Below are 144,179 nucleotides of genomic sequence, written 5' to 3'. Positions count from 1 at the left end.
GATGGTCCTGGGGATTGCATGACTGATGGTAAATGTTTCCCAGGAAGAGTTTGAGAGTCAGATTGATTTTTAGATGTTTTAGAAGACATGGAATTTTTCTGATATAAAATAATTTTCTGCATATCCATTAATAAAAAGGACACTAACTAGCAAGCCCCAACACAAGGAGGCAAGTAAAATCATAGATAAAGCAAGAAATTAATCTTTACAACAAAAGAAACAGAAGCACACAAGCATAAACTAACCTCCAATTATGAAAATAAGAGAAAGTGAGCATCACTAATCCTTAATATCTCTCAACTTCAATGGACTCAATTCCCCACTAAAAAGACCCATGGAGGTAGTCTTCCACATGGAGGTAGTCTCTACAAGGTCCCTCTACACACTCCCGGCATCTTACTGAGTCCTGATAGTCTCATACCTCTCAGGTCTCTGGAATATTCTAGAGCCACCAACTACCTCCAACATTTTAGCTCCTGAAATTGCCTGTTTCCATTCATTCTGCTGAAAGTCAGGGTGTCAGTCTTACTCCCCACCAATAACTGACCATGTTCCCATCTTTCCCTTACTGTCTCCTTTCTCACCCAGGTCCCTCACTCTTCCCTCCTGAGGTTCATTTCTTCTCCCTCTCTAGTGGGATTGAGACTCCTCACTTTGGCTGTTCAGCTTGTTAAACTTTTATTTTTTCTTTTATAAATATTAGATATTTTTGTTTACATTTCAAATATTATTCACTTTCCCAGTTTTCCGGTCATAAGAGTCCTATCACTTTCCCCACCAGTTCTTCTATAAAGGTGTTCCCCCTCAACAACCACTCCCTTTCCCAGTACACCCTGACATTCCCCTACACTGGGGTACTAGCTTTGGTAGGTTAAGAGCTTCTCCTCCCATTGATGTCCAACAAGGCTACATATGCAGCTGCAGCCATAGTTCTGTCTATGTACAGTCTTTGAATATTGTTTTAGTACAGAAAGCTATGGGTCATTGGTACTGTTGTTTTTATGGTATTGAAAGCCTATTCACTTCTGGTAATCCTTTCTCCAAATTTACTAACAAGAGATTCGTTTACATTCCACTGGTCTGCCAATAACCTACATTTCTATAATTGGCATGCTCTACCTGTGTCTCTCAGGAAAGATCTATATCTGTTTCCTGGCAGCATGCACTTCTTAGCATCATCAATCTTATGTAGTTTGTGGCAGATCTCTCTCTATCTATCTATCTATCTATCTATCTATCTATCTCTATCATATATATATATACATATACATACTTATACATATATACATATACATACACACACAACACACACACATATATATATATATATATATATATATATATATATATATATATATATATATATATGTGTATATATGTATTTATGTATATATTTGGTGGCTCCTACAGCTATGTGGTTAGTTGGAATTTTAGGATAGATTCTGTGCAACTAGTTCAAAAATGTAGAATTAGCAAAGGTCAATGCCAATCAGACTCCCTCCTGTTATTTTTGAACCTATTGAAGTTGAGGTATCTCTGGACATCAAGACATTCTTCTTCCTGCCCATCCTCCTGAGTCTTGTGTTTGGCCTGAATAAAGAATCATGGTAAAACCTCCAAAACCCTTAAGTTTGGCCCTATAATCTATGATGTCCTTTTTGCTTTAATGCTGTCTCCTAATTTTTGGATAAAATAAGGATTTTGGACTTCATCATTTCAAGTAGGTATACAATATTTACACTGTTATATTCACTCTATATTTTGGCATGCTTTGTTGCTTATTAATTGCAAAAATGTAATTGCAAAACAAAATTTTTGTGTACACAATCTGGAATATATATATATATAAAGTCTCCTATAAGGAAAGTACAATACGAAAATGAAATACAATACTCAATCAATTAAAGGTCTGGAGGGAAAATACTGGCCTTTGGGAAACAAAGAAAACCTAGGAAATTGAAGTGTATGTCACAGGAATGGACCTTAGAATAGAATTATTATCCAGAATAAACTCCTCCACTCCATGTTCCTAGACCTTTTCTACCCATGCCAAATGCCTGATTAACTTTCTCCATTCAGAGCATGAAACCATTAATGAAGGAAAAAAACTCACTAGGTTTGGAGATGGAATACATAATGGTTTCCCCTGTGTTACAGGAGAGATACCTGGAAAAGGCACTCTCAAATCTGGTCAATGTAAGGAAATCTGTTCAGCAGGTAGGCCATGGCAGTTCTCAGAGACATCATCATTAGGCCCTGCCTGAAAAATATCTTGCAACCTGGAGATCCCTATCTTCTTCTGTGTTTTCACAAGTGTTGTCGTGACTGCAATTGCCTCTCATATATTCCTTCAGTACCTCTAGTACTTACTAATTGGCCTCTAATTCAGAGTAAACAGCCATTTGGAAGGGAGAATAAAGGAGATGAAAAGATCAGATATGGGGAGAACGAAGGAAGCTGGCCATCTGTCTTGGTATAAAAAAGGAATACATGGTCCTCGGTATAGCTCAGTGAGTACTTGGTAGAGATTTAGTGGGAATGCTAAAGAGATAGCCTTTATCTGAGCCTCCCACCTATGGGAATCAGGAGATGGGATCCTCTCAGAAGAATCTGGACTTCCCTGTTTTTATGGTTCCTGGAAATCAGAGAGTTTATATCATTAATTTCTTTATTCCAAAAGTCAAGTATTGGGAACGGCACAGTTGTTTTCCTGAGAGCTCATGACCTTTACTCTTTTTGATAGGAAGAAAAATGTCCTAAGGAAAAAGGGAGAGAAAGGTATTGTGTTCCTAGCTCAGAGTAAATTCCTCCATGTTTTGGATATCTATAGTGCAGTCTGGGAAGCAGCAGTGCTATTAGTTGAGATTTCATCATCTCAGTCTTTCCACTAATATTTCCACTGATTACCACTTTACTTCTCTGGGTCATTGACATTGTTGTTCTTATGGGATTGAAAGCTCCTTCACCTCTTGAATTCCTTTCTCAAAATCTGCCAACAAGATGTCTGTTTCAGTTCAATGATTTGCCACTAGCATTAATTTCTGTTGTTGACATGATCTACCTGTGTCTCTCAGGAAATATCTTTATCAGGTTGCTGGCAGAAGGCACTTTTTAGCTACATCAATATTATCTAGTTTTGGTGGCTGATGTATATATATACTTTTGTGGCTCCTACAGCTATGTGGTTAGGTGGAATTGTGACATGGATTCTGAGCAAGTAGGTCAAGAATGTAGAGTTCAGAAATGACAGTGCCAAATAGACTCCCTCAAGTTATTATGAACCTATTGAAGTTGAGGTTTCACTGGTCCTCAAGCCATCCTTCTTTCTGCCCATCCTCCGATATCTTATGTTTGGCTTTCAGTGAGAATCATTGTAAAACATCCAACACTCAAGTCTAGCAATGGGAGCACAGGAAAGTAGATAGTATAGTACTGATATCAAATAGGACTAGAGAACTGAATTCTATAGTCATTATGTCATTTGCTTTGCTGAAAATAAAATTGGAAACAGAATTTTTGAGTACACATACAGGAATATTAATAAAGTCTCTTATCATGGAATGGACAATGATAAAGTGAAGTACAATATTCATTCAATTAAGGTCTGTAGGCAATATACTGGCCTTTGGAAATAGAGGAAACCTGGGATATTGAACTCTATGTCACAGGAATGAAACTGGAAATAAAATATTATCTATAAGAATCTCCTTCAGTCTATGTTGCTAAATCTTTTCTAGCCATGCTAAACCCCTAACTAACATTGTCCATTGAGAGCAGGTAACCCCTAATGAAACAAAGAGAAGTCTCTACCTTTAGAGATATTTAGTAAGTAAAGGTTTCCACTCTTAAACAGGAGACTCTTCTGAAAGTGTCACCCTCAAATCTGGTCAATGTAAGGAAATCTGTACAGCAGGTAGTCTACGGCAGTTCTCAGTGACATCATCATTAGGCCCTCCCTGAAAAATCTCTTGTATCCTGGAACCCGAGCTTCTTCTGTGATGTCACAAGTGTTGTCCTGACTGCAACTGACTCTCAGATATCCCTTCAGTACATCTAGGATTTATTAATTGTCCTTTAATGCATTGTATACAGCAATTTGGGAGGGAGAAGCAGAGGATGAAGTGATCAGACATGGGGAATATTAAGCTGGCTTTCTGTCTTGGTATAAAAAGGGAAGAAATACGTGGTCAGTTGGAAAGGTCATTGAGTCTTGGGTAGAGGTCGAGTAGGTTCACTGAAGATATAGCCTTGATCTGAGATTTCCACATATGGAATCAGGAGCTGGGAGTCTCTCAGAAGCATCTGACATGCTTCTCAGAAGATCTGAAAAATAACTTGTTATTTTTCTTGGAAGTCAGATACTTTATATAATTCATTTCTTTATCCCAAAACCCAGGTGTTGGGAAGGGCACTATAATTTTTCCTGAGAGCTCATAGCTTTTACCATTTTACCTTGAAGGAAAACGTCCTAAGGAAGAAAGATAAGACAAGTATTGTGTCCTCAGCACAGAGAAAACTCCTCCATGCATTGAATTCTAATAATGTAGTTTGTGTCTGTCACTGATATCTGGGAGGAACAAGTGCTTCTAGATGAGACTTCATCATATCAGTCTTTCCACTAGTATTACTCTGAATACCATTACCTGACAGTAACCCCTTAAAATTCTGAGTCAATAGTTGTGATTTACCGGAAGATTTCTTTTCTTTTATTTCTTTCATAATTTTTTTTAATTTTTAACAAATTTTATTGCTTTTTTAATTGGATATTTCTAAATTTACATTTAAAATATTAATTCCTTTCCCAGTTTCCTGACTATAATATCCCTTACCAGTCCCCTTAAGCTTTTCATTATAACCCCTCTTTCTGCCCCTGGACATTCACTTGAACTGGGAGTCAAACCTAGGCAGGACCAAGGGTTGTATTTCCATTGTTACCCAACAAGGCCATCCTCTACAACATATGCAATTGGAGACATAGGTCTGCTCATGTACATTCTTTGAATATTGGTCTACTACTAGAAAGCTCTGTTTCATTGGCATTGTTGTTCTTGCAGGGTTAAAAGCACCTTCACCTCTTCTAATCCTTTCTCAAAATCTACCAACAATAAGTCTGTTTTCAGTTCACTGGTTTGACACTATTGTTCATGTTGTGGTTTGCCCTGAAGTTATCTGTGTTTGATGCTAATTCCACTGCCCCAAGGTCAGCTGCATAGTCCTGTACTCAGAACTAAGGTTACTTCACCAGAACCACTACCCCATTGAATTTGTAAAGTATATGTGAGTGGCAGGTACAAGATAGAAGGAGGGTTATCATGGGAGGAGAAGGCAGAATGAGCGAGAGAGAAGTTTGAAGGGCGAGGAGGAGACTAGAGGAAAAAAAAGAGTGAAAGGAAGATGACAGAGTGAGAAGCCATGGTAGGTGAATTTAAGATTCTGCTCTGTGTAATTACACGTCATTATTAATGTTCCTAAGGAATGGATGGTACCTGGTTTGAATGTTTAAGTGGACAATTATATCGAATCAACTGGATCAAAGAGTATTGTGTTGTGTGTTTTTTTATGTGAGGGTTTGAGTATTGGAAAATGTGCGGTGGCATGAAACATTGTGCAGCTGAGGAGTGAGGTGTTTCTGCCAAGATATCTAGCAGAGAATCTCAGACACTTTGGTACCAGAGTTAGCAGGGTAAAAGAAAATTTATTTTTTTATTTTTATATTTACAAGAACACATTCACTTCTGTATTTAATATGCTCTACCTGTGTCTCTCAGGAAATATCAATATCTGGTTCCTGGCAGAATGCACTTCTTAGATTCATCAAACTTACCTAATTTTTGTGATATATATATATATATATATATATATATATATATATATATATATATACTTGGGTGGATCCTTCCGCTACATGGATTTTCACATGGAGTCTGCACAACTAAGTCAAGAGTGTAGAATCCACAAAGGACAATAACAAATAGACTACCTCCTGCTCTTGTGAACATATTGATGTTGAGGTTTCCCTGTAGCTCAAGCCATACCTCTCCCTGTCTTCGTCTAGGATCTTATTATTCCTGAAGAATGAATCATAGTATAAGATCCACAACATTCAAGTCTGGCCACGGGAACACCGTAAGGTAGATAAAGCAGAACTGATATCAAATAGTTAGAGAACTGTATTCTATAGTTCATGTTGTCCTCTGCTTTACTGATGTCTGGTAATTTTGGGATTAAATAGGATTTAGGTGTTTATCATTTCAAGTAGGTACACAATATTTGGACTGTTATATTCATTCTATAGCTGGGCAACATTTGTTGCCAAAATCATTGCAGAAAATGGAATTGGAAAACAGAAATTTTGAGTGCACATTCAGCAATATTTATAAAGTCCCATATCAAAGAATGTACAATAAGAAAGTAAAATACAGTATTCATTCAATTGAAGGTCTGTTGGGAAAAACTTACCATTGGGAAACAGAGAAAACCTACAAAATTGAACTGTCTTTCATGAAAAGTAACTGGGAATAAAATTATTATTCAGAAGAATCTCCTCTACTCCATGTTACAAGATCTTTTCTATCCTTTCCAAACCCTTGAATAACATATTCCTTAGAGAGATGGAGTACATAAAGGTTTCCACTGAATCACGGGAGACATACCAGGAAAGGGCACCCTCAAATCTAGTCAATGTAAGGAAAGCTGTTTAGCCAGTAGGGCATGGCAGTTCTCAGTGACATCATGATGAGGATCTGCCTGAAAAATCTCTTGCAAGCTGGAGAGCTTTATCTTCTTCTGTGATGTCACAAGTTTTGTCATGTTTGCATCTGCCTCTCAGGTATTCTTTCAGAACCTCTAAGGTTTAGTAATTGTCATTTAATTCAGAGTAAACAGCTATTAGGGAGTGAAAACAAAGAGGATGAAGAGATCAGAAATGGGGAGAAGGAAGATGCCTTTCTTTCTTTGTCTAAAAAAAGGAAGAAAGATGTGTGCTTGGGAAAGCTCAGTGACTCCTTGGTAAGGGTTGAGTGGTATTGCTGAACAGAAAACATTGATCTTAGCCTTCAACATATGGGGTTCAGGAGCTGGGGTCCTCTCAGAAGCATCTGGATATCTCTGTTCTTATGGTTCCTGGAAGGCATAGTGTTTATATCATTCATTTCTTTATTCCAAAGGTAAAGTGTTGGGAATGGCACAGTTTTTCCCTGAGAGCTCATGGCCTTCATTCTTTTTGTCCAAATGAAAAAGGTCCCACAGAAGAATGGAAAGGCAAGTATTGTGTCCTCAGCTCAGAGTAAACTCCTCCATGCTTTGGATTCCAAAAGTGCAGTATCTATCTGACTCTGATATTTGGGAGAGATAAGTGCTTCTAGTTGAGACTTCATCATCTCTGTCTTTCCACTAGTATTACTCTGAATAACACTTTAGTTTTCTGAGTCAATAGGCATGATTAGTTGACAGTATTCTTATCATTTATATCATTCTTTTATTTACTTTTTGGGAAATTTTAGTGGTTTCTAAAACTGGATATATCGATATTTACATGTAAAATATTTTCTTTCTCATTTTCCTTCACATAACATCCCTACATATTCACTATCCCTTCTTTAACCACACTTTCGGTCCCTTGACAATCCCTTGAACTAGAAGATAATCCTAAGTTGGATCAAGGGCTTCTCCTTCCATTGGTGCCCATTAATGCCATTCTCTGCCTCATATTCATTTAGGGCAATTGGTCTGTCCATGCAAAGTCTTTGAATATTGTTCTAGTACCAGGAAGCTCTGGTTCATTGGCAAAGTTGTTCTTATGGTGTTGAAAGCACCTTCAACTCTTGCAATCCTTTCTCAAAATCTACCAACAAGAGGGCGGTTTTCAGTTCACTGGTTTGCAACTAGCATTCACTTCTGTATGTGACATGCTCTAGCTGTGTCTCTCAGGATGTATCTACATCCGGTTTCTGGTAGAATGCACTTCTTAGCTTCATCAATCTTTTCTAGTTTTGGTGGCGCATATATATATATATATATATATATATATATATATATATACACACACACACACATATATATATATATATATATATATATAATGTATTTTTGGTGACTCCTACAGTATGAAGTTAGGTGGAATTTTAACATGGATTATGCGCAACTAGATGAAGAAGGTAGAATCCACAAAGGCATTGCAAAATAGACTCTCTCCTGTTCTTAAGAACCTATTGAAGTTGAGGTTTCACTGGTCCAGAAGCCATTCTTCTTTCTGCCAATCCTCCTCTATCTTATGTTTGGTCTTAAGAAAGAATCATGGTAAAACATCCTAAACCCTTAAATATGACCGTGAGACACTGGAATGTAGATATTGCAGATGATATCAAAAGCGACTAAAGAAGAGAATTCTATGCTCCATGTGGTCCTTTGCTTTACTGATATCTGGAAATTTTGAATAAAATAGGATTTCAAAGTTTATCATTTGATGTCGGTACACCATATTTACACTGTTATACTCAGTCTGTAGCTGTGCGCTTTTGTTGAGAAATCATTGCACAAAATGGAAGTGGAAATGCGAATTTTTGAGTACACATTCAGGAACATTTATAAAATCACCTATCAAGGAATATACAATAAGAAGTGAAATACAATATTCATTCAACTAAGGGTCTGTAGAGAAAATACTGACCTTTGGAGGAGAGAGAAATCATAGAAATTGAACTGTATTTCATTATAATGAACCTGGGAACAAAATATTATCTAGGAGAATCTCTAATATCCCATGTTCCTAAATCTTTTCTATCCATGCCAAGTCCCTGACCAAATTTCACCATTCAGAGCATGTAACCACTAATGAAGCAAAGAACAGTTTGCAGCTTTAGAGAGATGGAGTTCCTAAAGGTTTCCACTGTGTCACAGGAGACATACCAGGAAATGTCACCCTTGTATCTGGTCCATGTAAGGAAAGCTGTTCAGCATATAGGCTATGGCTGGTGTCAGTGACATCATCATTAGGCCCTCCTTGAAAACTCTATTGTAACCTGGAGATCCCTAGCTTTTTCTGTGATGTCCCAAGTGTTGTTTCTAATGAAACCCCCTTTCAGATATTCCTTCAGGACCTCTAGCGTTTACAAATAATCCTGTAATTCAGAGTAAACAGCCATTTGAGAGGGAGAACAAAGAACATGAAAAGATCAGAGAAGGGGAGAAGGAAGTTGGTCTTCTGTCTTGGTCTAAAAAAAAGGAAGAAATACATGGTCCTTGGGAAAACTCAGTGAGACCTTGGTATAGATTGAATGGGAATGCGGAAGAGATAGCCTTGACCTGAGTCTTCCACATCAAGAGATGCGAGCCTCTCAGAAACATCAAGACTTCTCAGTTCTTATGGCTTCTGGAAGTCAGAGATTTTATATCATTCATTTCTTTATTCCAAAAGCCAAGTGTTTGGAAGATGACAGATGTTTTCTTGAGAGCTCATGGCATTCATTCTTTCTGTCAATTATAAAAAAGTCCTAAGTAAGAAGGAAAAGACAAGTATTGTGTCCTCTGGTCAGTGTAAACTTCTCTATGCTTTGGATGCCAATAGTGCAGTTTGTTTCTTATACTAATGTCTGGGAGAAAGAAGTGCTTCTAGTTGAGATTTCAACATATCAGTCTTTCCACTACTATTTACACTGACTAACACTTTAGATTTCTCAGTCAATTGGTGAGATAAGCTTGCAGTTTTCCTTTCATTTCTTTAATTTTTTTTAGCAAAACTCTCAAATCTCATCCTGGATGACGATGTAGATTAGACCCATTAGATGAAATGGAGAATTAAAAAACTCTCCTGATGATGAAAGTGGTAAGGAAATCACATTGATGTATCATAAATGCAGTGCCAAGAACAATATTCAGACTAGTCTGGGGAGATGCTGCCTTCATCAGAGACCACAGACCTTTAGTGGAGTATGATTCAGTACTAAACTGGGAAGGGAAAATTATGGTTGATATTGTTCTAGTAGATCTCACAACATTAAAAAGTGTTTCTTCCAGATAAATGAATGATTATTGTAAAGCAACTCCCGGAATGAACTTATGAGACCCACCATTAGCCTGTGAAATAATGTGTTAAAGAAGAAATCTGTGTCTCTCCAGGGACAAACTGTTGCTTTCAAACCAACCGTAAAGTGTCCATTCTATGAATGATACATAGATATATACACATTATAACAGGATGGATACAGAGTTTCTTCAGGTCCATGAATGAGGTATTCAGCAGTTGACCTGACTCAGCAATAAAGGTAATTTTTGCCAACTCTTGAGACCTGAGCTCCTTCACTAGGAGCCCCATGATTGAAGGAAAGACCAAACTTCAGACAACGTGTCTCAGATTTTATTTAGTTCAGGTTTCATGGTCTTGGTCCTCAGAAGGAAAGACATCTTGTTTTCCAATTTTTTTTTATCCTATAATCCTTCTCTCTGATGCACTCATGCAAATAAATTACTGTGCATTTCATTGATAGGTTATTATTGCTATTTTAATTCTCTTGCCAAGAACTATAGAAAATAAGAATAACTGTATCAAAGCATCATATGAAAATCAGACTAAGGGAATGTGGCCATTGGACATTTGTAACTGAGCTGAAAATCTTACTAGAGACAAACTGCTGTAGAAGGTCTTCTATAGATACCTGGTGTAGTAGTTGTTGTTCCCCAACAGATACTAAAGGATGAATATCTCTCTACAGAGGAATCAGACTAGTCACAATGATCACAGACTATGGACCACATAATTTAACAATGGCTGACTATTTGTAAAGTCCTAGAATGTTTTATTAGTTTATTAGTCCAATAGGCTAGATATTTCATCTAGTCATTGGTATATGGATAAATCTTCAGTATGTAGGTTCTAATGTCTGTGAGGGTTTGGTAGCAATGTGACTGCAAGCAGGAAAGGTAAAAGCTTCTTTCTTCCATGTTTTCTATGGGGATTCAAATAGAATGCATGGTTAAGAATACATTGGGATTGCCATTCTCAAACAGACCAGTATCTTCAACTAAACATTCTTTTCTGGGAAGATGCACCCTGTCAGCGTGGCTCATGTGTATGTGAACTGCAAGATCTTGTGTGGGAAGGCAGTCCTGTTCATCAATCCCAATTGCCCCTATTACAGAAATATCCAAGACTTCCTCAATGAACTCCTTTGCAAACATGGTCTTCTGAGATTTGAAGACATTACATCTACTAACAACACAAATGGGATTCAAGATTACTTGCAAAAGCTCACTGGAGTGAGAATAGTTCCTTGGGTCTTTATATGTAGAGAAAGAATGCATAGGCAGACACAGTGATATAATCTACCTGCAAAAGAATGGGGAGGTGATGATGTGCCTGAAGCAGATTGGAGCTCTGCATTTATAAAAGGGGTGGCAGTAAAAGCCCATGCTGAGAGGAGACATTCAGCCATCCTGAAGCCAGGCAGAGAGTTGATGTGCGTCACAGAAGATGTCAGCATTTTCTTATGATTGACATTTTCAACAAATTGGCTTTTATTCTATTACTCAGGGCAAAAATCGGTTGCTGTTTGCCTCAAAAATTGTGGTAGGGAAATTTAAGGGGCAACAGAGGTTTGATTATTCAGTCTTCATGTGCTGACATGTCTCTACCTCTAAGTCTATGTTCCACAATCCAATGCATTTAAATCTACAGAGAATCAGTTACTGTTTCTCTACCATGCTGATCTGCTGAAGTCATTTTACAGAAGTCCACTTCCTAGTAATTATTAAAGGAATGAATATTGTGAAGTTGTTTATGATCTACACACAGGCCTTTCACACCCAAAGCATGTACCATCCCACTTCTGCATTTGCAGCTCTCAGCCATCCTACAACCCACAGAAGTCCACAATTGTATGAGGATGCTGTCTGAAAAACAGTTGAATAGATTTATTATAGTTGTTCTTCACTGTACCCATATTAACACAGACGGCAGAGCATATGATGCATTCAGCTCTGTTTGTAGTGTTTAATTGCCCATAAAGTCCCAAAAAGTTGTGAGTTGATTCTGTCAGAGTACCAACAAAGTCAAATATGAAATGCAAAATTTCAGAGCTCTCCTTCCACGACTGTTTGTGAAAGAAGTTGTTTGCAAAACACTGTCCTAATAAATTTATTCCATTCTCACTTTGATATTTTGCTTTGATGTCTTGAAGTGACATTTATTATTGATATGCAGGTCCCCTCTATGGTCTCAAGTGAGAAGGATACATTCCTCAAATGAATGTATCTGCAGATGCCTGAAAAAATATATATAACAATTAGATCTTGATAAAGTTCTAGGTTAAACGTGCAATATCCTACTCCGAAGATCCATATAAGAAGTACATTTGACCCTGCCCTTATGCAGAAATTCGACACATATTCCCTTTGTCGTTGGAGTTTAATTAATCTCAGATGAATAGTTGACAAACAAGAATAGCCTTTAGAATCATTTTACCCTCTTCACTAATAGTTTTGAGCAAATGGAACACTAAAAGATCACAAAGAAGAAATGGTTATAATCAAAAGATACATGCGGTTCAGCTCTAACTCTCATGGTCTAGGTGACTTTGGACACACTCATTATGGTCATGGATTGCTCTCATAAGACTCTGCAGAAGGTTGTTGCTACTGCCTCCCTTTAAGCTCCAGGAAGACCAAGCCACCAGAGCTGATCAAGTTCCCTTAGAATGCACTTGAAAGCCAAATACGCTGAGGAACTTTTGATGTACTTTAGCTCTATTTTCAGTTTTTTTTAGCCTCTACCAAACAGCAGGCTACCATTTTTACTCCCTACTCAACACCTCTAAATCTGTCCTAGCTCAGTTGCTCAGTTGCAATTAGTCATTGCTCACCACCCCAAGTATGCTCTCATCTTACTGTGTTTCTAACATCCTGCCTGCTACACCAATTGCCACTCCATACTAGGTCTCACATGACTGGTAGCTCTTACTCCATCTGAAGTACTAAATCCTTTCTCCACCCTTGTGTCTAGTAACCTCCCTGCAGGAATACTAGATATCCACACAACTGGTTGGCCAAGAGCATCTTTATTGAACTATACAGAAACAATTTGGAAACAGGACCTTCAGTGTTCGCAGGATGATTCCTGTTCTAAGAATCAAAACGAGACCATACAAGACTCAATACATGTCTCCGGTTTTGGAAGGGAGATAGAGCAGTTAGAATTTCAGAGTTGAAATTCAAATAATTATAATATATATGTAGCATTAATTATGCCAGGAAAAAAGGATCCAAGAACGTGTAAATGGGTAACATTAAAGGCAAAAGAAAAAACAAAAACAAAAAAAAAAAAAAAAAAAAACATACTACAGCCAACAATGTAGACCTGTCAGAAAGGCTGGGCTTTTTCCGGCCATCTGAATTTGTACTTGAAATTCTTCCGACCAATTATTGATCTCTGCATGTAGAAAAGAATAAAAAGAAAAAGAAAACAAAATAAAATAAAAAAAAAAACAAAATGTAACAAAACGCAAAAGCAAAAGCAAATCAACCCCATTTCTAAAAAAAAGAGGATCGAGTGAAGATTGTTTGAGGTTCTCATTTCCAACTACAACTACAAGCCACCAATATCTTTCAATGCAAAAATTATTCCTTATTTTATTTGAAACTTCTCTTTGGGTCAAAGAAAAAAGGTTTATACGATGCAAATACAGAAAACAGAAACAAATCATACTGTACAGCTCACCACTGATATTACTATGGTGACTGTGGGCAATGCGGAGAATACGTGTTTGACAATGGGTCTTGTGGTTTTCTATATGCTGGCAATATCTATGACTCTGATATGAGTTAGAGTCATCACCAAATCATCACTAAATGAACTGCTCCTTTTCTTTGGAGAACAAGATGTGGCAAACACTTGACTGACTATGATTTGTAATTTGGACTAGCATCTGTAGTAAAGCCATGGCATCTGATGGAAAATCCTCCACCAAAACACTGGATCGTCAATGTTGTTGCCAGCCAAAAACCATGTCCTGAGTCTACCCTGCAATATCCAGAAGAGGTTTCAAAATGTCAAACTTCACAATATTTTATTTGTGGCTTTGTATTGTTGTCACTTTTTATTTTAAATAAAGTGTGATTTCTGGCATAATCCTTCTAATTTCTTCCTCATATAGAACTTCACTTTTGATCTCAAATTCCATTCATGAAGGGGTACTCTTTTGTTGGCTAAGTTTTCTATTTTCCTTTTATGGCTTGCTGTGATTGCTTATTGTGGCTGTCTAAATGATGCATTATTGAGCAACTGACTCCATCAGAATGGCTTGTAGGCATCAGTATTTTGCATTTTCTTGATGGCTAGATGATGTTTAGGGAGATTGCCCACTGTGGATGGTACCAACATTAGTCAGCTGAGGAGGTTATAGAGAAAAGGTAGCTGAGCAGATTAGTAAGCAGAGTTCCTCTTAATTTTCATGTTGCTTCCGTGTGTCCTTTTCTTGTATTCCATTATGAACTGTAACTTGTGAGGTGAAAAAAACCTTCAATTTCCCACCTTGGTATTTTTATGATTACATTAACATAGTAGTACTAACAGAAACATTTGGCATTTTCTGGAGATCTGATCTGATAGTCTAGACTCGTGTTGCTATGTAACCTAACCTTTTAAATCAATAAATAAATCCTGGACACTCCAATCTTTTGAAATATTCACTCTGCCAACAACATCACATTGTGTATGTAACCCTTAGATTTTTTTAATCTCATGATATTTTTCCTCCCTCTTTGTTTCTCTTTAAAATTATCTCCCTAAGCATGCTAGCAATTAACACTTTAAAGTTGTCCTCTGTCCCATAGTAGAATAATTATAGTCAAATTCTTGAGTTTCATATAAGTGGGTGATTTATTGTAGTAAAATTTTCTAATGAATATTTATTGCATTAGCTTTATTAATTAATTAACAATTGACATTACTATATTATCTGCTTATACTTAAAAATATAAAAGCTTTGATTGATTCAAGTCTTTAAGGTCCTTCAGAACATCAGCTGGAACATTTCCATATATATTCTGGATGGATCATCATTACTTCATATGTTTTCTAACTAATAGTATGCTTTATAACTTTGCTAATCCAGGGTATTTTGTTATATATTTTAAGAGTGTTTCAAGTGTAATATTTCCGATTTTTCTCCCATTGCTTGAAATTGGAAAACAGGAAAGATAATGTGTTCTGAGTAATCACTTTGAATTCTACTATTTATGAATGTATTTTCAACTTTAAGAAACTTAATCTTTTAGAGAACAATTGTCTCTATTCAGGATCACTTCTATCTAATTCATAGTGGTCTTTGCATTTTAAATATTTTTATCCACAATATTTAATTTTATATTTTCAGATTATTGTGAGGGGAATTTTACCCATATTTTCTCCCAGTATGGTTTGTATTGGCAAAAAGTAAAGCTAAGGAATTTTGTGTGTTCATATGATGTTCTGCTTTTATGACCCTATTTTTCAGTCTTAAGAGACTGATACATTTTTAGAGTTTTTAAAATGGTATCACAACATCTGCAAATGAGAACATTTTGATTTCTTCGTTTTTCATTTGTATTCCCTGGATCTTCTTCAGTTGTAATATTGTTCTAACTAAAATTACAAATACTATAATACATAGGTATGAAACCAGTGTATATTCTTGTCTTCTCCTGCTTGTAGTGGAACTGCATTTGATTTTTCTCTCTTTTGCAAGATGATTTTGGTAGGCTTCTTGTACCTTGCCTTTATTATGTTGAACTATATCCTCCATACCTACAGCTTCCCCAGGACTAATCAAACTTGTATGTCTGGGATTTGAAGAAAGCTTATCTGGTTGAAGATTATTTTTAATGTTGACTTGAATCTGTTCACAAGTATTTTATTGAGAATATGTGTGTATAGGTGTAAATTAGTGTGTAATACTCTCTCTTCCTCTCTTTGTGTCAGTTGTCTGTAACTTTTTCTCCCTCTCTCATTACCTTCCCTTTTGCCTCATTGTCCCCCTGTCTCACTCTCTCTCCTTATATTCTTTGTCATTGTTAGATAAAAACAGATTCCAAAATATAATTTTAATGTATTCAATCCTTTTCTCTACTTTATGAAATATTCTTAGACACTTTAAATGCTATTTAAATGTATATTCATTTCTTTTCAACTGAATACATGTGGTCCTATGATATTTGAGGTGGGAGAAATTAAATACCTGATTCAATGTAATTGTTTAGTATAGAGCTGTTTAAATTATAAAAAAAATGAGCTGATTTAATATTGATAAATCGAATACATCTAGTATTTATTGTCACTTCCAACCCCGACCAGCAGGAAAGGAGTGACACCCCACATTCTTCTCAAAGCAGTTTATTCAGGAACCCTTTTGTCTGCAAGCATTAACAATGCCTTCATCCAGCCCCCGAGCCCACTCCCTTATATCCTCCCTCAACCACCTCAACTGTCCAGTCTGCGTAACCTCCATTCATAGGTCCACGTCACATGGCCTGATCTATCGTCATGGTGCGCCTGGGAAGCTCTCATGATTGGCCGTGGCTTAATTTAAGGTGCTAGTCTTGAAACTCTGCAGCAGTCCCGGGCTCCAACTTGGGATTGCCACTACACCCGCTCCCCACAAAAATCACGAATGCTTTAAAATATATTCTAGAAATTGGACTGTAAATCTAAATAATCTGTGTTTTCTCCATGTTTCCTTATTCTCTTTCATTTTATTAATTCAAACCTTTCATTACCTAACATGGCCAGAGATTATGACAATCTTGTTAATACTTTCCAGGAGTGACCTCTTCCTTTCATTCATTATATAGTTGTCTACATTTTATTGATTTCAGCCATAACGAGTTGGATATGCATGTTATACCCCAAGGCTAAAAAGGCATCCTGAAACAAGGTGCTAAGAGACTGTAGGTGCCCAAATTGTGGGTGGGATCAGACATAAAGAGCGTCGTCTGGATACAAGAAGTGCTACTCTCATGTCACATAGCAGCTGTGGTTTCCTGCACAGCTTCAAGCCAGTCAACAGTCCAGAATGCAGTATAAATGCCTGAAAGCTGTTACTCCTAAGTGACACACTGTGGACAGTTAGTGTCTTTTGTTGGAGGATTGAAAAAATTTCTGTAAGGGATTATCATGGGATTATTAAACAGTATTTTAATGTAGAAGTTACAGAAAAGTAGGATTCAAAGAAATAAAATGATGTTGACAAAATAAATGGGTAAATTGTACTCAAAATACTTTGGTGGAAATTCTCAAAAAATTAAACAATTAAAGTATATTCTTCAATTTTATGTACATAGAGTATGTTTTCTGATATAGGGATGTTTCATAAAGTGACATTAATGAATTTTCTTGGCTACAACAGATCTTCCAATTCTGTGAGTTTAATGGGAGCACATTATATGATTTGACCTTAGCAAATTTAAATTAAAGTGGCTATTTTCAAAAATACTAAGCATTGTTTACATGTACACGTTGAGCAATGAGCTTCTATAAACCAAAATAAAAAACTAAAGAACTATATATCAAGGATAAATAATTAAATTGGGCTACATATCTAAACAAAAAATTCACAATTGAAGAACTCAAATCAATAAGAATCTAATGGCAAATATGTATCATCCTTATACATTATGGAAATGCAAAACAAAATTATTCTGAGATTTTTTTCATCATTTCAGAAAACCTAGGTTAATAACACATGAGCCAACTGATCTTTACTGTATTATGGAGAGAGGGGAGCATTCCTATTCTCCTGGTGGGAAGGCAAAATTCTATAACAACTTTTGAAATCAATATGATGTTTCTTCAGGAATATGGAAATGGATATGCCTAATGATATAACTCGAGGGTATAAATCCAAATGTTGATTCATCCTAGTATATAGACCCTTCATAATGTGAAAATATTCAAGTTCTTCCTTAACAAATGAAGACATAAAGAAAATGGATGCTTTTACAGATCAGAAAAAAGGAAAGCATGGAATTTTCAGGACAGGTATGGATCTTGTGAAAGTCATCATAAATGAGGTAATCCAGATAAAAAAGGAAAAATGGGATACAAATTCGCTATAATCTGAATGTTAATTCTCCAAACTGTGTATCTGTATGACCAGTTTAGTGTAAGTGTCAAGGGACATGGTCCAGACTGTCTCCATTTTGGGAAGTACAAATGTACTTATGGATTGCTGAGGGTCACAGTTAGGAACAGGAATGTCAAATGTGAAGAAACAGAGGGCGACAATGGAGGGAATATAGAGAAGTACAGCAAAGACTGAGAGACATTTGAGGCATGGAATGGAAACCTAATGGGATAGAAATACAAAATATGTTTGTTTTTTTTTTTAATTTAACATCGAGGTAACTAAAGATTTATAGCTATAAGGACAAAAGATAAAACTTTAATTTTGTTTATCTTTGTGAAATTTCAATACTAAGTAATTTATGAAAATTATGGATTTCAACTTTCAGTAAACCTGAAACAGTACAGATAATGAATATATAATCCTTAAGGAGAACAGATGTGAACATCTCTATTGTAAACATAAATATCTTATATTATAAACAGTATGTGTGTAATATAATCTCTTCGTTTTTTTATATTTTGAATGTCATTGCTCAAACTGGTCTTTTTCTTGATTCCCCATTCTGATCCTTTGCGTTTCTAATATGGTGCTCCCCCATCTCCTTGCCACTTCACTTTAGCCTTCCAACATCCCCCTTCTCTGGGATATGATGTCACACAGGACCAATTGTCTCCCTTCCCAGATATGGCAAATGAGGCAGTTGTCTTCTCCATATGCTCTACGACCTATGTAGCAGAACCCTTTGACTGACCCAAGTATATTCTATTTGGTAATAAATTTCCTGAGCCTAGAAAGTGTAAACTTAATGATCCTGTTGTTATTCATTTTAGGCTCAATCCCCTTCAGATCCTTCAGGCATTCCCCTAACTCTTCATTTCTGGCTATCAGGTTCTTTCAAAAGGATAGCTGTATCTACATCTGTCATGGTCAAGTGATGGTGGAGCCCCTCAGAGGACCGACATATTAGGGTATTATCTGCAAGCACATCTTGAAATCAGTAATAAGACCAGGATTTAGAGTCTGTGGATTAAATGGTTCTTATGGTGTGGAGTTCTCCTAAGGCTCTTCCCTTCAGTCTTTGCTCTGTTTTTGTATTTGCATTTTTGTAGGCCTTGGATATTTATAGGATAAAGATTTTGAACTGTGTGTGCAACACCATTCCTTCACAGGTGGGCATGTCTAGCTATAGGAGGCAGTCTCTAGTGGTTCTACCTCTTTGCTGCTTGGTATTTCAACTACCATCATCCCATTAGGTTTATGGGAACCTCTTGCATCTCTGGCACCTGGGACTTTCCTGGCGATACCCAAGTTCACCACCCATCACTGATATACTTATTGTCATTTATTCCACTTTTCCTCTGGAATCCTCTCGTTTCTCTTTTCATTGTTGCAACTAACCTCACTTTGTTCATCATTCTCTACCTATAAATAAGTCCCGCCATCCCTCTGTCTTTCATGATTATTTTGTTCTCCCTTCTAAGTTGGTTGCAAGCATCCACAATTTGACCTTCTAACATGATACCCTTCATATGATAAATGCTCTGTATAGTGGGCATTCTGAGATATGGGGTTAAAATCGATTTGTCACTAAGTTCATCCCATGTTATTTCCTTTTTGATCTCTGTTACTTCACTAATTTCCAGCTACATCCCTTTGCCTACAAAGTTCTTGGTGTCCTCATTTTTAATACCGGAGTAGTGTTCCTTTGTTTAAATAAAGCACATTTGTTTTCTCTATTTATTCCTCAGTGGAGTTGAGGTAAATCACGCTTGTTTCCAGCCTTCGACTATTTTAAGTAAGGCTGCTGTGAACCTGTTCAACCACATGTCTTGTTGTATGTGGATCAAGTTTGTGTGTATGTGGTGAAGTGAGTGGTAAAGCTGGGTTTTCAGGTAAAGCTATTTGCAATTTTCTCTGAACCTCCACATTTATATCCAAGTGGAGTAGTGTTCCACTTTGTCTACATCGTAGCCTACTCTGCTACTTCATCAGTTTTTTTTTATCTTAGTCATTCTGATTGGTGTAATATAGAATCTCTGGCTCATTTTGATTTGCCTTTTTCTGAGAACTATGGATGCTGAACATTTCTTGATGTCTTTCTCAGCTATTGAGATACCTCAGTTGAGAATTCTTGGTTTGGCTCTCTACCCAATTATAAAAGTTTGGATATTTGGTTGTCTGGGACAGTAAGGAAGAAGATATCAATATGGGGGGGACAACCACAATAAAAGGTGAGGGGAAGAGGTTAGGCGTGTGGACAGGAAAGATAAAAACAATTGAAATGCAAATAAATACCCAATTTAATAAAAATGGAAAAAGTAATCTTCCTCTTCTACAATCTTACTGTTAAGTAAATATAGCTTTTGAGATTTAAAAAAAATTATTTCCTATGGAAATTAAAATTGTATATGCACAGGGAAGGCTAGTGCTCAGCACTATGTGAGCTGGTTATCTGGAGCCTGAGAATTAAACTTGTGTTCTAGATCTACCTATTAGAATATTTTGAGGAATGTTTTTTTTTAATTATTTCTACAAAATAACTGAGCCTGACACTTCTTTGTTGAATATGTCCAATTGTTTTTGCAAAGATACAGAAAAGTTTCTTAATCTTTTCACAAAAAATGTCACATATATTTCAGCATTGACTCAATATGAATTAGGGTTGATATTATAAGATATTATTAACTTATTGATTTCATATAAAAGCAAAATCTGTACCTGGTTGTTTATTGCCTCTTTTTATCTGTTTTATTGTATGAAATATCAAAATCTACATTTGCATCCCATTATCATTTATTTAAAATATTAATTTCATTGATTGTAATATGGCCCAGATGCAGTGGAAAATGGGAGGAAAAATGAGGATTGCTGAGAAGTGTTCAGTCTCCTCCTTGTGAAGCTTGGCATATATCAAAATCAGAAGGGTAGAGTGACTAAAAGTCATATGTAAAAATGAAATAATAACAAATGGTGTATATGTTGTGAAAAAGATAAGCAAGCTTCATATTTAAGATTTTTAATATTTAAATGGGCAAGTTATTTTAGATTGCTTTTATTGGAGGTCTTTCTGAGGAGATTATTAGATCTTAGTAACAAATGCCTACAAATATGATACACTGCTATGCTTATTATTTTAAATTAATGATACCTGGAGTAGGCAAATGCTGTATGAAGTTTCATCCACTATACCCCTGTTTAGAGATTGGATATGTCAGAGATGAAAAGGGTTATCTTTGCTTCCTTATTGAATTTTATTTAATTAAATGAATGATTTCAAAAAGAAATATTTAAGAATATAACCATAATTGAATAGATTTTGTCACAGATAATTGTTGTGTTCTCATTATAGAGCAATTTCATTAAAGAGTCGTGCAATATTGTTAGTTTATCTGAGTCATTCATCACATTAAATCATCCAATAACCTTCAGAATGTTCAAGTTAAAAATATCCATATTGTAACCTGTACCAAAATTCAACTTCATTTTCTTTTCTTCTCTATTACACTTTGGTGCCATTTTTTCTAGTATTTACCATGGATTTTTAAATAAACCTGCTCCACTCAGGTCACTTGTAAATTAATCCACTCAGAGTCACTTGTAAATATTCTTCAACAACTTTCACTCAATATGAAAGTTCAGGTCTTTTACACTTTTTTTTTACAATTGCATGAAGCACTTCCCTGCATGAGGTCTTCTACAAACTCTGCTTTCTTTGTCACAAGTGTTCCTCCTATGCTTCCAGTCACATAGACAGCTTTCAATTTTAGGTCTGATTAGAACTAGTACTTTGTAACAACTTTGTTTTTCTTGTCTAAAGTTTCATTGGAACAAACTGTTGGCACACAATTTATTAGGGCAAAAATAGATAATTTTGGGTTTGGGGATTTAGCTCATTGGTAGAGTGCGTGCCTAGCAAGCGCAAGGTCCTGGGTTTGGTCCACAGTTCCGAAAAAAAAAAAAAAAGATCATTTTATTATCTCATATAACAAGAACTTATAAGTATCAACCAGTTTGTGGTAATCTTCCATGAATGTTTCACCAAGATACTTCCCTTTTAATATTCCCAGTCTTTTGATTTGTTTCCAGATATCCCGGATCCCTTAATGGTTGGATTAAAAAGGATTCACTGTCATGATAGGAAACTTTGTCTTAGAAATTCCCTGTTAGTTGCTACCTCTGAATAAGGATGTTTTAATCAGATCATGCAACTTGACTCCACAGAGATGTCATCCTTCTCTAGTTAGCATTTGCACACTTTTGTCCAAAATACCATGTCTTAGCCAGAGTTTCTATTGCTGTTATAAAATACCATGACCAAAAGGAGAAAAAAAGTTGGGAAAAAAAGTGTTTATTTTAGTTTACCTTTTCTTTTTTAAAATTTATTTAATAGAATTTTACAATCCAGATCTCATCCCTCTCCCAGCCCATATTCTGACTGTTCTACATCCCATACCTACTACCCACAAGCCCATCTGAATGAAGATGTCTCCCACTCCACCCCTAGTCTACCAGCCCTCTACACTCCCTGGGAACTCAAGTCTCTTGACTGTTATGTGCATCTTCTCTTGTTGTGTCCAGAAACAGAACTCCTTTCTTAGAGGCCTCATATTAGCTGGTGCATGATGCCTCATTGATGGCACAGTGTCTGAAAAAAACACTGTGGTCCAGGTTAGTTAACACTGCAGGTCTTCCTACAGGGTTACTCCCTCCTCAGCTTCCTCGGGCTTTTACCTAGTTTGACCACAGGGCTAAGCAGCTTATGTTCATTGACTGAGTGTAATTGTCTGCATCTGACTCTTTCAGCTGCTTGTTAGGTATTTTCAGAAGGTAGTCATGTCAGTTCCATTTTGTGAACATGGCAAAGCATGAGTAATAGTGTCAGGCCTTGGGGGACTCTACTTAATTTGGTTCCCAGATATGGCTGGTCACTGGGATTCCTTTTACTCAGGCTCTTCTCTGGTTTTGTCCCTGAAGCTCTTTCAGACAGGAACAAATATGTGTCAGAGAATTGATTTGTGGATGGCCACCTTATCCCTCACTTGATGATCTCATTTCCTCATGGAGGTAGACTCTTCATGTTCCCTCTACCCACTCCCGGACATTTCACTGAGTCCTGATAGTCTCTTATCTCTCAGGTCTCTGGAATATTCTAGAGCCACCAACTACCTCCAACACCTGAGCTTCTGAGGTTGCCTGTTTCCATTCATTCTGCTGACACTCAGGGTTTCAGTCCTACTCTCCACCAATAACTGACCATGTTTCCCTCTTTCCATTACTGTCTCCTTTCTCACCCAGGTCCCTCACTCTTCCCTCCTGAGGTCCATTTCTTCTCCCTCTCAAGTGGGATTGAGATTCCTCACTTTTGCTGTTCAGCTTGTAAAACTTTTATTTTTCCTTTTATAAAAATTAGATATTTTTGTTTACATTTCAAATATTATTCACTTTCCCAGTTTTCCAGTCATAAGAAACCTATTCCTTTCCCCACCAGTTCTTCTATAAAGGTGTTCCCTCTCATAACCATCTCTTTTCCATCACCCCCTGACATTCCCCTCCACTGGGGTTCCAGCTTTGGTAGGCCTCAGAGCTTCTCCTCCCATTGATGCATAACCAGGCCATTCCCTGCTACATGCGCAGTTGGCCCAATGTTGTGTCCATGTACATTCTTTGATTATTGGTTTAGCAACCGAAAACTATAGGTCATTGGCATTGTTGTTCTTATGTGCTTGAAGCCCATTCAGTCCTGGTAATCCTTTCTCCAAATTTACTAACAAGAGGTTCGTTTGCATTCCACTGGTTTGCCAATAACCTTCACTTTTGTAATTGGCATGCTCTACCTGGGTCTCTCAAAAAAGATCTAGATCCGTTTCCTGGTAGCATGCACTTCTTAGCGTCATCAGTGTTATGTAGTTTTGTGGCAGATTGTTCTTTCTATCTATCTACCTATCTATTTATCTATCTATCTATCTATCTATCTATCTATCTATCTATCTCTATCACCATCTTTCTATCTTAATCTATCAATCTGTCTATTTATCTCTCTCTCTCTCTCTCTCTCTCTCTCTCTCTCTCTCTCTCTCTCTCTCTCTCTCTATGTATGTATGTATTTTGGTGGTTCCTACAGCTATGTGGTTAGGTTGAATGGTTGAATTTTAGGATGGATTCTGTGAAACTAGGTAAAAAAAAGTGGAATTAGGAAATGTCAATTCCAGCCAGACTCCCTCCTGTTATTATGAAACTATTGAAGTTGAGGATTCTCTGGACATCGAGCTATTCCTCTTCCTGCCCATCCTCCTGATTCTTGTGTTTGGCATGAAGAAAGAATCCTGGTAAAAACTCCAAAACCCTTAAGTCTGGTGCTGAGAACACAGGAAGGTAGATATTATAAAACTGATATCTAATGGGACTAGATATCTGCATTATATAGTCCATGATGTCCTTTGTTTACTGATGTCTCATAATTTCTGGATAAAATAAGGATTTGGGAATTATCATTTGAATTATGTACACAATATTTATACTGTTATATTCCCTCTATAGCTGGGCAGGCTTTATTGCTAATTCATTGCAAAAAATGGAATTGCAAAACAGAATTTTTGAGTACATATTCAGGAATATATACATATAATGTCTCCTATAAAGAAAAGTACGATACAAAAATGAAGTACAATATTCAATCAATTAAAGGTCTGTAGGGAAAATATTGGCCTTTGGGAAACAGAGAAAACTGCACTTCTTAGCTTCATCACTCTTATCTAGTTTTGGTGGCTGATATATATATATATATATATATATATATATATATATATATATATATATATATGTATATATGTATATATGTATATATATATATGTGTGTGTGTGAGAGTGTGTGTGTGTGTGTGTGTGTGTGTTTGTGTGTAAACACACACATATGTATGTGCATATATATACTTTTGGTGCCTCCTAGAGCTATTTGGTTTGGTTAGGTGGAATATTAACATGGATTCTGCACAAATAGGTCAAGAATGTAGAATTTAGAAATGACAATGTCAAATAGATTCCCCCCTGTACTTATGAAGGTATTGAAGTTGAGGATTCACTGTTCCTCAAGTCTATCTTCTCCCTGCCCATCCTCCTGTTTCTTATATTTGGCCTTAAGAAAGAATCATGGTCACACATCTAAATCTTTAAGTCAGGTCATGAGAGTACAGGAAGGTCGATAGTGTCGAACAGATATCAAATATGACTAGAGAACTGAAATGTATAGTCATGTGGTCCTTTGCTTTATTGATGTCTGGTAATCTTTGGATAAAATAAGGATTTGGGACTTTATCATTTGAAGTAGGTACACAGTATTTACACTGTTATACTCACTCTATAGCTGGGGCCCATTTGTTGCCAAAAACATAACAGAAAATGGAATTCGAAACATAATTTTTGAGTACATATTCAGGAATATTTATAAAGTCACCTACCAAAGAATGTACAATAAAACAGAGAAATACAATATTCCTTCATCTAAAGGTCTGAAGGGAAAATACTGGCCTTTACAAGAGACAGAAAACCTAGAAAATTGAACGGTATGTCACAGGTTTGGACCTGGGAATAAAAATATTATCCAGAAGAATCTTCTCTGCTCCACGTTCCTAGATCATTTCTACCCATGCCAGGACCCTGAATAACTTTCTCCATTCAGAGCATGTAAACAATATTGAAGCGAAGAGAAGTCTCTAGCTTTCGAGAGATGGAGTATATAAAGGTTTTTCCTGTGTCACAGGAGACATACCTGGAAAAGGCACTCTCACATCTGGTCAGTGTAAAGAAAGCTGTTTGTAGGTAGGCTATGGCGGTTCTCAGTGATATCATCATTAGGCCTTCCATGAAAAATCTCTTGTATCCTGGAGAGCCCTATCTTCTGTGTTGTCACAAGTGTTGTCGTGTCTGCAAATGCCTCTTGTATATTCATTCAGTACATATAGGGTTTACTAATTGGCCTCTAGGTCAGAGGAAACATCAATTTGGGATTGAGAACAAAGAGAATGTAAAGCTCAGAGATGTAGAGAACGAAGATGGCCTTCTGTCTTGGTATAAAAAAAAAAAGGAAGAAATATGGCGACCCTGGGGAATGTCATTGAGTCCTTGGTAGGTGTCGAGTAGGTAAGTTGAAGAGATAGAATTGATCTGAACCTTCCACACCTGGAATCAGGAGCTCAGAGTCTGTCAGAAGCATCTGGACTTCCCTGCTTCTAGTGGATCCTGTAAGTCAGAGAGTTTATATCATTAATATCTTTATCCCAAAGGGCAGGTGTTTGGAAGGGCACAGTTCTTTCCTTAGAGCTCATGGCTTTTATTTTTTTTTGCCCAGAAGAAATAGGTCCTAAGGAAGAAGTTAATGACAACTATTGTGTCCACAGCTCAAAATAAACTCCTTGATTATTTGGATACCTATAGTGCAGTTTGTGTCTGATACCAGTGTTTAGGAGAGAGACATGTTTCTAGTTCATCATATCAGTCTTTCCACTAGTAGTACTCTGACTCCCTTTGTCTGATAGTGACCCTTAATATTTCTCAGTCAATGTGTGTGAATAGATGGCAGTCTTATCTTTACCTTATTTATTTTTTTTTGCTTTTTAGCAATTTTTTTGCTTTATCAATTTGATTTTTCCATATTTACATTTCAAATATTTATGCCTTTCCCAGTTTCCTGCCTATAAGATCCCTAACAAGTCCCCCTACCTTTCTTGCATAATCCCCCTTACTGCCCTTTGACATTCCCTTGATTTGGTAATGGAACCTAGTTTAGACCAAGGGAATCTCCTTCCATTGGTGGCCAATATGGCCATTCTCTGCTACATATGCAATTGTAGCCATAGGTCTATCCATGAACAATCTTTGAATATTCGTTTAGTACCAGGGAACTCTGTTTCGTTGGCATTGTTTTTCTTATCGGATTGAAAGCTCCTTCAGCTCTTGACATTCTTTCTCAAAATCTACCAACAAGAGATCTGTTTTCAGTTCACTGGTTTGCCACTACCATTCACTTCTGTATTTGACATGCTCTAGCTGTTTCTCTCAGGAAAGACTTATATCCCTTTCTTCTAATCATGCAATTCTATGCTTCATGATTGTTATCTAGTTTTGGTGGGTGAAGCAGTTTGCATAAGGCACTTTGGTGGAGATGGGGGACATCTTTGACTGTCTTTGTGAGTGGACATAGCTTTCTCCCATGGTTTGCAGCTGGCGAAGGTATTAAAGTCACTTGTGGAGAGGGGGTAGGACTTAATCTATTTGTGTAATATGAGAAATCATTGAGATTACCTTTAAAAATAGAAATTTTGCAGCCCTCTTTGTCTGATAGGGCCTGTTGTACCTCGCCTTACAAGAGATGTCTTCTCCAAAACATTTGGAGGAGAATTGGAAAGACTGGAGACCTGTAGGATAGGGAATGAACATTTGAAACTCCTTTGGAAACTCTGTCTGACAGAGAGCTGATCACCCAGAATTCTGGGCAGTACTTAGACTTCAGGGATGGAGAGACTGCCACTTCTGCCCACCTGTGCCCACATCCCTAGCCCTAGCCGCTGGACACATGAATATAGGAGCAGTCAAGCTGTAGGAGTCCTGCAGTACAAATGGCATATGGATCGGAACTGGTCCAAACAATATCCTACACACAAATCTTCTGTGGATGGGGAACACTTAGATCATCAGAAGGGCAGAAACTCCTGAGAACTCTGCTCACATTCCTAACAAAAAAAAAAAAAAAAAAAAAAAAACACCTAGCTCCATCTGGGCCTCCTGTTCATAGTGACCTAGTAGACATTTCTGGTTGCAACTCTCATTGAGAGCTGAATGGCAGCCCGAGAAGCAACTTCAGGCCTGAGACCAGAAGTGAATACAACTATTCTGCACTAAGTGACCTGACTAGTGGATTCAGGACATGCAAAACCAGAACTCCTCTGGGACCAGGCACTTCCAGTTTCTAGCTGGCTCCTGAACCTTGCTGATCCTGGCCCAGAGCTCCCTGCTCCTAGACGATATGGGAGAGAGAGCTGATCACCCAGGAGTCTGGGCAATACTGAGCATACAAGGCACAGAGACCGCAACTTCTGCCCTCCATTACCCACATCTCTGGCCGAAGACAAAGCAGCATAGTGCCTCTGGACCCAGGGATATTGGAGGAGTAAAACTGCAGGAGCACCATTTTCCAGAGTGTGCCTGGATCTGAACAGAACTGGTCAAACAGCTCCCTGCACACAAATCCTGGAGGTGGAAGAACTAGAACTTCAGAGGAGCGGGCATTCCTGGGAAACCAGAGGAGACTACTCTCTGCCCAGATTCCTGACTCAATAGGAAAACACCTTGTGCCTTCTGTGATCCCTCCCCCCCCACAGAAGGATATAAGAGAAATATGTGAAGTTCCTTCTGGTTCCAGCCCACAGGGACAGCTGAAAGCCAGTGGACAGGAAAAACTGCATGCATGAGGAAGAATACTCTGTTCCCATAACTGGGTAAAAACAAAATAGGAAAACATGTCTACAGCAGTCCTGACACATGAGCCTACAGGACGGTCAAGCCACTCTCAGAAAGAGTAAGACACGCTAACTCCAGAGACAACCTGATGGCTAGAGGCAATAACAGGAATTCAAACAACAGAAATCAAGTCTACTTGGCCTCATCAGAGTCCAAATCTCCCAACAATGCAAACACTGGATATCCAAACACACCAGAAAAGCAAGATCTAGATTTAAGTTCACATTTTATCATGATCATGGAGCATGTTAAGGAGGTCATAAATAACTCCCTTGGGAAAGTACAGGACAACAGAAAATTCAGAAGTAAACAAGTAGAATCCCAGAAAGAGGGAACACAAAAGTACCTTAAAGAACTAATGGAAAAAAAAAAAACAGGAGAAGAAAATGAACAAAAAATCCAGGAGTTAAAAATGGAAAAAGAAACTATAAGGAAAGCACAAAGGAAGACAACCCTGGAGATGGAAAACCTAGAGAAAAGACAGGAGTCATAGATGTGAGCGTCACCAACAGGATAAAAGAGATGGAAGACATAATCTAAGGAGCAGAAGATTCCTTAGAAAACATTGACACAACTGTCAAAGGTAATGTAAAAAAGAAAAAAAAAAAACTCCTAGCCCAAAACATACAGGAAATCAAGGATACAGCAAGAAGATCAAACCTAAGGATAACAGGTATAGAAGAGGGTGAAGACTGCTAACATCAAGGGACAGTAATATCTTCAACAAAATTATAGAATAAAAATTCCCTAATCCGAAGAAAGAGATGCCCATAAACATACACAAAGCCTACAGAACTACAAATAGACTGGACCAGAAAATGAAATCCTCCCATCACATAATAGTCAAAACACCAAATACACAAAACAAATAAAAAATATTAAAAGAAGTAATTATATGTAAAATAACATATAAAGGCAAACCTATCAGAATTACACCAGAATTTTCACTAGAGACTATGAAAGCCAGAAGATCCTGGACAGAAATCATACAGACCCTAAGAGAACAGAAACACCATCCTAGGCTACTTTAAACAGCAAAATTCTCAATTAACATGATGGAGAAACCAAGATATTCCATGACAAACCCAAATTTACACAATATCTTTCTATATATCTAGTAATTCCAAGGACACTAACTGGCAAATCCCAAAAAAGGAGGCAAGTAAAATCATAAAGCAAGAATTAATCTTTTCACAACAAAATAAAGAGAAGGGAAGCAAACAAACATTAACTATCCTCCAATTATGAAAACAAGAAGGGTTGGGGATTTAGCTCAGTGGTTAGAGCGCTTGCCTAGGAAGGGCAAGGCCCTGGGTTCGGTCCCCAACTCAGAAAAAAAGAACCAAAAAAAAAAAAAAAAAGAAAACAAGAGAAAGTGATCATCGCTATTCCTTAATATCTCTCAACATCAATGGACTCAATTCCCCACTAAAAATACACAGATTGACAAACTGGATATGTAATGCGGACACAGCATTTTGCACTACAGGAAACACACTCCAGAGACAAAGAGAGACACTACCTCAGAGTAAAAGGATGGAAAAATAATTTCCAAGCAAAATTTCGCAAGAAACAAGCTGGAGTAGCCATTCTAATATCATATAAAATCGACTTTCAATGAAATGTCATCAAAAACCATAAGGAAGGACACTTCATATTCATCAAAGCAAAAATCCACAAAGATGAACTCGAAAACTAAAATATCTATGTGTCAAATACAAGGGCACCTACATACATAAAAGAAACCTTACTAAAGCTCAACTAACATATGGCACCGGAAATAATAATAGCAGGGGATTTCAACTCCCTACTCTCATCACGAGACAGATCATGGAAACAGAAATTAAACAGAGACATAGTCAGACTAACCGAAGTTATAAACCAAATGGTCTTAACAGATACTTTAGAAAATTCTATCATAAAACAAAAGGATATAACTTCTTCTCACCACTTCATGGCATTTTCTCTGAATTTTATCATATAATCAGTCAAAAAGCAGGCCTCAAATGATACAGAACGATAGAAATAATCCAATGCATTCTATGAGACCACCATGGGCTAAGGCTGTTCTTCAATAACAATGAGGAAAGAACACCAACATATACATGAAACTTGAACAATGCTCTACTCAATGATAACTTTGTAAAGGAAGAAATGAAGAAAGAAATTAAAGACTTCTTAGAATTTAATGAAAATGAAAGTACAATATAGCCAAAATTTTGGAACACAAAGAAAGCTGTGCTAAAAGGAAAACTCATACCTCTGAATGCCTGCAGAAAGAAACTGGAGAGAGCATACAACAGCAGCTTGACAGTACACCTAAAACCTTTAGAACAAAAAGAACCAAATACATGCAGGAGTAGTAGAAGGCAGGAAATAATCAAACTCAGAGGTGAAATCAAGTAGAAAAATGGGGATCATACAAAGAATGAACAGAACTAAAAGCTGGATCTTTAAGAAAATCAACTGATTACATTAACCCATAGCCAGACTAATCAGAGGGCACACAGAGTGTGTCCAAATTAACAAAATAAGAAATGAAAAGGGATACAAAACAGCAGAATTAGAACAAATTAAAAAAGTCATCAGATCATCCTACAAAAGCCTATGTTCAACAAAACTTGAAAATCTGGAGAAAAGGACAATTTTCTTGATGAATGTCAGGTACCAAAGCTAAACCAGGAACAGAAAAGCCATTTAAACAACCAGTAACTTCTATAGAAATAGAAGAAATCAATAAACGCCTCCCAATCAAAAAGAGTCCAGGATCAGATGGATTTAGTGAAGAAATCTATCCAAAATTCATAGAAAATTTCATACTAGTACTTTGCAAACTATTCCACAAAAATGAGACAGAGCACTACCTAATTCCTTTCATGAAGCCACAATTACTCTTATACCTAAACCACACAAAGACCCAGCAAAGAAAGAAAACTTCAGACCAATTTCCCTTATGAATATCAATGCAAAAATACTATATAAGTCTTGCAAACCAAATCCAAGAACACATCAAAATAATCATCCATCATGATCAAGTAGGCTTTATCCCAGGCATGCAGGGATGGTTTTGTATATGGAAACCATCAACATAATCTATTATGTAATCACACACATAGATAAAAACCCAATGATCTTTTCATTAGATATTGAGAAGGCATTTGATAAAATTCAACACCCCTTCATGATAAAGGTCCTGGAAAGTACAGGAATTTAAGGCCCATTCCTAAACATATACAGCAATTCCATAGCTAACATTAAACTAAGTGGAGAGAAACTTAAAGCAATCACGCTGAAATCAGGGAGTAGACAGGCTGCCCTCTCTCTCACAACTTATTCAATATGGTTCTAGACATCTTAGCCAGAGCAAGCATACACTAAAGGAGTCTGCTTAGATTGGATTGGAAAGGAGGAATTCAAAATAGCACTGTTTTAGATGATATGAAAGTATACTTAGAGACCTCAAAAGTACCAACAGAGAATTACTAAGCCTGATAAACAATATCAGGAAAGTGGCTGGGTATAAATATAACACTGAACAAAAGCTAAACAAGTGGAGAAAGAAACTAGGGATACGACACCCTTCACAATACCCCTAAATAATACAAAATATCTCGGGTGACTTTATCCAAGCAAGTAAAAGATATGAGCATATGAGCAGAACTTCAAGTCTCTGAAGAAACTGAAGGAGATTTCAGAAGATGGAAAGATCTCCCATGCTCATGGATTGGCAGGATTAATACAGTAAAAATGGCCATAATACCTAAAGCAACCTACGGATTCATTCCTATCCCCATCAAATTTCCAATCCAATTCTTTATAGAGTTAGACAGAACAATTCATAAATTCATCTGGAATAACAAAAAACACAGAATAGCTAAAAATGTCCTCAACAATAAAAGGACTTCCTTGGGAATCACTATCCCTGAACTTAAGCAGTATTACAGAGCAACAGTGATAAAAACTGTGTGGCATTGAGACAGTGGCAGGCAAATAAACCAGTGGAACTGAACTACAGACCAGAAATGAACCCATACACCCATGGTCACTTAATTTTTGAGAAAGGAGCCAAAACCATCCAATGGAAAAAAAGATAGCATTTTCAGCATATGGTGCTGGTTCAACTGGAGGTCATTATGTAGAAGAAGGCAAATTGATCCATTCTTACTGCCTTGTAGAAACCTTTAGTCCAACTGGATCAAGTACCACCACATTAAACCAGATACACTCAAACTAATAGAAGAAAAGTGGGGAAGCATCATGAACATCTGGTTTTCCACTAGCACTCACTTCTGTATTTAACATGCTCTAACTGTGTCTCTCTGGAACGATCTTTCTCCAGTTCTTGGCAGCATGCACCTCTTAGCTTCACCAATCTTATGTAGTTTTCGTGTCTCCTACACCTATGAGGTTAGGTGGAATTTTAACATGGATTATACACAACTAGGTCAAGAATGTAGAATCTACAATTGACAATGCCAAAAAGATTCCATTCTGTACTTATGAAACTATTGAAGATAAGCTTTCCCTGGACCTCAAGACATTCCTCTCCCTGCCCATCCTCCTGAATATTACGTATGGCCTGAATAAAGAATCATGGCAAAACACTCTCAACCCTCAAGTCTGAACCTTGGAAATAAGGAATGTAGATATCAGAGAACTGATTATCTTTTGGGACTACAGAACCACATTCTAGAGTAGATGTTGTCCTTTCCTTTACTGATGTCTCTTAATTTTTGGATAAAATAAGGATTTGGGAGTTTATCATTTGAGGTAGGTACACAATATTTACACTGTTATATTCACTCTAATGTTGGGCCCTCTTTGTTGCCAAAATCATTGCAAAAAAAATGGAATCGTAAAACAGAATTTTTGAGTACACATTCTGGAATATTTATAAAGTCCCCTATCAAGGAATGTACAGTAAGAAAGTGAAACACAATATTCATTCAATTAAATGTCTGTAGGGAGAATACTGGCCTTTGGGAAACAGAAATCCTACAAAAATTTTCTGTATGTCACAGGAATGATCCTGGGAAAAATTATTATCTAGAAGAATCTCCCCCACTCCATCTTCCTAAATCTTTTATACCCATGCCAAGCCCCTGGCTAACTTTCTCCATTCAAAGCATGTAACCACTAATGAAGCAAAGAGATTTCTATAGCTTTAGAGAGATGGACAACATAAAGGTTTCCACAGAGTCACAAGAGAGATACCTGGAGAGGGCACGCCAAATCTGATCAATGTAAGGAAATCTGTTTAGCAGGTAGGACATGGCAGTTCACAGTGACATCATTATTAGGCTCTCCCTCAAGTATATCTTGTAACCTGGACTCCCCTAACTTCTTCTGCGATGTCACAAGTGTTGTTGTGGCTGCAACTGCCTCTCAGATATTCCTGCAGTACCTCTAGGGTTTACTAATTGACCTGTAATTCAGAGTAAACACCCATATGGGAGGGAGAACAAAGAGGATAATGACAAAAGTGAAGGGGAGAAGGAAGCTGGCCTTCTGTCTTTGTATAAAAAAAGGAAGAAGTATGTTATACTTGGGATAGCTCAGAGAGTCCTTAGTAGGAATTGAGTGGGATATTTAAAGAGTTTGCCTTGATGTGAGCCTTACACATATGGGAATCAGGAGCTGGGAGCTCAAAAGCATCTGGACTTCCCTGTTCTTATCGTTCCTGGGAGTCAGAGTGTTTATATCCTTTTTTTTTTTTTTGTATTCCAAAACCAAGTGATGGGCAGAGCATAGTTGATTTCCTGATAGCTTATAACCTTTATTCTTTATGTCAAGAAGAATAAGGTCCTAACAAAGAAGGGAAAGACAAGTATTGTGTACTCCACTCAGAGTATACTCTTCCATGCTTTGGATCCCTATAGTGCAGTTTGTGTCTGACACTGATATCTGGGAGAGAGAAGTGTTTCTACTTGAGTCTTCATCATCTCTGTCTTTCCACTAGTATTACTCTGCTCTCATTCCCTGACAATGAGCTTTACATTTCTGAGTCAATAGCTGTGAATACCTGGCACTGTTATTTTCTTTAATTTCTTTAATTTTTTTAGTTTTAGCAAATTTTATTCCTTTTTATTTGGGTATTTCTATATTTACATTTCAAATGTTATTTCCTTTCCCTATTACTTGCCCATATGATCCCTAACCGGCCCCACTCCTCTTTTTCTATAACTCCCCTTACTATCCGTTTTCAGTTCACATATTTGCCTCTAGAATTCACTTCTGTATTTGATATACTCTAGCTGTGTCTCACAGGGAAGATCTATATACAGTCCCTGGCAGCATGCACTTCTTAGCTCTATCAATCTTTTCTAGTTTTGGTGACTGATGTGTATATATTTTTCCACATGTATGGCATGCTCTGAATGGGATTCCCTCAGTCTCTGCTCTAAATTTATATATATTATTGTTCCACCTTTTAAAAAGGAGTAGAGCATGCACATTTTGTATGTCCTCTCTTGAGCTTCCAGTTGTCTGAGGACCGCATCTTGGGTAATTTGAGCTTTTGTGCCTATATTCACTTTCGGTGATTTCATACCATGTGTGATTTCATACCATTCTGTGATTGGGTAACCTCAATCAGTATGATATTTTCTAGATCATTCCATTTGTCTATGACATTCTTGAGATAATTGGTTTTGATAGCCGAGTAGTACACCATTGTGTAAATGTACCACATTTTCCATAACAATTACTCTGATGAATGCCATTTGGATTTCTTCTAGCTTCTGGGTATTATAAATAAGGCAGCTATGAACATAATTGAGGATGTGTCTTTTTGTATGTTGGAGCATCTTTTGGTTATATGCCAAAAGATGTATATCTGTTCCTCAAGCACTGCAATTTCCAATTTTTTGAGGAATCTCCAGACTGATTTCAGGAGTGGTTGAACCAGTTCTTTGTGCCACCAAAAAAAGGAGCATTCCTCTCACTTGAGATCCTTATCAACTTCTGCTGTCTCCTGAATTTTTATTTCAGCAATACTTACATGTATGTGGTGGAATCTCAGAGTTGTTTTCATTTACATTTCCTTAATGACTAAATATGATGAACATTTCTTTAGATCCTTCTCAGATATTTGATATTCCTCAGTTGAGAAATCTTTGCTTAGTCCTGTAGCACAATTTTAATAGGATTATTTTCTCTCTGAATCATTATTTCTTTAGTTCTTTGTTTTTATTAGGTAATAGCCCTCTGTCAGATGTAGGATTGGTGTAGAATTTTTCCCAATCTGTTTCCTGCTGTTTTGTCCTAATGACAGACTCCTTGGCAGGCAGTTTTATACTACATTGAAGAAATATCAATTAGAGAAATTGAAGAGGGACTGGCTCCTTCCTGTCTTCTGTACCTGTCCTGAACAGTAATTGAGGGAACTAAACAACCATGTTCTATTCCTATAAGGCATGTTTATCTACACTTGTAGGTCTAGAGAGACTTAGGAGTGATCCTGGGCACATCAACTGTATGCTGATGTAGTTTGTAGTTTTCATCGTGGCTTGTGTAACTACAGGCTAAGATGTTCTAAAGCCAAACTACAACCTCTGCAGATGTGCATATGCCTGAGGAGGCTGTCTCCTTGGTTTTCTGAAGCATAGTTAAGGGAAGCAGAGGAAAACAGAACTCCCTTCTCTTCTGATCTCTGGGAATGCTGACATTCTGGCTTCAGCTCTTTATATGTTCTTGAATATCCTTTGGTGTTCTAGAATTGGACTGCAAATAAATACTATGCAGGAGATGTGTGAGAAACACCTGAACTCTTCCATTAGAGATCAGAGAGATGAGCTGTATTTGCACTCATTTGACTGTGTATGTTTCTCGTCTTTGTTTGACCATGCAGTTCTGATGCCTCATATTTAATTGTTAATGTATTCAAGTTGTAGGGAAAGCACACCTCACAATTTTTTCCGATCCTCCATCCTAGGGTCTTAGATTTTGGTGGAACCCTTCACATTTTATATTCTAGATCCACTGTCCTAACTTTTTCAACATGCACATCTCTATTATCCCTGCACACTGTGTGTGTGTGTGTCATTGTGTACCTGTGTATCTTTTGTGTGTATGTGTTTGTGTTTGTGTCCTTAAATGGTTAGTTTATATGCAATTTACAGAAACCTTGTCACTGAAAGAAGTCTATGTAAGAAATCTATAAAGTGTGGATGGGGCATAATCCAAATATTCTGCCATAAAGTGGCCTTCTAGAAAGAGTAGCATAATCTTCAGTAAAAGAATATGCTTGACAAAGAAGTGCAGACTGACAGGAACTTGATGTAGATCTCTCCTGAGAGACATAGCCAAAATACAGCAAATACATAGGCGAATGCCAGCAGCAAACCACTAAACTGAGAACGAGAATCCCGTTGAAGGAATGAGAGACAGGCTTGGAAAGGCTTGAAGGGGCTTGAGACCCTATATGAACAACAATGCCAAGGAACCATAGCTTCCAGGTACTAAGCCACTACCTAAAGACAATACGTGGACTGATCCTGGGCTCTCACCTCATAGGGAGCAATGAATAACCTTGTATGAGCACCAGTGGAAAGGCAAACCCTTGTTCCTGCTAACACTGAACCCCCAGTGAACGTGATTGTTGGGGGGAGGGCGGTAATGGGGGGAGGATAGGGATGGGAACACCCATATACAAAGGGGTTTAGGGGTAAAAAAGCAGGGATAGGGGAATGTTGGCCAGGAAACCGGGAAAGTGAATAACAATTGAAATGTAAATAAGAAATGCTCAAGATAATAAAGAAAAAAAATACGCTTTTAAACAAAATTTGGAGGAAATACCCCGACATGTCTACATTATAACTGTGAACTGTGACATTGTTTTCTTGTTTTCTGTGGTCAGACTTGTGGCCTTTGAAGCCAAGCTGCATCCCGTGGATCTGTAAATAAGCTAAGACAGACTTTCAACTCGGTCACATGAAGCATGTGAAAGGCGTGACAAGACAGTTGCAGTCATTGTGACACTGCCATCCCAATGGATACATGTAACTGTTGAAAAATCACAGAGTGGGATGCTCAAGTCTGAACTTTAACACCCAGCTAGGAAAAGTATAACTTATCAGTTCACTTCCTGAGTACCATCCACAAGTAAAGGGTAGGCTCAGATGAAGTACTGTTGAAGAAATTTGCTCTTCCTTGTGAGCAGCATCTGAGGGTATGTGGAAGACCATTCAGCATCATGTGACACGGGAGACCAGAGTAATGAGAAGCAGACAGAGGGGACAATTCTGTGTTTTTTTTTTCTGGACCACCATAACTACATTTTCCAGTCTATGGATTTGCTCATTGAAATCGTGTGTCTCACATTGGCAAAGGCCAAGCTGTATGAAGCCTCAATATCAAAACTGGATCCAAGGTCCTTTCTTAGTTACTGGGATTTACAGGCAGTCTATCATACCTTGTTTTCTAGATTCACAAATTCTTTTCTGGCTTCATGTACTTAAGGCATATTCTTTCATTCTCTCTATGTGTCTCTCTCTCTGCCTCTCTGTCATATTTTTTTCCTCTATCCTACAACAGTCTTTACTAATGTTAATGTATTTCTTTCCAGTTTATACCCTTCCTTATCTCATAAACCCCAGGGTAATCTGAACATGGAGTCCTCTGGAGAACCACAATTAGAAATAGAGTTGACATCCAAATCTACTAGACAAGAACAACTGTGAAGATGCAGAATATTCAACAACCCCCAACAAGCATAGAGTCCAATACGCATGTATAAAAAGAAAATTTTTAGATATTCAAGAAATGCATGTCAGGCTGACCATAGGTTGGCTTCTCTTTGCTGAGACTGCCAGCATCATGACAAAGGTTACATGGGGCTTTAATAAACATGTATAGTTTAATAATACCTAGACTCTACCCTACTTTACCATTTCCTGTCTGTATGTTTCTAATAGATGCTTTCCAGAAATGTAGTAGTGACACCCTTTCAAGAGTATAGACGTTGTCACATGTGGCACCCAACAGAAGAATTTGACTTTTATTCTATGGGTGAAGCTCCTTATGATTGATCTACAACATACTTGTCCCCATGACTGATGCTTTGTTTTGGTGTGTGTGTGTGTGTGAGTGTGTGGGTGTGTGTCTGTGTCTGTGTCTGTGTCTGTCTGTCTGTCTGTCTTTGTCTCTGTCTGTCTCTTTCCTCCGCAGGATACCTCTCCATAGTACAGCATGACTTCTTAATTGCATTCCAAGGTTGACTCATCATGCTTCCTCTGTTTTTGAGGTCTCAAATTGCACCTATGTTAAGCAATGCACCTGTAGCCTGATCTGTGAACTGCTGCTCACATCATAAAGAACCCCATGACTAAAACATGTTATTTTTGAGGCTCTGAACAATGTTTTTGTCTGAATTTACATAATTATTCCAATTTTTTTACTCCCTCAACTAAACTGTTCTTCTCTGTGGATCTTTCCAAAGTCTTTGCTTACTTGTATTTATCTATGTACCAGCTCTACAAGGAAGGCATAATCCCAACTCTCCAGCATTAGTTAGGAGGAGCAATGGATGAGGAAATTGGATAAAATGATCATTTAGCTAAAGAAGATGTCCGCTTAGAGTGATTAACTGTTTAGAATCGTTGCATAAATGACAATCATACTGACCTAAGTTCTCAACTTCCTTTCTTCATTGTCATTTTCAGTGTGCATAGTAAGGTCGGGATGAACAATTTCTGAGCTTTGTTTGCAAGTTTAGGCTTCAATATCTGTACATGAAGGTAGGAAAAAATTCAATTAATCAGTCATATCTCCATTTTTAGAAGGTAGAGTGATGGAAAGTCTTCCCTTGTGTCTCAGCAGAGGTACTGGAAAGGCCAACTTGTCTTGTTGATTTGGAGAATATCTGGTTAATAGATAGTTATGTACTGTTGAAGGGGACACTCCTCTGGTACACTTTTGCATGCCTGGAATTCCATGGTATTCTTTGTGATGTCACTAGTGTTATGGAAACAGAAGCTGCCCTTGTGGTATTTTGTTAATGCTTATTGTTTTAGACACAGACATGTTTTCTAGGATTATCGAGTTATTTACAGGAAAAACAGAGTGCATGGAGAGATGAGAGAGAGAAAAAATGATATTAGGACTTCTTTCTTGTTATAAATGTGCAAAATAAATAATCTGGTGTAAAGCAGAGAGAGTAAGCCCTGAGCCAGTACTGGGGAACTTCCTGGAGAAGCTGTGCTTGGGTCAGACCTTCTAGGAGCAGGACTTATGGTCTGAAACATCTGGACTTTTAAAGAAGGGACCAAGCGTCAAGAATATCTGATGAATATTTGGCAGACAGCCAGAAATTGACAAGCATGCAGTTAGTTTGCTATGATTTCCTTAATTTCACTCTGAATGAGAAAGATATCCAATAGGAGCCACACAGATAAATCTTCTACTCTCAGGGTAGAGTATAGGACTTCATCTACAGACGATTATTGTACATTCATTGACATGTTGTGACAAGGAGAGAGAGAGGGATACTCCCCTGGAAATGTATCAAGATTTCAGAGTCATTTTTCTTGAACATACATGATTAGGGCTTGGTTGTCCTAAGAACTATGGACTACAGAACTTACCTGCATATGTCTAGCAATCATCGTTGGAGGCAGGAGAGTAGCTAATAGGTCCAACTTGAAAAGAGCTTTCTTATTCTCTCAGTGCTTCAAAGTGTCTGTAGATTTCCCCTTTCCTCATGCTTTGTTGGGGGACTCAGAATGGTCTCTCCTGTGACTGGGCCATTAATATGTATGTTCCCTTGTGTTTATCTACAGGGTCTGCTGGGAAGGCATCATGCCAACCTTCCACCATCAATGAGCATGTTCAGCAGATTAAGAAGTAGGAGAAACTGACTATTGAGCTCAAGAAGAAAACCTGTGAGTTGGATAAACTTCCAGGAATACTGACCCATGGCATCAGCAGAATTTGAACAAAAGATAGTTATTACACCCAGTCATTCCTTGATCGTCTTGACCCCTCTGTGTTAAACCCAGTATTCTCACATCAGAAGAAACTGCAACTCCAACGTCCTCATGCACAAACACACTTTTCTGATGTGCCTCTCAAAAGTAGAACTTGAAGGTAGGATAGGAGTGTAATGGAAGCTATTTCATTTCTCAGAAAAGCAGAAGCTGTGTTTGAATAACAGACGAGATATGGCAAGCAGTGTGTGAGCTCTCATCCTGGATTTTAATAGAGAGAGATGCATTTTCTGTCCTCAGAGGAACACAGAAAGTTGGTCAGCTACAGAAGCACAGTAACTTAAACTTAGATAAGTAAACTTTTGTTTTTTATTCATTTTAAAGATTTATTTTATTTGATTTTTATGATTATACTGTACCTGTCAGACTCACCAGACTCACCTGTCATTATGAATGGTTGGATGCCACGATGAGTACACTTGGAATTGAACTCATGACATTTGGAAAGACAGGCAGTGTTCTTAAATGCTGAATAAACTTCCTAGTCTAAACTACTACTACTACTTATTATTATTATTATTATTATTATTATTATTATTATTATTACTATTATTGTTAAGCAACCCTAGATAGATCAAAACTTACCCTCCTCCAATGCTCTTCCCCCTTCCCTGTTTGAAGAAGATCTTAGAATAAAGAAAGTCACCATAATATCTGCCCCTCGACCTCAGCATTAAAAAATGAAAAATTTTACTTTTTCTTAGGTATGGAGATTTTCTTGTTGACTGGGCCCATAGCTTCAGACCTGAAGTCAGGGATATTATGGACAATGGAGATCCATTTGAAAGAAGCTGCTTAACTTGGAGGAACAGGGAAACAGTGAGCAAGAGTAAGATGTTTGTCCACCACCTGATCCCTTGCTGAGAACAAAGTCTCCTCTTCACAGCCTGAAAACTGGGCAGGCTGGGTGAGTAGGCATAGCTAACAAGCCAATCCAATTGTGTAAATGTTTGTACATATACAGGGTATAAAGGGGGAGCATTTCATTGACTAATTTGAATACAAACCCTGTCCACTATGTTCTTATATCTTGCAAGGAAACTTTGGTGTATTTTGTCTATCCTGGGATCCAGAAAGTTCGCTTCTCACTCTCATTGTGATTTCTTCCCTCATATGACCCTTAAGAGTACTGAGGAAGTCAGAGAAAAACACAGACAACAATAATCTACATTGTAGAGATCAATTACTTCTCATAAGAAACACTTCCTCATAGCTGTGAATTCAGCAGAGGTGCAAGCTGCAACCAATGCTTGATATTGCATCTGATGTCTGGTATACAGGCTCATTGACTAACTATTCTATTGGAGAAAGGAAACATCAAAAGTTAGCATGAGAACAAAAAAAAGACTTAAAATTGAATCAGAACTCTGATACATAGCAGTAAGTGTTCCCAGTGAGGGTCACAAATAACATGAAGGGTATTACTTGAGCAAGAGTTACTCTGCTGGAGTCCTCATATTTCATATTTACTTGAAAATCTGTCACAGCAAATTATATTGATATCATACAATAGTCCAGAGAGACCATATCCAAAAGTATATAATTCCTACTGAAATAAAGTGTTGATAATACTGCACATCACACATTTGTATGTGAGTCTAAAATTAATGTTCTACATAGATGAAAGCATTCCCACAATCCTTATCTTAGTCACTTGATTTTTTTTTTCGTTTGGAAAATGGCTGAGTTTTCTTCAGTTCCACACCTGAACTGAACTGACTCTTCCTCAGACTGTATACATAGTGTACATCTGAGTAGCAATTGACATTTTTAGCCAGGTTGGTCTCCCCATGGATCTTTTTGGGCATGAATAAGCATGCATAGACATATTTTACTAAAGGATTCATGTAACAGCCTAAATATTACAGGATCCCATTGCTGTAAATAATTTTATTTTACACAGCAGAAGGAAAGTGTATCAAAGGCTGTGTATCAAACGTTGTAGATATTACACCATCCATAGATGATAATATATCAAGAAGAATCCCTTAGGATTACACACATTGACCTAGATACTCACAGACGATTCTAATCCAGGACAGGTAATCACTTGGCTTGGAAACTTACAATAATATAATGCTCCAGATCTATGTGGAGTGTTAATAGATAATGAGAAACCACCTAAAAAGCATATGCATAAGTAAAAGATGCTATTCAAAAATTATCCAGAGGGAGTTTGGCAACCTACATTCAGCACAAAGAGATTGATTCGTCACTTCACAGATTCTGATCAGATCAATTTAGTATTGAGAAAACTATATGAGAACTCACTTGCGTATCCCATGACTGTACAACTAGGTAGTCACAGCAAACATGACATTCAGGAAGCATAGCTTGAACTTGCCAACAATGGACAGAGTGCATTTAGCTGACGAAGTCTGACCATGAAACTCAAATTTCCGAAATACCACTTAGGTTTGAATTTACAGAACAATAAATACTTAATGAGTTTTGGGACAAAATTCTAATCTAAAGACTACAAAATTATTTATCAATAAGCTCTTAATCCCTATGGAGAGATTAATGGTAGATATAATGAATTTAATCTGTAGCCCAGAGGTATAAATAATTGGTGCAATGTGAGGTGATTTGGTATGTTTAAGAAACATGCAAAAAAAGGAGGTCATTCTATCTTTGAACAGATTTGCTTCTCAAACATTAAGCATGAGTTACTGTGGAATAACCTAGACACATACATGCACATATCCTACAGTTAATTGATTTGTTCTGTTCTGTGTGTGGTATGCCGGACTAATCCAAGGTAGGAAGTATATAATGCACAAGTATTTTAAACCCAATATCAATGAAAATAAATCAGAATTCCTCTTGTGAATGCCATCCTAGATGAGTTAATCCAGATCAAAAAGTAAAAAATGAGTTACATATTCACTTTAATCTGAATGTTAATTCTCTAAACTGTGTATCTGTATGATCATTTTGTGTAAGAGTCTAGTGAAACAGACTGTATATATTTTGAGAAGTGCAAGTGTACTTATGTATTGCTGAAGGACACAGTCAGGAACAGGAATATCAACTGTGAAGAGACAGGGAAAAGAGCAACAATGAAGGGAATGTAGTACATACAGTTAAATTGAGAGACATTTGAGGCATTGAATGGAAAACTAATGGAGTAGAAAGACAATTTTTTTAAATTTTCTATCAAGTAACTAAATATTTGCTATAGTTACAAGGGCAGAAGATAAAATATTGAATGGGTTTATCTATGTGAAATTCGAATAATAAGTGAATCACAACAATTTTGGATTTCAACTTTCAGTAAACCTATGTTACATATACTGGCTGTATATTCATTAAGGAGAGAGATGTGAACATCTCTGTTGGAAACATACATATCTTATATTATAAACATTGGAAGTGCAAAATAATCTATGTATTTGTTTACATTTCAAAGTCATTTCCCAAACTCTTCTTTCTTTCTTGAATCCCCCAAGCCTTTCCGATGCTGTTTGTTTCTATGATGGTGCTCCTCCATCTACATGCCCACTTCACTTTAGCCATCTAACATCCCCCTTCTCTGGGCTATGACATTTCCACAAGACCGATTTCCTTCCTTTCCAGAGATTAAAGATTGGACAGTTGTCTTCTCCATATGCTTTGCTATCTATATAGGAGTAACCATGTACTGGCCAAGTATACTCTCGTTGGTAAATTTCCTGAGACTCTGAAGGATAAACTTAATTGATACTCTTGTGTTTCATATTTGTTTCCAATCCCCTTAAGATCCTTTAGGCATTAGACTAACTCATCTTATGTGGCTGTCAGTTTTCTGTCAAATGTTTAGCTGCATCAGCATCTGTCTCAGTCAGATGATGGCAGAGCCCCTCAGAGGACAAACATATTAGGGTCTTATCTGCAAGCACATCTTGACATCAGGAATAGTTCGAGGATTTAAGGTCTGTGGATGAAATGATTCTTATGGTGAGGTAGTCTCTGAAGGGGCTTTCTTCATTCTCTGCTCTTTTCTTTTACTTTTTTTTAGGCCTTGCATATTTATAGGTTAAAAATTTTGAGCTGCATGGGTAGCACCATCCCTTCACTTGGGTCATGTGTAGCTACAAGAGGCAGTCTCTAGTTGTTCTATCTCTTTGCTGCTTAGTATTTAAACTACTATCATCCCAGCAGGTGTATAGGAGCCTTTTGCATTCCTGAAATCTGGGACTTTCCTGGGGATACCCAAGTTCACCACCCACCATTGATGATTATTGTTATTTATTCCACTTTTCCTCTGGATTTCTCTCTTGTCTCTTTTCATTGTTGCTATCCCCCTCCCCACTTTGTCTATCCTTCTCTACCTCTACCTAGGTCCCTTCATCCCTCTGCCTTCTAAGTTTGTTGCAAGCATCCATAATTGGATTTCTTTCATGTTACCCTCCATGTGATAAAGGATTTGAATACTGGGTATTCTTAACTTTGTGGCTAACATCCAATTGTCCCTAAGTACATTCCATGATATGACCTTTTTGTACTCTGTTACTTCAGTATTTTCCAGTTTCTTCCCTTTGTGTACAGTGTTCTTGGTGTCCTCATTTTTAATACCTGAGTCGTGTTCCTTTGTTTTATTATAGCACACATTCTCTATTTATTCCTCAGTGGGGATGACATATTTCACGATTGGTTCCAGCATTTGACTAATATGAGTAAGACTGCTTTGAACATGTTCAAGCACATGTCCTTGTTATATGTGGATCAAGTGTGGGTATATGTGTTGAAGTGAGTGGTAAAGCTGGGTCTTCAGTAAAGCTATTTGCAATTTTCTCTGACCCTCCACCTTGATATCCAAAGTGGCTATAGAGCTACTAATCCCACCAGCAGTGGAGTAGTGTTCCACTTTGTCTACATCCTAGACCACTCTGCTACTGCATCAGTTTTTTATCTTAGTCATTCTGATTGGTGTAATGTAGAATCTCTGGTTCATTTTGATTTCCTTTTTTCTCATAACTCTGGATGTTGAACATTTCTTGATATGTTTCTCAGATATTGAGTTACATCAGTTAAGGATTCTTGGTTTAGCTCTCTAACCCATTTTAAAAGTTTGGATATTTGGTTGTCTGGGGCAGTAAAGAAGGGAGTGTCCATGTGGAGGAGACAATCACTAAAATGCGGGAGTGGGAGAGACTAGGGGTGATGAAGAGGACCCAGGAAAGATAAAAACATTTGAAATACAAATGAGAAATACCCTATTTAATGAAAATGAAAAAAAAGAATAAACTTACACTTCTGAAATCTTACTGTTGAATAAATATAGCTTTTGAGATTTTAAACATTTATTTCCTATGTAAATTAAAATTGTATGTGCAAATTGAATACAATTGCTCAGTACTATATTATCTAGTTATGGAGCCTGAGAATTAAACTTATATGCTGTATAACTGTCTTTTAGAATATTTTTTGGAACTTATTTTAATTATTTCTGAACCTTTTCTGAGCCTGACACTTTTTTATTGACTATGTCCAATTGTTTTTAGAAAGATACATAAAAGATATTTAATCTTTTCATAAACATTGACACATATACTTCAGCACTGACTCAATATGAATTAGGGTGGATATTATAAGGTATTATTAACCTACTGTTTTCATATAAACAAATTCTGTACCTATTCTTTTATTGGATCTTTTTACTTGTTTTACTGTAGGAAATATCAAAATATGCATTTGCATCCCATTATCATTTACTTGAAAATATTAATTATATTGATTGTAATATGGCCCAGATGCATTGGAAAATGGGTGAAATGTGAGGACTGCTGAGAAACATAGGGTCTGCTCTTTGTTAAGCTTGTCATATATCAAAATAAGAGAGGTAGAGTGACTGATACTGATACGTAAAAATGAAGTAATTACAAATGGTGTATGTATTGTGAAAATGATAAGCAGTCTTCATATTTAAGATTTTTAATATTTAAATGGAAATTATTTTAGATTCCTTTATATGGATGTCCTTCTGAGGAGATTATTGGGTCTTAGTAACCAATACCCACAATTATGACACCCTGATCTGCAAATTGTTTTAAATTAATAATAACTGGAGTAGCAAAATGCTTGAAGAAAATTCGTCCAGTATACTCCTGTCTGTTTAAAGATTGGATATGCAAAAGATGAAAAGAGTTATCTTTGGTTCCTTTATTGAATTTTCTTAATTGAAATGAATGTTTTCAAAAAGAAATATTAAAGAATATAGCCATTTTTGTCACAGGTTATTGTTAGTGTTCTCACTCTGTGTAATTTCACTATAGAGTCATGCAATACTGTTAGTATATCTGTGATATTAATCACATGAAATCAGCATGTTTAAACTGATAACATCCATAATGTAACCTGTACCAAATTTCCACTTTATTTCCTTTTCTGCTCTATTACACGTCGATGTCATTTTTTTTTTAGCATTTACCATGGATTTATAAATAAACATGCTTATGTAGTCCACTCAGAATCACTTGTAAATATTCTTCAACCAATAATATTCAATATGCAAGTTCAGGTCTTTCACACTTTTTGTTTAAAATTGCATGAAGCACTTCTCTGCATGAGGTCTTCTCCAAGCTCTGCTTCCTCTTCCAGAAGTATTCTTCCTATGATTCCTGTCACATAGCCAGCTTTCTGTTTTAAATCTGAGTAGAACTACAACTTTGTAACAACTTTGTTTTTCTTGTCTAAAGATTCAATGGAACAAACTGTTGGTGGAAAATTTATTGGGGGGAAATAGATCATTTTATTATCTCATTTAAAGAGCAATTATAAAATGGTTGATGTTGAAAATAGTACTGAAAACACGGAAGCGGTAGTGATCTCATTTGTGACAGAGAAATAATAATTACCTGTATGAGAGCAATGTTAGTAAAGATAAAAAATGATGGATCATGATTAAATTTCATGATAGCACATGAGGATCTCTTAGAGACTTAAATATAGTGATAAGATTTGAGGTAGAATGCAGAGCAGGGTGGAAAGTAGCTGAAGATTTGCAAATAGAGACAAAGTATGATGTTATGCCTTTAAGTAACAAAGACGAGATGATGGGAGAATTTGACAGATTAATGTAAAGGAATCTAAGTATTTCATCTCTGTTAATTACCTGAGTGGAAGTGTTAAATAGACATTTTATTTTAAAATTACGGCTGATAAATGTTCCTTTAGGTATTAAGATATGAACATAATTCACATTTAAAATTGTGCTTCATATAAGAAGATATTTCACATTTAATAATTATTTCATGATTGATGATTCTGAGTATGTGATATTAATCTACTTATTATCTGTGATCTTTCGTGTATGTAAATAAGTATGTATGTATTTATGTATCTTTCTATCATTCTGATCTATCACATACAGCAGTCCATTTGTTATATTTTCTAACTCACATAGGTCCTTTAGTATCCTGAAGTACATCACATGATGGAAAAGTTAATTAGATATGTCTCATGCTAAAACCCATATACAGTCACATTACCAAACTAAATCTTTGTGTTTTATGAAATAGATGAGGAAATTTGATAGTATAAAAATTAATTAGCTACCTTGAATCTCTTTTCTGAACTGTAACTTTACAATGAATCAAAATTTATGAAACAGCTTTTAAAAATCTCGAGTACTAATGTATAGCTGTGAAAAGTTTCATAAAGTTAGAAAGTAGAGTGCATTTTATGTTACATAAATATATATAAACACATATACACATACAAACAAATATATATATATAAATGTGTCCACCTACACGTATATACATATATACATATAAACATATATACATATGCCCTTACATACACATACACAATTATATATATATATATACATATATATATATATATGTGTGTGTGTGTGTGTGTGTGTGTGTGTGTGTGTCCCTATGTACACATACACATATACAAATGTATACACATATACATATATACATACATACATTCTTTACTAACAAAAACTTTGCTTTTGAAAGAAATTGCCTAGGCATAATGTATATGGTTTAGTCAAATAAGAGAAAAATGATGTTATTGTCAAATGACTCTGTTTGAGTATTCATTTCTTCTTTTTTAACATGATGATGGTTCTACAAATCTGACTTTTGGTAATTGGAGATTATATGTACTACTCTAACTCATTCAAACTCTTACTCCAAAAATAAGTGATTACTTATTATGTTTCCAGTACATGTCTAGAAAATAGATTTATAAAAAAAATGAAGTTTCTGCTTTCCTTCAAGGGCTTCACCATCTAGGGAGGATATAGTCAAATATCATTATTTATTAATCCTATAATCTACTCTAAGTATTTCCTTCAAATTATATCATTTTGCTCCTCTAAAACTCGATTTAGGTATAAGTACACTTCATTTTTCAAATTCAAGAAAGAAAAGTGTGAAAAAATCCCCTTGAGAATCAGGAGTACTGGAGTTAAAATTCAGGTTCACATAATATATTGCTTAAAATCATTTTTAAAAATGTATTATATGGGGTTGGGGATTTAGCTCAGTAGTAGAGCACTTGCCTAGCAAGCGGAAGGCCCTTGGTTCGGTCCCCAGCTCCGACAAAAAGAAAATAGAAAAAAAATATATTATACTTGCTGTCTTGAGTCACCAAGTTCAATAATTTTCTTAATAAAACATAAAACAAAATAAAATCCAAGGGAAATATATTATTAAGATACAATTCCAAATTGTTTTTCCACACACTTATTACCTTTCATATCTTTACATTTAACATAGAACTAGAAAAAAAAATAAAAACTCTACCACCGATTCCCAACAACCATGGGACAGTTGTTTGTAACGGATGGAATTTTATAGATGACAATTGAAATAAAACTGTGGGTTTGTGACCCTGCTGGTAGATGCATGAAAAAACATGTATATTTAGGTTGAGTTTCTACAATATAAACCAGATTAATCCCTACAACTAGATGGCATGTGCATTTGGCCAAACAGGATAGGAAAATTTGCAAATGAGCTCCATATCTTAAACACATTATTTTATAAACTTGCTTGAAATCATGCTTTTGATAGTTATCATCTTGACCAAAATCACCGACAGGCTAGCCCATTCAAAAACAAACTGTTATCACCTTTTGCCAATTAATTCTATTTTTTATACAAGAGTAAGAATATGTAACTGCTATTGAGATGGTTGTTAAGGGTTTCCAGTACCATTACAGCTCATAGGTTGTAAGTGTTTTTAAATTTTTATATTGGAAACATGGTCAAAGCAGGTACACTGTTTTGAATTTTCTCAACTGATCACATATTGGATTACCCGTTTCAAAATTAGCAGCAATAACTGTAAAGGATTTGGATAGTGTCAATCACTCTGAAGAGAAAATAATGTACAGGATTACTCAGCTACAGTAATGTATTTGTAGCAGCAGCAAACATTTCAAACATATGCTATTTTTTCCAAGGGAAAGTTGGCTACACAGACTATGGCAAACAAATGAAGCAGCAGCAACAATGTTTGTGGATCTTGAGTCTCTGCTGATTTCAATTCCCTGAGAGAATCACAGCATAGAACTTCTCTCTGTCCAGGCTACGTACAGAAGCCTGGCTGTTCTACTAGGTTCTGCCACTGCTGCTCTTTCCTGTTTGTTATGACAACTCTGCAAAATTGAACTACTAGTGTATTCATGAAATGTTTGCTAATGGAACAAGCTGCCTCTGCTAAACTGTGTAATGTAATTCTGCTATCCAGAAAACACAGATGGGAGTTGCTCCAATGAACCTATTTAAACAGGGCCACCACCACTAAACCCAATGCTTCCATCCTTCTTTTTTTTACCTTGGGTGGGAGGAGGGCTACAAAGGATGTTAAAGCTTTTAAGAGGCATCAGCAAATATTGATATGGAAAAAACAAAGTTTTAGTTTGAAGAGATATCAGCTGTGGGCTCTCCTTGGGGTGTAATATCACTCAAGCATTTGGTGTATGCTGCATGGAAGGACCCTGAGAATGCCAAGTTAACTGCAAAAAGACAGGTATTTTCTGGTCCTGCATATATCAGAGAATATAAAGTTTTTTTCAACACTGGTAATAAGCAGGAGGTTTAGAGCCTGGGGGGGAGAGAGAATGAAGATGTTTACTATGCATGGCATCTCAGCTCCATAAATTAAAAGAGATCTGGATAAGAGAGGGAGTGAGAGACACACACCAGAGATGCTGGGCACTATAAAAAATGGTATATTAAGAGCATTTTATTTTATTTCTTGTAGGACAGTTAAAAAAGAACCCAAAAGCTATTCTTTTTACTCTTATTTAGCATTAGATAAATATCTCCTTTATAAGACAAGATAGACTTTTTTCTAAAGTACTTTGGTAACTTGAGACATTAAAAAATGAATTTTGCTTTCTTTTTCCAGAAGCCAATAGCAATGTACATGAAGAAAGTACATCAGTAGTGAGAAAGAAAATTGCTGCACTTCTTCAATAATCATTTCCTTAGGTAAGTGAAATTTTATCCAGGTGTTTCTGAAATAATCTAACTATTGTCTTTTCCATCAGTATATGTAGAAGGAACCATGATATAAACAAATGGAATTCACTGCTAGAGAAAATCTCATTTAAGTAAAACCATATCTGTAAACTCAAGGAACTTTTCCAAGCAATTCCAATTGACATTCTTACACAAATTATTTTTATAATAAATGTAGTAAACAAAATACACCCATACATACAGTAATATCTTTGGAGTTAAGTTCACATCTTATTAATTAAACTATTATTACTTTGAAAGTAATAAAAGAGAATATGGATTGTGTTTGGTAGCAGGCCACAATCCAAAGCATCAATCCCTTTATGGTAATCTAATAGATATGAATTTCATTTCTTCCAAGAATGTTTAAACAAGATTCTCTCCTTTTAGTATTCCTAGTCTCTTGATTTCTTTTTGGATATCACAGATCCCATAATGGTTTGGTTAAAAATGTTCACTACGGCATGATAATAAACTTAGTCTTAGAAATACTCTGTTAGTTGCTATCTCTGAATAAGGAAGTTTGAATCAGATAAACTAACTTGACTCCACAGAGATGTCATAATTCTCTAACTAGCATTTGCACAATTTTGCCCATAATACTATGTCTAAGCCAGAGTTTCCATTACTTTTATGAAATACCATGACCAAGGAGGAAAAAAAGCAAGTTGGGGAAGAAAGTGTTTATTATAGTTTATATTTTCTCTTTTAAAATTTTACTTAATAAAATTTTAGAGTTCAGATTTCATTCCTCTCAAAGCCCATATTCTGTTCTACATCCCATACCTTCTCCCCACATTCCCAACAGAATGAAGCTGTCTCCCACTCCACCCTCAGTCTACCAGACCTCTCCACTACCTGGGAACTCAAGTGTCTTGAGGGTTAAGTGCATCTTCTCTTGTTGTGTCCAGAACCAGCACTCCAATCTTAGAGGCCTCATATTAGCTGGTGCATGATGCCGCATTGATGGCTCAGTGTCTGAAAAATCACTGAGGTCCAGGTTAGTTAACACTGCTGGTCCTCCGACTGCGTTGCTCCCCTACTCAGCTTCCTCAGCTTTTCCCCAATTCAACCACAGGGCTTAGCAGCTTCTGTTCATTGGCTGAGTGTAAATATCTGCATCTGACTCTTTCAGCTGCTTGTTTTTTCTTTGCTAATGCAGTCATGTCAGGTCCGTTTTGTGAACATGACAAAGCATGAGTAATAGTGTCAGGCCTTGGGGGCCTCTACTTAATCTGGTTCCCAGATATCGCGGGACACTGGAATTCCTTTTGCTCAGGCTCCTCTCTGGTTTTGTCCCTTAAATTCTTTCAGACAGCAACAAATATGGGTCAGAGTTTTGATTTGTGGATGGCAACCTTATCCCTCACTTGATGCTCTCTCTTCGTCATGGAGTTAGCCTCTACAAGTTCCCTCTACCTACTCCTGGACATTTCACTGAGTCCTGATAGTCTCTTACATCTCAGGTCTCTGGAATATTCTAGAGCCACCCCCACCTCCAAACTTTTAGTTCATGAGGTTGACTCTTTTCATTCATTCTGCTGGCACTCAAGACTTCAGTCAAACTCCCCACCAACACTTGAACATGTTCCCCTCTCCCTTACTGACTCCTTTCTCACACAGGCCCCTCACTCTTCCCTCCTGAGGTTCATTTCTTCTCCCTTTCAGGTGGGATTGAGATTCCTCTTTGGCTGTTCAGTTGGTTAAAATTTTATTTTTCCTTTTATAAAAATGGAATATTTTGTTTAATTTCAAATATTATTCACTTTTCTAGTTTTCCAGTCATAAGACTCCTATCCTTTCCCCAACCAGTTCTTCTATAAAGGTGTTCCCCTCACCAACCACTCACTTTCCCAGCACCCGTGACATTCCCCTACACTGGGGGTTCCAGCTTTGGTAGGCCTAAGAGCCTCTCCTTCCATTGATATCCAACAAAGCCATCCTCTACTACATATACATTTGAAGCCATAGTTCTGTCCATGTACAGTCTTTGAATATTGGTTTAGTACCAGAAAGCTATGGGTCGTTGGCATTGTTGTTATGGGCTTGAAAGCCCATTCAGTCCTGGTAATCCTTTCTCCAAATTTACAAAAAGAGGTTTGTTTGCATTCCACTGGTGTGCCAATAACCTTCACATCTGTAATTGGCATGGTCTACCTGGGTCTCTCAGGAAAGATCTATATCCATTTCCTGGCAGCATGCACTTCTTAGCGTCATCAATCTTAAGTAGTTTTGTGGCAGATCTATCTATCCATCTATCTATCTATCTATCAATCTATCTATCTATCTATCTATCTATCTATCTATCTATCTATCATCTATCTATCTACCTCTATATCTGTCTCTTGTTATCTATATCTATATCTTTATGTATATCTTTATCTATATTTATATTTATATATCTTTATCTATATATATATCCATATCTATATCTATATCTATATATATCTATATATCTAAATATATATATATATAACTATCTAAAAATATATATAAATATATGTATGTATGTATGTATATATATATGTATATATGTATATATGTATATATGTATATATTTGGTGGCTCCTACAGCTATGTGGTTTGGTGGAATTTTAGGATGGATTCTGTAGAACTAGGTCAAAAATGTAGAAATGCCAATCAAATTCCTTTCTGTTATTATGCACCTATTGAAGTTGAGGTTTCTCTGGACATCAAGCCTTTCCTCTCTCTGTCCATCCTTCTGAGTCTTGTGTTTCACCTGAGAAAGAATAGTGGTAAAACCTCCTAAACCATTTTGTCTGGCCCTGGGAACACAGGAAGGTACATGTTATAGAACTGATATCTAATAGGAGTAGAGATCTGCCTTCTATAGTACATGATGGCCTGTGCTTTACTGATGTCTCATAGTTTTTGGATAAAATAAGGATTTGGGAGTATTATTTGAAGTAGGAACACAATATTGACAGTTATATTCACTCTATAACTGGTCACGCTTTGTTGCTAATTTATTGCAAAAAATGAAATTGCAAAACGGAATTATTGAGTACACATTCAGGAATATATATATATATGGTGTCTTCTACAACTATGTGTGTGTGTGTATATATATATATATATATATATATATATATATATATATATATATATATATGTATGTATGTATATATAAATTCTCCTATAAAGGAAAGTACAATACGAAAATAAAATACAATGCTCAATCAATTAAAGGTCTGTAGGGAAAATAATGGCCTTTGGGAAACAGAGAAATCCTAGGAAATTGAGTGTATGTCACAGGAATGGACCTGGAAATAGAATTCTTATCCAGAATAAACTCCTCCACCCCATTTTCCTAGATCATTTCTACCCATGCCATGTGCCTGACTAACTTTCTCCATTCAAAGAATGAAAACACTAATGTAGGAAAAAGAAGTCTGTAGCTTTAAAGAGATAGAGTACATAAAACATTCCCCTGTGTCATAGGAGACACTTCTGGAAAAGGCACTCTCAAAACTGGTCACTGTTAGGAAAGATGTTTAGCAGGTAGGCCATGGCAGTTCTCAGTGACATCATCATTAATCCCTCCCTCCAAAATCTCTTGTAACCAGGAGATCCCTATCTTCTCCTGTGATGTCACAAGTGTTGTTGTGTCTGCAACTGCCTCTCAGATATTCCTTCAGTACCTCTAGGGTTTACTAATTGGCCTCTAATTCAGAGTAAACAGCCTTTTGGGAGGGAGAACAAAGAGGATGAAAAGATCTGATATGGGAAGAAAAAAGGAAGCTGGCCTTCTGTCTTGGTATAAAAAAAAGAAAAGAAATAAGTGGTCCTTGGAACAGCTCAGTGAGTTCTTGGTAGGGATTTAGTGGGATTGACAAAGAGACTGCCTTGATCTGAGCCTCCCACCTATGGGAATCAGGAGTTGGGAGCCTCTCAGAAGCATCTGGACTTGCCTGTTTTTATTGTTCCTGGAAGTCAGAGAGTTTATATCATTAATTTCTTTATTCAATAGGCCAAGTGTTGTGAAGGGCACAGTTGTTTTCCTGACAGCTCATGGCCTTTACTCTTTTTGACAAGAAGAAAAAAGTCCTAAGGAAAAAGGTAGAGACAGATATAGTGTCTCTAGCTCAGAATAAACACCTCCATGTTTGCATACCTATAGTGCAGTCCTAGAAGCAGCATTGCTATTAGGTGACACATCATCATCTCAGTCTTTTCACTAATATTTCCACTGACCACCACTTTACTTTTCTGAGTCAATAGGTATGATTAGCTGTCAGTTTTTTCTTCTTTTATTTCTTTCATTTTTTTTATGTTTTAGCAATTTTATTGCTTTTTTAACTTGATATTTCTGTATTTACATTTAATGTTATTTCATTTCCCATTTTCCTACCCAAAAGGTTCCTACCCGTATCCTTCGCCTTTCTTCTCTAACCCCCCCCCAACTGTGCCTTCACATTCCCTTGAACCTGGAGACAAACCTAGAGAGGACCAATAGCTTCGGCATCCATTCATGATGAACAAGGCCATCCTCTGCCACATGCAGTTTGATCCATAGGTCTGTCTGTGTACATTCACTGAATATTGGTCTAGGATCAGAAAGCTCTGGTTCATTGACATTGTTGTTCTTACGGGATTTTAAGCTCCTTCACCTCTTGTAATCCTTTCTCAAAATCTGCCAGCAAGAAGTCTGTTTCAGTTCACTGGTTTGCTCTAGCATTAACTTCTGTAGTTGACATGATCTACCTGTGTCTCTCAGGAAATATCTATGTCCAGTTGCTGGCAGATTGCACTTTTTAGCGACATCAATCTTATCTAGTTTTGGTGGCTGATATATATATATATATATATATATATATATATATATATATATATACACACATATACATATACATATATCCCCCTTTAGGTGGCTCCAAGAACTATGTGGTTGGGTGGAGGCAACATGGATTCTGAGCAACTAGGTCAAGAATATAGAGTTCAGAAACAACAGTGCCAAATAAACACCCTCCTGTTCTTATGAACCAATTGAAGTTGAGGTTTCACTTGCTCTCAAGCCATTCTTCTTTCTGCCCATCCTCCAGTATCTTATGTTTGGCCTTCAGAGAAATAATGGTAAAATGGATGACTCTCAAGTCTAGCAATGGGAACACAAAAAGGTAGATCGTGTAGTACCGATATCAAAAAGTACTAGAAACTGAATTCCATAGTTGTTTTGTCCTTTGCTTTTTTGAAAATTAAATTGGACACAGAAGTTTTGAGTAAACATACAGGAATATTAATAAAGTATCTTATCATTGAATGTACAATGAGAAAGTGAAATACAATATTCATTCAATTAAGGTCTGTAGGCAAAATTCTGGCCTTTGGGAAATAGAGAAATCCTGGGATATGAACTGTGTATCACAGGAATGAACCTGGGAACCAAAAATTATCTAGAACTATCTCCTCCACTCTATATTCCTAATTCGTTTCAAGCCATGCTAAGCCCCAAACTAACTTTGTCCATTCAGAATATGTAACCTCTAATGAAGCAAAGAGAAATCTCTAGCTTTAAAGAGATGGAGTATGTAAAGGTTTCCACTGTTAGACAGGAGAAACTCCTGGAAATTGCACTCCAAATCTGTTCAATGTAAGGAAAGCTGTTTAGCAGGTAGGCCATGGCAGTTCTCAGTGACATCATCATTAGGACTCCCAGAAAAATCTCTTGTATCCTGGAGAGACCTCGCTTCTTCTGTGATGTCACCATTGTTGTACTGACTGCAACTGCCTATCAGATATTGCTTCAGTACCTTTGGGTCTTCAAATTGGCATCTAATGCATTGTAAATAGCCATTTGGGAGGGCAAACATAGAGGATGAAGTGATCAGACATGGGGTGTAGAAGGTGACCTTCTGTCTAGTTATAAAAAGAAGAAACATGTGGTCAATGGGAAAGATCCTTGAGTCTTGGGTAGGTTTTGAGTAGGTTCACTGAAGAGATAGCCTTGATCTGAGCTTTCCACATATGGGAATCAGGAGCTGGGAGCCCCTCAGAAGCATCTGGCCTTCCCTGCTTGTTATTTTTTTGGTAGTCAGTTAGTTTATATAATTCATTTCTTTATCCCAAAAGCCAGGTTTTGGGAAGGGCACTCTAGTTTTTCCTGAGAGCTCATAGCTTTTATCCTTTTGTCAAAAAGGAAAAGGTCCTAACAGAAAAGGTAAGGCAAGTATTTTGTCTTCTGCACAGAGTAAATTCCTCCATGCATTGTATTCTAATAATGCAGTTTGTGTCTGGCACTGATAGCTGGAAGGGAGAAGTGCTTCTAGATGAGACTTCATCATATAAGTCTTTCAACTAGTAATACTCTGACTACCATTCCCTGACAGTGACCCCTTAAAATTCTGAGTCAATAGGTGTGAATAGCTGGAAGATTTCTTTTCTTTCATGTCTTTCATTTTTTTTTAAATTTTTAACTAATTTTATTGCTTTTTTAATTGGATATATCTAAATTTTCATTTAAAATATTTCCATTCCCAGTTTTCTGACTGAAAGATCCCTTACCGGTCCTCCTACACTTCTCTTATAACCACCCTTACTGCCCCTGGATATTCCCTTGAACTGGGAGTCAAAGCTAGGCAGAACCACGGGTTCTCCTTCCATTATCACCCAACAAGGCCATCCTCTGCAACATATGCAGTAAGAGCCATAGGATTGTTCATGTTCATTGTTTGAATATTGGTCTACTACCAGAAAGCTCTGTTTCATTGGCATTGTTGTTCTTATGGGTTTGAAAGCACCTTCAACTCTTCTAATCCTTTCTCAAAATCTACCAACAAGAAGTTCGTTTTCAGTTCACTGGTTTGCCACTAGGGTTCATTTTGTGGTTCTCCCTGCAGTTTTCTGTGTTTGATGCAAATTCAACTGCCCCAAAGTCAGGTGCATAGTCCTGTACTCAGAACTCAGGTTACTTCACAAGAACTACCTCCCCATTGAATGTGTAAAGTATAAGTGAGTGGCAGGAACAGGATAGAAGGAGGGTTAATTTGTGAGGAGAAGGAAGAATGATCAGTAGAGATGTTTGAAGGAAGAGGAGGACACTAGAGGAAAAAAGAGGATTGTAATATGACAGAGTGAGAAGCCATGGCAGGTGAATTTAAGATTCTGCTCTGTGTATTTACAAGTCGTTTTTAATATTCATAAGGGATGGGTAGTACCCTACGTGGTGTGTTTAAGTGGGCAAATATATCTAATCAACTAAATAAAAGATTATTGTGCTGTGTGTTTTTTATGTGAGGGTTTGAGTATGGGAGAGTGTGTGACGGCATGAAACACTGTGTAGCTGAGGACTGGGAAGGTGTTTATGCCAAGATATCTAGCAGAGAATTTCAGACACTTCAGTGCCAGAGTTAGCAGGATAAAACAAAAATTTACTTTTTATTTTTATAGTTTTACAAGAATACAGTCACTTCCGTATATAATATGCTCTAGCTGTGTTTCTGAGGAAAAATCTATATTTGGTTCCTGGCAGAAAGCACTTCTTAGCTTCATCAATCTTATCAGGTTTTGGTGATATATATGTAGGTGGCTCCTTCTGCTGCTTGGGTAGGGGGAATTTTCATATGGATTCTGTGTAACTAAGTCAAGAATGTAGAATCCACAAAGGACAATGCCAAATAGATTCCCTCCTGTTCTTATGAACCTATTGAATTTGAGGTTTCAGTGGACCTCAAGCCATTCCTCTCACAGTCCTTCCTCTTCTATCTTATTATTCCTCAAGAAAAAATCATGGTAAAACATCCACAACCATCTAGTCTTGCCATGGGAAAACAGTGAGGTAGATAATACAGAACAGATATCAAATGGGACTAGAGAACCTAATTCTATAGTCCATGTTGGCCTTCGCTTTACTGATATCTGGTAATTTTGGGATAAAGTAAGGACTTGGGAGTTTATCATTTCAAGTAGCTACACAATATTTACACTGTTATACTCATTCTATAACTGGGCCACCTTTCTTGCCAAAATCTTTGCAGAAAATGGAATTGGAAAACAATTTTTGAGTACACATTCAGCAATATATATTAAGTCCCATATCGATAAATGTACATTAAGAAAGTGAAATACAATATTCATTCAATTGAAGGTCAGTAGGGAAAATACTGGCCTTTGGGAAATAGAGAAAACCTACAAAATTGTACTGTATTTCAAAGATTGTACCTGGGAATAAAGTTAATATCCAGAAGAATCTCCTCCACTCCATGTTACAAAATCTTTTCTACCCATTCCAAGCCCTTGACTAACTTTTTCCATTCACAGCATGTATCCACTAATAAAGCAAAGAGAAGTGTCTAGCTTTAGAGAGATGGAGTACATAAAGATTTCCACTGAATCTCAGGAGACATAACAGGAAAGGGCACCCTCAAATCTGATCAATGTAAGGAAAGCTGTTTAGCAGGTAGGCCATGGCAGTTCTCAGAGACATCATCATTAGGCCCTGCCTGAAAAATCTCTTGTAACCTGGAGAGCTTTATCTTCTTCTTTGATGTCTCTAGTGTTGTCAAGTCTGCATCTGCCTCTCAGGTATTCCTTCAGTACCTCTAGGGTTTAGTAATTGGCATCTAATTCAAAGTAAACAGCCATCTGGGAGTTAGAACAAAGAGGATGAAGAGATCAGAAATGGGGAGAAGAAAGCTGCCCTTCTGTCTTGGTCAAAAAAAAAAAAGGAAGAAATATGTGTGCTTGGGAAAGCCCAGTGATGCCTTGGTAGGTTTTGAGTGGTATTGCTTAACAGATAGCATCGATCTGAGCGTCCCACATATGGGAATCAGGAACTGGGGTCCTCTCAGAAGCATCCGGACATCTCTGTTCTTATGGTTCCTGGAATTCAGAGAGTTTATATCATTCATATCTTTATTGCAAAAGCCAAGTGATGGGAAGGGCACTGTTGTTTTCCTGAGAGCAAATGACCTTTATTCTTTTTCACAAGAAGAAAAAGGACCTACGGAAGAAAGGAAGGAAAAGTATTGTGTCTCTTGCTCAGAGTAAACTCCTCCATGCTCCTGTTTCTTATATTTTGCCTTAAGAAAGAATCATGATAACACATCTACAGCCTTCAAGTCTGGCCATGGGAACACAGTAAGGTAGATCGTGTGGTACCGATATCAAATATGACTAGAGAACAGAAATGTATAGTCCATGTGGACGTTTGCTTTATTGATGTCTGGTACTCTTTGGATAAAATAAGGATTTGGGACTTTATCATTTGAAATAGGTACACAGTATTTGCACTGTTATACTCACTCTATAGCTGGGCCCACGTCATTGCCAAAATCATTGCAGAAAATGGCATAGTAAAACAGGATTTTTGAGTACACATTCAGGAATATTTATAAAGTCCCCCATCAAGGAATGTACAAATGATAAGTGAAATACAATATTCAATCACCTAAAGGTCTGTAGGGAATATACCTGGCTATACAAGGCAGAGAAAACTAGAAAATTGAACAGTATATCACAGGAATGGACCTGGAATTAAGTCCTCCTCTCCAAGTTCCCAGATCATTTCTACCCATACAAGGACCCTGACTAACTTTCTACATTCAGAGCATGTAACCACTATGGAAGAAAAGAGATGTCTCTAGCTTTATAGAGATGGAGTAATAAAGTTTTCCCCTGTGTCACAGGAGACATACCTGGAAACGGCACTCTCGAAACTGCTCAATGTAAGGAAAGCTGTTTAGAGTTAGGCCATGGAAATTCTCAGTTATATCATCATTAGGCCCTCCATGAAAAAATCTCTTGTATCCTGGAGATCCCTAGTTTCTCCTGTAATATCATGTTGTCATGTCTGCAATGCCTCTCGTATATTCCTTCAGTACCTATAGGATTTAGTAATTGGCCTCTAGTTCAGAGCAAACAGCATTTTGGGAGTGAGAACAAAGAGGATGAAAAGCTCAGAGATGGGGAGAAAGAATATCGCCTTCTGTCTTGGTATAAGAAAAAGGAAGAAACATGTTGACCCTGGGAAATCTCACTGAGTCTTTGGTAGGAGTTGAGTAGGTACGTTGAAGAGATACAACTGATCTGATCCTTCCACACATGGGTTCAGGAGCTTAGAACCTGTCAAAACTAACTGGACTTCCCTGCTTCTAGTGATTCCTTGAGCTCAGAGAGTTTATATCATTAATATATTTATCACAAAAGCCAGGTGTTGAGTAGGGCACTGTCCTTTTCCTTAGAGCTCATGCCTTTTATTTTTTTTGCCTAAAAGAAAAGGGTCCTAAAGAAGAAGTGAAAGAAAATTATTGTGTCCTCAGCTCAGAGTAAACTCCTTAATTATTGGATTACCTATGGTGCAGTTTGTGTCTGATACTGGTATTTGGGAGTTAGACATGTTTATAGTACATCATATCAGTCTTTCCACTAGGATTACTCTGACTGCCATTGCCTGATTGTGACCCTTTAGATTTCTCATTCAATATGTATGATTAGAAGGCAGTTTTCTTATCTTTAACTTATTTAATATTTATTATTTTTAGCAAGATTTTTTTGCTTTTTTAATTTGATTTTCCATATTTACATTTCAAATATGTTTGCCTTTCCCAGTTTCCTGTCCATAAGATCCCTAACCAGTCCCCCTACCCTTCTTGTATAATCCCTCTTATTGCTCTTTGAAATTCCCTTGAATTGGTAATAAAACCTAGTTTAGACCAAGGGCATCTCCTTCCATTGGTGCACAACAAAACCATTCTCCGCTACATATGAAGTGGGAGCCATAGTTCTATCCATGTACAATCTTTGAATATTTGTATACAACCAGAAAACTCTGGTTCGATGGCATGGTTTTCCTTATAGGATTAAAAGGTCCTTCAGCTGTTGTAACCCTTCACAAAATCTACCAACAACAAATGCGTTTTCAGTTTACTGGTTTGCCACTAACATTCACTTCTGTATTTGACATGCTCTAACTGTGTCTCTCAGGAAAGACCTATATCTGTTTCTTCTAATCATGCAATTCTAAGATTCATCCATCTTATCTATTTTGGTGGCTAATATATCTATCTATATCTATATCTATATCCATATCTATAATCTGTATATCTATATATCTATATATCTATATATCCATATATCTATATAACTATATATCTATATATCTATATCTGTATATCTGTTTATCTATATATCTATATATCTACATATCATCTATATGTACAAATATATATCTATATCATCTATATACACACATTTATATGTATACACACACACACACATATATATGTATATATATGTAAATTATAGCTACTAAGTTAGATGGAATTTTAACATGGATTCTGGGATACAAGATCAAGAAAGTAGAATCCACAAATGACAGTTCTATATAGACGCTCTCCTGTTCTTATGAACCTAATGAAGCTGAGGTTTCACTGGACCACACTCTATTCCTCATCCTGCACATCCTCCTGAATCTTATGTTTGGCCTGAAGAAAGGATCAGGGTAAAACATCAAAAACCTTCAAGTCTTGTCATGGGAACATAGTAAGGTAGATAATGCAGAACTGATATCAAATGGGACAAGGGAACCAAATTCTATAGTCCATGCTTTCCTTTGCTTTAATGATGTCTGGTAATTTTTGGATAAAATATGTTTTTGGGAGTTTATCATTTGAAGAAGGTACACAGTATTTACACTCTTATACTCACTCTCTAGCTGTGCCCCCTTTGTTGACAAAGTCATTGCCAATATTGAATTGGAAAACAGAATTTTTGAGTACACATTCAGGGATATGTATAACGTCCCCTCTCAAGGAATGTAGACAAAATAGTTAATACAATATTTATTCAATTGAAGGTCTGTAGGGAAAATACTTGCTTTAGAGATACAGAGAAAACCTAGGAAATTGAAGTGTATGTCACAGGAATGGACCTGGGAATAAAATTATTATCCAGAAGAATCTCCTCCACTCCATGTTCCTAGATCTTTTCTTCCCATGCCAAGCCCCTAACTAACTTTCTCCATTCAGAGAATGTAACCCCTAATGAAACAATTGAAGTACTTAGCATTGGAGAGATGTAGTATGTAAAGGTTTCCACTGTGTCACAGGAGACAGTCATGGAAAAGACACCCTCGAAATTGGTTAATGTAAGGAAAGCTGTTTAACAGGTAGGCAATGGAAGTTCTCACTGACATCATCACTGGGTCCTGCCTGAAATATTCTTGTATCCTGGAGAGCCCTAACTGGTTCTGTGATGTTTCTAGCATTGTCCTGACAGCAACTGTCTCTCGGATATTCCTTCAGTACCTCTAGGGTTTACTAATTGGCCTATAATTTAGAGTAAACAGCCATTTGGGAGGGAGAAGAAAGAGGGTAAAGAGAACAGAGATGGGGAGAAGGAAGCTGGCCTTATCTCTTGGCATAAAAGAAAAGAAAAACTATGTGGTTCTTGTGAAAACACCCTGGGATGATGGCTTTAGTTCTTTTGTTCTATGGGTTAACCAAGCTCATGGAGAAGTTGCTGAACATCCTAAAGACCTTTGGGCAGATGATAAATATTCTAGATACCCCTTTTTAGATTTTGATGGTCCTGGGGATTCTATTGCTGATGGTAAATGTTTCCCAGGAAGAGTCATAGAACCAGATTGATTTTTTTGATGCTTTAGAGGACATGGAATTTTTCTGATATACTTGGGCTAATGGAACAAGGTCCAAATGATTTTTTTTTCGATGTGGACTTTCCATCATACCTTTGGAAATATAAAAAGTGTTATTGTATTTTGGAGTATAATTTTCACAATGAAAAATTACTTTGAGGATGGAGAACACTTTCTGGAACCCTAGAGAGGGGTGAAGAAATTCCCTGAAACCCTAGGGCAGATTGGTGAACATGCCTTTTTGGTAGAAGGCTGAGGTACTTGAGCATCCTGGGACAATATGGTATATCCAGCATGCCCTTGGAAGGATTGGCAGATTTCCACAATTCCTTCATCATTTTTGGAAAATTTCAAGACCCTTTGGACAGATGGAGAACGTGTGGGACTCACGTGAGGAATATTCTAGCTTTTGGTGTCTCTTTGGCAGCAAAAGATGGCAAAGGATCCCTTTTGGCAGAAGGGGTAATGTTGAAACTGTCTTCCTTAGAGGAGAAATTTCTCAAGAGTCCATCAGAAGGGTCAAATCTTAACTCTTTGTTTCTAGAAACTGGATGCCTGTGGTCCATTTTGGTAGAGGGAGAATGTTGACTATTTCTCCCCAGAGTGGACATGTGAAATAAATCTACTTGGGTAGATGGAGATAGTTGTAAAGCATGTTTTTCAGATGCAGTAGATCCTAAGACATCCTTCTCAGATGAGGAAGGTCTTAATGTACTGTGTATATGTTTAGAAATGCTGACTGTGATATCAGAATGGGGGGTAGGTATTAGAACTACCTCAGAAGATGTGACCTGTCCTAGAGCATCATGGACATATGTGAGGGGGCTGAGAGCCTCTTGATCAGATAAGGATGTTTCTAGATATTTTTGTGTAATTGAGGAAGTTCCAAAAAAAATTTCTTCTGCTGGAGAAGTGGAAATAGAGTTCTGTGTAGAAGTGGCAGGTTCCAAAGCCTGACTGGTAGGCAAAACAGGGTCCAAGGCCCCTTCAGAATATAAGGTAAAATCCAAAGTCTTTGATGTACTTTGCAGATGTTTTGGGCCCGATTTTGGGTATAAAAAAGGACTGGCAACCATTTGTTCATATTTGTAAGAGTGCATAGCATCTTCTGTATTTGGGGAAGATGGCCTGATCTTGAGGAGATAAGGAAGTTCAAATAGTCCCCCGTGAAACCTGCAGAGGTCATATGCATTCTTTTGCACAAATGGAAAACAAGGAATCAATTTCCTCAGATATCAAGGATGCTACAGCCACTAGTGTTTGCATTTCATGTTCCACCACTCCTGGTTCACATACAGTTGGATCCATAATGTTCTCTACAGATGGAATATGTCCAAGAAAATCTTTTGTATATGTGTCACATCAACCAGCCGTTCCTAAGATGTGGCTGTGGGTAGAATTCCTTTAGTAGATGTTTCTTGTCCCACCGTCTCTTAATGAGATAGAGTACTACTCAGAGAATCCTGCTTAGTTTTGGAAAATTCTAGCTTCTCTGATGTATATGTGAAAATTTTGGAGCCTCTCCTTTTGGACAGTATGACCTAGAGTCCCCTGTGGAGAAAGGGGATATTTACTCTTCTCCATACATTGTGTAAATATGGAGTCTGAGGTAATGTCTGTCTTTTTCTCTGAGCTGTGTTCCCTGTAGTGCAAAATGCTGGGTCCTCATTCCATATCCAGTTTGCTAATTTGTGTCTTTTTAGGGGGCAATTGTGTTCTTTGATGTTTAGAGATATTTAGGAATAGTGATGGTTGCTTTCTGTTTTTTCATAATTTGAAGTTAGTTTATGTTTGTGTGCTTCTCTTCTCTGTTTTGTTGAGAAAAGTTTAATTTCTTTCTTTATCTATGGTTTTACTTGCCACAATGTGTTGGACTTTGCCATTGATTATCCTTTGTAGGACTGGATATGTGGAACGATACTGTGTAAATTTGGTTTTGTCATGGAATATCGTGAAACCCGTTAAGCTCCTCTGCTTCTCCAGCCCTTCCCTCAGCTCTCCAGTGGAACTCACTGAGCTCCATCCAATGTTTGGCCGTGCATCTGTGCAGCTGTTTCAGTCGGCTGCTCCATTGTGCCTTCCAGAGGAAAATAATGCTACCCTCCTGTCTGCAAACACAAGAAAAGACCATTAATAATGTCAGGGTTTGCCGTCTGCCCATAGGATAAGTCTCACATCCGGCCACTTATCCTTTGACCATTCCCTCATTTCCTCTTCCATCTCTGTCCCTGTGTTTCTTATAGAGGGGGCAATTTCTGGGTCAAAATTTTGGGGGTGGTTTGTGTCCTTAACCTTCCACCATAGGTCCTCCGTGGCTACGGAAAGTGACCATTTCAGTATCTGTATCCGCATTGCTACGAGTCTCAGCTAAAGTCACCCTCATCGATGCCAGGGTAGCCTCACCCATCCCAGATTGCAGGCAAATCATAGAGATAGCACCAACCCTGGACAGTCACTGATTTCAGTTTATTCTCTTCGCTCTCTGTCCCTTTTGCACGCCTCTCCCAAGAAATGATTCTCAAACCCCATATCCCTTCCCATCCCCTCAGCCACCAAATCCTTTCCTTCCATCTGCCTCCTCTCATTATTTTATTCCTCCTTCTGAGTGAAATCAAAGCATTTTTCTTGGATCTTTCTTCATGTTTAGCCTCTTTGGTTCTGTAGATCGCAGCGTGTGAATTCTGTACTTTATGGCTAATACCTTCTTTTAATCCCTTAAATTTAATCATGTACATGTTATTTTGGGTCTCAGTTACCTCATTCAGAACAATACTTTCCCATTCCATCTACTTGACCGCATCTTCACAATGTCCTTATTTTTCATAGCTGTGTAGTATTCCATAGTGTAAATGAACCACATATTCTGTAGCCATTCTTTCATTGAGGGGCATCTCGGTTATTTCTATTTTCTACTCATTATGAAGAATGAAGCTAGGAACATGATGGAGCACGTGTCTTTGTGGTATGGCAGATGTCTTTTCAGACATAAGGCCAGGAGTAGTACAGCTAGGTCTATAGGAAGAATATTCCTCGTTCTTTCAGAATCCACTGAATAGATATGCAATGTCATTATTCAGTTTTGATCTTCCCCGGCAAACGGTATTTGTATCCTTATATTTATCAGCTTCCTCAAAGGAGGATGCCTCTAACTAGACCTCTATCATGTATTAAGGAGATCACATATGAACCTTCTGTCTATTTTAATTGTTCAGTAAATGCTAGAGCCTATGACAGGGAGCCAGAGAGGAAATTTGATAATGGAGGGTGGAGGATGGGGTTAGGTAGAGAGTCAGAATAGGGTAAGAGAGGTATAGTATTATTACTATATAATAATTTAATATACTAACATAATATATAAATATTAATTATATTGAATCATGACATTAATATTTAATAATTTAATATATTAATGTACTATATCTTTATTTATTATTTATTATAATAATATAATTCAATATATTAATATACTAGAGTAATATTTATTATATATTAGCATAACTTTGATATATAACAATTTAAAATGTTAATATAGTATATTAATATTACTTATATTATTATAATGTTAGTATATAATAATTTAATATATTAATTTATTATATAATATTATATATGTATATACACACACACACATAAATATAATGCATGCTATGCAACATCCACAAAGTTAACTCCAAGTGAGCTCGCATGTTAATGGGAAATCCTGAGGGTAGAATATTTTTTTTTCAGTTTTGTTTGCTTATATGGTGGATCACTTTGATGGGTTTACCTAGATTGATCCACTCCCGCAACCTCAAGAGGAAGCCTACATGATGGCACTGAATGGCGGTTTTGATATGCCCTTGGATATTATATTGGAACATTTTACCTAGTAATTTTTCCACCAATGTTCGTAAGGGAAATTCGTCTGAAATTCTTCCTTTGTTGAGTCGTTTGTGATTTAGGTGTCAGGGTGACAGTGGTGACATGGAATCAGTTTGGCTATTTTCCTCCTGTTTCTGTTTTTTGGAGTAGGTTGAGAATTCTTTGAAAATCTGGTAGGAGTCTGTACTCAAACAATCTGGCCCTGGGGCTGTTTCAGTGGGGAAACTTAATTACTGTTTATGTCTCTTTAGTTGTTATAGAGCTATTTACATAGTTTATCCTACCTGAATTTACCTGTGATCAGTGTAATCAGTCTACACAATCATTCACTTTGTTCAGAGCTTCTAATTTTTGAGACAGCAGGTATTTGAAGTGAGACCTAAAGATTCTGTGACTTTCATCATTGTCCATTGATACGGCTCCCTGGTTCAATTCTGCTTTTGTTATTTGGATGATTTCTCTCAACCTATTAGATTATCTGTCTGTGTGTTTGTCTGTCAGGTTGATGTTCCAAGGAACCAACTCTTGGTTTTTTTTTTTTTGTTTTTTTTTTTTGATCTTTGTATTCTCTTTGTTTCTGATGGATCACTTTCACCCCGAGTCTGATCATTTCTTGCTGTCTCCTCCTTTAATATGTATTTGCTTCTTTTTATTTTAGAGATTTAGGGTGTGCTGTGAAGTTGCTAGTGTGTGGTCTCTCCGGTTTCTTTATGAAAGTGCCCAGTGCTGAATATGCAAGTTCCTCTTAGCACTACTTTCCTTATGTCCCTTAAGTTTGAAGAAGCTGTGCCTTCATTTTCATTAAATTCTAGGAACCCTTTTTGTTTTTCATATCTTCTTGGAACTGGTTGTTTTTCAGTTGCGAGCTATTTAATTTCAATGAGTTCATACACTTTTTCTTATTGTTGAAGTCCAGTTTTAATCCGTGGTGATCTGAAAGATCCAATGGTTAGCACAGTCTTTCTGTATCTGTTCTGGCTTGTTTAGAGTGGGAGAACATGGTCAGTTTATGATAAGGTTCCATGAGGTACTGAAAAGAAAGAGTGTACTTTTGTGTTCGAGTAAACTATTCTGTAGATATCATTGAGGTCAATCTAATTGAACCCCGTATTAGTTACATCATTTATATTTTTTTAGTTTCTGTCTCAATGGCCTGTCCTTGGTGAGAGTGGGACATTGATGTTCCCCACTACTAATATTTGAGGTTCGATGTGATATTTAAGCTTCAGGAATATTTCTCTCACCAATGTTGCTGCTTTTGTCTTTGACACATAGACATCCAGAACTGAGATGACATTTTGGTGGATTTTTCTTCTGAAGCATATGAATTGTCCTTCCCCATCTGTTTTGATTACTTTTGGTTGAAAGTCTGATTTGCCGGATGTTAGAATGGCTACACCATCTTGTTTCTTGTGTCCATTTGCTTGGAAAACTTTGCCGATCCCTTAGTCTGAGGTTGTGTCTATCTCGGCTGCTAGATTGTGTTTCTTGAGTGCAAAAGAAGGATGGATCCTGTTTTTAAATCCACTGTATTAGCCTGTGTCCTTTTACTGCTGAGTAGAGGCCATTAATGCTTAAAGGTATTAATGAGAAGTGATATTTAGTTCATGCTATTTTGATGTTACAGGAGCAGTGCTTTTTCTTTGCTTGCATGTTTTTTGGTTTTTGTTTTTTCGATTGGGATGTTTGAGTGTTTTTGTGAGTATTAGATCTGTTCTGTAGGGTGCATGATTTTTTTGTTTCCATGTTTTTGTTTTTGTTTTTTTGGAGAGCTGTAAGAGTATGCGTGAGAATATGAGATCCCTTCTGTTGGTTATGCTATGTAATTATTAATATCTAGTGGGAGGCAGGGACGGTTCAATTTCTTAAAATCCATCAATATAATCTACTATATAATGAGACTGAAAGAAAAAAAATCACATAATAATCTCATTAGTTGCTGAAAAAGCTTGCAAAAATATTCCAACCCCCCTTCATGTTAAAAGCATCAGAGAGATCAGTGATACCAGTCCTATGCAGAAACATAATAGAAGCAATGGACAGCAAGCCAGCACGCAACATCAACCTAAATGGAAAGAAACATAAAGAAATTCCATTAAAGTTAAGGACAATGTAAGGATGCCCACACTTCCTACTCAGTATAGTATTTGAAATTCTATCCAGGTTAAAAGCATGGTTCAAATTTTGTTCTGAAATGGAGTATGGCCAAGGCCTGTGAAGGAGGAATGGCGCACAGCTTTAGAACTCCTGCAGTATGGCCCACTCTTCCGCCCAGTCCCGTTGGACCTTGGAGAGTCAGGAACCCAACGAGGACTTCATGCAGAGTGTCACTCGGTTTTTGCACTAATATCTCTCTTAATCTAAGAAGTGCATGAAAATCCTCATGGAGCTTCACACCACTCAGAGGGCAGTGCCATTGGTATTTGCAATAACAGTGGTCAAGACCTTTTAGGATTTGCCTCTGGGGCACATCAGTGCTTCCATCATTTCCCGAGGAAATGTAGAATGGTCAGTGACGACCGCCAACCTTAAAACACATTTGGAAAAGTAAATTGCTTGTGAAGCTGACTAAGATGTTGTCCCTACTGACTCTGAGGTAATAAAAAAATTATGTAACAGTTTGAGGTTTGGAAAGGCTGGGACCTTTTAAGGTCAGGGATCAAGAACAATGGCGGCACAGGCTAATGGTGTGACTGTCACAAAGGCTGAACTGTTGATGACTGATTTCTGTCCCAGGTTTAGCCTCAGTTCCTGATAGGTTTTAATAAGGATTGCCAATCACAGATGTGCATTCTGATCATTTAAAGCAGATATGACATTTTTATACAGATATTTAGATTTCTGTTTTTTTAAAGATTCTTGAGTACTGTTTAAGATAAATAATACAATATTTAAACATTTCTCTGTAAATTGAAATTGATTACTTATGATGTTACGTTGGCCTTGGGAGGAATTTGATTTCTTTAGGTGTACTATGTAATATTTGTTCTAATACAGTATTGGGTATCATTTTTTCAGCACTATGCAAGAAAATAAATCTAGAACATGATCACATTTGTGTAATATAATATTCAATAAATTAATGGTCTATATGGAAAATACTGCCTGTCGGGAAAAAGAGAAAACCTAGAAAATTGAACTGTATGTCACAGGAATGAACCTCGGAATAAAAATATTATCTAGAAAAATCTCCTATACTTTATTTTCCTAAATCATTTCTACCCATGCCAAGCCCCTGACCAACTTTCTCCATTCAGAGTAAGTAACCACTATTGAAGACAAGAGAAGTCTCTAGATTTAGAGAGATATAGTATGTAAAGGTTTCCACTGTGTCACAAAAGACTCACCTGGAAAAGGCACTCTCAAAATTGGTCAATGAAAGCAAAGCTGTTCAGCAGGTAGGATGTGGAGGTTCTCAGTGACACCATCATTAGGCCCTCCCTGAAAAATCTCTTGTAACCTTGAGAGCTCTAGCTCCTTCTGTGAGGTCATAAGTGTTGTTGTGACAGCACTTGCTTCTTAGATATTCCTTCAGTACCTCTAGGGCTTACTAATTGGCCTTTAATTCAGAGTGAACAGCCATTTTTGAGGGAGAAAAGGAGGATGAAGAGATCAGAGGTGGAAAGAAGGAAGATGCCCTTCTGTCTTGGTGTTAAAAAAGGAAGAAATACGTGGTCCATTGGAGAGCTAAATTAGTCCTGGGTAGGTTTTTAGTGGGTTCCCTGTAGAGACAGCCTTGATCTGAGTCTTCCACATATGGGAATCAGGAGATGGGAGCCTCTCAGAAGCATCTGGACTTCCCTGTTCTTATGGTTCCTGGAAGTCAGAGTGTTTATATCATTCATTTCTTTATTCCACAAGCCAATATTGGGAAGGGCACAGTTGTTTCCTGAGAGCTCATGACTTTTATTCTTTTTGTCATGAAGATAAAGGTCCTGAGGAAGAAGGGATGAACAAGTATTGTATTTTCAGCTCAGAGTAAACTCCTTCAGGCTTTGGATCCCTATAGTGCTGTTTGTGTCTGACACTGATATCTGGGATAGAGAAGTGCTTCTAGTTGAGATTTCATCATCTCAGTCTTTCAGTAGTATGACTCTACCATTTCCTTACAGTGACCCTTTACATTTCTGAGTCAATAGGTGAGATAAGCTAGCAGTTTCTTTTCTTTTATTTCTTCCATTTTTTTCATTTTTTAGCAAATTTTATTGCTTATTTAATTGGATATTTCTATATTAACATTTCAAATGTTATTTTCTTTCACAGTTTCCTGTCAATAAGACCCCTAACTGGTCCCACTACCCTTCATCTATAACCTCCCTTACTGCACCTTGACATTCTTTGAACTGGGAGTCAAACCTGGGAAGGACAAAGTTCTTCTCCTTCCATTGGTGCACAATAGGGCCATCCTCTGTAACATATGATATTGGAGCCATAGTTCTGTCCATGCACAGAATATTGGATTAGTACCAGAAATCTCTGTTTCTTTGGAATTGCTTTTAGTATGGAGTTGAAAGCCCCTTCAATTTCTTTGGAGCGATGTCCTTGCCGACCTCCAATGTTTATGTTATTATTATGTTTAGAATTAAGTATGACTATTTTCATGGAAAATCCCCACCCAGCTGCAGAATACTAATACACATCTGGTGGTCAAGAAAAATAATAATATTTCAAAGTTGTCCTGCTGACTAATAATATGACATACCTGTGACATTTCTGATATTATGTCAACATCAGCTGACTCCCTGACCACACCAATACTGTATCTTTGGCCTGAGTAAATGTTTCTTACTTCTCGCCTCCCTCTGTTACCCCTGTTATGGTATAAATTCATCCTTGGAGGAAAATAAAATTTTTGCCTTGATCAGACTCCTATCTTAACATCCTTCTTTGCGACCCTTGTCCCCAATTCTATTCCTGGCACCCTCATACCTCTCACTTACAAATGGCTACCAATGTGCAGCTCTTTGAAGATGTTCTTGAGGAGAACGTCTATCACTGTGAATAGGCTGGTCTGTCTTTTTGTTTGTGGAAGCCTTCGTTCCCCCTTGGAGCTTTTGCTCCCACCCCCGTCCCATCCCAGAGCTTTTGCTGAGTGATGGAACAAGCATTCTACAGTCATCTTTTGTGACATGTCTCAGGGAGTCACTCAGGACACAAATAGGTTTAAAATTAAAAAAAAAATCTTAGATTTTGTAAAAATATTTGTCCATAGTTCCCCCAGGAGGGAACAACTGATTCAAAAGATAGTACAGAGTTAGTGATTGTTTAATGGATGGGCTAACCCTTTTACTGAAGTCTACCCCCTGTAATGAATAAAAGTTGTGTGGTTTATGGGTACAAGGTTGGCTCTCCTTGTATGGATGAGCAACCTCACATATGTGGATTTAAAACCTTATACCCTCATGCTACTTCAGTGGTCACTTTGTCAATCTGTGCTCCGTGATTGTGCTCCAGAAGTGGTCCACTATGGGGTCTTACAACATTTTGGTCCATCACAGGGAACTCTGTTCCCTCCAGACCACAATTGGCGAAGAGATCAGAGGTAAGCTCAAGCAAATCTGTGTTTTGTGTTCTGTGTTACTTTCTGTTTTGTCTCTGTGTCATGTCTGGTTTTTGTTTCATGTTGACTTGTGTTGTCTGCCTCTAACGGCTGGAGTGTTTGAGTAACCACTGGAGAGGATTGAGAGTCCACTTGGTAGTCGCTATAGGTCCTGTTAGGGGCTTACGGCTGTGACAGGATGACTTGCTAGTTTTCACAGGCCATAGGCCCTAGAGGGTGCTCTAGGAGGAGAAAGGAATCTAGAGGACCCTCTAGAAACCCATTGCGATGCTCCTGAAGCCCTCCATTGTAGATGTTATTATTATTGTTAGAATTAACAATAGGTTCATGTTAACCTAGTTAACAATTAACTAGGTTTATGGAAAATCCCCAGCCAACTGAAGAAGACTAATACAAATCTGGTGGTCAAGAAAAATAATAATATGATAATGTTGTCCTGCTGATTAATAATATGACAAACCTGTGAACTTTCTGACGTCCTTTCAACATCAGTTCCATAACCAAATGAATCCTGTGTTCTTGCCCTGCGTAAATGTTCCCTAGTTCCCCCCTCCCTCTGTAACCCCTGTAATGGTATAAATTCAGCCTTGGAGAAAAATAAAATCAATGCCTTCTTCAGGCTCTTGTCTTGGCATCCTTCTTGCGTCCTTTGTCTCACATTCTCTTCCAGGTACCTTCAGAACGCTCACTTACACAGCATTTGTAATCCTTTCTCAAAATCTCAACAGATCAGTTGTCAGTAAACTAGTTTGCCACTAGCATTAACTTCTGTATTTGATATATTTAGCTGTGTCTCCCAGGAAAGATCTATATCCGGTACCTGGAAGCATGTACTTCATAGCTTCATCAATCATATCTAGTTTTGGTGGCATATATATATGGTTAAGTAGAGGTTAAGTAGAATTTTAGCATGGATTCTGAGCAACTAGTTCAAGAATGTAGAATCCACAAATGACAATGCCAAATAAACTCCATCCTGTTCTTATGAACGTATTGAAGTTGAGGTTTAACTGGACCCTAAGCCATTCCTCTCCCTGCCCATCCAAATGAATCTTATGTTTTGTCTGAAGAAAGAACCATGATAAAATATCCAAAAACCTCAAGTCTGGCCCTGGGAAAACCAAAGGTAGATTTATAGAACTTATATCTAATGGGACTACAGATCAGCTTTCTAAAGTCCATGTTGTCCTTTGCTTTACAGATGTCTCATAATTTTTGGATTAAATATGCATTTAGAGTTCATCATTTGAAGTAGGCACACAATATTTTCACTGTTCTGTTCACTCTATAGCTGTACCCCCTTTGTTGCCAATATCTGGGAGTAAGAAGTGCTTCTAATTGAGACTTCACCATCTCACTATTTCCAATATTATTTCTCTGACTACCATTCCCTGACATTGACCCATTAGATTTCTCAGTCAACAGCTGTGTTTAGCTGGCAGTTTTCTTTTCATTTATTTTTTATAATTTTTTTTATTTTTTACAAATTTTATTTGTTTTTTAATGTATATTTCAATATTTACCTTTATAATATTATTTCCTTTAAGAGTTTCCTCCCATAAGATCACTAACTGGTCCCTCTCCACTTCTTCTATAACCCCCTTACTGTCCCTTCTAATTCTCTTTAACTGTGAATCAAACCAAAGGAGGATCAAGTGGTTCTTCTTCCATTGGTGCCCAACAAGGCCGTTTTCTGCTACATATGCAGTTGGAGACATAGGTCTGTTCACGTTTAGTCTTTCAATATTAGTCTCACACCAGAAAACTTTGATTCATTAGCATTGTTGTTCTTATTGTGTTGAAAGTCCCCTCAGCTCTTGTTAGCCTTTCTCAAAATCTACCAACAAGAGGTCCATTTTCAGTTCACAGATTTGCCAATAGAATACACTTTTGCATTTGACATGCTCTAGCTGTGTCTCTCACAACATAGCTATATCCGTTTTCTGGCAGAATGCACTTCTTAGCTTCATCAATTATAATTGGTGACAGATATATATATATATATATATATATATATATATATATATATATATATATATATATATACACTTTTGGTGCCTACAGCTATTTGGTTAGGTGGAATGTTAACATGGATTCTGTGCAACTAGGTCAAGAATGTAGAGTTTACAATGACAATGTTAAATAGACTCTCTCCTTTACTTGAAGTTCAGGTTTCACTGTTCCTCAAGCTTTCTTAACCCTGCCCATCCTCCTGTTTCTTATATTTGGCTTTAAGAAAGAATCATGGTAAAATATCTAAAACCTTCAAGTCTGGCCATGGGAACACAGGAAGGTAGATAGTATGGTACAGATATCAAATGTGACTAGAGAACTGATTTTATAGTCAATATGGTCCTTTGTTTTATTGATGTCTGGTAATTTTTGGATAAAATAAGGATTTGTGAGTTGATCATTAGAATTATGTACGCAATATTTCCACTGCTATATTGACTCAATAGCCAGGCCAAGTTTGTTGCCGAATTCATTGCAAAAAAAAGGGGGGGGGAATTGGAAAATGAAATTTTGAGTACACATGCAGGAATATATATATAATGTCCCCTGTCAATTAATGTACAATCAGATAATGCAAAACAATGTTCACTCAATTAAGGGTCTGTAGGGAAAATACTGACACATGGAAAACTGAGGAAACCTAGGGAATAGAACTGAATGTCACAGGATTGGACCGGGGAATAAATTATTCGCCAGAAGAATCTCCTTCACTCCTTGTTCCTATTATTTTTCTAACCTTGCCAAGCCCCTGACGAACTTCTCCATTCAGAGCATGTAACCAGTAATGAAGCAGAGAGAAGTCCCTAGCTTAGAGAGATGTAGCATGTAAAGGTTTCCACTGTGTCACAGGAAACACTCCAGGAAAGGGCATCTCCAAATCTGGTCAATGTAAGGAAATCTGTTCAGCAGGTAGGCCATGGCAGTTCTCAGTAACATCATCATTAGGCCCTCCCTGAAAAATCTCTTGTAACCTGGAAAGCCCTAGCTTCTTCTGTGATGTCACAAGTGCTGTTGTGACTGCAACTGCCTCTCAGATATTCTTTCAGTACCTCTACGGTTTACTAATTGGCCTCAAATTCAGAGTAAACAGCCATTTGAGAAGGAGAACAAAGAGAATGAAGAGATAAGAGATGGGCAAAGGAAGCTGGCCTTCTGTCTTGTATAAAGAAAGGAAGGAAGATGTGGTTTATGGGATAGCTCAGTGAGACATGGGTAGGCGTTGAGTGGGATAACTGAAGAGAAAGCCTTTATCTGACCCTTCCACATATGGGAATATGGAGCAGGGAGCCTCTCAGAAGCATCTGGACTTCCCTTGTTGTTATTTTTCTTGAAAGTCTGATAGTTTATATCATTAATTTCCATATCCCAAAAGCCAAGTGTTGGAAAGGGCAAAGTTGTTTTTCTGAGAGCTCATGGCCTTTGTCCTTTTGGGCCAGGAGGAAAAGTTCCTTAGGAAGAAGGGAAAGACAAGAATTGTGTCCTGAGCTCAGAGTAAACTCTTTCATGCTTTGGATTCCTATAGTGCAGTTTGTGTCTGTCACTGATATCTGGAAGAGACAAGTGCTTCTACCTGAGATTTCATCATCTCAGTCTTTCCACTAGTATTACTCTACCATTCCCTGACAATGACACTTTAGATTTCTGAATGAATAGTTCTAATTAGCTGGCAGATTCTCTTCTTTTATTTCTTTCATTTTTTATCATTTTTAACAAATTATATTGCTCTTTTAATTGGATATTTATATATTTCCATTTAAAATATTATTTGTTTTCCCTATTTCTTGCCCATAAGATCCCTAATCGGTCCCACTCTCCTTCTTCTATAGGCTCACTTACTGCGCCTTCACATTCCCGTTAACTGGGATCAAAACTAGGGAGGACCAAGGGCTTCTCCTTACATTGGGACCCAAACAGGTCATCCTTTGCTACAGATGCAATTGAGTCCGAGGTCTACCCATGTATAGTCTTTGAATATTGGTTTAGTATATATATATATATATATATACATATATATATATATATATATATATATATATATATATATAATTTGTTGGTTCCTACAGCTGTGACATCATGTGGAATTTTAATTTGGATTGTGAGCAACTAGGTCAAGAATGTAGAATCCACAAATTTAAATGTCAAATAGACTCCCTCCTGTTCTTTGAACCTATGGAAGATGAGGTTTCACTGGTCCTCTAGCCGTTCTTCTCCCTGCTCATCCTCCATTATCTTATGTTTGGCCTTAACAAAGAATCATCGTAAAACATCCAACCCTCAAGTCCTGCACAGGAACACATTAAGGTTGCTATTGTAGTACTGATATCAAATGGGAATAGAGAACTGAATTCTATAGTCCATGTGATCCTTTGCAGTATTGATGTCTAGTATCTAGTAATCTTTGGATAAATTAAGGATTTGGGAGTTTTTCATTTGAAGTAGGTACACAATGTTTACACTGTTATGCTCACTCTAGAGCTGGGCCCACTTTGTTGCCAAAACCATTGCAGAAAATGGAATTGGAGAACTGAATTTTTGAGTACACATTGAGGAATATTTATAAAGTCCCCAATCAAGGATTGTACAATAAAAAAGTGAAATACATATTCATCCAATTAAAGGTCTGTATGCAAAATAATGGCCTTTGGGAAACAGAGAAGACCTAGAAATTTGAACTGTATGTCACAGTAATAAAACTGGGAATAAAAATATTATCTGGAAGAATCTCCTCCACTCCATGTTCCTAAATCATTTCTACCCATGCCAAGCCCCTGACTAACATTCTCCATTCCGAGCATGTAACAACTAATAAAGCACAGAGAAATCTCTAGCTTTATGGAGATGTAGTAAATGAAGGTTTCCACTGTGTACCAGGAGTCACTCCTGGAAAGGGCTCCCTTGAATCTGGTCAGGAAAGTTGTTCAGCAGGTAGGCCATGGCAGCTTTCAGTGACATCAGCATTAGTCCCTCCCTGAATAATCTCTTGTATCCTGCCTCTCAGATATTCTTTCCTTACGTCTAGGATTTGTATAGTGGCCTCTACTTAAGAGTAAACAGCCTTTGGAAAGGAGAACAAAGATGATGAAGAGATCAGAGATGGGGAAAAGGAACCTGGCCTTCTGTCTTGTTATTAAAAAAAGGAAGAAATACGTGGCCCATTGGAAAGCTCAGTGAGTCCTGTGTAGGAGTTGAGTGGAATCGCTGAAGAGATAGCCTAGACCTGAGCCTTCCACATATGGGAATAAAGAGATTGTAGCCTCTCAGAAGCATCTGGACTTCCCTGGTTTTTATGGTTCCTGGAAGTCAGAGATTTTATATTATTACTTTCTTTATTCCAAAAGACAGGTTTTCATCTTGGCACACTGGTTTTCCTGACAGCTCATGGCTTTTACTCTTTTTGCCCAGAAGAAAAACCTCCTAAGGAAGAAGAGACAGACAAGTATTGTGTCCTCAGCTCAGAGTAAACTCCTCCGTGCTTTGGATACCTATTGTGCAGTTTGTGTCTGACACTGATATCTGGGAGAGAGAAGTGCTTCTAATTCAGACTTCATCATCTCAATATTTCGACTAGTATTACTCTGACTGCCATTCCCTGACAGTGACCCATTTGATTTCTGAGTCCATAGATGTGATTAGCTGGAAGTTCTCTTTTCTTTTATTTCTTTCATTTTTTTTAATATTTTAAAAAAATACATTGCCTTTTTATTTGGATATTTCTATATTTACATTTCAAATGTTATTTCCTTTCCCACTTTTCTGTCCATAAGATCCCTAACTGGTCTGCCTTACTGTCCCTTGAACTAACAGTCAAACCTAGAGAGGACTAAAGGCTTCTCATTCCAATAGTGCCCAAAAAGGCCATCCTCTGCAACATAAGCATTTGGAACCATAGGTTTGTCCACGAATAGTCTTTGATTATTGTTTTAGATCCAGAACATACTGGTTCATTGACATTGTTGTTCTTATGTGGTTGAACTCAACATCAGCTCTTGTAATTCTTTCTCAAAATCTACCATAACTCTGGTGTCAGAAAAGTAATAAGACTGTAGTGTTCCTTCTATTTCTAGTTTGTGGAAGAGTTTGGAGAATATTGGTATTAGGTGTTCTATGAAGGTCTGAGAGAATTCTGTACTAAACCTTCCTCATCCTGGGATCTCTTGGTTAGGAGACATTTAATGACTGCTTCTACTACTTTACAAGTAATGGGAGTATTTAGATGGTTTATCTGATCGTGATTCAAGATACTTTGGTATCTTGTATCTGTCTAGAAAATTATCCATTTGATCCTTGCTTTCCAGTTTTGATAAGTATATGCTTTTATAGTAGGATCTGATAATTTTTGAGCTTCCTCATTTTCTATGGTTATATCTCTATTTCACTTCTGATTTTGTTATTTTTAATTTGAATACTAAGGATTTACCTATCTTCTGGATTTTTCAAAGAACCAGCTCCTGGTTTTGTTGATTCTCTACATAATTCCTTTTGTTTCTACTTGGTTGATTTCAGTACGGAGTTTGATTATTTCCTGCTGTCTAGTACTCTTGGTGTATTTGGATTTTTATTGGTTCTGAGATTTCAGGTGTTCGGACAAACTGCGAGTGTATCATAGCTCCTGTTTCTTTGTGGAGGCTCTCAGAGCTATGAGCTTTCCTCTTAGCATTGCTTTTTTGTGTGCCCAATTTATGCATTCATTTTCATTAAATTCTAGAAAGTCTTTAATTTTTTTCTTTATTTCTTCCTTGAACAAGTTCTCATCAAGTAAATCATTCTTATGCTACCATGTATATGTGGGACTTTGGTTGTTCTTGTTGTTATTGAGACCATTCTTAGTGATTTTATAGTTTGCATGGAATTAATTCAATCTTCTTGCATCTTTTGAGGCCTTTTTTGTGATGGATCATATTATCAGTTTTGTAGAAGGTACCATGTAGGACTGAGAAGAAAGTGTCAGAAGCCATATCAGGACAAGCTCATAACTAACAGGTGATCATCCTCAGATGGAGAGCCTTGGATTATTTTTATAATCCACAACTGGTTTGCCCTTATTAAGCAAGGCTGTAAGAGATTCATTTTTGGTAAGTTTCCTGCTATTGAAATGCTATTCGTGTTATTATTATTAGACATATATAAAAAATCATTGAGTAATAGCACACCCCTTTGGGGCAGATCTCTGCAGGCCTACGAAGTTGCACTGTCCCGTAGTGATGCTATTCATACAAATAGATGAATTCTTTAGTCTTAATAATGATCCTACAATAATTCCTAAAATTATATGAATGGTTATTAAGCTCTTTTATAGTGGAACTCAACAAGTCTCTTTCTAATAGTCAGAATTTCAGTGAAAACTCCAGTCTCCCAGGTGTCACCAGTTAATTATTCTAAGACAGTAAACAGACTTTCTCCTACTCAGAACACATTCCAAGAAGTTGCAAAACAGTTATCAAGTGACATAAACGATTTGTTACAGGTGCAAGGACAGGTGATTAGATATAGACTGTGTTTATCTGTAAATAACTTCACTAACAACTATGGTTTTAGACCTTCAGTGAACCTGTAGAGCTGACACTGGTGTTGAATGTTTAGCCAGATAATTACTCTTGATTGATATCCATGTAAACATTCTCGGTTGTAAACTTGTATTTCTATTTATGCTTTGATCTTTCATATGAACTTGTGGTGAACATTGTGACACCTGATCATGTATTCTGAAAGATTTTTAGGTGCTGAGGACAAAGAGAAGACACACATAAGGAGTGAGACAGAAGGTCTGAACTGGAAGGACAGAGACAGATGGACAGAGCTGGAGAGGGGATGACCTGAAAAGACCGGTTTGAGATAAGGAGAACAAAGGTAAGTAGAACTAAGACAAAAAGATCTTGGCTGAGAAGTAATGTAGAGAGGAATAACTTATGTAACATAAGAGAGCAATCTAGAGAATGCAGGTGAAAAGAGGACAAAAGAAGAAGCTGGAAAGAACAGAAGGTGCAGGCAGGTTTCTCCTTATCTTGGGACAGAAAAGGTCATTTCTTAATAGCAATGCAAAATTAGTCTTGTTAAAAGGAACAGGCCTTTTCTTTTACAAACTTGGGTTTAAATCACTTAGCATTAAAAGGGTAGAAGCGATTTCTTTCTCTCTGTAATAAAGATTGGAGTTCATCTTTCTGTACTGGTCCTTGGTCTTTTGCTCCATATGCATATGTAAGTATTGATGTCTGTGTAAGTATGCAATTATGAGAATGTATGCATGTGTGTGTGTGTGTGTGTGTGTGTGTGTGTGTGTTTGTGTAAGAATGTAATTGTGACTCTGTTTCGAGACTCAGTGAGAGAGAGACCCAACCACCTGGTCAGGTGGGCACTCCTGAGGCTGCAGAGCGGAAGAGACCACCAACACTGCCCACCCCTGCCCACATCCCTGGCTCAAGAGGAAACTGTATAAGGCCTCTGGGCTCCCGTGAGGGAGGGCCCAGGAGCAGCAGGACCCCTGCCTGAGAAACCGCTGGAACCTGAAGGAAACAGATTGGATAAACAGTTCTCTGCACCCAAAACCTGTGGGAGGGAGAGCTAAACCTTCAGAGAGGCAGACAAGCCTGGGAAACCAGAAGAGACTGCTCTCTGCACATACATCTCTGAAGCCAGAGGAAAAAACCAAAGGCCATCTGGAACCCTGATGCACTGAAGCTACTGGAAAGGGTGGCGCAGATCTTCCTGGTTGCTGCCGCCACAGAGAGCCCATGGGCAGCACCCCGTGAGCGAACTTGAGCCTCAGGATGACAGGTAAGACCAACTTTTCTGCTGCAAGTGACTTGCCTGGTGAACTCAAGACACAGGCCCACAGGAACAGCTGTAGACATGTACAGAGGAAAAACTACACGCCCGAAAGCAGAACACTCTGTCACCGTAACTGACTGAAAGAGAGGAAAACAGGTCTACAGCACTCCTGACACACAGGCTTATAGGACAGTCTAGCCACTGTCAGAAATAGCAGAACAAAGACACACTAGAGATAATCTGATGCCGAGAGGCAAGCGCAGGAACCCAAGCAACAGAAACAAAGACTACATGGCATCATCGGAGTCCAATTCTCCCACTAAAACAAACATGGAAAATCCAAACACACCAGAAAAGCAAGATCTAGTTTCAAAATCATATTTGATCATGATGCTGGAGGACTTCAAGAAAGACGTGAAGAACTTCTTTAGAGAAACACAGGAAAACATTAATAAACAAGTAGAAGCCTACAGAAAGTAATCACAAAAATCCCTGAAAGAATTCCAGGAAAACATAAATAAACAAGTAGAAGCCCATAAGGAGGAGAAACAAAAATCCCTGAAAGAGTTCCAGGAAAACACAATCAAACAGTTGAAGGAATTAAAAATGGAAATAGAAGCAATCAAGAAAGAACACATGGAAAAAACCCTGGATATAGAAAACCAAAAGAAGAGACAAGGAGCTGTAGATACAAGCTTCACCAACAGAATACAAGAGATGGAAGAGAGAATCTCAGGAGCAGAAGATTCCATATAAATCATTGACTCAACTGTCAAAGATAATGTAAAGCGGAAAAAGCTACTGGTCCAAAACATACAGGAAATCCAGGACTCAATGAGAAGATCAAACCTAAGGATAATAGGTATAGAAGAGAGTGAAGACTCCCAGCTCAAAGGACCAGTAAATATCTTCAACAAAATCATAGAAGAAAACTTCCCTAACCTAAAAAAAGAGATACCCATAGACATACAAGAAGCCTACAGAACTCCAAATAGATTGGACAAGAAAAGAAACACCTCCCGGCACATAATTGTCAAAACACCAAACGCACAAAATAAAGAAAGAATATTAAAAGCAGTAAGGGAAAAAGGTCAAGTAACATATAAAGGCAAACCTATCAGAATCACAGCAGACTTCTCGCCAGAAACTATGAAGGCCAGAAGATCCTGGACTGATGTCATACAGACCCTAAGAGAACACAAATGCCAGCCCAGGTTACTGTATCCTGCAAAACTCTCAATTAACATAGATGGAGAAACCAAGATATTCCATGACAAAACCAAATTTACACAATATCTTTCTACAAATCCAGCAGTACAAAGGATATTAAATGATAAAGCCCAACTTAAGGAGGCAAGCTATACCCTAGAAGAAGCAAAAACTAATCGTCTTGGCAACAAAACAAAGAGAATGAAAGCACACAAACATAACCTCACATCCAAATATTAATATAACGGGAAGCAATAATCACTATTCCTTAATATCTCTCAAAATCAATGTCCTCAACTCCCCAATAAAAAGAAATAGATTAACAAACTGGATACGCAACAAGGACCCTGCATTCTGCTTCCTACAGGAAACACACCTCAGAGACAAAGACAGACACTACCTCAGAGTGAAAGGCTGGAAAACAACTTTCCAAGAAAATGGTCAGAAGAAGCAAGCTGGAGTAGCCATTCTAATATCAAATAAAATCAATTTTCAACTAAAAGTCATGAAAAAAGATAAGGAAGGACACTTCATATTCATCAAAGGAAAAATCCACCAAGATGAACTCTCAATCCTAAATATCTATGCCCCAAATACAAGGGCACCTACATACGTAAAAGAAACCTTACTAAAGCTCAAAACACACATTGCACCTCACACAATAATAGTGGGAGACTTCAACACCCCACTCTCATCAATGGACAGATCATGGAAACAGAAATTAAACAGTGATGTCGACAGACTAAGAGAAGTCATGAGCCAAATGTACTTAACGGATATTTATAGAACATTCTATCCTAAAGCAAAAGGATATACCTTCTTCTCAGCTCCTCATGGTACTTTCTCCAAAATTGACCATATAATTGGTCAAAAAACGTGCCTCAACAGGTACAGAAAGATAGAGATAATCCCATGCGTGCTATCGGACCACCACGGCCTAAAACTTGTCTTCAATAACAATAAGGGAAGAATGCCCACATATACGTGAAAATTGAACAATGCTCTACTCAATGATAACCTGGTCAAGGAAGAAATAAAGAAAGAAATTAAAAACTTTTTAGAATTTAATGAAAATGAAGATACAACATACCCAAACTTATGGGACAGAATGAAAGCTGTGCTAAGAGGAAAACCCATAGCGCTGAGTGCCTGCAGAAAGAAACAGGAAAGAGCATATGTCAGCAGCTTGACAGCACACCTAAAAGCTCTAGAACAAAAAGAAGCAAATACACCCAGGAGGAGTAGAAGGCAGGGAATAATCAAACTCAGAGCTGAAATCAACCAAGTAGAAACAAAAAGGACCATAGAAAGAATCAACAGAACCAAAAGTTGGTTCTTTGAGAAAATCAACAAGATAGATGACCCTTAGCCAGACTAACGAGAGGACACAGAGAGTGCATCCAAATTAACAAAATCAGAAATGAAAAGGGAGACATAACTACAGATTCAGAGGAAATTCAAAAAATCATCAGATCTTACTATAAAAACCTATATTCAACAAAATTTGAAAATCTTCAGGAAATGGACAATTTCCTAGACAGATACCAGTTATCGAAGTTAAATCAGGAACAGATAAACCAGTTAAACAACCCCATAATTCCTAATGAAATAGAAGCAGTCATTAAAGGTCTCCCAACCAAAAAGAGCCCAGGTCCAGACAGGTTTAGTGCAGAATTCTATCAAACCTTCATAGAAGACCTCATACCAATATTATCAAACTATTCCACAAAATTGAAACAGATGTATCACTACCGAATACCTTCTACGAAGCAACAATTACTCTTACACCTAAACCACACAAAGACAACAAAGAAAGAGAACTTCAGGCCAATTTCGCTTATGAATATCGACACTAAAATACTCAATAAAATTCTGGCAAAGCGAATTCAAAAGCATATCAAAACAATCATCCACCATGATCAAGTAGGCTTCATCCCAGGCATGCAGGGATGGTTTAATATACGGAAAACCATCAATGTGATCAATTATATAAGCAAACTGGAAGAACAAAACCACATGATCATTTCATTAGATGCTGAGAAAGCATTTGACAAAATTCAACACCCCTTCATGATAAAAGTCCTGGAAAGAATAGGAATTCAAGGCCCATACCTAAACATAGTAAAAGCCATATACAACAAACCAGTTGCTAACATTAAACTAAATGGAGAGAAACTTGAAGCAATCCCACTAAAATCAGGGAGTAGACAAGGCTGCCCGCTCTCTCCCTACTTATTCAATATAGTTCTTGAAGTTCTAGCCAGAGCAATCAGACAACAAAAGGAGATAAAGGGGATACAGATCAGAAAAGAGGAGGTCAAAATATCACTATTTGCAGATGATATGATTGTATTTTTAAGTGATCCCATAAGTTCCACCAGAGAACTACTAAAGCTGATAAACAATTTCAGCAAAATGGCTGGGTATAAAATTAACTCAAATAAATCAGTTGCCTTCCTCTACACAAAAGAGAAACAAGCCGAGAAAGAAATTAGGAAAACGACACCCTTCATAATAGACCTAAATAATATAAAGTACCTCGGTGTGACTTTAACCAAGCAAGTAAAAGATCTGTACAATAAGAACTTCAAGACACTGAGGAAAGAAATTGAAGAAGACCTCAGAAGATGGAAAGATCTCCCATGCTCATGGATTGGCAGGATTAATATAGTAAAAATGGCCATTTTACCAAAAGCTATCTACAGATTCAATGCAATCCCCATCAAAATACCAATCCAATTCTTCAAAGAGTTAGACAGAACAATTTGCAAATTCATCTGGTATAACAAAAAAACCAGGATTGCTAAAACTATCCTCAACAATAAAAGGACTTCAGTGGGAATCACTATCCCTGAACTCAATCAGTATTACAGAGCAATAGTGATAAAAACTGCATGGTATTGGTACAGAGACAGACAGATAGACCAATGGAATAGAATTGAGGACTCAGAAATGAATCCACACACCTATGGTCACTTGATTTTTGACAAAGGAGCCAAAACCATCCAATGGAAAAATGATAGCATTTTCAGCAAATGGTGCTGGGTCAACTTGAGGTCAACATGTAGAAGAATGCAGATCTATCCATGCTTATCACCCTGTACAAAGATTAAGTCCAGGTGGATCAAGGACCTCCACATCAAACCAGACACATTCAAACTAATAGAAGAAAAACTAGGGAAGCATCTGGAACACATGGGTACTGGAAAAAATTTCCTGAACAAAACACCAATGGCTTACGCTCTAAGATCAAGAATCGGCAAATGGGATCTCATAAAACTGCAAAGCTTCTGTAAGGCAAAGGACACTGTGATTAGGACAAAATGGCAACCAACAGATTGGGAAAAGATCTTTACCAATCCTACAACAGATAGAGGCCTTATATCCAAAACATACAAAGAACTCAAGAAGTTAGACCGCAGGGAAACAAATAACCCTATTAAAAAATGGGGTTCAGAGCTGAACAAAGAATTCACAGCTGAGGAATGCCGAATGGCTGAGAAACACCTAAAGAAATGTTCAACATCTTTAGTAATGAGGGAAATGAAAATCAAAACAACCCTGAGATTTCACCTCACACCAGTGAGAATGGGTAAGATCAAAAACTCAGGTGACAGCAGATGCTGGCGAGGATGTGGAGAAAGAGGAACACTCCTCTATTGATGGTGGGATTGCAGACTGGTAAAACCATTCTGGAAATCAGTCTGGAGGTTCCTCAGAAAATTGGACATTGAACTGCCTGAGGATCCAGCTATACCTCTCTTGGGCATATACCCAAAAGATGCCTCAACATATAAAAGAGACACATGCTCCACTATGTTCATCGCAGCCTTATTTATAATAGCCAGAAACTGGAAAGAACCCAGATGCCCTTCAACAGGAATGGATACAGAAAATGTGGTACATCTACACAATGGAATATTACTCAGCTATCAAAAACAACGAGTTTATGAAATTCGTAGGCAAATGGTTGGAACTGGAAAATATCATCCTGCCCAATCACAGAAAGCCATGCAGGTATCCACTCATTGATAAGTGGCTATTAGCCCAAATGCTTGAATTACCCTAGATCCCTAGAACAAACAAAACTCAAGACGGATGATCAAAATATGAATGCTTCACTCCTTCTTTAAATGAGGAAAAAGAATACCCTTGGGAGGTGAGGGAGAGGCAATGATTAAAACAGAGACGGAAGGAACACCCATTCAGAGCCTGCCCCATATGTGGCCCATACATATACAGCCACCCAATTAGACAAGATGGATGAATCAAAGAAGTGCAGACCGACAGGAGCCGGATGTAGATCGCTCCTGAGAGACACAGCCCGAATACAGCAAATACATAGGAGAATGTCAGCAGCAAACCACTGAACTGAGAATAGGTCCCCTATTGAAGGAATCAGAGAAAGAACTGGAAGAGCTTGAAGGGGCTCGAGACCCCAAAAGTACAACAATTTCAAGCAACCAGAGCTTCCAGGGACTAAGCCACTACCTAAAGACTATACATGGACTGACCCTGGACTCTGACCTCATAGGTAGCAATGAATATCCTAGTAAGAGCACCAGTGGAAGGGGAAGCCCTGGGTCCTGCAAAGACTGAACCCCCCGTGAACTAGACTGTGGAAGGAGGGTGGCAATGAAGGGAGTGTTGGGAGGGGAACACCCATAAGGAAGAGGAGGGGGGAGGGGGATGTTTGCCTGGAAACCGGGAAAGGGAATAACACTCGAAATTTATATAAGAAATACTCAAGTTAATAAAAAAAAAGTATGTAATTGTGAGATTGCATGAAATTTGGGCCCAGCTGAATTTGAGTGGAAATGTATCAATGTGCATTTATTGAATCCAGGTGTGAAATTATATGTTTATGCATATTTGTCTATGTAAAAGTTTTTACTTCTGTAATTGCAATGCACTCCTCATGGTTTAATAGATGTTGATGGCTCCAAGCTTCTCCCTAGCCTGTCAAGCAAAAAGCATAAGGACAAAATGGAAAAGGCTCCAGCAAGTAATCCTCTACTTTATCTCCTGCTGTTTCAGAATGAGGTGGTAAGTGCCAGAGACTGCAATTTCTGGTCTCAGAAGGCAGACCAGTTATACTAGCACAGCATAGTGACTTAGACATAGATAAGTAAATCAGGTACAGAAACTTAGTAACTTAAACTTAGATAAGTAAACTTATTATTATACAGCAACCTGAAATATCTTGTTAGACAAAATCTTACCACATATCTCGTAAGACAAAGTCTTACACTCAGCTAACACCCTTCATCCTCAGCTTCCTCAAGAAGAATGAACAGGAGAAAGATCAATCTTAGGGCTGGACCATGGCAAGGAGGTGTATTATTTGTTTTAGGATGAAAGGTAGTATTGATATTTTTTAAAAATATTTGGTTCATACCTTGTTAGTTTCTCTGTGTCCTTGCTTAGTTTCTCTTTCCATGATCTGTACATTTATGACAGTGTGGTATTGAAGTCTCCAACTATTATTGTATATGGAATTATGTATGCTTTGAGCTTTAGTAAAGCTTAATTGATGAATGTGTATGCCCTTCATTTTGTAGCATAATTATTCAGTATTGATTTTTTCTTGGTATATTTTTCATTTGATGAGTATGAAATGTCCTTCATTACCATTTTTCATAACTTTTCCTTGAAAGTCTTTTTCAATTGATATTAGAGTGGTTACGCCAAGTTCTTCCTTGGGAACATTGGCTGGAAAATTTTTTTCCCACCTTTCATTCTGAACATATATTTGTCTTTGTCATTGGATTGTGTTTGCTTTATGCAGCAAAATGCTGGGTCATACACACACACACACACACACACACACACACACACACACACACACACACACATACTCTTTATGTATAATTGTGTCCTTTGGTGTTTTGTTTTTTTGAAACCAATATTTGCTTTTTTCTGTTAATTTTTTTGTTAGATGTCAAATTATGTTTCTGTGGCTATCTTCTTTAACTTCTTTTGTGTTTTTTCAAAGTAGATTATTTTCTTGCTTTGTGTGGGGGTGTAGTTTCCCTCCTTGTTCTGGAACATTAGATCTATTATCTTTTGAAGGACTGGATTTGTGGAAATATGTTTTCTAAATTTGCTATTGTGTGGCATATCTCGAAATCTCCATCTATGTTGTTAAGAGTTTTTATAGTAGCATGGGTTGACATTTTTGTTCTTTTAGAATCTGTGTGATATATGCCCAGGATCTGTGTCTTTTCTGAAGTCTGGTGGAATTCTGATAGTTTTGCCTTTTTATGTTAGTCGACCTTTTCGCCTTACTGCTTTTAATATTTTTTTCTTTGATTTGTGGATTTTATATTTTGACTATTATATGATGGGAGAAATTTCTTTTCTGGTCTAATCTTTTGGAGTACTATTTACTTCTCATATTTTGTCTCTTTCCTTGGGTTAGGGAACATTTCTAGTATAATTTTGTTGAAGATATTTACTGGCCCTTCAAAGTGGGAGTCTTCATTCTCTTCTATGCCTATAATCTTTAGGTTTTATCGACTCATTTTGTCTGAGATGTCTGGGATGTTTTGTGTTAGGAGTTTTTGTGTTTTGCATTTTTTGACAGTAGTGTCAATGTTTTCTATGGTACCTTCTGTCTCTGATAATCTTTCAAATTTTATGTTCTGTTGTTTGGTGCTTGCACTCTTGAATCCTAATTTCTTTCCCAGGTTTTCCATATCCAGAGTGACTCTTTTTGTGTGTTTTTGTTTTTGTTGTTGTTGTTGTTGCTGTTTAAATATTTTTTTCCTGATGGGTTGTTCAATTCCTCTACCAGTTTGATTATGGTCTCCTGTAATTCTTTAAGGGAGTTTTGTGTTTCCTCTACAAGGGCTTCTATCTCTTTACATCTGTTGTCCTGTATTTCTTTGATGGATTTATTTATGTCTTTCTTAAAATCCTTTAACATCATCATGTTAAGTGATTTGAAGTACAAACATTTCTTTTTCTTTTCTGTTCTGTTGAGGGTATCCTAGCCTTGCGTTGGTGTGAGAACTGAGTTCTGATGATGTCATGTAGCCGTGGTTTATGTTGCTTAGGCTATTATACTTCCCTCTTGCCATCTCGTTATTTCTGGGGTTAGCTGGTTTTACTGTCTCTGACAATGGATTGATCCTCCTGTAAGCCTGTGTGTCAGCACTCCAGGGAGACTAGCTCTCTCCTGAAGCATCTTGTGTACCAAGAGCTATGGAACAGGTTCATCTACAAGGAATAGATAGAAATCAAAAGTATCCTGTAGCAGACAGCCCCTCTGTTCCTGGGTTCTGAAGACTCTGAGAAGTGGTAGTTTCTAATGTGATCTTGAGTGTGTCAGTACTCCTGGAAATCCCGCCATTTCCTGGTGGTATCTGGGCACAGAGAGGTGAGTTACAGGTTCAGCTCTGGAAACATAGCTTTGGGTCCTCTTGATTTTTAATCTTTCACTGGAACAGCTCACAAATGAAATTTGACTCTGTGACCAGTAAGCCCCTAGGAATGATCATCCCTTTGTATCTTCAGAGATGGGACCACACATGAGTGGCACCTGGCATTTTTACATGGGTGCTATGCATTAAAATAAGGTATCATAGTATTACATGTCAAATGTATTCCTAACTGAGATAATTGCTTAGTCAACAAAGCATTGCTGTTGAATATGAAATAGACTATCGTTGACAAATAAAAATGTTTAGACAATTTCATCTAGGTAATTGAATTTTATTATATTTATCAACTCACTTAATTACTTCATGATAGTTTAACCAACGCATGGAATGCATATTCATTAAAACGAAGAAAAGCATAAAGTTTATTTTTACAACTTTCTGAATCATGTAATAAATAATAAGTCTCCATTAATGTACCAGGGTCCATAATAGTGGTATAGATTATGAATGAATAAAAAGTATTATGAGCTTTCTTTTATAAAAATTGCATAAAGATATAAGAAAAAAGAAAGAAGTGAATGCATAAATCAGTGTGTTGCAGGTGATTGTATGCAAATAATTCAAGAATCTATTTTAGAAATAAGTTCATGGAGACTGTCCTAAGAAAGTGACAGTTAAGTTAAATAAGATGAAAAATAATTGAACTATATTTCGGGCAATATTACAATAAATATAAGGTCAATAAAGGAAAAGAGCTTGACATATACAAAAAGTAAATGTGAAAGTAGGTTGTATAGATTAAGTGATGGAAGAGAGGACGAAATAAATCTGAAGCTTAGGCAAATAAAGCATATGGGCTTACAGAAATAATATAAGAGATATAAATTTTTATTTATGGAAAATATCTTAGAAATAATTGAATAGTTTTAAATAAGTTTGTTTAACTCACTATGTATATAGGAAGGGACTCTGGTTACTTATGTATTATGAAATGATACAGAGAATGATTTGAAGGCTGTTTTTGAAGTCTATCTGGAAGTAGTGTCAGTGATAATGAAAAAGATTCATATCAGAGAGCTATGTTGGAAATTGATGTTTTTGGTAGAAGAATGAGGGTGGGGAGGGCAGGAATCAAATAAAGCTAATGTCTTTTTTCTGAGCAAATGAAAAGGTGTTGGGATTATTAACTCTGATTTGAAATATTTCATGATAAGTGGGTTTAGAAGAATTTTAAAGGAATTTATTTTAGATCGATTTACTTCAAGATGCTTGAAAGAACCTGTAACTCACTAGACATTTCTACTTACTGTTCATGGTTTTGTGATTTAAGCCATTACTCAGAGCATTATTAGCTGTTATATAAGAAAAAACTTAATTCATTATCTGTATTTACCAAGTTATATCTGGGAGTTCTTATTTAATAAAGAGCAAACCTATGATTATACTACATGCTTATTTAGTATATTCAGCAAGTTATTTGCCCATTGACTTACTACAAACATTTTGGATTGCAATTAGAATTTAATCCAAGTTTATGGGGGTTGACACGGCTGTTTGATTAGTATTTAATAGCTCATGAATGTGAATTTCAAAGAAAGAAGTCATTTGCTTAGTTTTTGTAAATTTACAAACCCTAGAAGAGAAAAAAAATATGTAATAAATTCTAGTTCTTCTAGTTTTTTTTTTTTTTTTTTTGGTTCTTTTCTTTTTTCTTTTTTTTTTTCTTTTTTTTTTTTGGAGCTGGGGACCGAACCCAGGGCCTTGCACTTTTTAGGCAAGCGCTGTACTACTGAGCTAAATCACCAACCCCTCTAGTTTTTATATTTAGTATTTTAGTGTGTTATGCAGAAATTCTGAATCCAGATGATTTTAACTATAATATCCAGTACTATTAAACATACGCACAGCATTTTACAACTATGAATAATATATGCTTTCAGAAAATTTTCATTAAAAGAGCCAGAAATTCTTCATGAGTTCTACCGAACATGGCCATTGGGAACAGAATAAACCGCAAATAAGGAAATGCAGAAAGTGATTGACACATGCAAAATTCTTGGTTTTAAATTTAACAATCATGATAGTTATCGGAAAGAGTTTTGAAAATAGAGTCAATGACAGGATGAAAAATACTGAAGAAGAGTATTTAAATTTTTACTAAATAAAAGAAAACAGTGGATCTGAAGGTAAGCTACATTTAACAAATTGACCCTGATCTTCTGCCACTATTTATTTAATGCTTTCGTTTTTGTTCTTATATTAGATTTAGAAACATATCAATGATCCTCATTATTCTTAAATAAATGATATGCAGTTCAGCTGATTAAATATTCCACATTATCTTAATGTTCTTCTGTATCATTAGATATTAAAATTATAGAGATTATTTTGTCTAGAACAAAATTTTATTGTTTCCTTATCATATGAGAGAAGCAATTATTTACAGAGAATGGATACCTGATATTTTCTAAATACTGTCAATAGAGGTTTAAACCATATATATATTAGCTCAATCATTTATACCTCCAAATGAAAGTCATTAAATGTTACTACACATATAGTACGTAAAGGAAGTGATATATAGGAATAAAACCAACACGTATGCTGCCACAATCATCTATTATTCCCATGATGAAAGCCAATCCTAGGAAGAGAAAATGGTACAGACACATTGCAGGATAAATCAGCTTCATTCAAAATGAGGATTGAGCTGAAAAGGGATTTGAACTAAGAATAGTTAATAATAATATAAATAAGTTTAATGTTATGAGACCTGGTTTACCTGATATGGTTTCCTTATCCCTTTAACTTGGGCAGTCACATTTCTGCTCTGTGGAATGAGACGTCTCCACCTTCTCTGCCCTCACATATTTCAGTTTGTCACATGGTCCTCAGGACGTCCTTATACCTGGGGAGGTTTTTTTCTTCTTGGAAATACAAAATGCTCATATTTCCTGACTTCGGAGACAGGGTTAAAAGGAAATGGGAAGTGAGTGACATACATACCACAACTCTTCTGTAGTATTCCCTAAATGGGGGTTTTTCGAGGATGGGCTACTTGAGGTGAGCAGAAAGGAAAGATGCTGCTTTATTTGAAATATTTTCTTACCTCATTCTGTGCCCCTGTAAAGGGCCCAGCCTTATCTCTCAGGCGTGGCCATGTTCCTGTCACTGCTCCCCTCCCTATTTCTTGCAGCTCTTAATTCTAGTTCCTGCTTGCCACTCTAGGTTTCTTCTTGACCAGATTCAGCTCATTTTCCTGTGATCCTGCTCTGAAACATACAGAAGTTTTTTTTTTTTCTTTTGTTTCATTTTCAATCATTTAATGTTTATGTTGGCTTTTGTTTTACCTCTTTTATGGAAGTCTTAGAGGAGAATCATTCAGGGATGTCTGTTTTGATTGGAATGAGAAAATAAAGAAAAGATCCCTTTTTAATTTTACAAGACATTTTCATATCTAAGTTTTTCACTAACATTTCCCACCATGCTAGTTTATCTCCCTGTCTTGTCCTGAGTTCTTTCCTCTCATTGCTACTTGGATACTGCCTCGTAGGACTTACTGCAGAACCATGAATGCTGGCATACACGATGAAGGAGTTCATTCTTCACCACTTTTCTAACCCTTTTTTAGATGTATCTTCCTTCTCTCTTGAGCTATTTGAATTAATTTGGATTACTGTACTCAATTGTATAGTACTATAGTGCTTGCGCCTTGAAAATATCTGTTATTATCGTCTTGTCATAGTTCTATAGCTCAGGGTTGGGCCTAGTTACATTTTGGAACATTATTCCAAGAAGTTTGTGAACTTGAAAAAAAACCTAGGCAGCAGCTATCAATACTTTCAAATGGTACTTTAATACATGAGGGCTTAAAAACCTTTAATAAATCATGGAAAAAGCAGTATGAGATTCCTGTTTCTGTAAGTTACTTGAAAAACAAAAAAAGGGAAAAAAGACCATGCCCCACTCACTTTTGTCTTTACGTAGGGTGCACAAATGTGACTTTAGTTTTGATGCCTTTTCTGGTTAGAACATAAAATTGTTTGTGCTAGTTTGCGGTAATGGTTTGCTTCTATTAGTTTACGCTTTTGTGATATTTTTTTATTTTTTTGTCTTCATTATTCCCATTAGGTCCATGCTTCCCCATTTTGTATAGATAAAAGGTGGATTCAGTCCAGCTATTATCGTCCTGGGGAACAACCCACAATTTTGGGAACAAATGTCCACAATTATGTAGTTGACTATGGTTTGAAATCCTTCCTTGCCCTCACTTTCTCCACAAAAAATGACATATAATCTTAAACTAATAGAAGAAAAAGTGGGTAAGTTTCCTGTACAGAACACCAATGGCTTTTACTCCAAGATCAAGAATCTACAAATGGGACTTCATAAAGCTCTTGTAGGGCTAGGGCTGTGGCATTTGGAAAAAGGTACAATCAACAAATTACGAAAAGATCTTTACCAATCTTCCATATGATAGAGGGCTAAAATCAATCTATACAAAGACTCAAATAGTCCTTTCAAAAATGCTGTATAGCGCTAAACAAAGAATTCTCTACTGAGGAATATCAACATCCTTAGCCATCAGGGTAATGCAAATCACAAAATTCTAAGGTTACGCGCACTCCAGTTAGAATGGCTAAAGTAAAAAATGAGATGACAACAGATGCTGGCAAGGAGGTGGAGAAAGACAAACTCTCCTCCATGTTTGGTCAGATTGCAAGCTTGTACAACCACTCTGGAAATCAGTCTGGAGTTTTCTCACAAAGTTGGATATAGGACTACCTGAGGATACCACAAACCCATTTCTTGGATATATACCCAAAAGATCTCCAACATATAAGAAGGACACGTGATGCTACAGGTTGAGAGCACCTTTCTTTTTTATAATAGCCAGAAGCTGAAAAGAAACCAGATGTCTCTCCACATAGTAATGGATAAAGGAAATGTGGTACATTTACACACCTGTGTTCTTCTAAGTTATCAAAAACAAAGTTTGTATAAAATTCTTTTTTTTGTCTCTCTTTCCTTTTTTCCTTTATTTCACTCCCTTTTCTTTTTTATTTACATTTCAAATGCAATCCCCCTTCCAGTTTCACCTCAAAAAACAAACAAAACAAAACAAAATCCATCCCATCTCCCTTCCCTCTCATTGATGCCAGACAAGGCAATCCTCTGTTAGAAGTTCAGCAGGAGCCATGGGGCCCTCCATGTGTACTCTTTGGTTGGTAGTTTAACCCTGGGAGCTCTGGGGGTTCTGGTTGGTAGACATTGTTGCTCTTCCTATGGGGTTGCAAACCCCTTCAGCTCCTTCAGTCCTTCCCCTCACTCCTCCACTGTGGTCCCTGTGCTCAGTCTAATGGTTGGCTGCAAGCATCTGCCTCTGCATTGGTCAGGCTCTGGAGAACTTCTCAGGGGACAGCTATACCAGGCTCTTGTCAACAAGCACTTCTTGGCATCAGCAATAGTGTCTGGGTTTGGTATCTGCAGATAGGATGGATCCCTAGGTGGTGTGAAATATATTCATTTATTTGATGTGTATGTGTTTGTGTGCCTGAGTGTATGCACGTACAGTGCTCCCATCCAGGTGCCCACAGAGGTTGAATGAAGACAACAATAGATAACCTGGAACTGGAGTTATAGGTCATGAGCTGTCTGATGTTAGTGCCGGAGCCTAAGACTTGGTCCTCTGCAAGAGCAACAGGCAGTCTAAACAATGAGCCATCTTTCCAACCCTGTCCTTCCACCACTTTTTTGTAATTATAAGCATCTTTATTTATTTATTTTTATTTTATTTTATTTTTTTTATCTTGAGTATTTCTTATATACATTTCAAGTGTTATTCCCTTTCCCGGTTTCCGGACAGACATCACCCTCCCCCCTACCCTTCCTTGTGGGTGTTCCCCTCCCAAACCTCCCCCCATTGCCACCCTCCCCGCATAGTCTAGTTCACTGGGGGTTCAGACTTAGCAGGACCCAGGGCTTCCCCTTCCACTGGTGCTCTTACTAGGATATTCATTGCTACCTATGGGGACAGAGTCCAGGGTCAGTCCATGTATAGTCTTTAGGTAGTGGCTTAGTCCCTGGAAGCTCTGGTTGCTTGATATTGTTGTACTTTTGGGGTCTCGAGCACCTTCAAGCTCTTCCAGTTCTTTCTCTGATTCCTTCAACGGGGGACCTATTCTCAGTTCAGTGTTTTGCTGCTGGCATTCACCTCTGTATTTGCTGTATTCTGGCTGTGTCTGTCAGGAGCGATCTACATCCGGCTCCTGTCGGTCTGCACTTCTTTGATTCATCCATCTTGTCTAATTGGGTGGCTGTATATGTATGGGCCACCTGTGGGGCAGGCTCAGAATGGGTGTTCCTTCAGACTCTGTTTTAATCTTTGCCTCTCCCTTCCCTGCCAAGGGAATTCTTTTTCCTCATTTAAAGAAGGAGTGAAGCATTCACATTTTGATCATCCATCTTGAGTTTCCTTTGTTCTAGGGATCTAGGGTAATTCAAGCATTTGGGCTAATAGCCACTTATCAATGAGTGCATACCATGTATGTCTTTCTGTGAGTGGGTTAGCTCACTCAGGATGATATTTTCCAGTTCCAACCATTTGCCTACGAATTTCATAAACTCGTTGTTTTTGATAGCTGAGTAATATTCCATTGTGTACATGTACCACATTTTCTGAATCCATTCCTCTGTTGAAGGGCATCTGGGTTCTTTCCAGTTTCTGGCTATTATAAATAAGGCTGCGATGAACATAGTGGAGCACGTGTCTCTTTTATATGTTGAGGCATCTTTTGGGTATATGCCCAAGAGAGGTATGGCTGGATCCTCAGGCAGTTCAATGTCCAATTTTCTGAGGAACCTCCAGACTGATTTCCAGAATGGTTTTACCAGTCTGCAATCCCAACAACAATGGAGGAGTGTTCCTCTTTCTCCACATCCTCGCCAGCCTCTGCTGTCACCTGAGTTTTTGATCTTACCCATTCTCACTGGTGTGAGGTGAAATCTCAGGGTTGTTTTGATTTGCATTTCCCTTATGACTAAAGATGTTGAACATTTCTTTAGGTGTTTCTCAGCCATTCGGCATTCCTCAGCTGTGAATTCTTTGTTCAGCTCTGAACCCCATTTTTTAATAGGGTTATTTGTTTCCCTGCGGTCTAACTTCTTGAGTTCTTTGTATATTTTGGATATAAGGCCTCTATCTGTTATAGGATTGGTAAAGATCTTTTCCCAATCTGTTGGTTGTCGTTTTGTCCTAACCACAGTGTCCTTTGCCTTACAGAAGCTTTGCAGTTTTATGAGATCCCATTTGTCGATTCTTGATCTTAGAGCATAAGCCATTGGTGTTTTGTTCAGGAAATTTTTTCCAGTGCCCATGTGTTCCAGATGCTTCCCTAGTTTTTCTTCTATTAGTGTGAGAGTGTCTGGTTTGATGTGGAGGTCCTTGATCCACTTGGACTTAAGCTTTGTACAGGGTGATACGCATGGATCGATCTGCATTCTTCTACATGTTGCCCTCCAGTTGAACCAGCACCATTTGCTGAAAATGCTATCTTTTTTCCATTGGATGGTTTTGGCTCCTTTGTCAAAAATCAAGTGACCATAGGTGTGTGGGTTCATTTCTGGGTCTTCAATTCTATTCCATTGGTCTATCTGTCTGTCTCTGAACCAATACCATGCAGTTTTTATCACTATTGCTCTGTAATACTGCTTGAGTTCAGGGATAGTGATTCCCCCTGAAGTCCTCTTATTGTTGAGGATAGCTTTAGCTATCCTGGGTTTTTTGTTATTCCAGATGAATTTGCAAATTGTTCTGTCTAACTCTTTGAAGAATTGGATTGGTATTTTGATGGGGATTGCATTGAATCTGTAGATAGCTTTTGGTAAAATGGCCATTTTTACTATATTAATCCTGCCAATCCATGAGCATGGGAGATCTTTCCATCTTCTGAGGTCTTCTTCAATTTCTTTCCTCAGTGTCTTGAAGTTCTTATTGTACAGATCTTTTACTTGCTTGGTTAAAGTCACACCGAGGTACTTTATATTATTTAGGTCTATTATGAAGGGTGTCGTTTTCCTAATTTCTTTCTCGGCTTGTTTCTCTTTTGTGTAGAGGAAGGCAACTGATTTATTTGAGTTAATTTTATACCCAGCCATTTTGCTGAAATTGTTTATCAGCTTTAGTAGTTCTCTGGTGGAACTTTTGGGATCACTTAAATATACTATCATGTCGTCTGCAAATAGTGATATTTTGACCTCTTCTTTTCCGATCTGTATCCCCTTGATCTCCTTTTGTTGTCTGATTGCTCTGGCTAGAACTTCAAGAACTATATTGAATAAGTAGGGAGAGAGTGGGCAGCCTTGTCTAGTCCCTGATTTTAGTGGAATTGCTTCAAGTTTCTCTCCATTTAGTTTAATGTGAGCAACTGGTTTGCTGTATATGGCTTTTACTATGTTTAGGTATGGGCCTTGAATACCTATTCTTTCCAGGACTTTTATCATGAAGGGGTGTTGAATTTTGTCAAATGCTTTCTCAGCATCTAATGAAATGATCATGTGGTTCTGTTCTTTCAGTTTGTTTATATGATGGATCACGTTGATGGTTTTCCTTATATTAAACCATCCCTGCATGCCTGGGATGAAGCCTACTTGATCATGGTGGATGATTGTTTTGATGTGCTCTTGAATTCGGTTTGCCAGAATTTTATTGAGTATTTTTGCGTCGATATTCATAAGGGAAATTGGTCTGAAGTTCTCTTTCTTTGTTGGGTCTTTGTGTGGTTTAGGTATAAGAGTAATTGTGGCTTCATAGAAGGAATTCGGTAGGGCTCCATCTGTTTCAATTTTGTGGAATAGTTTGGATAATATTGGTATAAGGTCTTCTATGAAGGTTTGATAGAATTCTGCACTAAACCCGTCTGGACCTGGGCTCTTTTTGGTTGGGAGACCTTTAATGACTGCTTCTATTTCATTAGGAGTTATGGGGTTGTTTAACTGGTTTATCTGTTCCTGATTTAACTTCGATACCTGGTATCTGTCTAGGAAATTGTCCATTTCCTGAAGATTTTCAAGTTTTGTTGAATATAGGTTTTTATAGTAAGATCTGATGATTTTTTGAATTTCCTCTGAATCTGTAGTTGTCTCCCTTTTCATTTCTGATTTTGTTAATTTGGACGCACTCTCTGTGTCCTCTCGTTAGTCTGGCTAAGGGTTTATCTATCTTGTTGATTTTCTCAAAGAACCAACTTTTGGTTCTGTTGATTCTTTCTATGGTCCTTTTTGTTTCTACTTGGTTGATTTCAGCTCTGAGTTTGATTGTTTCCTGCCTTCTACTCCTCCTGGGTGTATTTGCTTCTTTTTGTTCTAGAGCTTTTAGGTGTGCTGTCAAGCTGCTGACATATGCTCTTTCCTGTTTCTTTCTGCAGGCACTCAGCGCTATGAGTTTTCCTCTTAGCACAGCTTTCATTGTGACCCATAAGTTTGTATATGTTGTACCTTCATTTTCATTAAATTCTAAAAAGTTTTTAATTTCTTTCTTTATTTCTTCCTTGACCAGGTTATCATTGAGTAGACCATTGTTCAATTTCCACGTATATGTGGGCATTCTTCCCTTATTGTTATTGAAGACCAGTTTTAGGCCGTGGTGGTCCGATAGCACGCATGGGATTATTTCTATCTTTCTGTACCTGTTGAGGCCCGTTTTTTGACCAATTATATGGTCAATTTTGGAGAAAGTACCATGAGGAGCTGAGAAGAAGGTATATCCTTTTGCTTTAGGATAGAATGTTCTATAAATATCCGTTAAGTACATTTGGCTCATGACTTCTCTTAGTCTGTCGACATCACTGTTTAATTTCTGTTTCCATGATCTGTCCATTGATGAGAGTGGGGTGTTGAAATCTCCCACTATTATTGTGTGAGGTGCAATGTGTGTTTTGAGCTTTAGTAAGGTTTCTTTTACATATGTAGGTGCCCTTGTATTTGGGGCATAGATATTTAGGATTGAGAGTTCATCTTGGTGGATTTTTCCTTTGATGAATATGAAGTGTCCTTCCTTATCTTTTTTGATGACTTTTAGTTGGAAATTGATTTTATTTGATATTAGAATGGCTACTCCAGCTTGCTTCTTCTGACCATTTGCTTGGAAAATTGTTTTCCAGCCTTTCACTCTGAGGTAATGTCTGTCTTTGTCTCTGAGGTGTGTTTCCTGTAGGCAGCAGAATGCAGGGTCCTCGTTGCGTATCCAGTTTGTTAATCTATGTCTTTTTATTGGGGAGTTGAGGCCATTGATATTGAGAGATATTAAGGAATAGTGATTATTGCTTCCCGTTATATTCATATTTGGAAGTGAGTTTATGTTTGTGTGCTTTCATTCTCTTTGTTTTGTTGCCAAGATGATTAGTTTCTTGCTTCTAGGGTATAGCTTGCCTCCTTATGTTGGGCTTTACCCTTTATTATCCTTTGTAGTGCTGGACTTGTAGAAAGATATTGTGTAAATTTGGTTTTGTCATGGAATATCTTGGTTTCTCCATCTATGTTAATTGAGAGTTTTGCAGGATACAGTAACCTGGGCTGGCATTTGTGTTCTCTTAGGGTCTGTATGACATCTGTCCAGGATCTTCTGGCCTTCATAGTTTCTGGCGAAATGTCTGGTGTGATTCTGATAGGTCTGCCTTTATATGTTACTTGACCTTTTTCCCTTACTGCTTTTGATATTCTTTCTTTATGTTGTGCGTTTGGTGTTTTGACAATTATGTGACGGGAGGTGTTTCTTTTCTGGTCCAATCTATTTGGAGTTCTGTAGGCTCCTTGTATGCCTATGGGTATCTCTTTTTTTAGGTTAGGGAAGTTTTCTTCTATGATTTTGTTGAAGATATTTACTGGTCCTTTGAGCTGGGAGTCTTCACTCTCTTCTATACCTATTATCCTTAGGTTTGATCTTCTCATTGAGTCCTGGATTTCCTGTATGTTTTGGACCAGTAGCTTTTTCCGCTTTACATTATCTTTGACAGTTGAGTCAATGATTTCTATGGAATCTTCTGCTCCCGAGATTCTCTCTTCCATCTCTTGAATTCTGTTGGTGAAGCTTGTATCTACAGCTCCTTGTCTTTTCTTTTGATTTTCTATGTCCAGGGTTGTTTCCATGTGTTCTTTCTTGATTGCTTCTATTTCCATTTTTAATTCCTTCAACTGTTTGATTATGTTTTCCTGGAATTCTTTCAGGGCTTTTGCGATTCCTCTCTGTAGGCTTCTACTTGTTCTCTAAGGGAGTTCTTCATGTCTTTCTTGAAGTCCTCCAGCAACATGATCAAATATGATTTTAAAAATAGATCTTGCTTTTCTGGTGTGTTTGGATATTCCATGTTTGTTTTGATGGGAGAATTGGGCTCTGATGGTGCCATGTAGTCTTGGTTTCTGTTGCTTGGGTTCCTGCGCTTGCCTCTCGCCATCAGATTATCTCTAGTGTTACTTTGTTCTGCTATTTCTGACAGTGGCTAGACTGTCCTATAAGCCTGTGTGACAGGAGTGCTGTAGACCTGTTTTCCTCTCTTTCAGTCAGTTATGGGGACAGAGTGTTCTGCTTTCTGGCGTGTAGTTTTTCCTCTCTACAGGTCTTCAGCTGTTCCTGTGGGCCTGTGTCTTGAGTTCACCAGGCAGCTTTCTTGCAGCAGAAAATTTGGTCTTACCTGTGGTCCCGAGGCTCAGGTTCGCTCGTGGGGTGCTGCCCACGGGCTCTCTGCAGCGGCAGCAACCAGGAAGACCTGTGTCGCCCCTTCCGGGAGCTTCAGTGCACCAGGGTTCCAGATGGTCTTTGGCTTTTTCCTCTGGCGTCTGAGATGTGTGTGCAGGGAGCAGTCACTTCTGGTTTCCCAGGCTTGTCTGCCTCTCTGAAGGTTTAGCTCTCCCTCCCACGGGATTTGGGTGCAGAGAACTGTTTATCCGGTCTGTTTCTTTCAGGTTCCGGCGGTGTCTCAGGCACAGGTGTCCTGCCGCTCCTGGGCCCTCCCCCACGGGAGCCCAGAGGCCTTATACAGTTTCCTCTTGGGCCAGGGATGTGGGCAGGGGTGAGCAGAGTTGGTGGTCTCTTCCCCTCTGCAGCCTCAGGAGTGCCCACCTGACCAGGAGGTTGGGTCTCTCTCTCACCCGGTCTGGGAGCAGAGAGCTGCTGCGGGCCGGGATCCGCGGGTGTGGGACTTCCGGTAAACACAGAACGTGCCCGGTCGTAGAGAAATTCTGCTTTCCTGTGTCCCAAGCTCACCAGGCAGCTTTCTTGCAGCAGAAAATTTGGTCTTACCTGTGGTCCCGAGGCTCAGGTTCGCTCGTGGGGTGCTGCCCACGGGCTCTCTGCAGCGGCAGCAACCAGGAAGACCTGTCGCTAGTTTCTTTTTAACATATACATTGCAATTCAATCGTGAAATTTAGTGTTTTTGCTTAGTGAACGGTGTAAGCATTAATCCTTAATTTACTCTTCATACTATTTGCGATTTTCTCTATTCTTATTACTTTACATCAATTGTGTTTGGATATGTAGTATGCTTAGTATTCATAATATGTGCAGAAAATACATTCATGATTTTTTATTTTAATGATCTGTTATGTGTGAACGTCTATGTATAGATTTGTGCACATGAACACAGGCACTTGGGGAGACCAGGAGATGTCAGATCCCCTGTAGCTGCTTTTACAGCTGGTTGCAAGTGGATTCATAGGTCTTGGAAACTGAACGTGTTTGCTCTAAATAGTAGTAAGTGCTCTTAACTATTAAGCTAATACTACAATACTTATTTCATAATAAAATCAACCTATCATTTTCTCATGGATTTCAAGGTATCTTTGAATTTGAGACATCTTGCCACCTTCTAGGTGCTTAGACTACATTCAGGCATTATTTTTTCCAATTTTCTTTCCTTTATCATAGTAAGTTGCATTGGATTAAATATGTTAATATTATGCAGTAATTCTTTCAAATTATTACTTATAGAACCTAGGGTAAATATCGGTTTCTTTCCTCTGCAATTAACTATATTAATTTTACAGTTTCCAGGTCTCTCTTTCTTTACACAATCAATCTCATGTGTTTTTGCTTTCATATAGAATGAAGTAAAAGCTTTTTAGTTTTTCTTTGAGTAATTAATGTACTAAGAAAACGTGTTGAATTTCCTATTTAAGGCCAATACAATACATTATTTCTTTAAAATGTTCTTAGACTTTTGTTTTTTTTCCTTTCTTATTATAGTTCTGATTAGTCTCATTATTAATATTCTGTGTAACCTTTTATGTGTGCATGTGTTGTAGTGAATATTGAAGTATTCAAACATATAAGTGTAGGTATCAAATTTAGGTTCTTAGTTTTTCTTTTTTTTTTTTTTTTCTTTTCTTTTTCCTTATTTCGGAGGTGGGTATCCAACCCAGGGCCTTGCGTTTGCTAGGCAAGCGCTCTACCACTGAGCTAAATCCCCAACCCTTTCTTGATTTTTCAAGGCATGAAATTTTATCTGCTTGGACACCTCACTAGAACACACTATAAAAAGTTAAGATGACATATAGCTCCAGGCTGCTTTTATGTAGACAATATTTTCATCATTTTCTTTTCACAAATAATTTGGTTATTCTAATATATTTTATTTTGCATGTATACTTGATAACCCAAATATTTTAATATTTAATTAATAATTTTATCATAACTATTGTGTACATTAGACCTAGTTAATATGAAATAACCTTAGATAAAATTGAATAAATGCAATTAGTTACCTAAAGCATGAAGCTTGGTACATAATTTTGTTCATTATTCCTATGCATTTGCATAAAGCAGAGAATATTTCATTGCTACAATCCTGATGCCAATTTTACACACTATGACAGCTACCAACTACATTTGACATTTATTCACTTAACAGGAGTTAGGATTATATTATTAAATTATATTTCCCCAAAATCAAATAAATAGATTTATTTTCCTCAATTAATTAAACACGCTATAGCAGGAAAAAATTTAATTTCCTTTTGTTTGGTTAAGACTAAATTTAACTTTTTCACTCTCCAGCCCATCAGAAAGTCACTATTCTTATAGAGAAAGATGTACCACGCACAGGTCGAATTTCTAGTACAACATGTAATTACAATCATCATTCTTGTCAGTTTCAAGTGACTGTTCACATCATGCCTGTAAAAAAGAATGATCAACATGGCAGCATACACAAAGTGCAGTGCAGTGGTATAAATAGCTTGGTGATAGCCAACAGCTCTCTAATTTTGCTTAAGTCCTGTTCAATGAATATGGATGGTACTGGTAATTTAGCCACATGTATAAGTCTATTGAAGCTGTGGTTATGGGGAAGAATATACAGCCCCTTACCACTTACACCAGTATCATACCTAACAACAATCATAGCCATGTGTCCTTATATACAGTATTAATTACAGTCTCTGAAACAAAGATCACAGTTAAAATCTCAGCCATTCAAAATGCAGGATAGAAATTTCAAGCCCAGTCTCAATGGCTCTATCTACAAAATGTCACTTGATACAAGGTTGAGGAACATTACAGAAGACGGGGCAAGAAGATTGTAAGAGACTAAAGTTTACTATGAGATGGTGTCTCAAAGTAACACCATAAATTACACTTATAGCATCTCACTAACATGACTGCCTAAACAACAGCTGAGGAAGAGAGGGAATGGGGAAGAATGGAAGTTTAGTTTTCTTTCTGTTTCAATTCCTCCTCCTCCTCCCCCTCCTCCTCCTCCTCCCCCTCCTCCACCTCCTCCTCCCCCCTCCTCCTTCTTCTTCCTCTTCCTCCTCCTCCTCCCCCTCCTCCACCTCCTCCTCCCCCTCATCCTCATTCTTCTTCCTCTTCCTTTTCCTCCACCTCCTCCTCCCCTTCATCCTCCTTCTTCTTCCTCTTCCTCCTCATCCTCCTCCACCTCTCTCTCTCTCTCTCTCTCCCTCTCTATCTTTATATATATATATATATATATATATATATATATATATATATATATATATATATATCATTGTTGGATATTTCCTGTTTACATTTCGAATGTTATTTCCCTTTCCAGGTTTCCAGTCCACAAGCCCCTTAACCCTTCCCCCTACCCTTCTATAAGGGAATTCACATCTCCACCCACAGCCTCCCCACACCTCCGCACATTCCCCTACACTGGGGTCCAACCTTGTCAGAAGAAAAATTGTTTCTCATTCCATTGTTTCTCAGCAAGACCATCCTTTGCCACATGCAGTTGGAACCATGGGTCAGACCAAGTATATTCCTTCTGTTGTGGTTTGGTTCCTGGAAGCTCTGGTTTGTTGGCATTGATATTATTATGGGGTTGCTAATCCCATCAGCACTTTCAATCCTTTCTCTAATTCCTCCAACTGGGGTCTGATTCTTGGTTCAGTGGTTTGCTGATGGCATTTGCCTCAGTTTTTGATATGTTCTGGCTATGTCTCTAAGTAAGGATCAATATCCAGTCATTGTCAGCCTGCACTTCTTAGCTTCATCCATCTTATCTAGTTTTGGTGCTGTATATGTATGGGCTACATGTGGGCCAGGCTCTGAACAGCAGGTCTTTCCAGTTATAAACTTTTCCTCTTATCCCATCCCATGGGCATTTTGGCTCCCTTTTTAAAGAAGGAGTGAAGCTTCTACATTTTGTTCATCCTTCTTTAGTTTCATGTGGTCTGTGTATTGCATGATGGGTAATTCAAGCTTTTCGAATAATATCTATTTATCAATGAAAGCATACCAAGTGTGTTTTTCTGTGATTGAGTAACCTCACTTAGCATGATAATTTCTAGTTCATAACATTTGCCTATGAATTTCATGAAGTCATTGTTTGATATCTGAGTAATATTGTGAAGATGTACCACATTTCTGTATTCATTACTCTGTTGAAGGGCATCTGGGTTCTTTCCAGCTTCTGAATATTTTTAATAAGGCTGCTATGAACGTAGTCGAATATATTTCACTGTTGTATGTTGACTGTTGTATGTGTCATTTGGGGATATGCCCAAGAGAGTTATAGCTGGGTCCTCAGGTCATGGAATGTTCAATTTTCTGAGGAACCTTCAGAAGGGTTGTACTAGTCTCCAATCAAACCAAAAATTGAGGAGTGTTCTTGTTTCTCCACATCCTCACCAGCATCTGCTGTTACCTGAGATTTATATATTAGCCATTCTGAATGTTGGGAGGTGAAATCTCAGATTTGTTTTGATTTAATTTCCTGATGACTAAGAATATTGAACATTTATTTAGTTGTTTTTTGGCCTTTTGATAACCTTCAGCTGAGAATGTTTTGCAACTCACTGTACCCCATTTTAATAGGGTATTTTTGCTTTCTAGAGTCTAACTTCTTAAGTTTATTGTGTATTTTGGATATTACCCACTATCAGATTTAGGATTGGTTAAAATTTTTCCCAATCTGACAGTTGCAGTTTTGTCCAAATGACTATGTCTTTTGCCTTACAAAAGCTTCGCTGTTTTATGGGGTCCTATTTATCAATTCTTGATCTTAGGGCATAAGTCATTGGGGATTTGTTTAGGAAATTTTTTCCACTGCACATGTGTTCAAGACTCTTCCCCAACTTTTCTTCTATTAGTTTGAGTGTATCTGGTTTGATGTGTAGGTCCTTGTTTCACTTTGACTTAAGCTTTGTACATGGTCATAAAAATGAGATAATTTGCATTTTCCTACATGCTGACTTCCAGTTGAACCAACATTATTTTTGGAAAATGCTATGTTTCTTCCTTTGGATGGTTTCTATCTCCTTTGCCAAATATCAAATGACAGGTGTGTGGGTTCATTTCTGGGTTCTTCAGTTCTATTCCACTGGTCTATCCATCTGTCTCTGTACCAATACCATGCAGTTTTCATCACTATTGCTCTGTAAATCTGCTTGAGTTCAGGTATGTTGATTCCCCTAGAAGTTCTTTTATTGTTGAGGATACTTTTAGCTATCCTGGCTTTTTCTTATTCCAAATGAATTTGCAAATTGCTCTTTCTATGTCTATTAAAGAAGTGAGTAGGAATTTTGATGGAGATTGCATTGAATGTGTAGATTGCTTTTGGCAAAATAGTCATCTTTACTATATTAATCCTGTCAATCCATGAGCATGGAAATTCTTTCTATCTTCTGAGATCTTCCTCAATTTCTTTCTTCAGATACATGAACTTCTTATCATGCAGATCATTCACTTTCTTGGTTAAACTTACACCAAGATATTTTATATTATTTGGTAGTATTGTGAAGTGTGTAATTTCATTGTTTTCTTTCTCAGTCCGTTTATCCATTGAGGAGAGGAAGGCTACCGGTATGTTTGAGTTAATTTTATACCCTGATGTTGGGAGCAACTAAAGATGGCCCTGACATCTATTGGTCATTTGTGGTATACAACCATCAAGTCGTGTCTTTAGCTTTCTTCTGGCGTTTTACTAGGCCACAGTTGATAAGCATGTTAATAAGATATCTCCACTCCACTAATCCCCAGAGGGCAAGCTTACATCCACTGTCTGTTTTGTACTTCCTTTGTTCCCCAGGGTCCCCGGAATCAACAATGAGGTGTTCCTGCGTTAAAGACTGTTAAAGAAGAATCCAAAGGTGTCCTGTCTTCCTTGCTGGTTGAGGTGGGCGCTTCAACTAGTGGCCCTTACTGGGACCCGAGAAAATTATCTTTTCTCGTTTGGATTCAGAACTTTTTCAGTCTCAGGACTGTGGATGTTGGTAAGTTCCCATAAGGTTAAATTAGTTGCCGGAGTTGGGATGATAAGGCTCCCAGAATCGGAACGATAAGGCTCCTGAATAAGGGATTATAAAATTTCCCTTATAGGACAATAAGGTTCTCTGGAGTAAGCAGAGATGATGAAAGCCTTGGTTTAGAGGCAAAGGGGTTTGTGGAACACAGCAATGTTGCCTTTCCTATTTGATCCTTTGTTGGTTGGACTAACACTCTTGCCTTATACTCTTTTTGTGTTGTGGTGTTGCTACTGTCTGAATTGCCACCGTCCAGGGCATGAATGCATTTGCTGGGAAGAGCCCACTAATGATGAGCCACAAGATCGTGTGTAAATAAACAGGCCAGCTCGCCCTGCTCATAAATTGGTCGTAAATAAGGTCATAAAATCATGGGAAACTCTCACTCCACCCCGCTGTTGTCAGCTCTTCAGGAGCTTCTTAGTCAGCATTAGCTTAAAATTGAAAAGAAATTCCTGTTGAGTTTTTTTGATGAATGTAACCGTTGTGCTCTGTGGTTTATAGTTTCAGGGTTGCTCAATTTCAGAGTGTGGAACAAGTTAGGAAAAGATCTGGATAAGGAAACTACATAGGGCAAGCTTAAACCAGGGACAAATCCGCTTTGGCGTATGGTTCGTACCTGCTTAGAAGATAAACAATGTGAAGAAGCTGTTATGACAGGTCAGAAAATCCTTAACGAGCAACAAGAGAGTATGTCAGAAGGAGAGAAAGTTTTGAGTTCTGGCAGTTGAAGGCCTGACCTTCAACTTTTGCTCACAGAAAGAGAGTGCTCATTAAGAGAAGCTATTTAAGGGAGCCTACCTTGTCTGCTGGCCTTATTCCAAGAGAGGAGTCAGTCTCCAGCATTAAGTTACTTTTCTCCTTAGTCATCATTAACATGAAGAGTGCCTTTTATCCTATCCCCACAGCAGCCAGTTCCTGCCCCTATGGTCCAACTGTCCCAGGTTAGGGGGCAGAGAAGCCCTGAGGACTGCAAAACTGCCAACAGCCAAAGGTGAAAGTTAAAACAGAGAGCATTCCTGGAAACCGGTTGGCCCAAGCCTAACCAGATGTGTTTCAAATGCATATGTTTCATCAACTCTGACCAACTTTTACTCTGACAAGACGAGATAAAAATAAGGAGGACCTGAAGATCCAACCCTTCTCCTGAATTAGTAGCTCTTTTCCAAGAACCAGGGGCCATAAAACCTTTTGGCATCCCCTTATCTCCTGGAGCCATAAAACAGGGATGTATTGGGGGAAGATGGGCTGGAAAAGGCCTCGATGATTTGGGCTAGCATGAGTAAAACTTGTAATAAAAAAGAGACAAGGTAATGGTAAAGTGTTTTTGTGTATGGGTTCATTTAGAGTTATATTTCAGTCTTTGGACGCTGACTAGAGATAGTTTACACCCTAGATATGAGAGAGAATAGGTTTGGGAAAAACAGTCCTCCCAGACTCTCCACAGATGCTTTGGAGAAAGAGAAAAACTTTCAGAGCTCTCCTGGAAACAGAAGAAAGGCCGAAGACGTCCTGCCTCTCTGCTGGCTCCTATTGGAGAAAATGCTTATTTCTGGTTCTGGGTTCCATAGGCAGGATATCTGGGTCCCTTCAGTTGGACACCATCTAGTTTTTTTTCCGTTTTTGTCTATTGTCTGTCCTTGGTACATAAAGCTGTCCATGACTGTCAGTTTATGTCTGTGGTTTTTGTTTCTCATTGTTTAAATGTTTTATGTTTAATGATCAAAAGAAAAAAAAATGGTAAAAACTTTATCTGCCGGTTGTTCACACCTTGATTTTGTTTTAACACATTTCTAAATTGAGAACAAATGAATAAAAAACAGTTTCAATCAGCCTTTTGAGCCCTATACCTCCAGCAAGGAACCTAGGTCACCTCGAGAAGCTGCCGGGGGGGGGGGGGGTTGGAGCATCTGGAGAGCTGATCTTAAAAGCGCCAGCAGCTCCTCAGCTTCTTGGTATGGGAGCTGATGGCTGTTTCTCTTAGAAAAATCCCTGACTTGTCATTAGATTTAGCAAGTGACAAGGTGCTTCTTTCAAAATCACAACTAGAAAAGGAAAAATATGGTGCTTGGTCTATATAATAAAGACATGTGTAACCACTTCAATTTTGCTTCTGACTGGTTTTAAATGTATAAATATCCTCTACATGTCTTGGTCATAGATTATTGGCCTTTAAGTTATTAGATATGGTTAAAAAACTAAAACATGGGCTGGGGATTTAGCTCAGTGGTAGAGCGCTTACCTAGGAAGCGCAAGGCCCTGGGTTCGGTCCCCATCTCCGAAAAAAAAAAAAAAAAAAAAAACAAAAAAACAAAAAAAAAACCCTAAAACATCTGTAACAAAAATTGACATAAAACTGGTAATTTGGATAGAGTCATTCTAGAAAATATGTAACATGAGCCAAACTAGAGAAACAGGTCTAAATTAAGATAATATTTTCATAGAACTCTTGTCCAAGAAGCCAGGCACCCCCCAAATCACAGAATGTAAAATTCTATTGGAAGTTTTTAAAAGATTTCATGATTCTTTTAATTTAATTTCTGATTCTGCTTATGTAGTTAACACTGTGCGCTCACTTAAAATTGCGGAGTCAATTCTTTTATAATTACAAAAATTGATTTGGGCCAAAAAAAATAAGTTTTTCATACAACATATTCGAGCTCATACTATTTTGTCTGGTCCCATGCCAGTAATAACGCCCTGGTGGATGCTAGTACTCATAGAGAATTTATTTTTCATACAGCTCCAGTTGCTCTCGTTAGAGAATTTCATCAAAAGTTTCATGTTCCTGCTTTTACTCTTCAACAAAAATTTAAAATCTCTAGAGCTACATCTCCTGATGTGGTGTTACGTTGTCAGAATTGTGTTGAGTTTCAGCACCCTCCTCAGGTGGGGATTAACCCTCGTGGTCTGATTCCACTAAAACTTTGACAGATGGATGTCACACACATATCTCAATTTGGAAATTTAAAATATGTTCATGTTTCTGTTGATACCTGTTCCAGCATTATACATGCCACCATGATTACTGGTGAAAAGGCTCGTAATGTCATTAGTCATTGCTTAGAGGCATGGGCGGCCTGGGGAAAGCCAGATAGTCTCAAGACAGACAATGGACCTGCCTACACTGCAAAGTCTTTTCAGGCATTTTGCCAAACAATGCAGGTCAAACATACTACAGGATTGCCATACGATCCCTAACGTCAAGGAATTGTGGAAAGAGCACATCGTACTTTAAAAGAGCTCTTACAAAAACAAAAAGGGGGAAATGCCTATGGTAGAACACCAATAGAACAGTTGTCTTTAGCTATTTTTACTCTATTTTTTTTTAATTTTGGATGTGCATGGCCTCTCTGCTGCAGATCGCCATGCCGCTACTAATCCTATGACTTATGCAGAATAAAGTGGAAGGATGTCTTCACTGGTGAATGGTGTGGCCCAGATCCCGTAATTTCAAGATCTAGGGGAGCTGTTTGTGTTTTTCCACAGAATCAAGATAATCCAATCTGGGTGCCTGAACGTTTGACTGGCAAACTGCCTCCTGCTCTATATGAACATGAGACTATGAACCCTACTATTACTACTGGGAATGATAATCCAGGTTGATTCACTCATGCTGTGGGCTATTGCCAGATCCTGGCCAGTACTTATGCCAGTTCATAGCAATTCTACTGTGTTGCCAACATTTTTCTCCACATCCTGTTTGCATGATGTTCCTTGTATAGTGCCTAATGGAGAATTGCCCCAACAGTATACTGCCACTAATCTTTCTTTGTTACATACATTTAACTCTTAAAATTTCCTCCCAGCCTTATATATGGCTATGAAGGACAATATTGGCTTATTGGTTAGATCCTGTGAGTGACAGTGCTATGGGCACTGGACCCATCCTGGCTGTTTTGAGTCAAATTATACAAGGAGCCTCTTCAGCAGTGGAGACACGTCAATCATTAATTCTTCTAAGTTGAACATTACAACCTTGATTATGATGCATAATTGTAGTTTTCCATCACCCCCGGGGCAAAGTATTCACACACTGGATGACTCTACCTGTTGTAGAGTCCTACCTACTTGCCCCCCTTATCAAGCCTTTCCACCTAAATTTACCCCATGTCAGAGTTCATTCCATAGATCAAAACAGTTCCTACCGGGATTTGAATTTTCCCCTCCTCTTGGCAATGTTCAGTACGATTGAGAAAGACATAAACCTGGCAAGCATAATTTTTGGCCCTGATATCAATGGGTATTATCAAATGAGCAGGGAGCATACACATCTTTAATTCCTTTTGCTTGATTATTAGGTGAAGATTTTGCATTGTATACTATTTCAGCCACTAGACCAGTAACAAAACAAGTTTAGTAAATGTAAAGATTAATGGCCTTTTAGCGAATGATACTACCATTGGTGCTTCAGTATGTGTGAGACCACCTTTCTTTTTTCTGATAAGCTTTAATATAAACGATAATGCTTTAAATTGTATAACTCTAATGTAGTCTGTTATTTAGCTGAATGCTGGGATGGCACCAATGATACCACAGTGATGGTCAATATTCCTTCTTTTGTGCCTATCCCTCTAGAAACAAATCCAGATAATTTTCCCATACTTTATTTACTAAGAACCTAAAGAAATTTTGGTATTATGGCAGCTATAATGTCAGTCATTGTGCTATCAGCCACTACAGCAACAACAGCTGCGATTGCTATGACTAATAAGGTACAGACTGCTGAGACTATCAATCAGACTGTGGAAAGAACTGCAGTGGCATTGGAGATACAAGAAGAATTTAATGCCCACTTGGCATCTGGCTTTCTATTAGCTAACCAATGGATGGATTTGATTCAAGAACAAATTGAGGCATTATATCATATGACACAGCTGTCCTTTGTTTCCTCCCTTAGAGGATTAAGTATTACTCCTTTGCAAGCTAACCTTTCTCAGTATTCTCAACAGAGCAAAGAAATCACAAATTATCTTAAAGGAAACTGGTCCATGAAAGTGGAACAATTATCGAGACAATTGCTGATGCAGATTGATGTCCTTAACAACACTAGAATGGAACCCATCACGTTTGGGGATTTCACCTCGTGAATTACCAATGCTTTCTCCTTTTTTAAAGATTGGGCTGGCATGTTTCCCTCGGGAGCCATTGTCCTCTTGGGATGAGGAGCATGTCTATGGATTTATTGCCGTTTACCATGAGAGCATGCCAGACACAAAGTGATTGTTTTCCTAGGGTATGGCTTCCATTGAAAATGGTGCTTCTCCCAGTGTATGGCTGGCCTATTTGAAAAATTAAGAGTTCGCCCTAGATCGTATTTTGTCTCTGTCATGTGAAGTCATTGTATCCAGAAACAGGCAACATTCCTTGGGCTCGGACCAACCTAAGACAGGAGCCCGGTGGTGATAGGGTAATTCCAGTAAAGGGTAAGGCTTAGTTTTGTAGAGGAACGACCAAAGACAGGAGCAATGACATATATTGACATGACACCGGGATCTAGACCAGTCATAGACAGATGTGGCCACACCCCATTTGAACATTTGCGCTGGTCTAATGCCCCTCTGCCCAGTTTCTCCCCTAAAATTTAACACACACGTATAGCCCAGAACAGTGTGCTGTTCATAAGTCATCTCTAGCCATTGGGGTGAAGTCCTAACTGCAAAAGTGGTTTGCCATGGCTGAGCTGGGCACTCTGATAGGCATGTCTGATCTCTCCCAGACCACTACCTCCACCTAATGGATTCATTTTTAAATAAAACATAAAAGAGGGAGATGTTGGAAGCAACTAAAGATGGCACTGACATCTAGTGGTCATTTGTGGTATACAACCATTAAGCCATGTCTTTAGCTTTCTTCTGGCATTTTACAAGGCCAAAGATGATAAGCATGTTAATAAGATATGTGCACGCCACCAATCCCCAGAGGACAAGTTTAGAGTCACTGTCTGTATTGTACTTAAGGCAAGTGCCTTTGTTCTCCGGGGTCCTCGGAATCAACAATGAGTTGTTCCTGCAATAAAGGCTGTTAAAGAAGAATCCAAGGGTGTCACCTCTTCCTTGCTGGTAGAGACGGGCACTTCAATTTGGGACTATTGTGAAGTTTGTGATGTCATTATTTTCTATCTCAACCTGTTTATCCATTGAGGAGAGAAAGGCTACTGGTATGCATGAGTTAATTTTATACCCTGACACTTTGCTGAAGTTATTTATCAGGTTAAGCACTTCTCTGGTGGAACTTTTGGGGTCACTTAATTATGCTATCATATCATCTGCAAATAGTGATATTTTGATATCTTCCCTTCCAATTTGTATCCCTTTGACCTCCTTTTGTTGTCTGGTTTCTCTGGCTATGACATGGGATCCTGTTTTGAATTAGTAGGGAGAGAGTTGGGCAGCCTTGTCTAGTCCCTGATTTTAGTGAGATTGCTTCAAGTTACTCTCCATTTAGTTTGTTATCTAGAGGTTTGCTGTATGTTTCTTTCACTATGTTTAGAAATGGGTCTTCAATTCCTGATCTTTCTAAGACTTTTATACTGAAGTATAACATTAACCTCGGCCGGCAAGGAATACACAACATGGTCAGATTCTTCTCAACAGACTTTATTGCAGGACCATCTCTTTGCTGATACAGGGACCTCGAGCAGCAAAAGCTCTCACCTTATATACACAACAGGCTGTGCCTATGCTAATTGTCCTTCAGGGATTGGTGCAGCACGAATCACCCCACTATCACTCCTCCTAATTTTCCTTCATGGATTGGTGGAGCATGAGTCCCTCATTACCACATAACTGTCCCATACAACTGATGCCAGGTTCAAATTCCGCGCATGTGCAGTACGCAGTACCAATGTTCACCACAGGAGGGCTCCGGATCACCTCATTATCCTAAGGCTGCCCTGGCAAGAGGACAAGCTTGTGCATCTGCGATAAGTCTTTACTACCACTTGGGACTGGATGTCGGCACCATCTTTCTTTTACCATGCTGCTCACCACTTCTCCCCCTTTTTTGTTTAATAAAGTGACTGGTCTAGATCTGGATGTCACGCCAATCTTTTTATTGCTCCTGTCTTAGGTCTCTCCTGATGATCACTCGGCCATACTCATCGTTGTGTAACCATACCACCACCAGACCTCGTGTCTTAGGTTGGTCCGAACTCGAGGAATGTTGACCATCGCTGGATACAAGGATGGACAGTGACAAAAATAATCTAGGGCGAACTCTTAATCTTTTAAAGAGGCCAGCCCTATGTTGGGAGAAGCACCATTTTCAAAGACGAACATAGCCTGGGAAACAACCGCTTTGTTTCTTGAATGTTGTCTTTTTAAATGGCCAATAAGCCAGAGACATACTCCCCATCGAAGGAGGAAAATAGCTCCCCAGGCAAACATGCCAGTCCACGCTTAAAAAAGGGAGAAAGCATTGATAATCCATGAGGTAAAATCTTCATCTGTGATAGGGTCCAACCTAGCGCTGTTAAGGCAGCAATCTACATCAGCAATTGTCTTGATAGTTGCTCTGCTTTCATGGAATAGTTCCCTTTCATATAATTCAAGATTGCTTTGCTCTGTTGAGAAGGCTGAGAAAAGTTAGCTTGCAAAGGAGTAATGCATAAACCTCTAAGGGAGGAAACACAAGACAGCTGTGTCATATGACACAGTGCTTCAATTTGTTCTTGAACTAAATCTATCCTTTGAATAGCTAATAGGAGGCCAGATGCCAAATGGGTACATTGCTCACATTAGAGCTTATATTATATTGAATGTTGAAATGTGGCTCTACACACCATACACAGGTCAGGGTACTATGTTCTTAACAGTAAAACATAAGGTATGCAACACAGAGAAGTTAGTGGCGGCATACCGTTGGGGCATTTCTCCATTTGGCATTTCTCCTATACAGGGAACATCACGCAAACAGGAGGTAGAGAAAAAGGTTGGCAAAACAATTGAATTGCTATGAACTGGCATGTGTACTGTCCAGGATCTGGCAATAGTCCCACAAGGTGAGTAAAACAACCTGGATTACCATTCCCAGTTATAGTAGGGCTCATAGTTTCATCTTCAGGAAGAGAAGAAGGCAATCTTCGAATCAAGTATTCAGATACCCAAATTGGATTTCCTTGATTCTGTGGAAAGACAAAACAGCTTCCCTAGATCTCGAAATCACCTGTTTTGGAGCAATCTGTATATATATTTAACACTCCAGACAAAGGCTATGATGCAGTGACCTTTGGAAAAATCACTGGATGTTCAATGAAAAATTTGTAGTGGGGTTGGGGATTTAGCTCAGCGGTAGAGCTCTTGCCTAGCAAGTGCAAGGCCCTGAGTTCGGTCCCAAACTCAAAAAAAAAAAAAAATTATAGCCAAGGATCGTTAGGATAATGATATTTTCAAACTCTCTTTCCTTCAAAACTACAGAATAATATGGCCCAATCTTCTATCAAGGCAAACATTGTTTCTATCAGAGCAGTTGTAAATGCTATAATAATTCTCTTGGGTAAAATACCAAAATGCTGAATACAAGATTTAACGCCTAACATAGCAAGCTGTGCAACAGCAGAAGCGTAATATTAAAGGGTCGTATTAGGAGAAATATGGGGATAAATCCAAAATTATATTGAGGGTTATATGGAGGTGCTTTTGGTATAAGCGCTTTCTTGCCTAATTGTCTGCCTCGTTGCCATGTGGCAGTAGCATGCAGCCAGTCTGGATCATATCTCTCCCCCTTACACTGAGCAGCCTCTTCCTCGAGATCAGTCTCATCATCCCCAAATCCAGTCTCCAAAACACCGAGTATATCCTTCATACTACAAGGTTTGACTGCCAATTCCTACATATGAACGCATGATGGTGCGGTCTCCAATACTGCAACAAAGAGACTTTGCCTTAAAATCTTTTAGAAGCCTGGTTTCTAGGATAAGATTTCCATAAAAATATCATCCCAATTTAGACCTGTTTCCCTAGATTGCCTCATGCCACGTGTTTTCTATGATGACTCCTTCCAAATTTACCAGTTTGATGTCAACTTTCTGTTAACAATGTTACATTTTTTTAACACATCCAAAAACTTAAAAGTCAATAGTCCATACCCAAGGCTTGTAGAGAATATTTATACATTTAAAACCAAACAGAAACAAAATTGAAGTGGCTACACATACCTTTAATATTTAAATCAGTCACCATTTTTACTTTTTCTAGCAGTAATTTTAAGAGAAACACCTTGTCACCTGTTGCGTCTAATAATCACAAAGATTTTCTAAGAGAAACAGCCATCAGTTTTATTACCTTAGAAGCTGTGAAGCTCCTGGTTTCTTTAGGATCGACTAGTATAAACATTTAGCCAGCCCCTGGGGAGCTTTCCCAGCTGACTTAGGCTTCTAGCTACTGATGCAGGCTCCAAAAGCCAATTGAAATTTTATTTATTGGTTCCTTCCTTGAAAGGAGTTAAAGCTACATCAATGGGTGAATCAACCAGCATTTAAAATTTTAACCTTTTCTTTTAAACATGAAACACAAAACATTCAAGCAACAAGAAGCAAAACCCAGATATAAATTGACATACATGGACAGCTTGGTGCACCAAGGACAGACAATAGACACAGAGGAAAAGAACTAGATGGTGTTCCACCAAAGGGACCCAGATTCCAATAGGAATTTTTCCACTCACAACCCAATTACATTAACTCCATCAAGCTGTACATGGTGGTTGAGATGTCCTGGGGTAGGAGGTAGAAAAAATGAAATGATTGCTGTAGCTGATGTGTCCTGACTGGTCCCAGCTGAAAGTTCTTGAGACCAGGATTCCAAGTAGGCACACTCTGTACAATTCTGAAGACAAAAGTTTAGAATCGAGATATCTTTTTGTTTTATTCTCCTGAATAAATTTTTCAGACGTTCGACCTCTATCAAATCTGATCAGTATGACTCTGTGAGGTTTCCAGAGCCTAATCACACCTTTTAAAAACACAAAGAAAAAATCTTTCTCCCATAATACTGTGTTCCTTAGTCTGAAACCAGAAAACCTTGAATCTTTTCCTCTTTCCCAGAGTAATAATATAACCTTAAAACTCAGAATCACACCCATCACAATATCCACTTGTTCCTGGAGCAAATCAACCCTTTGAAACAGCAGCAAAATTCCCGTTTTCAACTGACTATTAATATTACCCTGAACATCTAAAGCTTCTGCAACACCTGCGGATAGATTACTTACAGCTGCGGATAAATTACTTACAGCTGCCACAGTCCACAAACATTTCTGCCTCTATACCAAGACTTTCGTCTTCACAAAGTTTTCGACCTCTATACCAAGGCTTTCATCTTCAAAAACCTTTCGGCCTCTATACCAAGGCTTTCATCTTCTTTATTTTCTTTTTTCTTTTTTTTTTTTTTTCCAGAGAAACGAATCATCTCTTATCCGGGAATTTACCAATGTTGCCATCCTGAAACTGAAGAGTTCTGAATCCACAAGAATGTCCGCAGGTGTCCGCATGGGCCACCAGTTGCCACGGCCACATCAGACCGCAAGGAATACGCAACACAGTCGGATTCTCACAACAGCCTTTATTGCAGGACCACCTCTTTGGTGATATGGGGACCTCGAGCAGCAAGAGTGCTGGCTTTATAAACACAACAGGCTGTGGCTATGCAAATTGTCCTTCAGAGATTGGTGGAGCACCAATCACCCCACTATCACCCTTGCTACTTGTCCTTCAGGGATTGGCGGAGCATGAATCCCTCATTAGCTTATTACCATCCCGTCGAACTGACAACAGGTGCAAAACCTGTGTAAGCGCAGTACTGTTATTAGCCACAGGGGGGCACCAGATCACCTCATTATTCTACAGCCACCCTGGCAAGGGGACAAGCCTGCGCATGTGTGTTAAGTCATTTACTACAAGGCAGGACTGGATGTCATTGCCATCTTTGTTTTTCGCGCTGCTCCCTACTCTGTTGAATTTTGTCAAATGCTTTCTCAGCATCTAATGAAAAGACCATGTGTCCTTATCTTTGAGTTTGTTTACACGTTGGATAACATTGATGGTTTTTTGTATATTAAAACATCCCTGCATCCCTGATCATGATGGATGATTGTTTATTAGATTCGGTTTGCAAGAATTTTATTGAGTATTTTTGAGTCAATATTTATAAAGGAAATTGGTCTGAAGTTCTCTTTCTTTGTTGGGTCTTTGTGAAGTGTAGGTAAAAGAGTAATTTGGCTTCATAGAAGCAATTTGGTAGTACTCCGTTTCAGCTAGTTTTGTGTACTAGTTTGCACAGTACTTGCATGAAGTCTTCTATGAAGGTTTAATAAAATTCTGCCCTGAACACATGCGGAACAGGGTTTTGTTTGGGAGACCTTTAATAACTGCTTCTATTTCTTTAGGATTTATGGAGTGTTGAGATAGTTTATTTGACCCCGATTTAACGTGGCTACCTGGTATCTGTCTAGAAAATTGTCCATTTCCTCCATATTTTCCAGTTTTCTTGTATATAGACTTTTATATTGGAATCTCCTGATTTTTGGAATTTCTTCAGATTCTGTTGTTATGTATCCCTTTTCATTCCTGATTTTCTTAATTTGGATACTGTCTCTGTGAGCTCTGGTTAGTCTGCTAAGGGTTTATATATCTTGTTGTTTTTCTCAAAGAAACAGCTTCTGTTGTTGTTGATTCTTTGTAAACTCCTTTTTGTTTCTACTTGGTTCATTTCAGCTCTGAGTTTGATTATTTCCTACCTTCTACACCTCTTGGGTTCACTTATTTCTTTTTCTTCTAGAGATTTTACGTGTGCTGTCACGCTGCTGATATATGCTCTCTCCTGTTTCTTCTCCCAAGCATTCAGACCTATAAGTTATTCTCTTAGTACTGCTTTCATTGTGTCACATATGTTTGGGAATGTTGTACCTTCATTTTCATTAAGTTCTAAGGTGTCTTTAATTTCTTTCTTTATTTCTTCCTTGACCAAGATGTCATAAAGTAGAGCATTGTTCAACTTCCATGTATACGTGAGCTTTCTGTCATTACTATTAGTATTGAAGACAAGTCTTTGTGTGTGGTGGTCTGATATAATGCATGAGATTATATCTATCTTCCTGCATATGTTGAGGCCTGTTTAGTGACTGATTGTATGGTTAATTTTGGAGAAGTTTCCTGGAGGTTCTGAAAATAATGTATATCATTTTATTTTTAGGATGGAATGTTCTATAAATATCTGTTAAATAAATCTGGTTCATAAATTCATTTAGTTTCTCTACATCTCTTTCAAATTCCTATTTCCATGATCTCTCCAGTGATGAGGGTGGGGTGTTGAAATCTCCTACTATTATCTATCATGTGAAGTGCAATGTATGCTTTGTAATTTAGTAAGGTTTCTTTTATGAATGCAGGTGCCCTTTCATTTGGAGTATAGATATATATGATTGAGAGTTCATCTTGGTGGATTTTTCCTTTGATGACTATGAAGTCATCATCCTTCTTATCCTCCTTAGAAAGCCATGTCCATCCTTACTTTTTTAAAGACTTTTGTTTGAAGTTCAATTTTATTTGACATTATAATCCAACTTCAGCTTGCTTCTTCAGGCAATTTTCTTGGAAATTTGTTTTCCAGCCATGTACTCTTAGGTAGTATTCGTCTTTGTCTCTGAGGTGTGTTTACTGCCTACAGCAAAATGCTCGATACTCTTTATGTATCCCTTCTGTGAGTCGGTGACTTTTCATTGGGGAATTCAGTTCATTGATGTTGAGAGTTATTTATTTTTCTAGTTAGAGGTAGAATTATGTTTGATTACCTCTTTTCATTTCATTGAAAGGAAATTATATTCTTGTTTTCGGTATGATGTATTTTCTCTTCTTGTGTTGGTGTTTTCCATTTATTATCTTTTGTAGGCCTGGATTTGCTGAAAGTGATTTCATAAATTTGTTTTTTTCATGGAATATCTTGGTTTCTTTGTCTCTATTACTTGAAAGTTTTACTGGATACAGTAACCAGGTCTGGGAATTGTGCTCTCTTAGGGTCTATTTGACATCTGTCCAGGGTATTCTCAGTTTCATAGTCTCTGGTGAGAAGTCTGGTGTAATTCTTATAGATCTGAATACATACATACATACATACATACATATATATATATATATATATATATATATATATATATATATATATCACTTGGACTTTTTCCCTTACTGCTTTTTATATTCTTTCTTTGTCTTGCACATTTGGTGTTTTGACTATTATGTGATGGGAGGAATTTCTCTTCTGCTCCAATCTATTTGGAGTTCTGTGGGCTTCTTGTTTGTTCATGGGCATCAATTTTTTAGGATAGGGAAGTTTTCTTTTTTAATGTTGTTGAAGATATTTACTGGCCCTTTAAGTTGGGAGTCATCTCTTCTTCTATACTTATTAGCCTCAGGTTTGAACTTTTCATTTTGTCCTGGATTTCCTGTATGTTTTGGGCCAGGAACTTTTTGTTTTCCATTATCTTCATCAGTTGTGTCGATGATTTCTATGGAATCTCCTATCCCTGAGATTCTCTCTTCTATCTCTTGCCTTCTGTTGGTGATTCTTGTATCTACAGCTCCTTGTCTCTTCCTTGGTTTTTCTCTCTCCTTCTTTGTCAACTTTTTGCTTTCTTTATTATTTCTATTTCTATTTTCAAGTCGTCTACTTGTTTGGTCATGTTTCCTGTAATTCTTTCATGGATGTTTGTGTTTCCTCTCGAAGGGCTTCTACTTGTTCACTTGTGTTTTCCTGCATTTTTCTAAGGGAATTCTTTAGGTTTCTCTCAAAGTCCTCCATCATTATCAATGACTGTGATTTTAAATCTAAATCTTGCTTTTCTGGTGTGTTTAAATATCAGTATTTTCTTTGGTGGGAAAACTGGGCTCTGCTGATGCCACGTAGTATTGGTTTTTGTTTCTTAGGTTTCTATGCTTGACCCTCTTCATTGGGTTGTCTCTGGTATTTGCTTGTCATGCTGCTTCTGAGAGTGACTTGACCCTGCTGTAGTCCTCTGTGTCAGCACTGTTGTAGAACTTTTTTCCTGTTTTCTTTTAGACTTTCCTGTGAACAGGTGTTCTGTTCTCATGGGTGTAGGCACTCCTGGAGACATTCGTCCAGCTCTAGCTGCAGGCAGGAATCAAATGATCATGACCCTGGTTGTTTCTGTATGACCTTGCCCTCCATGGCCAAAGTTGGACTGTGGGAAACACTCTTGGGACTGTATGGTGGGAAGGTGGGTATTCTCCTCTGACTTTTCAGGAAATCCACACTCTTGAGGGTCCAACTCTCACCCCTATGGGATTTGGATACAGGGAACTGTTTTGCCATTCAGTGCAGTCCTCGGTACAGACCAGAACCGTGGGTATAGGTAGCTGACTGTTCCTATATCCCAGTGTCCAGAAGCACTGTTCAATTTCTCCTTGCATCAGGGATGTGGGCTGGGGTGGGCCGATGTGTGAACCTGTCCTGCAGCCTCAAGATTTCCTGCGAATAATTTTTATTGCACAAATTTAAATGTAAATATAACATTCTGGTTCTTGAGGTGATTTTCTGGATATTTAACTGGCAGAGGAAAGGCCTTACTCTCTAGCTAGAGAGCTACCTATACAAATACAGAAACTACATATGAAAAGGAAGTTTCAGTTCTCTGCACCCAAATCCTGTGGGAGGGAGAGCTAAACCTACAGAGAGGCAGACACGCCTGGGAAACCAGAGGAGACTGCACTCTGCGCACATCCAGATAACAGAGGAAAATACCAAACACCATCTGTAACCCTGGTGCACGGAGGCTCCCAGAAAGAGCGGCACAGATCTTCTCGGTTGCTGCCACCGCAGAGAGGACTTAGGCAGTACCCCACGAGCACACTTGAGCCTCGGAACCTCATGTAGGACCAACTTTTCCCCTGCAAGTCACCTGCTGGTGAACTCAAGACACAGGCCCACAGGAACAGCTGAAGACGTGTAGAGAGGAAAAACTACACGCCCGAAAGCAGAACACTCTGTCCCCATAACTAGCTGAAAGGAAACAGGAAAACAGGTCTACAGCACTCCTGATGCACAGGCTTATAGGACAGTCTAGCCACTGTCAGAAATAGCAGAACAAAGTAACACTAGAGATAATCTGATGGCGAGAGGCAAGCGCAGGAACCCAAGCAACAGAAACGAAGACTACATGGCATCATCGGAGCCCAATTCTCCCACCAAACTAAAAATGGAATATCCAAACACACCAGAAAAGCAAGAACTAGTTTCAAAATCATATTTGATAATGATGCTGGAGGACTTCAAGAAAGACGTGAAGAACTCCCTTAGAGAGCAAGTATCTCAAATCACAAAAATGTCTGAAAGAATTCCAGGAAAACATAAATAAACAAGTAGAAACCCTTAGAGAGGAGACACAAAAATCCCTGAAAGAATTCCAGGAAAACACAATCAAACAGTTGAAGGAATTACAAATGGAAATAGAAGAAATCAAGAAAGAACACATAGAAACAACCCTGGATATAGAAAAACAAAAGAGGAGACAAGCAGCTGTAAATACAAGCTTCACCAACAGAATACAAGAGATGGAAGAGAGAATCTCAGGAGCAGAAGATTCCCTAGAAATCATTGACTCAACTGTCAAAGATAATGTAAAGCGGAAAAAGCTACTGGTCCAAAACATACAGGAAATCCAGGACTCAATGAGAAGATCAAACCTAAGGATAATAGGTATAGAAGAGAGTGAAGACTCACAGCTTAAAGGACCAGTTAATATCTTTAACAAAATCATAGAAGAAAACTTCCCTAACTTAAAAAAGATATACCCAAAGGCATACAAGAAGCCTAAGGACTCCAAATAGATTGGACCAGAAAAGAAACACCTCCCGTCACATAATAGTCAAAACACCAAACACACAAAATAAAGAAAGAATATTAAAAGCAGTAAGGGAAAAAGGTCAAGTAACATATAAAGGCAGACCTCTCCGAATCACACCAGACTTTTCGCCAGAAACTATGAAAGCAAGAAGATCCTGGACAGATGTCATACAGACCCTAAGAGAACACAAGTGCCAGCCCAGGTTACTGTATCCTGCAAAACTCTCAATTAACATTGATGGAGAAACCAAGATATTCCATGACAAAACCAAATTTACACAATATCTTTCCACAAATCCAGCACTACAAAGGATAATAAATGGTAAAGCCCAACATAAGGAGGCAAGCTATACCCTAGAAGAAGCAAGAAACTAATCGTCTTGGCAACAAAGCAAAGAGAATGAAAGCACACAAACATAACCTCACATCCAAATATGAATATAAGAGGAAGCAATAATCACTATTCCTTAATATCTCTCAACATCAATGGCCTCAACTTCCCAATAAAAAGACATTGATTAACAAACTGGATATGCAACTAGGACCCTGCATTCTGCTGCATACAGGAAACACACCTCAGAGACAAAGACAGACACTACCTCAGAGTGAAAGGCTGGAAAACAACTTTCCAAGCAAATGGTCAGAAGAAGCAAGCTGGAGTAGCCATTCTAATATCAAATAAAATCAATTTCCAATAAAAAGTCATCAAAAAAGATAAGGAAGGACACTTCATATTCATCAAAGGAAAAATCCAACAGATGAACTCTCAATCCTAAATATCTATGCCCCAAATACAAGGGCACCTACATACATAAAAGAAACCTTACTAAAGCTCAAAACACACATTGCACCTCACACAGTAATAGTGGGAGATTTCAACACCCCACTCTCATCAATGGACAGATTTTGGAAACAGAAATTTAACAGAGATGTAGACAGACTAAGAGAAGTCATGAGCCTAATGGACTTAACGGATATTTATAGAACATTCTATTCTAAAGCAAAAGGATATACCTTCTTCTCAGCTCCTCATTGTACTTTCTCCAAAATTGACCATATAGTTGGTCAAAAAACGGGCCTCAACTGGTACAGAAAGATAGAAATAATCCCATGCGTGCTATCAGACCACCACAGCCTAAAACTGGTCTTCGATAACAATAAGGGAAGAATGCCCACATATACGTGGAAATTGAACAATGCTCTACTCCATGATAACGTAGCCAAGGAAGAAATATAGAAAGAAATTAAAAACGTTTTGGAATTTAATGAAAATGAAGGTACAACATACCCAAACTTTTGGGACACAATGAAAGCTATGCTAAGAGGAAAACTCATAGCGCTGTGAGCCTGCAGAAAGAAACAGGAAAGAGCATATGTCAGCAGCTTGACAGCACACCTAAAAGCTCTATAGAAAAAAGAAGCAAATACACCCAGGAGGAGTAGAAGGCAGGAAATAATCAAACTCACAGCTGAAATCAACCAAGTAGAAACAAAAAAGACCATAGAAAGAATCAACAGAACCAAAAGGTGGTTCTTTGAGAAAATCAACAAGATAGATAAACCCTTAGCCAGACTAATGAGAGGACCCATAGAGTGTGTCCAAATTAACACAATTAGAAATAAAAAGGGAGACATACCTACAGATTCAGAGAAAAATTAAAAAAATATCATCATATCTTTCTATAAAAGACTATATTCAACAAAACTAGAAAATCTACAGGAAATGGACAATTTCCTAGACAAATACCAGGTACCGAAGTTAAATCAGGAACAGATAAACCAGTTAAACAACCTCATAACTCATGAGGAAATAGAAGCAGTCATTAAAGGTCTCCCAACCAAAAAGTGTCCAGGTCCAGACGATTTTAGTGCAGAATTCTATCAAACCTTCATAGAAGACCTCATACCAATATTATCCAAACTAATCCACAAAATTGAAACAGATGGATCACTCCCGAATTCCTTCTATGAAGCCACAATTACTCTTATACCGAAACCACACAAAGACCCAACAAAGAAAGAGAACTTCAGACCAATTTCCCTTATGAATATCAGTGCTAAAATACTCAATAAAATTCTGGCAAACCAAATCCAAGAGCACATCAAAACAATCATCCACCATGATCAAATAGGCTTCATCCCAGGCATGCAGGGATGGTTTAATATACAGATAACCATCAACGTGATCCATTATATAAACAAATTGAAAGAACAAAACCACATGATCATTTCATTAGATGCTGAGAAAGCATTTGACAAAATTCAACACCACTTCATGATAAAAGTACTGGAAAGAATAGGAATTCAAGGCCCATACCTAAACATAGTAAAAGCCATATACAGCAAACCAGTTGCTAATATTAAACTAAATGGAGAGAAACTTGAAGCAATCCCACTAAAATCAGGGACTAGAAAAGGCTGCCCCCTCTCTCCCTACTTATTCAATATAGTTCTTGAAGTTCTAGCCAGAGCAATCAGACAACAAAAGGAGGTCAACGGGATACAGATCAGAAAAGAAGTCAAAATATCACTATCTGCAGATGATATGATAGTTTATTTAAGTGATCCCAAAAGTTCCACCAGAGAACTACTAAAGCTGATAAACAACTTCAGCAAAGTGGCTGGGTATAAAATTAACTCAAATAAATCAGTTGCCTTCCTCTACACAAAAGAGAAACAAGCCGAGAAAGAAATTAGGGAAACGACACCCTTCATAATAGACCCAAATAATATAAAGTACCTCGGTGTGACTTTAACCAAGCAAGTAAAAGATCTGTATGATAAGAACTTCAAGACACTGAAGAAAGAAATTGAAGAAAACCTCAGAAGATGGAAAGATCTCCCATGCTCATGGATTGGCAGGATTAATATAGTAAAAATGGCCATTTTGCCAAAAGCGATCTACAGATTCAATGCAATCCCGATCAAAATACCAATCCAATTCCTCAAAGAGTTAGACAGAACAATTTGCAAATTCATCTGGAATAACAAAAAACACAGCATAGCTAAAACTATCCTCAACAATAAAAGGAGTTCAGGGGGAATCACTATCCCTGAAGTCAAGCAGTATTACAGAGCAATAGTGATTAAAAACTGCATGGTATTGGTACAGAGACAGAAAGATAGACCAATGGAATAGAATTGAAGACCCAGAAATAAACCCACAAACCTATGGTCACTTGATTTTTTACAAAGGAGCCAAAACCATCCAATGGAAAAAAGATCGCATTTTCAGCAAATGGTGCTGGTTCAACTGGAGGTCAACATGTAGAAGTATGCAGATTGATCCATGTTTATCACCCTGTAGAAAGCTTAAGTCCAAGTGGATCAACGACCTCCACATCAAACCTGATACGCTCAAACTAATAGAAGAAAAACTAGGGAAGCATCTGGAACACATGGGCACCGGAAAAAATTTCCTGAACAAAACACCAATGGCTTATGCTCTAAGATCAAGAATGGACAAATGGGATCTCATAAAACGGCAAAGCTTCTGTAAGGCAAAGGACACTGTGGTTAGGACAAATCGGCAACCAACAGATTGGGAAAAGATCTTTACCAATCCTACAACAGATAGAGGCCTTATATCCAAAATATACAAAGAACTCAAGAAGTTAGACCACAGGGAGACAAATAACCCTATTAAAAATGGGGTTCAGAGCTAAACAAAGAATTCACAGCTGAGGAATGCCGAATGGCTGAGAAACACCTAAAGAAATGTTCAACATCTTTAGTCATAAGGGAAATGCAAATCAAAACAACCCTGAGATTTCACCTCACAACAGTGAGAATAGCTAAGATCAAAAACTCAGGTGACAGCAGATGCTGGCGAGGTTGCAGAGAAAGAGGAACACTCCTCCATTGTTGGTGGGATTGCAGACTGGTACAACCATTCTGGAAATCAGTCTGGAGGTTCCTCAGAAAATTTGACATTGAACTGCCTGAGGATCCAGCTATACCTCTCTCGGGCATATACCCAAAAGATGCCCCAATATATAAAAAAGACATGTGCTCTACTATGTTCATCGCAGCCTTATTTATAATAGCCAGAAGCTGGAAAGAACCCAGATGCCCATCAACAGAGGAATGGATACAGAAAATGTGGTACATCTACACAATGGAATATTACTCAGCTATCAAAAACAACGGCTTTATGAAATTCGTAGGCAAATGGTTGGAACTGGAAAATATCATCCTGAGTGAGCTAACCCAATCACAGAAAGACATACATGGTATGCAGTCACTGATAAGTGGCTATTAGCCCAAATGCTTGAATTACCCTAGATGCCTAGAACAAATGAAACTCAAGACAGATGATCAAAATGTGAATGCTTCACTCCTTCTCTAAAAGGGGAACAAGAATACCAATGGCAGGGAAGGGAGAGGCAAAGATTAAAACAGAGACTGAAGGAACTCCCATTCAGAGCCTGCCCCACATGTGTCCCATACATATACAGACACCCAATTAGACAAGATGGATGAAGCAAAGAAGTGCAGACAGACAGGAGCCTGATGTACATCGCTCCTGAGAGACACAGCCAGAATACAGCAAATACAGGTGAATGCCTGCAGCAAACCCCTGAACTGAGAATAGGACCCCCGATGAAGGAATCAGAGAAAGAACTGGAAGAGCTTGAAGGGGCTCGAGACCCCATATGTACAACAATGCCAAGCAACCAGAGCTTCCAGGGACTAAGCCACTACCTAAAGACTATACATGCACTGACCCTGGACTCTGACCTCTTAGGTAGCAATGAATATCCTAGTAAGAGCACCAGTGGAAGGGGAAGCCCTGGGTCCTGCTAAGACTGAACCCCCTGTGAACTAGACTGTTTGGGGTAGTGTGGCAATGGGGGGAGGGTTGGTAGGGGAACACCCATAAGGAAGGGGAGGGGTAAGGGGGATGTTTGCCCGGAAACCAAAGAATTATTATTAAGTATTAAATAAATAAAAATAATTGAAAAAAATGGGTCACAATGTATACCGACCTTTCCATGCTGCTATGCAAATGGAATATTTTGATAATGTGACAGGTTTATAACTATTTCATCTTAGCTTCTCAGTAGTCTGTACTTTATGCCTCTGAACAATAAATATGTTGCCCTATTATACACACAGAAAAAAAGAAAAGGAAGTTTCTTTAAAAATATTTCAAATTATAAAAGTATTCATTTTCTATGTTAGCTGTGGGAAGGTTGTTTATTTGTTTTTGTTAATTTGTTTGTTTTAATTGAAAATTGAGACATATTTACAATACATCAAAATATGTGTGAAATCCATCACAATAGAATCCTCTGCATTCCAGTAATTTTTCTACAAGAGCAAAGTCCACTGAGAGGTCAACTATGTACAACAAACCTACTGCTTAATAATTGTCAGAGCTTTAAGTCTGTCTCATGTTCTCTACACTTAGATTTTTATAACTTTGCATGAATGGGTGCAGATCTAATGTAATAGTTCTAATAAGCTAGTATACGTGATTATGTCTCCTGCCCCCATGAGAAAGTACGTATTGTTTTGCTCTTTTGTTGTTGATGTTTGGGGAGCTATCTTTTTCATTATCCCCAATAGAAAATTAATCTAGTGATGAATTATTGAATAGAAACGAAAATTATGTATGATGATGAGAAGTTCCCCAAAACAGAGTGTACACAAAGTTAAATATGAAATGTGTGTTGGTAGACATGCACACATGCTCTTGACTCATGTAGCTGACAAGCATTCAACTCCAGATCAACTTAAGTGATTTGGGAAATTAACTTATTTCACATAGAAGCAATCCAATGGGGAATATATTTTTTCTTAGTCGCTTCTTTAAGTGATCTAATGGTGAAATGGGATGTAAACAAATACTGTTACCCTGCATTTTTGTTTATACTAACATTTTAATTCATGTACAATCTCTATGTGCTCTTTCTCTATTTTGTTTCTCTGTGTCTGTGTTTTGCATGAATATATAGGCACACATGTGTATGTGGCATACATGTGAGTGCATGTGCATGTGTATGTGTGTGTGTGTGTGTGTGTGTGTCTTATATGGTATTTGTAAACATAGGTAACATGTGTATATATAATTTGGATATACTGAAACTCACGTTTGATTTGTGGATCAACCATGTGACTGATCTATTCACAAATCTCTGAAATCCCATTATATCAAGTGAATAGAGAGAGAAGCTAATAGGCAGGTGGTATCTCCTATTCTACCCTTGTAAGGAGAAAGTATTTTTTGGCAAGAAAAGCCAAACTTCAGCAAAGACATACACACCCCAAAAAAACAGGTAAGGTTATGTCATTTGAAGAGAAAAGATATCAACTGGGAGAAAAATGAGTTTGACACATCTTCAATGCTTGAGAGACATGAGATTGAACTTCAGAAGATATAATGGGATGGGACCGACAGAATCTCTAAGGAGCCAAAATAAGCTAAACACTGGAAATTCTCATTACATGAGAGCTCACGGATTGGTAATATGGTAAAAATAATGATAAGAACTTTGCAGACCATATTCAATATCCATATAAGGCTACAATTTGAACAAGGTGAAATGTAGTCACCACCACAGTGCTAACAACTACTTTATCAGTTACAGTGTGAAATACAGAGTTTAACTGTAGACAGAAGAGAAGGATGTTATCTGAAAACAGACAAGGCTGTGCTGGAACTGAACAGTTTTCCATGTAAGTAACCAAGCAAGAATACAGCAGCTGCCTGATGCAAAAGTGAGCAAAGAGGAATGAACTGCATAGATACTATGTGTACAGAAATACAGGCAATTTGGTAGAATTTTAAGATGATGAGATGAAAGAATAGGAAGAAATTTCTATCAAGCAAGGCACCATGTCTTGCTCTTACAATACCCACATTTAAGAGACCGAGGGAGAGGAACTAGGAATTTCAGGTTAGCCTGGAATACATATCAAGACACCACCTCTTTTTTCTCTTTTTTTAAATTTAAATCAATAGTCTGATTGATAGAATATCATGAACAATATTAAGAAAACAGTAATTTAAAGCCTATGCAATCATACTCTCTCTAAGAAAACATGTTCTATAAAGAGACTGGAGGGGTTGGGGATTTAGCTCAGTGGTAGAGCGCTTGCCTAGGAAGCACAAGGCCCTGGGTTCGGTCCCCAGCTCCAAAAAAAAAGAACCAAAAAAAAAAAGAGACTGGAACTATTAAGTTACAGATAACAGCTGCCATATTGAACGATGCATCATGAAGAATTATGGTGTTGTTTGGTTGATCCTTCTTCTCTTTCATGGCTCATTTTACACTTCTTAAGATTTGTTTCTGTCCACATCATTATTGTGCAGACATCTAGATGTTCACTGCCTTTAAATTTATGTATGTAAACCAGTAATTATTTATTTATCCAATGATTATTTGATTTTAATTCATCTTCAAAAATGATGAGTCTTGAGGAAATGATAACTTTATTGTGTGGGTTTGAATATTCATAATGGCAAACAGAGAAAAATCTGGGCCCAACACACACACACACACACACAAACACACAAACACACACACACACACACACACACACACACACACACACACACACAGGGTGGTTGGAGAGACTATACCTGTGGCATCAGGAAAGCATAGAGATGAGTGGGTGGATCAGTTTTTCTGTATAACATTGATAACTAGTTAATGATAAGAATGTGTAAAAATCGAGATACACTCAAGGTTTTCTTTTCCTTCGTTTGAATGATAGCTTATACAGCCTGTGAAACTGAACTTAAACCGAAGGTAAATCTTACACCTGAGCATCATTAGTCCAGGACTACATGTTTCCAAATTCTTTTGTAAATATTTGGACACTTGGCTCAATGCTTAGCACACTTTGAAAAATTCCCTGGTGTTAAGAGAGAAAGTATAAGATATGAAATTATGTGAGAAAAAAATCTTTTCTAAGCTTTGATTTTTGTAACTGCAGACTGACTTTGACTCTGAAGTAACTGAGGCTTTAAAATACTAAAAAAAATAATATCTCTCATCTACAATAATCTTAAAATTGCTTACTGTTCTGTGTTTCTGGAGATGAGTGTCAATTATGTCAATTGCTCTTTGTGGCAGGAGAAGGGCTTGACTGTCAAATGCTTTGCAAATGCCAAGTTCTCTGAGGTCCCTGGAGAATGCTTCCTTCTGTTCACCCACATTCTTCTCTCATTGCCTTAGCTATCTTCACCAGTCCATCTCTACACACCCCCATGTACTTCTTTCTGGTGAACTTATGTATCCTGGAAATTGGTTACATGGGCTTTGTCACACCTAAGGTGTGGAGAGCCTTGTACTTACGACTCTCTCAGGAGGGATGTACCACACAGATGTTTTTCTTCACACTTTTTGGTATAACTGAGTGATGCATATTTGCACCCATGCCTTTGCCCAGCGTATGGCCCATCTTCACTATGCAACCCAAATGAGTCGTGGTCTGTGTGTCCATTTGGCAATTATTTCATGGAGAATGGGATGCCCTGTAGGTTTGGGACAAAACTACTTGAGGCCCAAATCTAATCACCCATCAGGAGTTGATAATCTCTTGGTCTATACAGCAGTGACATTCATGCTGAACACCATCATCTAAAGCCTAAATAAACAAGAAGTCAAGGCTGCATTGAGAAAAACTCTGGGTCTGAAGAAAGTTGTGATAACAAATAGGTAATTGAGGATCACAAAGTGCTTTTTCAAAAAGGTGCATAGTCTGTGAAAGAAAGAAAACAAAACCACTGTGCTCTTTCTGGCTGTCTTGAAACAAACTTTTAGAAACATAACTTTGTTTTAGAGTGTTCTCTACATTCACCACCATTCTTAATTGCAAACAGTGGTAAAGTACGATTACTATTAAATAAGTTTAGTAGATTAGTCCAGTACTTAAATATTTTGATCTGGGCAGAGTTTAAACCACATGCTAATGTCTCAGGGTCCTTGAAAGTTCTCTGTATCCTTTCTTAGCTATTTGGAGATCTTCCAAGAAATACTTCCAAGTGATCTCAGCTCATTTTGCCACAATTCCATATTCCTCAGTACATGTAAATTCATTTCACTGGACTGGAACTCCTAAGTAGTTCTCAGGGGAGAGAATTGTTAGACTCTGCTTTGTGTACCATTTGGTCAGTCCACATGTCAGATTTGGGCACCCAGCGCCTATGATTTTGGAACAGGAGTAATCATTCTTCCCTTTTATGATTTCTAACAGGGTGTTGGAAAAGAATTTCAGCCAGGTGATTCTCAAAATCAACATCATAGTTTCAGATAAACACAAACACACACACACACACACACACACACACACAAAAACACATCTGCATGCATGCACACATTATAAAGGAAAATAAGTGAGTTTACAAGTGACAGAAGACTAATATAAAAGGTCAGCTAGTGTTAGAAAATTAGATACTGGTTGTTATTCCCCAATAAAATAAAATTAGAATCTTGGGTCTTTATGTGTATAATGAAAGAAAAATAGAATTCCATTTTGGTGTGCAGACAATATGGAAGATTTTAAAATATAAATTACAGTGATACTAAAACTAGAGTATTGTTTGAGTCATGAGTCACCCAAACATTAAGACATTGATTATATTTTCCTCAGAAGTCTTGTTTTGAGTCTACTTAGAGGTAGGAAGGACCATTAAGGCCAAAGTTTTGGAAAAAAAATGACCAAGAAACTGAAAACAAAGCCTAAAATTTTGAAGGGACACACAGTCTTTTCATAGTTTTTAAGTAATTCTTCTAAAACTTCTATTACTTTAAAAGGAAATCCAATAGAAAAATATATTAAAATATTTTTTAACTATCAAAGGAAAATAATTTACAATAATTTCATTGCTCCCTAATGGGGCGATATTAAAATGCCAGGTGTCCACCTAGTGCTGAACTGAGACAAAAAAAGCAGGAAACAATTTTTGGTATCTGCATCAAGTACATACAATCTCAACCTAAAAAAGAAAAAAACGCTAGGCAAATCCAAAATCAGAGACATTCTACCAAAGTAATTATTTCTCTTCAAAGGTCTGGTCATAGAAGATAAAAATAGTAATGAATTTTCACAGAATAGAATAACGTACAGTATGTAATAATTGAATGTCAATGGATTTCTGGATTGGATATGGGCATAGAATATAGAAAGTGTACAGTAGTACAAACATTGCTTTTATGATTTGGTCAACCTACTGTGGTACTTGTAATATGTTTTTTTTCAATTATCTAATTTTTGAGAATTAGTTATTAGATGGATTATGTAATATAAAATTCAGGAGTGGGGTACGATACAAAAGAGTATTGTTTCCTATCAATTAAATCTGATATTTTTCTGTATATTTTGACTTCTGCTTATTTTTTGTATTTATTCATTTTATTAATTTCTTTATGTCTCAAATGCTGCCCTCCTTCCTATTTTCCCCCTCAGAGTCCCTTACCTCAACCCCCATCCCTTTCACATTTCTTCTTTTAAAAAGACAAAACAACAGTAACTAAGGCATGTTTACTCCCTGAATAGCCATTCATTTGAACATGTATTAGAAAGTCTACAACATTGATAGTGCAGATATCAGAAATAGTTCCTAAAATGATCTTCAAAAATTATATATTCTCCAGTTATCAGCTATCAGCTATCAGGTATCAGCTTGACAAAACTGGAAGAAATCCAGAACATGAATATCCTTGTTCATATATACATAGAGAAAAATGATCAGACAACAAGAAAAACAGATAGCAGCATTCCTGGATTCAACAGAAGAGGACCTCAGTTCCTGTAATATATTCTGCATGAGTTTAGAGACTCTATGAGCTAATACTTGAAAATAAACACCTACAATATCCAACAAAAACTAACCACAAACTGCAACCTTTATAAAAGTTAAACAAATATGTGGAAAGTATAATTTTTCAGCTATGTATGAGTATACTAAGGTATATTATATGTATATTAATAAAATTTAAATTTTATTACTGCAAATTTTTATTACAATTTTTTAAATAAATAGATTTAAAGTGACTCAGGTGATTGCTAACTTTTTCTGGCTTTGATTATTATGGATCAATACAATTTTTATTTGACTGTGATTATCACTTTGAATATTCACGTAAATCAAATGATTTCAACAAGGAACAGCTTAGTACTTTTTGTTGTACTTATGTAAGTGTATTACCTGCTTGTCTACATGTGAGACATATGCATGCCTTCTGCCCAGGAGGTTGAAGAGCATGTGAGATTCCGTGATGCTGAAATTACAGCCACCTGTAAGCTGTAACATGGGAGCTGGGGATTGGCCCTGGGTCCTCTGCAAGTACAGATAGTGCTATTAATTACCGAATCATTTCTTCATATTCATCAAACGCCATTTTTTTTGTAAATATAGTGCCTAAGCTGCCTGTCTTCTGCATAGACCACTGTTGTCTCAAATGTGATAATTTAATATTAAATTCACAGAATTGCTTCTTACCTTCATATATATATATATATATATATATATATATATATATATATATTCTCACACAGACAACACATTCACACACACACACACACAACTGCATCCTTCCTTCAAGTAGACCTAGTTATTTATATAATTATTTGTTTATTTATGCACTTTACATACTGCACTCTGCCCCCCTCTAGTTCACACTTCTCACAATCTTTCTCCCAGCCCTTTCTCCTCTAAAGAGTTTCAGACCCCACAGGGTTATTCTTTCATGATGCATGTCCAGTCTCTGTGATGCTAGTCACATCCTCTGCCACAGAGTCCAGACACATCAGTCTAGATGGATAGGGGTGGGGAGGTTGAGGTCATATACAGAAAGAGGCCTAGAGCTGGGGTAAGAATGTTGCCCATGAATCAATGGGTTTTTCCTTATTTGAGACTCACAGCCTCAGTGATATCCACCTGAAGAGCCCTCCTCCTGTAGCCAGAGAGCAACCAAAATGGAGTGATAGAGACACTAACTTTTGACCCAAAATGTATTCTGACCACAGGAAATGCAGTGTCCGTGCATAGAGCAGAGAGTGAGGAATGGTCATCCAATGGTTAGTACAGATTGAGAAGTCCCCCATGGATCAGCACCGATCCTTGACACTATTAATGACACTCTGCTATGCTTGCAGACAGGAGTCTAGTCTCAGAGACTCCACAAATCTGCTCACTCAGACAGATGCAAAAACCCATTAGTCAAACCACAGTTGGAGCTTGGGGATTCTGATGGAAGAATAGAATGAAAAGGATTATGGCCTCTAAGGACATAGGCACTCCACAGTCTTTGTCTTCATGCGGATACCTAACAACTAGAATTGGAATTTCCCAAAACATATTGTCTGTTGATGGGATATCTGTTTCTTTAAAATTCATTTATTTATTTACTCACTTTACATCCAAAAATCGGTGCTCCGTCTTCATGGGATGGCAACACTCATTTTCGATGGCACCTGTAAAAAGACAAAGCTACACATTTGCTACCTATGTCCTGGGGGCTCAGGTTCTGTCCACTTTCACTCTCTGATTGGTGGTTCAGTCTTTGGCAGATCACAAGAATCACTGTGAGTTGACTCTATTGTTCTTCCTGTGGAGTCCCTCATATCATCTGGGCCTCAATTCTTCACCTGTTTTTCTTTGGTTTTTTTTTTTTTTTTTTTTTTTAAGATTCCCCAAGCTCCAGCTAGTGTTTGGTCATGAATCTTTACACTTGTTTCTCTCAGCTGTTGGGTGGAGTCACTCAGAGGACAGTTATGCAAGGAATCTGTCTACAATCACAATAGAGTATCATTAATAGTGTCAGGGATCGGTGCTTGACCACGAGGTAGTTCTCAATCTATGCTAACCATTGGTTGGACGTTCCTTCCATGTCTGTTGTATCTATATTTGTCTCAGAAGATCTTGTAGGCTGTGTTCATTTTGGTTTGAACGTTTTGTGGGTGTGTTTTCTTCCATGTCACATCATTGGGAGTCATGCCTGGCTACAGAAATGGCAAATTAAGGTTCTGTATCTCTATTGCTAGAGTCACCCCAGTAGACACCCTGGGGATTCGCCTTTTACCATTCTCTGGCAATTTCTAGAGATGTGCACCCCACACTTGTGATTTCCATTCCCTTTTCCCTGCAATCACTATACCTAATTCTTCCAAACTCACTATACTTAATTCCTCCTACATACTCCCTTCTCTACCTCCCCTTCTATTCAGTTTCCTCCCTCCCTCCATCCGCCTCAATATCTATTCTGCTGAATGCATTTTAAAGTCAATATTTAGGAAAAAACACTAAGTAAGTATAGGAAGTATTCCATAAGTACTTGTGGTGGAAGTTTAGGCAAGACATGAACATATTTAATTTTATAGAGGCCAAAATTACAACATATATTGTTAGAAGAGACACTGTCTACATTATATTCAACATGAAGGAAAAACCATTTATATATTCTTTTAAGTTATACAAGAGAATCTATTAAAAGTGTTACACACATCACACAACTTTATTACTTTGAAAACTCTCTTTATTGCAAATATTTACACAATGAAAAGTACAAAGGTTTAAACTCATGTGAGTGTACTTTGTTGTAAAGTTAAAGTTTATATATACGGTTTGATGACAACAACCATCTCAGATTCACAGGGGATAAATACATCAGGGAGTTCTCTATTACCTTACCTGTCTTCTTTCCTTTATTCCTGATGAAGACTCAACTCATCGGCAGCCCCTGCTGTGAGAGATAGATCATAAAATGCCTAACGGTCTACAACCCAGAGTACATTGATAGAAAAGATAAAAGACAACATCTCCAAATAGTATATGCAATCGAAACTTTCTTGTAGTTTTAAAAAAAAATTCAAAGAACAAACCACATCCGAGGTTATAACCACATATTGGAAACGGTAGCTGTAGGATGCATTCAGGGGATTTTAAACATCTGCACCTAAGATCGAAACTGCCTCCGTGAACATGAAGATTTATTCCTTTGGTAAGAAAGTCAGTCTGTCTCTTGACAGTCGTGCAGTCTGTCCTTCACTAGAGTGACGGCCATGCTCTATGAATGTGTACAGATAAACACATACCAGTTTTCACATCTTCAAATAATTTCAAGAAGAACCTGATAGAGAATATATAATGTTCCAGAGAAAAAAATACAGGAATTTAAATTAGCCAGCATTAATATGTTGTTAAAATTTTCTGCCTACAATATTTTAATAATTTTGACTCTTCCTGCTATGAATGAAAAGATGGTTATGTAATGTCTACCAACACCCAAAACCTGTAATATTGTGAAAACTGTCTTATTTCTCCATAACTTGGGTCTTTGGTCACCAACCTTCTCTTTGCCTATCTAAATTCTGTTCTTCAAATAGATCAGAAGACTATGTGAGGGTGTCACTCTCATGTAGAAGACCAAGGAACTTTCTGTACTTGCATGTATTTGCTCTTGGGAACATGTAAATGAAACTTTCAGTTTCAAGAACTAAAACATGGCCGTCGAATGGGACACACATGGAAAATAATCTTCCTGCCATCAGTGAACATTAGCACACTGGTAACAGCACAGACAATAAAATAATGTAATAATCCTGGAATAGTAATAATAATAATAATAATAATAATAATAATAATAATAATAATAATGATAATAATAATAAAATGATGATTATTTTAATAATAATAATAATAATAATAATAATAATAATAATAATAATAATAATAATAGAATAATCCCCTCAAGGGATCACAGACTAAGTAAAGTAAATATTGAGACATGTTTTTCAAGGGTTATTTTACCCATGAAAGCTATTTTCACTAGGGCAGTCTCCTCATACTTGAAAATCACTCAACCTGTCATGACTTCACAGAGAGATTTGAGAATCAGGGTGGTCTTTTCTTAGGACAGGAGAAAGATTTGCCAACTTTCCAAAAAGAAAAGCAAACCAGACAGTCTGTGTGAGGATGGTTAGCTTGTGCATGACTAACACACACACACACACATACACACACACACACACACACACACATAAACACACATATCCACACACACAGACACACACACATACACACAGACACACCAAGAGAGACACAGACAGACAAACAGACAGATACACACACACAGATACACACACATACACACACATAAACACACATACACACACATACACACAGAGAGACATACACACATACAAACACTCACACGCATAAAAATACACACAGAGAGACACAACACAGGAACACACATACACACACATAAACACACATACACACACATACACAGAGATAGACACACACAGATGCAAACACACACAAACACTCACACACATAAAAATACACACACAGACACACAGACAGACACATAGATACACAGACAGACACACAGATACACAGACACACACACAGACAAATACACACACACACACACACACACACACACACACACACACACACACACAGACATCTCTGATGTATGCTTCTTAGAGTGTCCAGGTGCAAAAGGATGAAGTGGCCTCTGGAACTAGTCGGTCAACAGAATCTTGGTCTGCCTGCAAGTGAGTTGGGGGTTGCTCCAAGGTATTCAGTGTCACAACTCTGTTAGAAGGTATTCAGGGACGCGCTGTGTGCATATATTTTACTCAGGTTGAACAAGGGCTACACAAACCTTGAAGAGCGGGAAGGGGTTTTCGGGTGGATTTACATCGATGGAGGCTTAAGGTACCAGAAGGGCTCATTTGCTTGAGCTTTTATAATCTTTTTATAATCTCTGTCCCAGCATCGGTCTGTTATTCAGGGATCTCCATTTGACCTCCTCAGAAACCGACTCCACTGAATGTGCCCCATCCCAAAACCTGAGGTTCCACTTGCTTGATTTCAAAAGATTGAAGGTTCGGACTCTGCGTTCTCTATCAGATTAAATACTCGGTAGGTAGTTCTCTAGACACCATGAATTAACAAGTGCATCCATTGAGTTTCTGCATTAACCTATATGTCCCCCAGTTCTGGCCGGTTCTCTCTGCACAGCGCTATCCCTCCTTCTTCCCCACCAACCTTCAGCTCCTGTCTCAGTCGTCAGCACTTCAATCAAAAATCTGTTACAGTTTTCCTTTCAGAGAGGTTGATGCTTTCCCTCTCACCGGCCTTCTCCTTTCCTTTGTCCTCTCTCCATTTGTGGATTGTAGATAGAATATGATTTGCCTCACACCTGATACCATCCATAGGTAAACACGCGCCATGTTTGTGTCTCTAGGTCTCAGCTCGCTCTCGGGCTGTTTTTTTTTTTTTTTTTCTAGTTTCAACTATTTTCCATGAAGCTTCATGATAGCATGACCCCATCCCCATGAGGATATGCCCCACTCCCATGATGTCATGCCCCACCTACACGATGTCATGAGCCACACCCATGATGTCACGCCACCATCCCCGTGATGTCATGCCTGTGCCCCTTGCAAGAATGGTTGTATATATTCACCAGGTAACATTCTGAATGCTGCACTGTCACCACACTCCTCCAGGCTCCCACCATTTACAGTCCCTCTTTCTATCCTCTCCCCATCTTCTCTGAGCGAGTGGAGTGCCCTAATGGGTGCACCCTCTCCCCTGGCACATCAAGTCTTTGCAGGGTTAGATTCATCATCTCCCACCAGGTCCTGAAAACGAAGCTCGAGTAGGAGAACAGGATCCAAAGACAGGCGACGGGTTTAGTGAACCCTCGTGAAGACCACTGTGCTCCTCTGCCTCTTTCAGTCCTTTCCTCAGCTCTTTGGTTAGACTCTCTGAGCTCTATCCGATCTTTGGCCGTGCACCTCTGCTTCTGTGTCAGTCGGCTGCTCGGTGGAGCCTTGCAGAGAACAATAATGCTATCCTCCCGTCTGCAAACATGTCAGTGTTTGAGGTTTGCCCGTAGGATAAGTCTCACATCCGGCTACTTATCCTTTGTCCATTCCCTCATTTCTCTTCCATCTCTGTACCTGTGTCTTTTATAGAGAGGGCAATTTCTGTGTCAAAATTTTGGGGGTGGCTTTGTGTTCTTATCCTTCCACTTTTGGTCCTCTGTGGCTATGGAAAGTGACCATTTCAGTATTTGTATCCCCACTGCTCCGAGTCTCAACTAAAGTCACCCTCATACACGCTAGGGTAGCCTCACCAATCCCAGATTGCAGGCAAATCTTAGAGATAGCACCCACCCTGGACAGTCACTGATTTCTCTTTATTCTCTTGGCCCTCTGTCCCTCTTGCTCGTCTCTCTCAAGAAATGATTCTCAAACCCCATTTCCCGTCCCATCCCCTCAGCCACCCATTCCTTTCCTTCCATCTGCCTCCTCTCATTATTTTATTCCTCCTTCTGAGTGAAATTCAATAATTTTTCTTGGGTCTTTCTTCTTGTTTAGCCTCTTTGGTTCCTTAGATCTTAGTGTTTGAATTCTGTACTTTATGGCTAATACCCTCTTTTAAGTGAGTATGTACATGTTATTTTGGGACTCAGTTACCTCATTCAGAACAATACTTTCTCATTCCATCTACTCCACTGCATCTTCACAATGTCCTTATTTTTCATAACTGTGTAGTATTCCATAGTGTAAATGAACCACATTTTCTGTAGCCATTCTTTGGTTGAGGGGCTTCTGGGTTATTTCTATTTTCTGCTCATTATGAAGAAAGCAGTTAGAACGTTATGGAGCACATGTCCTTGCGGTTTGGCAGAGGTTTTTTCAGATATAAGGCCAGGAGTAGTATAGCTGGGTCTTTAGGAAGAATATTCCCCATTTTCTCAGAATACACTGGATAGATATGCAAAGTCATTATTCGAATTTGATCTTCACCCAGCAAATGTTATTTGTATCCTGATATTTATCTGCTTCCTCAAAGGAGGTTGCCCCTGACTAGTCCTCTTTCATGGATTAAGGAGATCGCATATGAACCTTCTGTCCCTTTTAACTGTTCTTTAAATGTTAAAGCCTATGACAGTGTGCCAGAGGGGAAAGTTGATACTGGAGTACTGAGGGTGTGGTTAGGTAGAGAGTCAGAAGAGGGTAAGAGAGGTATAGTTTATTACTATATAATAATTTAATATACTAACATAATATATTAGTATCAATTATATTTTATTATGATATAAATATATAATAATATAATGTATTAATAAAATATGACTATATTATTTATTTTAATAATAATATTCTTTAATATGTTAATATAGTATATTATTAATTATATTATTATAATGATTGTACATATCACTTTAATATATTAATTTATTATAATAATATTTTATATATGTGTATATATATATGTATTTATATAAATATAAATATATATGTGTATATATATATATACTGCATGGTATGCAACATCCACAAAGTTAACTCCAGGTGGAGCTCGCACGTTAATGTGAAATGCTGAGGGCAGAATATTTTTTTTTCAGTTCAGTTTGCTTATATAGTGGATCACTTTGATGGGTTTTCATAGATTGATCCACTCCTGCAGCCTCAGGAGGTAGCCTACATGATGGCACTGAATGGCGGTTTTGATATGCCCTTGGATTTTATTTTCGAGCATTTTACCTAGTATTTTTTCCACCAATGTTGGTAAGGGAAATTCTTCTGAAATTCTTTCTTTGTTGTGTCGTTTGTGATTTATGTGTCAGGGCAACACTGGTGTCATGGAATCATTTTGGCGTTTTCCTCCTGTTTCTGTTTTTTGGTGTAGGTTGAGAATTCTTTGAAAACCTGGTAGGAGTCTGCACTCAAACAATCTGGCCCTTGGGCTCTTTCAGTAGGGAAACTTAATTACTGTTTGTGTCTCATTAGGTGTTGTAGAGCTATTTACAGAGTTTATCTTACCTAAATTTACCTGTGGTCAGTGCAATCAGTCTACACAATCATCCACTTTAAAGTGAGAACTAATGATTATGTGACTTTCATCATTGTACATTGATACGGCTCCCTGTTCATTTCTGAATTTGTTATTTGGATGCTCTCTCCTCCTATTACATTATCTGTCTGAGGATTTGTCTGTCGGATTGATGTTCCCAAGGAACCAGCTCTTGTTTTTTTTTTTTTTTGTTTGTTTTTGTTTTTGTTTTGTTTTTTTGTTTTTTTTTTGATCTTTGTATTCTCTTTGTTTCTGATGGATCACGCTCACCCTGAGTCTGATCATTTCTTGCTGTCTCCTCCTTTAATATGTATTTGCTTCTTTTTATTTTAGAGATCTAGGGTGTGCTGGGAAGTTGCTACTGTGGGGTCTCTCCGGTATCTTTATAAAAGCACCCTGTGCTGCATATGCAGGTAAGTTTGGAGAAGTTGTGCCTTCATTTTCATTAAATTCTAGGAGCACTTTTCGTTTTTCATCTCTTCCCTGAACTGGTGGATCTTAAGTTGCCAGCTATTGAATTTCAATGAGTTTATAAACTTTTTCTTATTGTTGAAGTCCAGTTTTAATCCATGGTGATCTGAGAAGATCCAATGGTTAGTGCTGTATTTCTGTATCCATTGTGGCTTCTTTAGAGTGGGAGAACATGTTCATTTTAGGATAAGGTTCCATGAGGTACTGAAAAGTGAGTGTGTACTTTTGTGTTTGTGTGAACTATTCTGTAGATATCAGTGAGGTCAATTTTATTGAACCCCGTGTTTGTTAAATCATTTATTTATTTATTTTTTTAATTTCTGTCTCAATGGCCTGCCTTTGGTGAGATGGGACATTGATGTCACCCACTATTAATGTGTGAGGTTCGATGTGATATTTACGCTTTAGCAATATTTCTCTCACCAATATTTCTGCTTTTTTTCTTTGGCCTATATACATCCAGAATTGAGATGTCATTTTGGTGGATTTTTCCTCTGATGCATATGAAGTATCCTTCCCCGTCTCTTTTGATTACTTTTGGTAGAAAGTCTGATTTGCTGGATGTTAGAATGGCTACACCATCTTGTTTCTTGTGTCCATTAGGTTGGAAATCTTTTCCAACCCCTTGGTCTGAGGTTGTGTCTATCTTGGTTGCTGGATTGTGTTTCTTGAGTGCAACAGAAGGATAGATCCTGATTTTACATCCATTGTGTTAGCCTGTGTCCTTTTACTGTTGAGTAGAGGACATTAATGCTTAAAGGTATTAATGAGATGTTGCGGGAGCAGGGTTTTT

General features: G+C 37.8%; 2 long non-coding RNA genes across 3 annotated transcripts; one reads left to right on the top strand and one right to left on the bottom strand.

Annotated features, from left to right (window-relative positions):
- Positions 1 to 25,505: 25,505 nt before the first annotated feature.
- LOC134478915 (uncharacterized) lies at positions 25,506 to 39,503 on the bottom strand. Its single transcript, XR_010061736.1, has 2 exons — positions 39,228 to 39,503; positions 25,506 to 26,327 (listed from the first exon to the last, which is right to left on the bottom strand). It is a non-coding gene; the product is annotated as an uncharacterized LOC134478915 (long non-coding RNA).
- Positions 39,504 to 41,150: 1,647 nt separating this feature from the next.
- LOC134484422 (uncharacterized) lies at positions 41,151 to 88,126 on the top strand. Of its 2 annotated transcripts, none has more exons than XR_010061879.1 (3): positions 41,151 to 41,495; positions 50,948 to 51,030; positions 80,817 to 82,764. It is a non-coding gene; the product is annotated as an uncharacterized LOC134484422 (long non-coding RNA). The 2 variants fall into 2 exon arrangements; XR_010061880.1 differs by lacking the exons at positions 41,151 to 41,495; positions 50,948 to 51,030 and adding exons at positions 77,191 to 80,179; positions 88,012 to 88,126 and having other exon boundaries at positions 80,817 to 80,954.
- The last annotated feature ends 56,053 nt before the right edge of the window (positions 88,127 to 144,179 follow it).

The sequence above is a fragment of the Rattus norvegicus genome, chromosome Y (assembly GCF_036323735.1).
Source record: "Rattus norvegicus strain BN/NHsdMcwi chromosome Y, GRCr8, whole genome shotgun sequence".
In the NCBI taxonomy this organism is placed as follows: Eukaryota; Metazoa; Chordata; class Mammalia; order Rodentia; family Muridae; genus Rattus; species Rattus norvegicus.
Note: the sequence above shows the minus strand (reverse complement) of the source record. Positions and strands in the feature narration are given on the sequence as shown.